This window comes from Canis aureus, chromosome 28 (genome assembly GCF_053574225.1).
Source record: "Canis aureus isolate CA01 chromosome 28, VMU_Caureus_v.1.0, whole genome shotgun sequence".
In the NCBI taxonomy this organism is placed as follows: domain Eukaryota; kingdom Metazoa; phylum Chordata; class Mammalia; order Carnivora; family Canidae; genus Canis; species Canis aureus.
In genome coordinates, this window is record NC_135638.1 from 40,970,192 (window position 1) to 41,114,370 (window position 144,179).

At 40.0% G+C, this 144,179-nt stretch overlaps 2 long non-coding RNA genes across 14 annotated transcripts; both read right to left on the reverse strand.

Annotated features, from left to right (window-relative positions):
- Positions 1-18,589: 18,589 nt before the first annotated feature.
- LOC144300674 (uncharacterized) lies at positions 18,590-82,300 on the reverse strand. Of its 9 annotated transcripts, none has more exons than XR_013367477.1 (8): positions 81,115-82,174; positions 78,565-78,830; positions 78,097-78,207; positions 73,083-73,237; positions 70,487-70,608; positions 63,258-63,348; positions 58,843-58,973; positions 18,590-24,147 (listed from the first exon to the last, which is right to left on the reverse strand). It is a non-coding gene; the product is annotated as an uncharacterized LOC144300674 (long non-coding RNA). The 9 variants fall into 9 exon arrangements; XR_013367472.1 differs by having other exon boundaries at positions 58,843-58,997; XR_013367470.1 differs by lacking the exon at positions 58,843-58,973.
- Positions 82,301-96,830: 14,530 nt separating this feature from the next.
- On the reverse strand, positions 96,831-141,184 carry LOC144300675 (uncharacterized). 5 transcript variants are annotated; one of them, XR_013367483.1, is made up of 4 exons: positions 140,756-141,184; positions 125,665-125,782; positions 101,332-101,402; positions 96,831-101,213 (listed from the first exon to the last, which is right to left on the reverse strand). It is a non-coding gene; the product is annotated as an uncharacterized LOC144300675 (long non-coding RNA). The 5 variants fall into 5 exon arrangements; XR_013367482.1 differs by having other exon boundaries at positions 140,571-141,184; XR_013367479.1 differs by lacking the exons at positions 96,831-101,213; positions 101,332-101,402 and adding an exon at positions 115,321-115,709.
- Between the last annotated feature and the right edge of the window lie 2,995 nt (positions 141,185-144,179).

Below are 144,179 nucleotides of genomic sequence, written 5' to 3' on the forward strand. Positions count from 1 at the left end.
GATTAAGCTTATGACCTTGGCCCTCAGAGGGGAGGCCCAGCCTGGCCCCCACATGTTGTGGTTGCCAGTAAAGGCCTCACACCCTACTGTTACTCTCTGCTCTTTTTTTTTTTCTATTTACTTGTTTCATTGGGCTTTTCCTTCTACCAGAATGTGAATCTGTGAATATATAGATCTTGCCAGTCTCACAGTTGTCTGTTGTCTTCCCTGAGCCCACACATAGATTGTAGGCACTCAATAAATATTTGCTGAATGTCCTAATCCCAAAATAGGTTCTATTGGAATACCTTTGTGTGTGTGTGTGTGTGTGTGTGTGTGTGTGTGTGTGTGTTGGATCTCAACAGAGTTTGTGTATTCAAAGTAACATTGTCTTTTGAGAAAGTTGATATGACACAATTATGTGCCCCACAATACAAAGTGAGGGGCTGAATTGGCATTTCTTGGTCCAAAGTAGCCCTGAGGGCCTATGATTTTTTGCATGAAATCATGAGTGGGAGGCAGTATTTTTATGCTACCCATCATTGCATGGGCTTCAGTAGCATCTTGTCCATTTGGTCAGCAAACAAAACTGAAAATGGACCATTACAGAACAAAATGAGTTAACCAGGAACACTCACATACCTGGAAAAATTACTAGGATAAGTATTTCTTTGCCTGGAGAAGAGTAAGAGCTGAGTCAAGGCCTTTACTGGAACTCTACACATGGAAATTCATTAAATGGAATATATTTTTCAAATAGCAAAACAAAAGTAAATAGACTTCAACTGAAGTATAGAGTAAATTTGGTTTGACTTCAATAAAGTTTATTCTATTGACATGGCTACAATGAGCTGTGACCACCTGCTAAGGAGCAAACATCATTGTGAAACTTAAAAGTTGTATTGTCAGATATTATGTGATTGCTAAGATGAGCTTCTGCAGGGATCTGATTACTCTCAGGGGATGATGACTCTACTGATGTTCCAAGCCCTGGGTAAAGTTATAATGTCCAGGGTTTCAAATCTTATAGTTTTTAGTGCATGGCTAGCTACAAAATCTTAACTTTTAAAAGAAGGGAATGTGTAGGCCGACAGGATTGTGGTTTTATGGTAAAGGTTACACTAAGAAAAATTTTCCTTCCTTAGAAGGTATCTGTTGCATTTCAGAAGTGCACAATGTCTGCACCAGCTAGGAGAAGGTGTGAGGGCAGTTTGGTACTTCTGAAATGTTGCCTGATTCTTAATGTATCCTGGAGTGCTGTAATAAGAGCAGACTTTGAGAGTTACTTCAGGCTGTGTTTGCTATAATGCTCATATAGGTGGTCCACCAGCGTCCTGTCACCTCCACCCCTTCTTCAGAAATGCCCTTCCTTCCACCTCCTCCTGCGTGACAAAATCCACTCACCCTTCACATTAAATTTTACCTCTACTGTGAACCACATTGGTCTCTGCCAAGAGGTCTGCAACCCCCTACCTCCACAGAGCTTGTGCAGAGGTGTAGACCTCTCTTATGGCATCATATAGCATTGCACTCATTTATCAGCTTTGATTTCACACAGTCCAGGGACTATAATTCACTTCAGTGCCTTCATCTGACATATGGTAATTCTCCATCAGAGTGACAGATATGTGAAGTGTGTTCTCAGACCAAATTCTTCAACTCTAGAGAGCTCTGAAATTTCCCCAAACATATTCAGATCTTCTATGTGAATGACAAAGGTCTGTGTGACTACGCATCCTATCCTACCCTCAGGGTACCTAACCCTCTCAGCAGGTAAGCCACACCACAGACTTGGCCATCACTGGACTACATTAGCCTCTAAAAACTCCATTTTGATTGTTCTGAACTTTGAACACAATCTGCTAAATTCCTGCCTCTCAAACTCTAGGCTCATTTCACTTCAACACCCATATCATAGATCTCTCCATCATTTCATCCCTACACTTTCTCCCAATGACCAACTTGCACTAACCTTACTTTATTTTCTCTTCTTGACATCCCTTGTCCTTTTTCTCCATCTTGGGAATTCCTGGGCTTGCACCAGACTTGCTTCTGACCTTGTCTCTATCAAGAAACTGCCCCTGGTGATCCTTGGTGAGATGTTACCACACCCTGCAGACACCCCATGCCACTTATTGTACAACTTCCTACTAGTGTACCTTCATATTTTACAAAAGATAATCTCCTCAGGAATAAAATGTGCCTGATTTATCAGCAATTGCATGTTAGCATATGACTCATTAATATCTCATCTGTGTGAGGACTCTATCACAGCCTGGGTAGTGTCCGTAAAGCTGAAGGATTGGCAGAGGGTAGTAAGGTGCCTGGATCCTCTTAGAGCACTCCAGGAGTACTGCTAAGACCTAAGGAAAACAAAACCTATTTTGATCCTTCTCTATGGGTTTAAAATTCCAAATGGGAGAACAAAACACTTCTTCATTCAAGAGCTGACATATGTAAAGAATTTTACCTCCCATTTCCTCTTTCACCTACAATGCAATGCAGCCACCATCTCCTTGAAGATTTCTCTCTGTCTCCTGTTAATCTTTGGTTTCCCTACAACCGATAAGCATAATGAGTGCTCATCACATGTACATATGTATACATATGAAAGCAATAGGTGTATTGCTATTAATAGGGGTATACATATGAAAGCAATAGGTGTCTGAGTATCTTGGGACAAATTCCAAAATATGATTAGCATCAGTACATCAATGAATTATCTTGTGAGCCTATCTGTTGACTAAAAGGCAATTCATCCTTGATGGTGTAGGTCAAATTCTACTTCCATGGCATATCTCCAGCCCTAGCTTCACCAACAAATAGTAAAAAATGAAAATGTGAGAGATGTGCAGGAATTCCCTTCTCTGTCCTTTGAATTCCTGACACTATCTTTGTCTTTACCACCAGTTGGCAGAGTTTGGGAGATATAAGGCTCTGAGAGACTTATATTCTCCACTGCCTCCCTACATATTCATGTTTAGGCATAATTGTCACATTACCTTCCAAGTTACGGGTGTTCCATAAACATTGTTCAGTTGAAAAAGAGGGGTCTAGTTTCATTCTTCTGCATGTGGATGTCCAATTTTCCCAGCACCATCTATTGAAGAGACTGTCTTTCTTCCAGTGGATGGTCTTTCCTCCTCTATCGAATATTAGTTGACCATAAAGTTCAGGGTCCACTTCTGGGTTCCCTATTCTGTTCCATTGATCTATGTGTCTGTTTTTGTGCCAGTACCACACTGTCTTGATGACCACAGCTTTGTGGTACAACCTGAAATCTGGCATTGTGATGCCCCCAGATATGGTTTTCTTTTTTAAAATTCCCCTGGCTATTCGGGGTCTTTTCTGATTCCACACAAATCTTAAGATGATTTGTTCTAACTCTCTGAAGAAAGTCCATGGTATTTTGATAGGGATTGCATTAAACGTGTATATTGCCCTGGGTAACATTGACATTTTCACAATATTAATTCTGCCAATCCATGAGCATGGAATATTTTTCCATCTCTTGGTGTCTTCCTCAATTTCTTTCAGAAGTGTTCTATAGTTTTTAGGGTATAGATCCCTTACCTCCTTGGTTAGGTTTATTCCTAGGTATGTTCAGTTGATTAATGAAAAGAACACACTGGTCACTGATCTGAAGGGAACATTTCCCAGGAAACTGAAGACCAGAGTTTCTCATAAACAGGACTGGCATTCTTTAGAGTTATCTTGGCCACCATGAAAAGAATGCCTATTTCCCAAATATATTCATTAAAGAGCTACATCCTGAGTCAAATGGTTGGCAGGGCTAACCCAGGTAACTGCAGGATTTTTATTATTTGTGTGGTATTTTTATACTTTGCAAATCACTTTTATAACCATGACTGCATTTGATCTTTACAATGTCCTGGAAGTGGCTGGGGCAGATGTGATGATTAATGGATGAATAAACTGAGGCACAAAGAGGTCAGCAGATTCAGCCCTAAAGTCTGCATAAGAACTGCATAAGAATCATGACTATGGACATGATCACAAGGGCTGGCACAGAAAACTCCAGCAGCTTACTAGGACAAACAAAATCCACATGCAGTTGAGCCCAAGAGGGAATGAAGGCAAAAGCAGAGGTCTGACTAAAGTGTAATGGAACACAGGGGAAGATCTAAAGACCAAACTCCCAGACATTTACTCTCTACCCCAAGAGAGTCTCTCACCCAGTGGGGGTCTGCATCCACAGGACCTGAGCAAGCAGTCTAGCACATAGACTTTTCCAAATGCTGCAGGTTCTGAAGGGATGAAAGGGTCTTTGAATATGTGCACCACAATAATTATGTTTGTTTTAATGAAGTAATGCATGCTTCTGTTGTGCTATGGTGCAAAGGCCTAATTATTCAAATGCAGTCATTAGTTCCCACACAACAGAGATGACAGCAGATGTTATAAAGATAGCATCTCTTGGCCATTTGCCCACCAAGCCCAGCCACGAGGACACTTCAAAAGCAATAGCAGCTCTGCCAAGAGCGTCCCACCATATGTCCTAAAACATCAGAGCCCAACGTTGACTTGATACACCGGAGGGGGGATAGGTCACCATGGCAGTAGTGGCCCGATAGGTCACCATGGCAGTAGTGGCCCTTCCTCCCCAGCTCTCAGGTAGATAAGGCAGTTAGCACAGAGTGATCTGGGCTGCCAAGAGCCCCCTATCCTAATGGCTGTTTCATGTAGACAAGCAGCTCCCATCAGGACACAGAGCCTATGTCAGAACTCATTCAAACCTACAAGGCTGAAAGGAAATCATTCATTTGACTGGAGGACAAGATGTTCCCAGAAACCAGTCCAACTTCTTGCTGCCACCACCAGGGAAAAAAAAAAAAAAAAAAAAAAAATATATATATATATATATATATATATATATATATATCTGAATTTGTGTGGTATACTATTGCTCAAACTTGACTACTCAGAAGCAGGCACCAGCCTGCCTGCATTTTTCCTATCCCGGCCCTATGAGTAACAGTTAGGAAAACACAAAGAGCTTTAAAAAGTTCAAAGAATTTTTTTTTTAAAGTGACTGCATCATTATCATCATCAAACTGCTGAATATTTAAACTTCTGTAAACTAAATTTAAAAAAAAGTTTTTAGGTTGAGAGACCATGAGGGATTTTTTTTTTTTTCTCTGCATCAAACATAGCAAAGAAATTTCCTGGAAGTGGAGTTTCCCCCCAGGCCTCAGTTTCTTTGTTTCCTATGCATGCATACGTGTGCACACATGCACACACACATTCACACACACACACCTGTCTCTCCAGTAAGCAATCTACCTGGAAACATGAGACTTCAAGAGAGGAGAGAAAGGGCTCTGAGGAAATTACTCTTCTTGACAAAGATTTCTGCCACCTTGTGTTTGAATCACATTTCTCTCTGACTTTGCTTCTCACCTCCACCAAACCATGGAAAGGATTCTGCCCATAAAAATTGCAGTGCAGAGCGTTCTCAGTTTAAAAGGAAAAAAAAAAGGAAAAAGTGGGGAAAAAATTTTGCCATAATAATGAGGGAAACCACACTGGGTTCCTACTAACAGGAACGACAAAGCCAAGATCTGCTGTCTCGTGGAGACTTCCCTCTCGGAAGTGGAAGGAGGAGTGAAAAGTGCTAAGGTCCTAAAGGATGTCCCCTCCACAGCAACATGTTGTGAAAAAATTCCTATTGGTGAGGGATTTCCCAGTCTCAATGCCTTGTGGGTTTTTTTTTTTCCTGACGGGATATGTAAAAGAAAATCTAAGTAGAATGAAATCAAAGACCTTGCTTCTTAGTGTAATAAGAGGAATGTGAACTTTAGAAAGAACTTACAAACTTATGAGGGCTCTGGAATATATCAATTTCAAAAAATGAGCACATACAGTTTAAAAAAGTTAAATAACAGCCAAAATATTAATGTTAAGTAGCGTGAGCCCACTGGTATGGCATGTTGTACCAGGTGCAACCAAAGAAGGTCAGTCATGGCCTTTTACTAGAACAGAATTATACACATCTGGAAAGAATCTTGAAATAACACTGAAATAGATCACTAGGAAATCACTAGGTACCACCTCGGGGGATGGGGATGTGTGGAGACAGTGAAAGCCATCCTGTAGGTGGGAGAGTGTGGCCCAGGTGGTGCCCAGCCTCACAGCTAGCTCATAGGTTTAGGTCTGAGAATGAAACGACAGAAGGCTCTGTTATTACCCCATTTTACAGGTAAGGAAACTGGACTAATTAATGGGTCTAGGGTAATTCAGCAAATAAACAGCATAGAACAGCTCTGATCCACTGATGGCTATTTTTGAACCCAGTACCCTCAACTTCTACACAACACAGCTCCAAGAAACAGTAGTCTCAAGTCTGGATGCACAAATGGAAGATACACCAATGGAACAAGATGAGTCTTGGGTTCACATTTGCAAATCCTTCCTAGCAAAGCAAACTCTATTCTCCCCCAGTCACAGATATGCCCTGGAGCACAGCCAGGAGCCCAGGTGCTGGGACATGGAGGGATGTCACCATTGTCTTTACTGGGGTTCACGCTACATCTACAAACAGAGCTCAAACCCCTACTGACACCCTACAATCAATACTTGATTTCCCTGGCATGTTTCTTCTGAGCAAATATTGGATTCCACATTTTGTCCCCTTATTTTCCACACAAAAACACTAAAGCAAAAACAGAGCAGCTGTATCTTCTGAAGGAAGCACTAGAGCAATAGGCAAGATTGGCAGACTTTTTAAGACCTCGATGAAGAGACCAAAAAAGAAGCTGCATCACCCACAGCTCACCTAGGCTTAGTGTGTGGGCCTGACAGGCACTACTCGTGAAGGCTGGAGTGTTCATCCTCCAAGAATCATGACCTAGTTAATCATACAACTGCTCTTTAGGGCCAAAGGCCAACTCATGTTCCAGTGTGGGAAATGGATTCCTTTGACACAGAGGATCATTTTCCAGGGTCACTCTTCATAGAAAGAGGCTGATCTTGGAGTGGGTTGAAGTAGGGAAGTATGTCCTCCTTTGTGGGGCCAGATGTCAGGCCTGAGGTTTCCTCGGGTGGAGAGGAGGTGGAGGCTGAGGAGTGACAGCAAACTAAAGTATGTGGGACTTCTTGTGAATTCTAGAATGCACTCTGGCAAGGGTTCTTAGCCTCTCTGAGCATGGACTACCTTGGTTCCTGTGAGGCCTATAAACTTCCTTCTCAATATAATAAATACACAACATAAATATAATTAAAGAAAGCAAGTATATTGAAATAAATTGTATCCATGTACCCTTTGGTACATGTGGAGCAAAAAAGGTATTATAAGATCTAATTTTGTAGTCTCAGATTGTCATAAGCCATTTGGCTTGCTACTTCTGATAAAGGACATCTGGTTCCTACAGGAATTAGGGATCAGAGCATCCAATTCAAAGTTGCAAAGGCTTCTGAGTGTTTGTCATGAACAAATTAGATTCTGTATTATACAGGAATGCCAAAGGACAAGCCCAAAGGTCGTTAAATGTGATTTCCAAGTACAAAGATATTCGTGTAGAATCATATTTCTAATAAATTGTGTTGAATAGATTTGGTTTTATAGGACATTAATACATTATTTTTTATATTGCTTTTCTTATAAGGTGCTTAAATCATAAATAAACCCAAGGATATTCTCTCTGGAACAGATAAATATAGGGAATCTAGGACTCAGTCTTAATTTTGTTTTATACATATTCAGAGTAGTGTTCTAATGGCAAACACTTGCTATTCCTTAGAAGTTTTTCAATGGAACCTGAAAGCAGCCACATGCATCCTGGGCCCCCAAGGTCATGAAGAAGCACACCTACCAGACCCACACACCTGCTCACCTGCTCCTGGGGAGCTCTGCATCATGAAAAGGGCATCTGCACATTTAGAGGAACTAAGTACACAAACGAGTCTGGGCCTGTAGTTGTTTGCCTCCAGTAATCACAGACCCAGACACATGGCTCTGTGGGGGAGCCAGGAGGCAACCACCACCCACACTCAGCTTCTACAACTACCATCAGGACCCTAGCATGCTGCGGCCCACCATACCACACCACCACCCTTGCCCTGAGTTACAGGGGCCAGCCCCAGTGCCAGCCACAAGATGCAATCTCCCCTCTCCACCCCAGCCCTGCTCTTCATTCCCCACACTCTGTAAGCTCAGGAAGATATTTTGCTGTATGTACTTCATTCTTCTGCAGAATACAGTCACATCATCCCCCTCTTCAGGGGAAGAGAGAGTTTATAAAGAATGTTGACATCTCAGTTTCCTATTCCTCAATTTTACAATGCAGGCACATTTGATGCAGGCAGTCCTAACCCAGAGTGGGAATAAACACTTGCCTCTGGCTCTTGACTCTGTCCTGTGGGGCTCCTGGCTCCTGGTGAGGCCCAGACACCAGGGGTACCTTTGAGTAGTGTGGTAGATAATCCTTGCCAAAAGATCCTGATATTACTTCTTTTGTACAAATAACCAAAGGAGGCATTTCTGGGTCATATAGTAATTCTATTTTTAATTGTGGAACAAACTAGTATCTATCAACAGAGCAGTTGTGGTACATGCATTCACCCTTAAAAAAAAGAGAAGACCCTGCCGTATGGGACATGGATGAAACTTGAGGACATTATGCTAAGTGACATAAGCCAGTCACAGAAGGATAAATATGCACGAGTCCCCTTATATGAGGTGTCTACAGTAGTCAAACTCACAGAAAGTAGAATGATGGTTGCCAGGAATTGGGGAGAGGGCAATGGGACATTGTTGTTCAGTGGGTATAAATTTTCAGTTAGCAAGATGAAAACATTCTACAGACCTGCTGTACCACATTGTATTTGCAGCTAACAATACTATACACTTAAAAATTTGTTAAAAGGGTAGATCTCATGTTATCTGTTTTACACACACACACACACACACACACACACACACACACACACCAAGCATATAGAGGGACAGGTCCTGCTAATGCCCTCTGCAGCCTTGCAGAACTTGAAGTCTTTGCTCACACTGCTCTCTCAGTCTCGAAGATCCTTTCCTCCTGCTCTTCTTCCTATACTTGGGAGGTGCATTAGCCCTGTCACTCTGTTATAAATAGGAGGAAACCAAGGCTGTCAGGTGCTACATCTCTAAGACACTGCCTTATGGTGCTGGAGCCCAGCAGTCATCCCATCTCCCTGTGGTTACCCACCTTAGGGTCTTTTTGACTTGGGGAAGATGGTATTGACAGCTAAGGGCTGTTTTTAGGAGTAAAGTAATTTATATTGTACTGTATGCACTTAGAACAGTATCAAGTGTAACTATTATTTATGTTGTAATATTATTAGCATATAATTTCTTAAAAGCATTTTCTCTGATATATTTTGGTTCCCTTATATATTTCTATATGTTTATGTTGTTTTGAATAGGAAGGCTTAGTTCATTCTTTAATTTGAGCTTAAATAATCAAACTTTCTTTTCATTAACCCCACATAAAAACCACAGTCATTGAATAAAGTTTATTGAAATGCAACAACTGCCCTTTGAAATGGACACTGCAAGGTTGTGGTGACTTTGCCTGTGTCCCCAGGGCAGATATTTGTATATGCTTATTTAGTTTATCTGGTGTCTTTTGTTTCAGACTGATGGGTAGGGGAATGTGAAGAGGTTAGCAATCTGGATTATTTTCTGGGGGTCCCTTGTGCTGTACTTGGACCTTTCCTATAAAAGGTTCCAAGTTTTACCTCTTTTATCAATAACTGGAATATGTATTCTATGTATGCAGACCAATTAAAGGCAACTGCAAGAGTCACTATGGTAGAGCAAATCTGGGAATGCTGCTTCTAGCATGGGAACTGAGCAATCAAGCTTTTCACAGTGATTGAAGCTACAGGTTTAACAATGCCAAGGAGGGATGAGCCCAGCCTCCCTGTAAATTCATTAATTGGGTTTATTGTACATATTGTCTACCTGTGTCTTTGAGGCATGGGATCATAAAGTATGAGTGGCAGCACCTCACCTACAGAGCTGTTGTTCCTGCTCGGGTCAGGTTCAAAGGAAATCCTGTTAGTGGCCCAACTACAGGGTGCCAGCACTTCCTAACAGGCCAATCAGCCCAGAGAAGACCCAAGAAGTTCATTCCACCCAATTGGTAAATGTTATATCCAATCATATGAGTATAAGTAAATTTCACGTAGGGAAAAAATGTGAGTTAATGGAGAAAATGATGTACCTTTACTAAGAAAAGTCAGATAGACATTTGAATTGGACAGTAGAGGACACTTACACAGGTGACCAGAGGTAGCCAGGACACAGAACATAATACCTCCTGGTCTTTCCTCTAGGCACAGGCCAGAGGGCTACTCCCAGTGTGCTGATGGCTCTCAGGACCCCACACCCGGCCTGGTCCCAGAATAGTTTGTGAAGGGCCTGGCCACAATTGTGAGAAAGTCTCTGCTCCCCAGCAACAGTCATCAGGGTACTTCTCTTCATATACTATTTATTCATTCTTTACTTCCTGTCTTCTGGAAAGTCACACATGTGGGCAAGCCAACAGTATCACACACTGGGGCTTCCGCACATAAGAAACACCATCATTCATAAGTAAGTCAGGAGCCAGAAGAAAAAGAAGTGGATATTGAAACAAGTATTTCATATTAATTTCATTTGAATAATTAGAGAATCCCCCTCAAAATTTTAAAAGTAATCTAGAGACCCAAAGTTTTCACACTAAGATAACATATTCAATATTGTCCTCCTATCTATATTTACTCAATAATCACTACTTAGGTCCAAGTTATACTTTATATATTAACCTCATGAATGGTTTTACCTATGTTAAGTGGTTTAAATATGGATGACGCATTATCATAATGATAGACTGTAATAATTAGATGCAAATTACCAAGAATAATCCATGTTATTTTATAAGAATTTAGAGGGGCCCAGTCCAAACACCCATGGAATTTACAATCTGCATTTTGTGAGGTTCCATGTTCACTGTCAATATGCAATCCACAATATTTGCTATTAGCAATTAGGTCAGTTAATTGGCTCACTATTACAATATCTATCTATCTATCTATATATCTATCTATCTATCTATCTATATATATATATATATATATATATATTCTGATATATTTCAATTAAAGTTTCCACATACATTATGAGTTTCAAAGGTAACTCCATGAGAGAAATGCAAGGAACTGATCTTGTTAGGAGCCAGTGTTAAATGTTCTGCAAATAAAGTACAACATCTTAAAAGGCTCTTCTAAAACTATACTTATATTTAATGTTAATGATTGAGCCATTCACCAAACTCAACTGGATAATTAACAGTTTCAGGGGAAATATGTTTTGCCCAGACCAGCAATATGGTAGAACAAGCTCATCGTGTCCGTAGGAAACACCTATTAAATTTTCAGGAAGATTTTTGGCTGTTTGTTAAATCTACCATTATTTAATATTAAATTGTATAAACTTATATATTACTATATGAATGCAAAAGTAGTAAGAACTCAAAATTCATCACTTCCCAAACATTTTACTCCATTTTACTATGTCCTATGTTCTTGAGGGGTTTTGCATCTATCACATCAGTGTGGTGGAAGTACTGCCCAATGGTCAGCTAAGGCACACCTAATCCTAGCTCCATGTTTAGTTCACACATCATTGGTAGCATGAGGTGGGCTGTGGGCTGATCTTTATGCCACAGAAATCAACAAATGCTACAAATCAGGGTTTGATTTATTATCTTGTCTGTCAAGGCTTCAGGAAATAATGAAGAAAATATTTATAATGCATATTAAACCTAAAAGTGTGTTGTGTATATAGTTGTTACCCTATGAATAGCACAAGAAATTGAGAGAATGCTCCTTCAGTGTTCAACACCTACTATCCAATTTAGCAAAGAGGTCACTCATGTCCTGAAGAGCCCGTGAAGCCCTGGCATTCATCTTCATGATTTCACTTTCTCTTTCCTTGCAGGCTCAATTATGAAAATGTCAACCCACAGACATGTCAGAACCACATTTGTATGCTGCAATGCTAGGTTGGCTATAGACCTAAAATTTCAGCAAAAGTCAACAAAAGTATTCTTTCAGAATCAAATGGAATCTATGATAAAGAATAATGTATATTTTATTATTTCTGAAATGTATGCAAATATCTTTATGTAAGGATTGTTCATAATAAAATTATGTGTGTATTATATATGCACACATTTTTTTCTCTCTGGAGAGCTGGTTGTTAAACATTTACTAGTACAGCATTGGCTATTAGTTTTTCTCATGTGTATGGAAATTCTAGCCAATTTAAAGGAGATCTACTTACCTAAATGTTTTTCCTAAGAAAATAGTATGGGATATTTTGTTTTTATAGAAAGAAAGAAAAAGAACAAAAGAAAGAAAGAAAGAAAGAAAGAAAGAAAGAAAGAAAGAAAGAAAGAAAGAAAGAAAGAAAAGATAGAAAGAAAGAAAGAAAGAGAAGAAAGAAAGAAAGAAAGAAAGAAAGAAGAAAGAAAGAAAGAAAGAAAGAAAGAAAGAAAGAAAGAAAGAAAGAAAGAAAGAAAGAAAGAAAGAAAGAAAGAAAGAAAGAAAGAAAGAAAGAAAGAAAGAAAGAAAGAAAGAAAGAAAGAAAGAAAGAAAGAAAGAGAAAGAAAAGACAAACATTATATGGTCTCATTCATTTGGGGAATATAAAAAATAGTGAAAGGGAATAAAGGGGAAAGGAGAAAAAATGAGTGGGAAATATCAGAAAGGGAGGCAGAACATGAAAGACTCCTAACTCTGGGAAACGAACTAGGGGTGGTGGAAGGGGAGGTGGGTGGGGGGTGGGGGTGACTGGGTGACGGGCACTGAGGGGGGCACTTGATGGGATGAGCACTGGGTGTTATGCTATATGCTGGCAAATTGAACTCCAATAAAAGAAAGAAAGAGAGAAAGAAAGAAAGAAAGAAAGAAAGAAAGAAGGAAGGAAGGAAGGAAGGAAGGAAGGAAGGAAGGAAGGAAGGAAGAAAGAAAGAAAGAAAGAAAGAAAGGAAAGAAAGAAAGAAAGAAAGAAAGAAAGAAAGAAAGAAAGAAAGAAAGAAAGAAAGAAAGAAAGAAAGAAATTCTGATTAAGAAATAAATTTCTTTGGTGATAATTACCAAAAGATAATTTACCAAAATCCGAGTACTCAAAACAGTTTAGATATCCTCATGACAGTATAATTGTGAATTAAAAAATATTATCCATGTTTGTCCATTTAAATTATATTCTTATCTAAACATATAATAATGGTATATACCTTGTGACTTCAATTGTTTTTTAAAGATTGTTCTCCTAAAATTTTAGTTACATTAAAAAAATTGCACATATACACACTTTTTGCTTTTTCAGAAGAGACATCAGGAATATAACAACACTTTTAGGGTCCAGCTTCTTCCCAGAAACCTAGGTTGGAAGGTCAGCCTGAATAGGCAGTAAAAGAGTACAAGGCCCCATTCCTGGCTCTAGCACTGATCCCATAGGAGCTTGCCCAACAAAGCCCATAGCACGTTCCAGAAACAAGGAGACAAGACTGCAGTGAGAGCAATAATTTAGGTCATGCCAAATTGAGATGAGATATAGATTATGCCAAGTAGTACAGCTTGAAGAGGCATTCAAGAATCTCCAGAAGCCAGAGGAAACAACTGAAGTGAAACAGTAAGCAAGTATATGGAGGCAAGTATCTCAGGACAGATATTTTAAATAAAGTTTTAATGTCTGGGATCATTCTTTTTTGGCATCTAGAAAAATGTCTCACCACAGTTGGGTCCAATATCATGGAGGGAATGAATGAATGAAAAGTATGCTGAGCGTGCCACAAAGATAGGCATAGTTGCTTAAATGCTTTATGTTTGGAAAACACGAAGTACAAAAATTTGCTTATGGCATTGAATTTAAAATGCGAGATCTGTGCCAACCCTTAAAGCAGGAGCAGGAAACTACAGTGTCTGCACCAAATCTGGCCCAGCACCCGCTTTGTAAATTAAGTTTTACTGGAACACAGCCATGCTCATGCGTTTATGTGTATCTGCAGCTGCTTTTGCACAGCAATGGCAAAGTTGAGTAATTGTGACAGAGACAGCATAGTCTGCAAAGCCTAAATATCTACTATGTGACCCGTTAGAGGAAAAGCTTCCCAATCCCTGCCTTAGAAAGAGTAATCCAATAGGTAGACTTCTTCCAATGTTTCTTTCTTTCATATGTTTCCATAGGACCAAAGAGTGATTACATGATAATTCATTTGTCCATCTAACATTTATCAAAAGCCTACTTTATCATTGGAAATAAATAAGACACCTCCCCAACCCAGCCTAGCTGGCTAGAAATCCTAGTTGGAAAGACAGAAATATAGATGTGCAATGTCATATCCAGAACTTGGCCATAAACTTGAAGGAGATGCTCCCCCTCAGGATATTGCAAGTAAGGTCTCAGGTTTCACAAGGCAATCATCTCTCTGCTCCTTTGATGCCACTGGGGTCCTGCTGCCTAGGAACAGGGGTGAGAGAATAAAGATGATCACAATGGGCCTCTGTAGTGGGAAAATTTAGGGCTCTAGCTCAAACTACAGAATGCCTTGTTTCTCATTTGACAAGTAGCCCTGGTCCATACAGTCTCCAAATACAGGGAAGGGGTGAGGGATGCTGGATGCTGCAGTGTGTACTAGGCAGTGTGCTAAGCCCTTCAGGAGCATCACTTCATGGGATCCTTGCAGCAAACCTACGCTGTTCATACTGATTTCTCACATTGCAGTGGGAGACTGAGGTTCAGGGTGGGAAAGTTTCCCAGCATGCCAGTGGTAACAGGTGGTAGAGTGAGGACTGAGTCACTCTGACTTCAAAGCCAAGCTGTTAGGCATTCTACAGGAGTCTGAAGCCTGAGGGTGGAGGGGGTTTCCAGACACAGGGATCAAGGAGTGGTAGATGCAGTGGAATGTAGCAGAAAAATGAAGACAACTACAATCCCCTCCTGATATCACCCCTTTAGTATCACTGGTGAACTTAAGTGTGGAAAAAGACCCTCAACTTCTGTCTGGTATCTGCCCTCAGCCAGGTGATTTTAGAGAATTGGCAGTCTGGACTCCGTCTTATTCTTTGTGCTAAAAATCAGCCTTAAGAGAAAGAGTCATAAACGAGCTTCAAAGATGAAGTTTTACATTGAGACAATAACTGAAAAAAGAAAAGTTACTCAAAAATACCATGAAACATATATGCAGGGCAGAAAGATGCATCTATTTGGAATTCCCATTCCCTAATTAAGGAATCAGGTATACCTGGGTGGAGACTCAACTACATCAATTAGTAATTGCTCAATCTTGAGCAAGTGTCGTATCCTCTTAGAACCTCTGTTTCTTAATCTACTCGCCAGGGATAACAAGGTCTAATTCCCAGGGTGGTTGTGACAATAAAATGAGGTCATCCTTGTAAAGCAACTTATATGGCACTTGGTGCATAAAAGGCTACCAATAATGCTGCTATTCCTGTGTTAATCTTATTAAGGTGGATAATATTATTATTGGCATTACAATGGGTCAGGTTCTATGCTTAAAAAATCAATATATAAAAGTGAATAGGGTGCAGCCTCTGCCCACAGGAAGTTCCTGGAGGTTTGCTGAGTAGCAGCAGGAAAGGAGAGAAACAGGCTGTAGAATCTCTCCTTCAGTTTACTGCCTATGGTGTAAAATAAAATAAAATTAAATGTGTTAACTATTAAAGGACTCAACACATTTTGCTGCTTCAGTTTGATTCCAATTTATTAAAAAGAAAAGATAATAGTGTTCATCACAATTCTTTCTTCATTCCTCATCCACAAAGACCAGGCCTTGTGTTTCTAGGGCTACAGACTGTATCCACTGGGCTGCCACTCACAGACCCACATCTAGGCAACCCCCACGACTCTCCCTCACCAAAATTTACCACCCTTAAGAATTTGCACAGACCTTCTAACACATGGCACTTGTTGGACAGGTTGCTGCCTCCAAAGCACATGTTTTAACAGACTATTGATGCTAAACTATGTAACTGACATGTGTGCATTTCCAGTAAGGTTAGTGGGGGCACAGAGGGTAGGTTCAGTGGTCACCTACTTTGTGTTAGCCATCCCAAATACTCAGAGGAAACCTCCACAGTAATAAAAAGACTCGCTCAGATGGTAAATCCAAAGGGCTTCCATTCTTTCCAACCAAACTAGCATCTTGCTCCATGTGGATGATCAGAGCACTTTTTCCTCTTGTTTGCTGGCCTCTAAAATGTTGATTATTAAAGAGCTCAATACATTGTGTTACTTCAGTTTATTTTTCATAAAAAGGAAAGGAGTAATACTTATCACATGAGTAAACTTCAAGGGTTGTTTGAAGCTGCTCAGAAAAAAAAACATGCTCTTTAAATAAAACATATGATTATATTACCTACTGATGAAGAATGTTTTTTGTACATCCTATGTGCCCATTTGTAGATGTTGCAAGCACAACTTTTAAGAGAGGTAAATTCAAAATATTGGGAATTTATTTTCTATACACATACAAAGTTCACCCTGCAAAACAATAAGTATGAGTGAAGAGGATACAGATTACTTAGATCCAACTAGTTACACCAGTAAATATATATAAACATAGTTTTAACCAGTGGTATACTAGTAAATTTTGACAATACATTTTTGAGGGGCAAACGAGGTGAATCTCCCTGGTCTGGAGCATTTGCCCATGTTGGTAGTTTAAATACTTCTACCAGAGCTGAAGGCCCTAATCAGGGACCCAGGGAACAGCCCCAGTCAAGCTCTGAAGAATTTGTGGCAAGCAGGTCCAGCAGCCACTGAACCATAAGCTCTGCCGACTAGGTTTGGCGATATGGTGGAACAGGAAAACTCTGCACGAGGTGCTGGAAGATGTGGCTAATACCTCAGTTCTAGAGCATTCCATGTAAGTCACTCATCCTTGGGACCTGAGTTTCCTCATCTGTAAAATGGGTGGTTACAGCAGTCTGAGAGCCTCCATGAGATTTTCACGGTGATGAAAGTTTATTGAGGTACTTGAAACTCTAAAGTTCCATGCCATTATAAGTTTTTGCTATGATTACCACGGCATTCAGCACATAGCATGGCAACTATACATCTCTGTTTCTCCACATATTAATTAATTAATTAGAATGCTAGAAATCCCTAACTTCCATCTGACTCCTCAGAGGTATTCACTGAGTATCCAGAGCAGTGATCTAGCCTAGTTTGTAGTAGATTTTTTTCACTAGTAAAATTTAAAAATCACTCATTAATCTAATTATTATAGCAATTTTGGATTACTCTAGATTACTCTAAGAGTCTCCTAGTCATAAGGAGAAGAAAGCTTAATGCCAAACTTCATGGAAGCTCCTAAGATAAAAGATACTGCTCCATAAGAAGATGGAGCTACAGCTCCCTCCACACTTAACTGATAGAGCAGATTATTGTAATCTTTACCCTGGAATTCAATTTGAGAATAGCATATTGTATTAAAAACGTGAACCCCAGATGCCATTAATTCAATTCAGTTAAGGCCCTCAAAATACCTGGAAATTGAATCTGGATTCCTACTAGTCATGTAATCTCAAGACTTTACTTAACTGGAGAGATGATAAATAAACCTGTTTCTTAGGACACTCATGAACTGTTGAATCAACAAACCCAAATCCTGTTTTATTTCTGGACTTCTTTTTTGTGATATCATAAATGTCTTTGTTGTTAGAGTTTTCTCTTACTTGCAGCTCACTGAATCTTTACTAATTCTCATCCTAATGTCAAAGATCTTAGAGTTATTGAAAGAGTAGTCAAGGGGCCCCTGGGTGGCTCATTTGGTTAAGCGTCTCTTGGTTTCAGCTCAGGTCATTATTTCAGGGTCCTGAGATTGAGCCTCACGTTAGGCTTCCCACTCTACAGGGAGTCTACTCCCCCTCTCTCTCCCCCTTGGTCCCTCCCTGCTTCTAAAATAAATTTTAAAATCTTTTTTAAATCTTTTAAAAAGGAAAGCCGTGGTCCAAGCTCACCTAGGGACCTATGTTATACCTCAAATACTTTACTGTGAGACAAACTGCTATTGTCATGTACAGCACAAAAGTTAAATAAGTAGGATCTCTTACACACTGGAAATGATGTCACCTATAGCTCCAGGGGCAACATAGCTGGTGATTGGAGTGCCTACAGATATTTGAACATGCTGAAGAGTTGTCTAATCTCTTATCTGTAATTGCTTGAGAAAAGTTCTAAGCAGAATGTGTTTCCATCTCCTTGCTTTATCTTTAACTCCATCTGAGTGTATTTTTCTAAATTAATAAAACTCTCAGTGAGGAATGAGAAAATGAGGTCAACAAAATTATATCATTTTCAATAGTTGCCTGGTACAGATGTGGATCAACTCACTAGGACGACCTCTCCAAAATAGAATCCACCAATAAAATGGCATTAAGGGTGTTCCATTATGTTTAATAATATTTGATAAGGATGATTTCATGTCTCTCATAAGCTCAATTAATCATGTTATTCTACTAAAATATAGCAGGGTTAGGAATTGTGTCAGGAAAGCATCAGTATCATATTAAAGGCCAATTTTCAAAAAAGTAAGGCAAAACAAAACAATGTAGTTTTCTTTAATAATGAAAACTACAATGTCAGGATGAATTCAAATAAGCACACCAAGAAACATCTATTAATATAATAACAATTTGAGTAACAAAAAGTATGTAGCAATAAAGCATTGAGGAAAAACATTTGCATGTTCCAAAGATGCAGAAGAAATTGAAGACAGTTCATCTATATAAAATATGACCCTTTGAGTATTGCCAAGGTCAATGAGACCCAGAACGATCAGTTTGGTTTAAAACTGAGTTTGTTCATTTTGTTTTCTTATTTGTGCTAGTTCCTCCCTTTCTTGTATATCTGCCACTTTCTTTTACTTTCCTACATCCCTCCAACTTTACCTCCCCCAGCACATTCTTTATAATTGTCCTAGGAGAGATACACCACATTTGTTGGAAATCAGAGGGACAATCGTATGATCAACCCCTGTTTTCAGGGACTGATTCTTCTTTTGAATGCCTGTTTCTCAATTAGACACCACTGTCTTTGTTTCTTTGTGGCCTGGCTTTCAGTGGAAGTGGGAAGGACAAATGTACACTCTCGAGTCATCTGAACCAATTTCTTACAAATTAGTTCAGTGTACTCTCACCACAACTTGTCTTTCCATATTCCTGTTACCCTTGGAATCTTTTACAAGCTGTCAACCTTCCACAGGTGAGATGTTCACAGAGAAGAAAATTCATTAGGAAGTTATAGAGTATATGGTTTTTGACTAAAGTTAAAAATTACATTTTCAGGACTGAGGAAGTAAAATCTGTCCTTCAATGAATAGATTTTAATTTTAATTAAAATAGAATTTAATAGATTTTAAAATCTACTGGCAAATATTAAGGTAGTTTAAGCTTGAAATCACCTCTTGAAACAATAGTCACAATTGCTCCCCGGATGTACAATTGAAAGCACTATCTGACTTTCAGAAACATTGATGCTTTTTATTTCTTTTTTTTTTTTTTAGTTCTTATTTAAATTCCAGTTAGTTAACATACAGTATAATATTAGTTTCAGGTGGACAATGTAGTGATCCAACACTTGCACACAACACCCACGCTAATCACAAATGCACTCCTTAATCTCCATTACCTATTTCACCCATCTGCCCACCTCCCTCTGGTAACCATCAGTTTGTTCTCTATAGTTGGCTGTTTCTCAGTCTTTTTCTCTCTCTCCTTTTCTTCCCTTTGCTTATTTGTTTTGTTTCTTAAACTCCACAGATGAGTGAAATCATATGGTATTTGTCTTTCTCTGGCCTATTTCACTTAGAAGTATACTCTCTAGCTCCATCCACATCATTGCAAATGGCGAGGTTTCATTCTTTTTTATGGCTGAGTAGTGTTCCAGTGTATATATAAATACCATATACATATATACCATACCTTCTTTATCCATTCATGTCAATGGACAGGGGCTATTTCAATAGTTTGGCTATTATGGATAATACTGCTATAAATATCAGGGTGCATGTAACACTTTGTATCAGTATTTTTGTATTCTTTGGGTAAATACCTAGTATTACAATTGCTGGATCATAGGGTAGTTTTACTTTTAACTTTTTGAGGAACTTTCATACTGTTTTCCAAAGTGACTACAGCACTTTGTATTCCTACCATCAGAAAAAGAGAGTTTCCCTTTCTCCATATCCTCATCAACACCTGTCGTTTCTTGTATTGTTGATCTTAACCACTCTGACAGTGATAAGATGGTATCTCATTGTACCTTCGATTTGTATTTCCCTGATGATCAGTGACACTGAAGCATCTTTTCATGGTCTGTTGGCGTCTGTATGTCTTCTTCAGAAAAATATCTATTCATGTCTTCCACCCATTTTTAATTAGATTATTTGTTTTGGGGGTGTTGAGTTTTATAAGTCTATATTTTGGATACTAACCCTTTAACAGATATGTTATTTGCAAATATCCTCTCCCATTCCATAGGTTGCCTTTCAGTTTTGTTGATTGTTTCTTTCACTGTGCAGAAGATTTATATTTTGATAAAGTCCCAAAAATTTATTTTTGGTTTTGATTCCCTTGCCTCAAGAGACATATCTAGAAAGAAGTTGTTTTAGCCCACTCAAAGAAAATTGATACTTTGTAAAAAAAATCTTATGTAGTAATGAAAACAGAAAAAGGGTGATAATAAAGAGCTCTTTAAAAATCTTTTGATACTAAGTAAAGCAGAGTTTCAAGTCAGAAATAAATGAGCACATACTGTACTTTCTGATGACAAAAATTACAAAAGCAAAATTTACAAAAGGACAAAATACATTATTACAGTCATACTAGGAAGTTGAAGTTTCATAAATATTTTCATCAGAATTCCCATTTATATATCATTTTCCTTCATGGATGATTTTCTGTAAAGCAAAATATTTTTTCCTAAAACTTTCCATGCTATGATTTTCTCTTTCTCCAGGGGTCACTTATTTACATTTTGGTAAAATCTGAAAAACATCTGTTCAAGGATTTTTGAATTTAGAGAGGAATGCTTTTAGGGAAGAATGAAGTGGAAGAAGCAGAAAATAGTATACTTGTCCCTAAAATCTATCCATTCCTTTTAAGTTTGGTTCACTAATTAATAAAGAAAAACAGCTAAACTTATTTACAGACCTCAACAAGAAAAGTAATTATGTAAAATAATTGAGCCTAAATTTTAAAAAAATTTGCGTTTGACAATGAGTTTTTCTCCAAATAGCCTGTATTTTTTATAAATCACTCCCCAGAAACATGTGTTGGGTGCTCTATCTTTCCCCCATTTCTTTAGTTTGAAATGGTGCATTGATTCCCTGAGAATAAATATCAACAGCTGTATAATCTCAATTTAGCATTAGACTATATAATTACAGCAATACTTGAATTTCTATTGCTTTTTGCCCTCTGAGGACTCAAAGTCCATTCACATTACACTACCACACTGACTCTTAGGTGATACCCATGAAGCATGTACCATAGTTGAAGTAGCTGTGCCATGGGCTGAAGGAGCTTGGTAAACAGCATCAATAGCCCCTGAGTCTCTTGCTAATTGCCCTGATCCTGTATCATGGGGCTCCATCTAACTCATGTCTCCTTCTAGAACCAGAAGACTCAGGAGAAGTAGTAGATACAATTTACTGACTTTATATAAAGGTTACCTGCATTTTTTAAAGTCTTAGAATTAGGGAATGACTCTGCCTAGTGGCTTGATACCAAAGGTTACTGCCAGGCCTATTAAGAGAATCCAATTCTATTCCTTCCTGGCCGTATCCACCTCCTTAAAGACAACACACCTTTTTTTTCTCCACAGTTAAAAACAAATTTAAATATTAATTCTAAGTTCTAAAACTATTTATACACTTATGATTGCAATCCACCATATGGTCCTATATAGACTGTCAATCCATTGCTATCAAATCGTTTGTACACAGCTGGCAGAAAAACATTCCTATGAACACTGGAAGTGTGTGTAAGATTAGCCATCAGGCATAACACAGTGGAACAACTAATCCAGGCTAGAAAGCAAGAGCTGCCACAATCATAGTGGGAGACTTTGTAGATGGTCTATGTCCTTGTAGCTGCCATCTGTGTTTTAGGGTAAACTCAAGGTGTCATGGAACTTGTGAAAGAGGAAACTGACCCAGGATTAAAGAGTCAGGAAAGGCCCAAAGGAAGTAGCTTCCAAGTTTAGAAGTGATGGATGGGCTGATCTGCTGGGGAAAGATGAGGGAAAGCCCAGGGAGAGAAAAGCAGAAGCATATAAGATAGACAGCACTAAGAATTGCCAGTAGCTTAGTACTCCATTAATTCTGAAGAGTGGTTCAAAAGAACAACAAAAGTTGAGATTGGAGAGTTAAATAGAGACCATCACTTGTTGAATAAAAAAATAAATGGTATCTCTGGAATGTCCAGTGTCTTCTTAGTGAAGACCTAAAAATCTCTTCACACTGTAACAGAAAATGCCTTCTATGAGACCAGTCATCTATTCCTAATTTAATAGGCAAAAATGTATTACCCACAGGCCCCTTCCTCTTGTACAAGAGGCCTCACTTCCCTTCCTTAATGGGACAGATTTTCCCTTTGCATCAAAACCTATCTCCTCCTTGCCCAAGGGTCAGTGTTTACACAACCAGGATAATTTCTTTTCATTGGTGATTTTTGGCCATGGGGTTGTATTTCTTACACTCACAGTGTTTTGAATGTGACATTTAAACCTAACTTAGCCCTTTTCTTCCAAAGCTACGTTAATATAGTAAAAGGCTTAACAGACAATCCAGGCAGAAATGCCTGCAAAAGTTCACTCCAAGTGCCACAAAACGTAAATTGTTTTCCTCTGCATGTGGGGATTTAGTGTTATTGCAGAGTTTCAGATTTTTATGAGCACTTAAAATTTTGGATCTGATTGGGATCTGAGCTCACATTAACTCATTTCAAATTATTGAAATATCCATCTTCTAGCTAAAATAAAGAGGTTACCAGATCAGAGCTATTAAGAGCATGAATGTAGAGGAAGATTAAGTTTTCAAATATCTTAGGAAATAACCATGAAATTGCCATGGAAAACTAAACAAAATATGCACATGTAATTGGGCCAAAATAATCTGATTGTATCAAATAATTCTAATAAGGTTTCATGATTCAGTTGAGGGAAGGGCATCCCTGTTTCAGCACATTCACACTACTACCTAAAGAACAAGTGGCTTTAGGAACCATGAAGCCCATCCCAGGTGCCCTAGACATTTCCTACTGACTGAGATAATAGTAATTCTGATTCTATGATATGTGAAGAGTAGCATGTTGAAATTTTGCAAAGAGCCTGTGTTCATTTTTCTCAGCAGGAAAGCTACACACGAGAGTAGTTATAAGTGGGGCTCCAGCTGTCCCACTGCATGGTCTCCACAGACACCCAAGTCCCACGTAAGTTAACCCCTCACTCTTACACGTTCAGATATTATTATTTCTACATGTTTAGAAGAATAGTTAGTTAACAGTATACTTAAATACCCTCTAGCATGGAAAATACATATTAAGGCATCAGAAAACTTGTTTAAAAAAACAACAAAATTTTCAACCTTCTTGGCATAAAGACTATCTGATGTTCCGTTGACTAATAGATTTGATGGTATAAAATTTCATACAAATCAAATGTAATTTTTAAGCCACTACCTTGTTTTAATTCTGGGTTGTAAAGAATTCTTTTTTTCTTTCTCTCATCTACGTCTTCCCATTCCATTCAGTGTCTTCCCTTTTAACCCACTCCCTAGTTCTCACATCAAGACTTCTCACTCCTCCAGTGGAATAACCAGCACCAAGCTCACACTCCCCAAATCATAAATCTGTTTCCATATTCAAATCCTCTGCCTGATTTAGAGTAACATTTGCAAGATAAATCAAGTCTAACTTGACCATACTTCCTAAACATTCTAGAAGAAAAGCAAGTTCTCTTTCTGAAATTGAGAACAGGTGAAAACCAGTGTCTTCTTCAGTTATAACCATGAAGGAGCTGAGATGCCATAACTCTGTTGGACAGGAAATTGGAACAAACTCGTGACAGGTCCAGACGCAAAAGCTCCGACTCCTTCCAGCCTGAGGGTGGAATTTGAAGAGGAAAAGTCGCTTGGTGGGTTATTTTTCCACTTGGGAGTTTAAGACACTTGAAAAATTTTCTAAAAACGTTAAAGATTTAAAAAAAAAACGTTAAAGAATAAAGGACATCTGACTTGAGCACCTTTGCCACTTTTAACAGATTTGATAAATAATTTTCATAGATTTTATACTAGCTTTCAGTTATGCAGATCACTGGAATGAAGTAGCTAAGAGCACAGGCAATCAGCTAGCAAGAATGAAAGCTAATTAACTTGTCTTTACTTTTACTATTCACAGATCCATAAAATGTGACGGTGGGAGGCTGAGAGTTGGAAAATGTGCTCTGTTGCTCTGAAAAAACTCAAGAAATGCTTACTTTACACAGTATACTAATAGCTAACATATTATTTTTCTCATTATATATATTATGGTAGTTGAAATTAGTACTGTGTAAAATTTTATTTTATGTTTTTAAAATATTTTCTTTATTTACTTGAGAGAGAGAGATCACAAGCAGGGGAGAAGGGCAGAGGGAGAAGCAAACTCCCCACTGAGCAGGGAGCCCAATGAGGGGCTGGATCCCAAGACCCTGGGATCATGACCTGAGCCAAAGGCAGATGCTTAACAGACTGAGCCATCCAGGTGCCCAGTACTGTGAAAACTTTAGAACATTAAGTAGATTTCAACATCTGTAAGTAGGAAACACAGTATCTGTGTACCCACTATAAAAAGTTATTAAACATATATTTAAATATATCACATATATTTACTATCTCTGATACACTTAAAGAGGCAAAGAGGTCTTCAATCCAGAAAAAATAAATTATACAGAAAAGAAGTACCTGGTCAATGAATATTACTCTAGGACATAATATGTCAGGTAGACAAAAGCATGTATATGTGACAGTATTTAACATATATCCAAAAATGTGAAGACTCTGAACTTTAGTAAGCACATTTAATAATTAAATCACTTAACAAGTAAATAATCATTAACGCCATAATGAAAGAAAGTCTGGGATTGACAGAAGCCTAATGATAGTATTGTACATTTGTATTAATCTTATATGATTTTAATACTGCCGCGCCTCACAGACTCCAAAGAGTACCACCCTAGAACTGCAACCATGTATTGATAGGTTGATATTGACACAAGATACCACTTTATCTTTTCCAAAACCTTCCATATCCATCGTATATTGGAGGACACTTGTTTATGCAATCTTTCTCCAATACTGAGCTATTTTATCATTTCTTGTCTTCAGAACTTAATATCTGAAATTAGACAAAGTTTTTCGAAATTTATAAGATTTTGAGATTGTAGATAATTTTGTATACTTTAAGGTAGTTATCGTGTTTTAAATTTTGTTATCAACTTTTTCTAGTTGATAAGTTTAAGGCATATAACATGATGCTTTGATTTACATATATGGTGAAATGATCACCACAATAGGTTCGTCTAACATCTATCTTCTCATATAGATAACAATATAAAGAAAGAAGAAAAGAATAAGGGAAAAAAATTTTCCTTGTGACGTGAACTATTAGGATTTACCCTCTTAACTTTTCTAAATACCATAGAGCAGCATTAGCTGTAGTTAGTATGTTGTAGGTTATATCCCTTGTACTTGTTTATCTTATAACTGGAAGTTTGTACCTTTTGACCTTCCTCCAATTTCCTATCTCCTTCCCCGTACTCCCATCCCCCAATTCTGGTAAACCACAATTCTGGTCTCTTTTTCTGTAAGTTTGGTCTTTTGTTTTGTTTTGTTTTGTTTTTAATTTTTTTCTATTTTACTATGATTTTTATTTTGGTTTAGTTCTAATATCTTTATTTATGACTTGGATGATTTTTTGGTATAGTTGAACCACAATGTTAGATCAGTTCCAGGTGATTTGACACTTTTATACATTATGCTATGTTCACCACAAGTGCAGCTACCATCTGTGTTATTATATCACTAGCACAATATCATTGACTATATTCTTTATGTTCTGCTCTTTATTCCCATGACTTACTAGTTCCATAACTTAAGGCCTGTATTTCCCCCTCTCCTTCACCCATTTTGCCCAACCCCCCTTCTCTCTTCCCCTCTGGCAACCATCAGTTTGTTCTCTGTATTTGTAGTTTTGATTCTGCTTTTTGTTTATTCAATTTTTTAGATTCCACTTATGAGTAATCATACGGTATTTGTCTTTCTCAGTATGATTTATTTCACTTAGCATAATGCCCTCTAGGTCTATCCATGTTGTCTCAAATGGCAAGATCTCACCCATTTTTATGGCTAATATTCCAATATGTATATACCACATTTTATCTGTTGATGGATACCTATCCATTAACCTATTGATAGATACTTACTTAGGTTGCTTCTGTGTCTTGTCTATTGTAAATAATGTTACAATAAACATGGGAGTATATATATCTTTTTGAGATTTTTTTCCTTTGAATATATTCCCAAAAGTGGAAATGCTGGATAATATCATAATTCTATTTTTAATTTGTTGAGGGTCCTCCATAGTGTTTTCCTGAGTGTTGCACTACTTCATGGTCTTACCAGCAGTGCACAAGGGTGCACTTTTTCCACATTCATGCCGGCATTTGTTATCTCTTGTGTTCTTGATGATGAAAATGAGGAGAAAACAATAATTGGGTTTTTTTATGGCATTCCCCAGATAAACTCAAAGCATTTTAGATCACACACATTAGTCATTTGAATACCTCCATCTTTTCCTGACAAGTGTTGTTGCCAGAAAGGGCATTGAAGGGAATATTTACCGCAGGCCATTTCCTATTTCATTGTTAGCTGCCAAGGGCTGCCTTCTGGCCAGTGGCCATATGATGATGGGGGAGAAATCAACAAACAGTGCATCATCTTTTTTTCTGTCCTGGACTATGAACATTTCCAGCTCTGACAGCAGAGGAGTGGCACTGTGGGAAGTGTTATTCTCTATTTCTGTAGAAAACAACACCAGTGAAAGGAAGTTAGCCCGCAGATTAGCTTCCCTTCTCAGCCAACAGGTAGTTGGCAATTGTCCAACTTTTATGATTTTTGTAAGAAAAGTCTACTTTTCCATCATTACTAATGTAACAATGGTTATGCCTTCAAACTACAAAAAAAATTACAATCTCCTGTATAACCCTAATGTAAGAAAACTGTATTTGTCTTCCTGGAGAAAATGTTTAATGGAAAACTATCTTGAAATTCTAGCACTAGAACAGACCACAGAAAGGCCTCACTGTAAGGACAGACTTACATATCCTTCTGTTTTTAGTTTCCAAGATTGAAGAAACCATCAGGTTTTTTTTAACGATCTGTCTTAATTTTATATTAGCTTTTCTACCTCTTGTAATCTGTTTTCTGTAAAAATACAAATTATCTTGTCACCCACATTTAGCCTTTTCTTTTTTAGGTTAAAACGACTCCAATCAACTCAACCTAGGCAGTGGGGTTATACCTGCCAGGCCAGGGGTTAGACTTTGATTCTACAGTCCTGGAGGTCTCTAGCAGGCAATGCAAGCCTTGGGGACTTGGTGAGGGTTGGGGATAAATCTTCCTGGAACAAGAGTTTTATTATACTATGGAATTATGGGTCAGTTTTCTATTAAAGTAAAACACGGATACATTACGGAGTACAGTATAAATTATTGAAATTAAAGAAAACATTGTGGGAATCTGACGCCTAAGAGCCCCCTCTGGTCAGGCACAGGATGCCCTGCTCTACCCTCTCCATTCTCATGGAATTTCATCCAATCCCAAAGTTGGGCAGTTTGACTTGGAAACAAGAAGGCTTCCTATAATCCTATCCAGAGAGAAATTACTATTCATGATGATTTACAGATGTGTAACTACTAAAATTTTACCCAGTGATAAAATTACCCAATCTATCCCCAGTTTAGCTATTTACCACAGGAAAAAAAATGTACTAAAAACCAGTCTAAGTGGATCTTCTCTACTATTGATGGCTGGAGGCCCTGAGGCACTTTAGAATTTAAACTGGTCAGAAGACTATACAAATAGTGACAGAGTTCAAGCAGTTTTAATCAGCAACTTCAATAAGAGGAAATATCGATCCAAGTGTTATGTGAAAGCTATGTTGATCTTTTGGCTCATAAAACGGGCTGTATATAGTCTATGACTTCTCTGCTGAGTAATGTGTGCATGTGTTGTGTTTAATCTAGGAGACAATTAGTATTGGCTGCAAGGAGCTAATACACATTTTCAAACCTTAAAAATGACATAATAGATTTTAAATGTCCCTCTTAAAGAAAATTCAACAAGACAAGCAAACAAATTTTACCAATTGCTAATTACAAAATAAGTACAGTAATGGGATATTTCCATGTGCATGCTCCAAATCAGTGCAACCTGTCCAGCAGGGCTCTTCAAGCATAAAGACCAGCCTGGAATGGTGCTGTCACTCACTTGGAAGTAATAGTGGAAATGGTTCTATGTGTCCTGCTGCCTAGAGGTCCTTAAAATGCTGAGAAGAGGTGATGAATGGAGAGAAGGAAAAAGGAGTATCCAAAACAGTAGAGGTAGCAATCAGGAGACAAGCCACACAGTACAGATTTCCCACTTGGTCTCCAGAATAAAACAAAACAAAGCATAGAGTCAACTGACAGACTCATAGTTTCAGAAAACTTTATGCCTGATTGAATAAGAAGTGTGTTTCAATATATTTAACTTTCTTTTAAAATATTCTAATTCATATAACTATTATGCCTGCCCTGTAAGCAAACTTGAATCTTACTACTGATATTTTGAATTTAGCCTGGTTTATATGCTCCCCCATATTCTTGCCACTGGGAGAAAGGGAAATCTGGAATTGAAATAGAATCTCCAATCCTCACTCCATATTTTCTAGAATCTAAACTAAAGCCAAGGCATTTGAGAGTAAGCCTAAAAATCTAAGCTGGGCTATGTAGAACTCAAGCAGTTTTACTTTTTGTTTCTTACTTTTTTATACTGTGGGCTCTGCTGAGATTGAAGGGTCAGTTATCACAGTGTATTTCTTTCTTAGGGAATGAAGTCAGTCTCCTATACATCAGTTAAGCCCCATTTCTGACAGAATTGAATAAATGGAAAATGAGATTGCTAGTAATTTTCTCTTTGGTAAAGATGATTCTACCAGTGTAGAGATGATACAGTAATTCTAAGAGAGCAGTTAAAGATCAAATATGAATCTATGGGATATGAACAAAGATTTTTTCTTTAATTTCTGACTTGCTCTTGACCACTTATTATGGCAAATGAATGCATGAAAGGAATCCTCACTTTCTGGATAAAGCATCTGTCCTGGTTTGGCATGGCCTTCAACTTACCATTTCTTTTCTTTTTTCTTTTTCCTTTTTTTTTTTTTTTTTTTTTGAATTGAAAATAAGCTCCACAAACTCTTTGGCACATTTTCTAGGCTCTGTTAAGCTACCTGATGAATTGTCTTCCTTAACCATCCAGGATGTCTCTGATGACACAGCTCATGTCAGTCTGATACTCAAGGAAAAGACATTCATTTGCAGCTGCTACAGGAATGTGACAAAGCGGGATAATTTAATGATAAGAGAGCAGAGGTTGTTAGGACTAAATGAGATGAAGAGGAAAGCTCACCAAGGGCAAGAGCCTGATGCCCTGCCCAAAGCTGCATCATTGCAGCAGTCCACGCTATCGAGCACCTGGAAAGAAGGGAAGCCTCTCACTGAGTGTGGCTAGTCACTGGAGACCCATAGATGTGTTCAGTGTCACATTTGTTTTCAGTTAAGGCTAATGAGCATTCATTGATTAGATTTCTCACTTGCCGATAGCATTAAATGATAGGAAAAAAGGTCTCTCAAATGTTTTATTAATCTAAAATTGTTTACAGATTAATTCTCCAAATGCTCTACTTGTATCCTAATGGTCTTTGTGTAACCTACAATGCCAATATACTAATCAGTTTTGTTTTGATCATTCACTTTATGGATCAAAGATAAAGCATAGTGATTTATTTGGTAAGTGTAGTCTCTTGGGTTAGCAGCCTTGAGATTTCTCTTACAAATCACTGATGATCCTAAAGATGGTCCTAAAGCTAGCTATGCAAAATGTTTAGCTCTTCAATGTTACAATTTTGATTTTAATTGCATTTTCCTAACCTTATTTGCATGTCCACTGACACATGGCCCTTACTAAGCATCTTATGCAAACCAACCTTCATGCCCAATAAGAGGTCAAAGAATGTGTGGGTGCTTCTTACCAGATGTCCCCTTTTCAATGACCAAAAGACCTTAGGTTGCCATGTGGGCTCTAGACCTGCCTCTTTGCTCCCCCAGTAGATCCAAACAGGATCAGAGGGCCAGAGACTTAAGCAGGGCTTCCTGGGAACACCAAGAGAAACCTGCTTGGGGTCAGGGATAAAAGCTTTGTTCCCAGGCATATCTTGCAATGCCAAGTTGCAGCCTGGAATTTTTACAGCAGAGTTTTTAAACCTCTGACAATGAGAGTTTATAATGGAAATGCTGCCAGACCTTTAACTATAGCGACGCCACTATAATATTTATAAGTACCTTATACTCTTTCCAAACACATGTGCTCATTACTTGTGTCTCTGCTTCTGCCTCACTTCAGGGGAACCTCTCTGTATAAACACAACAGATTGGCTTGCTTATACTTCCAGACTCTAATTGCTCTCCATCTCTATCTGCGAAAAGAAAGCCAGCCCTGGGGGCCAAGCAAAGAAGCCTCTCCCTCTTCACTTCACACAGCTACAGTGCTCTATAACAGACTTCTCTGTTCACTTTTGGCTATCAGAGTGAGTCAATCCGCACATCCTTTTGTATTTTCTTATAATTAGTTCTTTCAGTGATGCACCTGAATGAAGGAGAACTAACTGGTGGGTTGGAGACAACCGGTGAACCCACCGGGTCTGACAGAATCTGACCGTGAGGCAGGTTTTAAGTAAACAGGGGAAGAGGGAAGAGGTGGTACACTTCAGTGAAAGGCCACTCAGAGTGCTGACAGCTTATCTGGTCCAACGTAAGTAAGTTTCCAGGGAAATTGATTGCTTAATAGTGATCAGGAATGACAAGGATTTCCTAACTCTTTTATTCAAACCTCCCAGCAATTGTGTGTCTGGGCACAAAGTCATGCTGAGCTGTTGATCCGTGAGACAGCAAGTATGGCCTGCAGGTGAGAAGGATGCAAACAAAAGGAAATGCATCCTCCTCCTTCATGGGCAGAGGATGGAAGCCAGCTTCTCCTCATGACTCAGGTCACTGGGCATCCACGTCTGCAAGATGGAATGCAAAGCAGTGCCATGGAGAGAGAGTTTCTATCACTCATGCAACCAGCTTGAGTGCCCAGTCCTCAGAAAACAGGTGTGAGTTTATTGGCAGTGGCCTTATGGCCTGAGACTTTCAGTCAAAAATTAATCAGGAATGAGAAACAAAGATTTATATACAAAAATTTCATTGCTAGATTCCAAGATCATGAAACTAAGTGAAGGTTGCACCACTTAGCCAACTTATCAGGTCCCTCAGCACTTACGGGGAAGAGTGGTTGGTCAGTCAGTCCTCTTCTTAGGAGCACTACCATGTGGGATGTGCAGCATGGCCATATGCTATCTCTCAGAGTCAGATGAGAAACCCCAGTGTTGATGACTTATTGTGACAACATAGAGTCATGTACAACATATTGGAATACAGACTAATTAACTTCTTCAACAAATATTCTCCTAGATTAAGGTATCCAAACAGATGATATGTAGCTAATTAAGGGGAAATGGATCAGTAAACACACAATCACTGCAAAATGTGGAGGAATTGATGGGTACTGTGGATGGCTGAGCACCTGATGTTAGGGATGGGAAAGAAGATAGCATCTTGTGTGATGTTACTTAGTTTGTAAAAAACCTCAAAAATTTAACATTAAAAGTTTCATGTGTGTTTTTTTCCTGTAGTTTGTCAGCATTCATTGTGGAAGACATAAGGAGAAGAGTAAAGATTTAAAGTTGACTAAATAAATGAATAATTGAAAAATTCCATAGTCCCTCTTCTCAAGAGAAAGGTGAAATGATAGGAAATCACTATTTCCAATTGTAACACATTTTCATTGAAGGAAAACAAAGGATCATTTTCCAAAAGGCAAAACTGAAGTTAATATAATCATCATGTTGAACATGAAAGAAAAAAATTAAAATAATGAAGAGAACGTTATTCCCTTACCCACGAAAATGCTGCCATCATATGGCAGGGAAGTAATGAAGTGCAGAGGTGCTGTTTACAGGGACTCCACCTCCACCTGAAGGAGACTTCTGAATTAGACAGGAATGCCTGTTCCTGGTGGCACTAGCAGGCACTTAGCACCCTGCAGGGGCCAATCCTTATAACGAGGCCAACCAAGACAATCAGATGAGGCAAACATAGGAGTGAAGTGAAGGAAACTTGAAATTCTCTTTGTTCAAATCTGGGCATATTAAGTCTAGACACATATTATATAAAATTCATTTGTACTGGAGCTAAACATATAATTGAGGCAGTGACCTGACCCTGCTCAAGCTTCTGGAAATCTAGCTGAAACAACAGTGAACTTCTCTGCCTTCCAGTACCACTAAGGAAATGTATGTTTCTCATTCTAGTACAAAGGTCACTCATCCAGAAAGCAATGCTGATACACCTGTTTGGCCTTGCCTGCCATGCAGCCTCTCCCAGCTCCAGTGAGTGCCTTCGAAGTATGGCGGCATGCCCTAGGTCAGAAGGCAAATGGCATTAGCTGAATCACCGTCTGGAGAAAGAATGTTAGTCTCATTGTTCCCTTCTGTGAGGAAAGAACAACTAACCTGGTAACCTAAAATATCTCTCTGGAGAACGACAGTACATCTTCTGGGAGAAATTATATATTTCTGATCTGAGCAGTGAGGTGTCTCCTAAGACACAAAATTTCAATACAAACTCTAAATGCTCTAGGTCTTCATCCCTTTCCAAATACATCTTGCTATATGATAAGCATATACTGACAGCATTTTCACTTTGAGCTTCACTGAGAACCCCCAACTGATCCAATTACATGTTTCAACCAGCAGTCAGATTCTAACCTCTGGAAGGTTTCCTGAAATTGATATAAACCTCACCAAAGATGCATCTCTTTCCCTGCAAAGAATGAAAGAAGAATCATCCAAAAGATGGAATTACTTTAAAAAGTGGACTTTTCCCCTGCCTCTCTCTGTAACAAGCACTCTCTTGAGCAGTATTCTTCCAGCCAACAACAGAGTAGAGCTCTTCACGTGAACATGTGGCTGTGTAAAGAAAAGCCAGAAAACAACTCTCTTAAACAAATAAACAATTCAGCACTTGAACTTTATGTTCCTAATCTCTGCCATCATTAATCACATTCAAAGTTTGTCTTTAGAAGCCTAAATGAAGGAGTGGGAGGTGTAGGAAAAGGAAGGAAAATAAACTCCTGGGCCACTTAGATTCATGAGACACATCAGAGATGAAAAACCCACTTCCACTGCCAATAAAAGACCTCAGGAAGCTTGTTAGAGGTGGCCCACGTGGATACTATGGGATGGCTATGTGGAATGTGGAAGTCAAACAACTGTGAACCCAACATTCAATGAATATCATTTTAGCATTCTGAAAATGAACCTCATCTGACTTTCAGTAGAAAATCCAGGAAGGGATCTGAAAGCACTTCTCCCATGTATTCATGTCCTTTGTCTAAGAAAAAGAAAAAAACCTCAAAACACAAATATAGATGGCCAAAGCCATCTCATTAAAGAGTCGCGCGAATATAGACATCATGGATGCAGGAATGAGGAGAAGAGGAGAAGACATAGAGCACAGAAACCACCAAATGTCCTTCGTCTCAGCCTCACATGGCCCTTCTCATCACATCTGAACCAGATGTGCAAGGAACAATGCTGTATGGCCATCTCCCAAGCTGGGAATGGAGCAAGCAAGTCAATTCGTGTAGCTTCTTGCCTCATCTTTGTAATGGTTTCTTTTCTTTTTTTCAAATCTTCAGACTCCCTTCAGATCCTCTATCATCATTTTCACATTTACAAATGAAATGTTCTATTCCAGATAAATCTAAATGTGAGGTCACTGGGTTGCCTAGAGCCATGTTCCATAACGCAGTAATGAGAGCCCATCCCTTGAGGAGCCAGGCTGGGCCTTACTGTGTATTTTTTGTATATCCTGCTTATGACACAGGAATGTTCCTGATTTATAGCAATTAGTGAAATAATAGAAGGTTCTCCTTTTGCCTTCTGGTTTTGTTTTCTTTTGTTTTTTGCTTTTTGGTTTTTTGTTTTGTTTTGTTTTGTTTTATTTTTTATGAGAGAGAAAGAGAGAGAGAGAGGGAGAGAGAGAGAGAAGCAGTGAGCCCAGTGTAGGATTCCAGGATCATGTCCTGGGCCGAAGGCAGGCGCTAAACCACTGAGCCACCCAGGAATCCCCCTGTTGCTGTTGTTAGAAAAACTGCTGATTGCTTTCTGGCTGAAAACTGTCTTGCTGGTTGTCAAAGAATATTATCCAAGTGATGAAAGCCAGCTGGTTACTATACATTTGATGAGGCAATAGGATGTGCCTGCTGAGGGTTAATGCAGGCCAAGAGGTTCATCACAAACCCGTGGAATATCATGAGCTTGATCAGAGATCTAGTTGCCAGCTCGTCAAGGGAACAAGAAAATAGTCATTTAAATAAATGCTTTATTGCTGAGATATGCCGTATAGGCTTCATCCATATTCCCAACCACAAAAGCAACTTAGAAATTGGTTGTGTAAATCAATGCCCAGAAGTCAGTGGCATTTCTATACACTAACAATGAGACTGAAGGAAGAAATTCAGGAGTCAATCCCATTTACAATTGTACCCAAAAGCATAAGATACCTAGGAATAAACCTAACCAAAGAGGTAAAGGATCTATACCCTAAAAACTACAGAACACTTTTGAAAGAAATTGAGGAAGACACCAAGAGATGGAAAAATATTCCATGCTCATGGATTGGAAGAATTAAAATTGTGAAAATGTCAATGTTACCCAGGGCAATGTACACATTTAATGCAATCCCTATCAAAATACCATGGACTTTCTTCAGAGAGTTAGAACAAATTATTTTAAGATTTGTGTGGAATCAGAAAAGACCCCGAATAGCCAGGGGAATATTAAAAAAGAAAACCATATCTGGGTGCATTTGGCACAATGCCAGATTTCAGGTTGTACTACAAAGCTGTGGTCATCAAGACAGTGTGGTACTGACACAAAAACGGACACATAGATCAATGGAACAGAATAGGGAATCCAGAAGTGGACCCTCAACTTTAGGGTCAGCTAATATTCAACAAAGCAGGAAAGGCTATCCACTGGAAAAGTCTCTTCAATAAATGGTGCTGGGAAAATTGGACATCCACATGCAGAAGAATGAAACTAGACCACTCTCTTGCACCAGACACAAAGATAAACTCAAAATGGATGAAAGATCTAAATGTGAGACAAGAGTCCATCCAAATCCTAGAGGAGAACACAGGCAACACCCTTTTTGAACTCAGCCACAGTAACTTCTTGCAAGATACATCCACGAAGGCAAGAGAAACAAAAGCAAAAATGAACTATTGGGACTTCATCAAGATAAGAAGCTTCTGCACAGCAAAGGATACAGTCAACAAAACTAAAAGACAACCTACAGCATGGGAGAAGATATTTGCAAATGACGTATCAGACAAAGGACTAGTATCCAAGATCTATAAAGAACTTATTAGACTCAACAGCAAAGAAACAATCCAATCATGAAATGGGCAAAAGACATGAAGAGAAATCTCACAGAGGAAGACATAGACATGGCCAACATGCATATGAGAAAATGCTCTGCATCACTTGCCATCAGGGAAATACAAATCAAAACCACAATGAGATACCACCTCACACCAGTGAGAATGGGGCAAATTAACAAGGTGGAAACCACAAATATTGGAGAGGATGCGGAGAAAGGGGAACCCTCCTGCACTGTGGGTGGGAATGTGAACTGGTGCAGCCCCTCTGGAAAACTGTGTGGAGGTTCCTCAAAGAGTTAAAAATAGATCTGCCCTACGACCAAGCAATTGCACTGCTGGGGATTTACCCCAAATTTAACGGATGCAGTGAAACGCCGGGACACCTACACCCCAATGTTTCTAGCAACAATGTCCACAATAGCCAAACTGTGGAAGGAGCTGCGGTGTCCATCGAAAGATGAATGGATAAAGAAGATGTGGTCTATGTATACAATGGAATATTCCTCAGCCATTAGAAACGACAAATACCCACCATTTGCTTCAACGTGGATGGAACTGGAGGGTATTATGCTGAGAAGGACAAACATTATATGGTCTCATTCATTTGGGGAATATAAAAAAATAATGAAAGGGAATAAAGGGGAAAGGAAAAAAAATGAGTGGGAAATATCAGGGAGGGAGACAGAACATGAGACTCCTAACTCTGGGAAACGAACTAGGGGTGGTGGAAGGGGAGGTGGGCGGCGGGTGGGGGTGACTGGGTGACAGGCACTGAGGGGGGCACTTGATGGGATGAGCACTGGGTGTTATTCTATATGTTGGAAAATTGAACACCAATAAAAAATAAATTTATAAAAAAAAGAAATCGGTTGTGTGCTTTGCTAATTTTGCTAATAGCAAAAGAAAGGAGCAACTGAAAGTCATTATACTGATGCATCTCACTTCTAAGTTTTATCCTATTGGAAGCCTTGAGTGTATGTCTTCTTGGGAATATTTGTAAGTTAACACCAACAGATAAACAAAAGTGAACTGAACAATGAGTAGATCAAGGTCCACCATTACATAATAAATCAGAGTTATGAAAATAGTGCTCCCCTGTTTAGAGTAAGGGCCACTCCAAAGCATTTGCCAGTTTTAATGGGAAAAAAAGTTATTGTATTCTAATGTAACTTTAATTACTTTCCATAGTGTTCTAATATCACTTTCCTTACATAAAACCACACTGGAATCCTAAGTTATCTTTACAATGCCCAAGGATGTGAGACCAGGGGGCTTCAGAACACATCACATGCACTTATCAAAGGACAACTATCTACTCCAGAGGACATCATTGTGTGTTCTGATGTGCCTTTGATGTGAATGAAATGTAAACCCAAGTAGTCCCAGGTGCTGGGGTATTGTATAGACACCGAAAGGGTCATTTGGCTTTATATAATCGTCTTACTTTGAGTCTTTGGGATGTGAATAAAAGTGCATTTTCTCTGATGTCATTTCCATAACAGTTAACAGCAACTTGTTCCTAGATAAAGCTTTCTGACTACAAACCTGGCAATGAAAAAGACTCAACTCAGACACAGCTAAAATTTCAAGATCAAAATTAAGCAATAAACCATAAGATGCAAAAGGAAAGGAAAGAAAATACAGCTGAGTGAGATGTAGGGGAAAGACTAGAAAAGGGGTGTATTTTTAAGCATATTTCTCCTATTGGATCACACCACACCCTTTTTCTAAGCGTGCATTGAAAAGTCTCCTACAAATGTATATAAAATGTGATCATTTTGCAACTTAAAAAAACTATCTGAAACCACACTTGCTAAACCTCTCTGAAAAATCATTTGAATTTTAAATTAGGCTTTATTACACTAAATCTTATTGCAAAAAATAAAGACACTACATAATTGGGCTTTTTTGGTTACCTAGATAGACTCCAAGATTTAAATCATTCATCAAAATATGCTAAAAGTTATGGACTACATCAGGTAAAGTAAACTATTTTATGATATGCTTTCTAATCATACCATGAATCATTCAGGTCCACATATTCTTTCTCCTTCTGCATTTTTTTTTTCAGTGTGTTAGCCTGACTAGGTAGGAAAGTCTCTGTCATTGAGTCATTTTTTATGAAAATGGAGGTAGTTGACCTATAATATAGACAGATTACAGTGAATCTAGAATCCTTCTAGGATTGTAAAGAAAACCATCTGTTTGTGTTATAGATGTTCATACATGAATTTTTCTGCAGAGAAAGGACTGTTCCTCCTTTATACTATCCAATGGTTACTTGAGCTTAAAGAAGAGTAAGAGCCTCTCATTTTGGCATAACCATTTCAATATAAGTTTATTTTGTCTGTTCATTGATTGATTAGTCAACTAATAAGTATTGAGTAGTGATTATGTAGGATCCAATGATAGATAAGCCAGATATATTCCCTGCCTGCTTTCAGGGTTCTTTGGGCTAATTTGGGAATGCCGGTGGCAAGAGATTCCATGGAAGAAGTTTAATTTACTAAGCAAACAGATAAGACTTTCTATCTCAACCCAGGGCCTCAGGGAAGAATGCCCAAGTGATATGATATGCTTTAATACATTAGTTATTATCCTTAATGATGCACAAATCATTCCATCTGTAGCCTCTTCCTTCTTTTGCAACCCTAGTAGACTTTGAGATGTGTATTCTTGATTTCTTGAATGACAAGATATTCTGGTCTTGTATACTTCCTGCCCCATACCTGAAATTAGCCAATCCTCTAAGAAGACCTGGTCTCTTTTATTAGGAAATAATTTTTAGAGATCATAGTCTGTATGTTAGGAGTTCAAAATTCAACATTTTTAAAAATAATAAAAAGAAACTCAAACTTTACATGGGAGGTTTAGTTTCTGAAACTATAGAGTTAAATAAAAATGGTATTATAAGAGACAACATAAAGTAATAGAAATAAAATGGATGGAGTTAAACCCAAACCCATAGTCTATCAGCATCATGTCAATCTCTCTTAGGTTATCTCCTCCTGTCCAAAATGGAGACATCATTACCTTCTTTAGGATTGTGGTCAAGGTTAGAAGAGGAGATACAGTTAAAGCACCTGGTGACTGCATATATCATATCTCATTGAACTTAAAAGGCCATAGATTACTAGATGTCTCTCAACTTCCATGGCCATACATCAATAGTAGAATAAAGGCCAAACCCCACCTGTCTTGTCAAACCCTGCATGACTGGCACAGAGCCTTCTAGTCCCACATTCTAATGCCTCCTCTTGATCTCTGGTTCTAGCTTCATAAGCTATTTCCAGCAACTGGCTCTTGGTCCTTCCATAGGTTGTTCTCTCTGCTGGAAGCTCTCTCTAAGGGGTTCACTCTATTATTCAGACATCATTTTAAATAACTATCTGGAAAAGAAAAAGCCAACTTCCTTGTTCTATCTTCTCAGTATGTGATACAGGAAGCTGTTGTTTCTTAATATGAGTTATCAGATCATGTCTTTCCACATTCACTCAAATATAACACTCTGTCTAATGTCTCTTTTTGGAACGTGAAGATCAAAAAAGTCAAACTTCATGTAATTACACATCAGGGAGTGCAAATGGCATGAGTGTTCCAAAGCCGTCTCATTAAAACACTATCAATTGTACCAATGGGATATTGCTTTCGGCAAGGTCATGGAAATTTTGGAAACCAAGATTATTTTTCCCATGTTTTGTCCAAAATATTAAAATATTTTATAAACAATGATGAAAGTAGTTATACAATGTTTTTATGGAAGTTCATGTAGAAATCTATCTAAAATGGTCATAAATACTTTAAGTTTTTAAATTATATGCCACAGAGATCAAGTACTGATTCAACTACTTATTAGGTGTGTATCAAGGGGAAAACCACTTAATATAGCTGGGCATCCAGTTTCTCCACTAAAAACTGGTAATAATAACAGTTCAGTCATGAGTTGAAAAGGTGAAGTTGAGACTCTTCAGAGATCAAGAAGTTAGCAGAACGGAGAGGAGGGAAAGCTCTGTAAATCTGCAGACAGTCCTTCTGATCATTGCAGCTTGGTGAGAAAAAATAGTATCTGAAAGGAATAGAGGTAAGAGGGCCCAGATTTCGCACAATGCTGGGAATAGTGTCTTTTTCCATCAGCCAGAGTGGAAAACATCATGATTCATCAAGCATTGGAGAGAGTACTCAGAAGGGTTTTAACTACACAGTGAGAGTTAACTTGGGTTTCATTAGGGTTTTATTTTAACTCCATAGCCCAAGAGTAAGCACTGCCTGGTCCTACCTATCAAATCTTAAAAGCAGTACATGAGATCCAACGAGATAAAATTCACAATGTCTGCTACACCATTAAATTAAATTAGCAGGCACACAAAGGAGCAGGAAAATATAACCCATAATCAGGACCAAAATCAATAAGTCAAAACCAACAACTGACACAGATATTAAAATTAGCAAAGACATTAAAACAGTTAATGTAACAGTATTTTCCATGTTCAAAAAGTTTAGTAGAGATATGGAAGACATAAACTTAAAAATTAAACTGCTATAAATGAAAACTATAATGTCAGAAATGAAAAAATACACTGGATGGAATTAATGGCAGAATAGACGTTATTGAAGAAAATATTAGTGAACTTGAAAACAGAAATAGAGAATACCCAAAACGAACCACAGAAAACAAAAATAATAGGAAATAATGAATGGAGCATAATTGAACTATGGGACAACTTCTGCAAAGGCATTTTAAGAGGAAGGTACGGGCATAGAAAAACAATTGAAGAAATAGCTGAAATTGTCCCAAATTAGATGAAAACTATAAACTTAGAGACTTAAAAGCAAAACAAAACTCAAGCAATAAAAAGGAAGAAACTAGAGCCAGGCACATTATCAGCAAATTGCTCAAAATCAGTAATAAAGAGAAAAATCTTTAAAGCAGCCAGAAAGAAAATTAAAATGTCACATAAAGGACCAAAAATAATACGGCAACAGATTTCTAGCCAAAAGTAATACAAGCAAAGACAGCAGGGCAACATATTTAAAATACTTAAACAAGTAAACAAGTAACTGTCAACATAGAATTCTATTGAGAGAAAGAGAGGAGAATCTTTCAAAAATAAAGACTGAATAAAGACATTTTTAAGACCTACAAAAGCTGAAAGAATTCATCACCAGCCAATTTGCACTACAAGAAATGATAAAGGAAATTCTTCAGGCAGTTAATTCATGAACAGAACATTACAATATTTATGGACCCGTAAAAGAGTTTCAATGTACACGAAGGAAAAAAAAAACAATAGAGTCACAAAATGACTCATGAAAGAAAAAATTTAATAAATTGGACTTTATGAATATTAAAACCTTTTTCTCTGCAAAATATACTGTTAAGAAAATAACACGTGAAGCCATAGGCTAGGAGAAAATATTTGCAAAACACATATCTCATAAAAACTAGTATCCAAAAACTACAAAGAACTCTTAAAACCCAGCAATAAACAAACACATAACCCAGATTAAAAATGTGCAAAACAACTGAGCATTTCACCAAAGAGGATATCAGATGGCAAACAAGCATTGAAGGGATGTTCAATATCATTTTTCATTAAGAAACTGAAAACTAAAAGAAGAATGAGATACCATTACACACATATTAAAATGGTTAAAACTCAAAAAAACTAACATTATCAATCCTTGGTGAGGATGTGAGCAACAAGAATTCCAATTCATAAATGGTAAAAATGCAAATGATGCAGCCATTTGGTAGATAGTTTGGTAGTTTTTCATAGAACTAACTATATTTTACCATATAATCCAGCAATTGTGCTCGTACTGCCTTGAAATTGTTTTCCACAAAAAAAACCCTGCATACATATTTTTATAGAGACTTTATCCATAATTGCCCAAAGTAAAAGCAACCAACATGTTCCTCAACAGGTGAATCAATAAACTGTGATACACACATACAATGGGATAATATTTGGTGATAAAAAGAAATGCATTATCAATCCACACAATAATATGGATGAAACTTATGTGTATACTGCTAAGTGAAAAATGTTAACTTGAAAATGCTATACAATTGATGACTTCATTTATATGGCATTCTGGAAAAGGCAGCACTATAGAATTGGAAAACAGATCCATGGTTGCCAGCAGTTTGGGGACAGGGAAGCATGAAAAGGTAAAGTACAGGGATATTGTGAGGTGAAAGAAAGTATTCTATATAATACTATATTGGTAGATATATGACCCTATCCATTTATCAAAATCTATAGAATTTTATAGCACAAAGAGTGAACATTCATGTATGTGAATTTTTGCAAATCTGTTTATGATTTGGAGAATCCTAGGATGAAACATGCATTGTGTATAAAACTACTTCAGGGAAGAAGAATAGGGAAAAGTGGTGCTGACCTAGTTGACTTTAGAAGTGAGTGGAGACTGTAAGACAAAAGGCAAAAGAAACCGTCTAAGAAGTGTACTCTGATAAAGTATTTCCCAAAGGGTATGGGTTACCATTTCTGAAACCACCAAATATGTATATACACCTGTCCCTGGAATGGAACAATTAGGTAAATGGGTAGTGGATACTGAGACCCAGTTTTCCCACTGTTGGAGGAGAGGTCATAGACAAACAAGAGAAGGCTAGAATGTTCCCTATGGTAATGGATGAAAGTTTGAGACATAAGCATGGGCTCATGTTTAGTTTACTAAGATGCAGGTAATTTCACATTTATAGTATTTATAGGTATGACTGTAAATGTGGAATAGTCCTTACTCTGCCAAACGGGAAGGTTAGAAGTAATGACAACCCAGTAACACCATGCACACCCAGTATTCGGATCTTGGTCTTTAATACCATTCTCCAAAGGAATTAGAGCTCATTAGAAATGCCTAATTCTAGGCCTGAATCAGGAAATATGCAGTATGGGCCAGAAGTATTTTGTAATGCCAGAAAATAATGATGTACTAAATGATGACAACAACAATAAAACAAAAACCACAATGATGAGGTATGAAGAAAGGGTTATAGGAGCCAATAAGAGTTCCCAATGGCCAATGCCAGGACAATGTAAACAACAGAATCAGCCAAAGTGTAAACAAATATCCATAATTCCATAATAATAAAAAGTGATTGAATATGTAAATAAATGGAGAGTAAATAAATCTCTAATATGAACAATTCTAAGTGATTTATATAGATACTTCTCCCCCTCAATGAGGTTGGGCCTAACTCCCCACCCTTTAAGTGTGGAATTCACATAGGGATTTGATTCCAAAGAATACAGTATAGAAAGTGAGGGTAAGGGTGAGAGGAATAATATTATAGTAAAGAAACTGGACAAATGCCATGTCAGCCAGGTAATTGGGTCAACATCAGAAGTGATAGATCATTTTAAGAGTGTGTACCTTGATATGATGTGATAAGAATGGCCCTTTGGCTTGTGGACTTCCTCCCCAAAATTCATAACACCAATCTCATCATGAAAAAAACATATCAGATGAATTCCATCAATCTATACAAATACCTGGCCCATATACTCCTCAAAACTATCAATGTCATCAAAATCAAAGGAAATCTGAGAATCTGTCATAGACAACAGGGGCATAAAGATTTTTGTTTAAATATGATGTGGTGCTCTGGATGGGAGGGCACTAGATAAAACTAAGGAAATCTGAACAAAGTATGGACTTCACTGAATAATGTGTCATTGATTGATTGGCTATGGCAACGTTAATACTAGGGAAAACTGGGTGCAGAGCATAAAGGAGTTATCTATACTATATTTGTATCCAAACCTAAAATGAAAAGCTTATGAAAAGAATAATTATTTTTTAAAAGCAGTGCTTGGTATATTATTTATTATCAGCGTTAATTAATTTTTATTAATTATTACTTATATTTGTTCTCAATGAGCAATGGCTAATTAATTTTTTAAGATATTATTTATTTATTCATGAGAGACACATAGAGGCAGAGACACAAGCAGAGGGAGAAGCAGGCTCCCTGCAGGAAGCCCGCTGTGGAACTCCATCCCAGGACCCCAGGATCACGCCCTGAGCTGAAGGCAGGCACTCACCGCTGAGCCACCTGGGCGTCCCATAATTGACTAGTATTACTAAGCACCTATTTGTTTAAGCATTTATTTGCTTTACTATCAGTGAGAGTCTCATACTAAAGACTTGAATGTCTCAAAAGAAAGCAGTACACTAAGGTGCCAAAGTGGCTTAGTTGGTTCAGTGTCAGACTCTTGATCTCAGCTCAGGTATTGATCTAAGGGTTGTGGGTTCAAACCACATGTTGAGCTTCATGTTGGGTGTGGAGCCTACTTAATAAAAATAAAATAATGTAGTAGTCAAGCCAGAAACAGATATAGATTTGAAGGGACCCATGAATTATATCATTCTAGAGATACTCATTTTGAAAGGAAAAGTACAATGTCACCCATACAAAATTAGGTTCAGGACCTTTAAAGGTCTGTCCTGCAACTGCACAGCCATGCAGCTGCACTTCATGGGCTTCATTGTTCACACCTGGATCAAGCCGTACAAGTATCTCTTAGCCAGTTGAAGAGCAAGTTCACAAGGTTAGGAAATTTACCAGCCCTTTCTGAAAATTGAGTGTGTGAATTACAGAAATTTAATCCTGGCAATTTAATAGGCCCTATGAAAAGGAATAAATTGGCAGAAAATTAAATAGATTAAAAAGTAGGTTAAGTAATATAACAAGAGGCAACACGTTAATACAAGCCAGCCATCATAAAAAATCATCCGTACAAGCAACCTGCAGACCATGCCTAAAATTATATCCTGTGATTGGTTTGTATCAGAGTCTTAAGACCTAACAATGGTTAAAAGTAAAAAATAGGTCCCATAGTTCTCTTGGCTAAGTGTGATACTTCCATATCCTGATTAAACATCTCTAGGTATCAAGCATAGTCCTGGTAGTTGAAGAGGAAGAAAAGAAATGCACAGCTCCATCCAAGGCCTGCCCTGAAAGACTTGCAGGTCTAAACATGAGGGCAAGTGCAATCTGTTTTCCTGTACTAACTCCACTCGCCTGTGATACCAGCTGCGGTCCCCTCGCCAATCAGAAGGCACAGGTAATTAGCTGCTGTGCAAGCTAAAGGATCCCAACATGTTTGAGCAGGTTGGCATCAAGGGTTTAAGATGCACCTGTTTACGATTAGCTACAATGGATTCCACACACCACACCTCATTTCTTGGAGGGAAGGAAGAACTTGTTTGAGCAATGATCTCCACCTTTTCTCTCCTCCAGTTTTGTTAGTTGTTGACAAAGCCATTTCAAACTCATTCACCTGTCTGCTTTTAACATTCTTCCTCTCCAAGCCTACTGCAAATTAACGTATTTGAACGACTTAATTAAACTCACCAAATAACTCTTCTTCCCTTCACTTTGCTGTCATAGGGAAACCTGGCTTACCTCCCAGAATATGTTTTGGCCAAAACACCACACCTGCCCTGGACTATAGACCCCAGGTACTGTACTGTGTCACTTCTTCTCATCATAGCTAGAGCCAAACGTGAGAGGAAGAGATGAGATGCAGGCTCCCTCAGCGAGCTTTTCAAGGGAGTCCTTTGTGTGTTGTTCCTTTCCAAGGGGGGCACCCACAGGATGGTGCACACAAGAGCACGGAACAATCTGCATAGACCACTGAGCATAAAGTGGACAAATTCCCATCTCCATTGTGACTGACAGAATGGAGAGCTAAAGAGGGATAGGATAATTGAGTATTTCATCATCATCTTAGGTGGTTAGATAAACCTAATGATAATTCCAAATTGCCACCCAACTCTAATAGGAAATCAGATTTTTTTCAAACGTACCTAATTTCTCTCTCTTTAATTTTACTTCAAAAAATAAATAGTTGTTGGTCTTTTTTACTGTGCAATGGGTAATACAGAGTCCATCCCCACTCCTACGACACATCGACACATACTCATTTGAGATCCATGGCTGTAGGCATGGAAGGGGCAGCGTTGCCGCACTGAGTTTCACAGACCACCCACTTAACCAACCCACCTTCAGGTGTGAGAACTAAGACTGAGGAGGCAGAGCAAGAAAAAGGACATGTCCACCCTCAAGAATTTTCGCAGAACTTCTCCAATTAAAGACCCATCCCTCTCTCCAAAGGCCAGTTAACCTTGCAGACTTCCAATAAGAAGGCAAAATCGTGGTTCAGCAGCTCAACCTAAATACAGGTGATTTTCCTCCAGACCACAGAGTCCTTAGTCATACTGGGATTCCTCTGAGACTGTGACATAGGTGCTGGCCAGTGCTGGTGAAGATTTCTCTATGATCTCTGCAGATCCATAGAAGCCTACCTTGATCCCAGGGGCAGTACTAGTCCTGGAAAAAGTCATCTGGACTCTGCCTGTCTTCATCCTCTCCCTCAACCATCTCTCACTGCTCTCAGATCCTCTGCCACATACCCATTATACCTCAGCATGGTCGGGTAAGAAGTTGAGGTGTTGGGCTTTGGGGGAGAATTTAGGCAGGTGGAGGAAAAGATGATGGAGCATAGGTCTTTTTAAATCTCTGAAATTAGTCACCTGGCCAAAGACAGCAGTGATTCCTAAAACTAAATAGTGCATCAGAATCACCTAGAAAACTATAACAAAAAGATAGGTCCTGTGCTCGGAGGCTCTGACTGATTACAACTGAAGTTGGGCTGCATGCAATCCTATGTATACCAAAATTTGAGAATCACTTGAAAGGATGACTCTGTCAGGTTCTACTGTATACTAAGACCCTTTGGCATTAGGATCTATGTTTAATTTCTGAGTCTCCATCCTAGTTAAATTCCACTAGGATGGAAACAGTTCACTTACTTAAATATTTACTAAATGCTTGCTGAACAAGGGGCACCTTGCTGGCTCAGGGGGTTAAGCATCTGCCTTTGGCTCAGGTCATGGACCCAGGGTACTGGAATTGAGACCCATGCCAGGTTCCCTGCTCGGTGGGGAGCATGCTTCTCCCTCTTCTGCTGCTCCCCTGCTTGTGCTTGTTCCTTTTTCTTTCTCTTTTCTCAAATAAATAAAATCTTTTTAAAAAATAAATAAATGCTTGCTGAACAGAAGTATCAGGAAAATATATACAGAAAGAATTGTGGGGCACCTGGGTGGCTCAGTGGTTGAGCATTGTGATCCCAGGGTCAGGGATCAAGTCCCATATCGGGCTCCCTGCACGGAGCCTGCTTCTCCCTCTGCCTACGTCTCTGCCTCTCTCTTTGTGTCTCTCATGAATAAATAAATAAAACCTTTATTCAAAAAACAAAAAAAAGAGAATTGTAAATCTATATATGTATGTCGGCCCTAAGACTGTGTCTCAAAAGTCAAGTTGCCTGCAGTTTCAGAAAAAAAAAATCTAAACATTGGACTTCCTTATCACGTTATATAAATCAATACCAGGATTCAGCACTTTCCAGAAATTAAAATACCTCTGTGTGCAACTAGTTGTGTCTGTTTGGAGGAAATTATAAGCCACTCTTTTGTTGAAGGTTTTTTTACCCAACCCCCAAAAATCTACATTTCAAAATCATGTTTATCAAGAACTAGAGATGTAGGGATGTAGAACACAAAATGATACACAAGTAAATAAAATTCATTAAATCCTACATTTAAGGTATCTTCATTTTCTTTCACCAAGAATTTTTCCTTTCCCCCTTTTTTCCATTCCTTAGTTTTGCCACAAGATTTCTGTTTTTCTTTGGCATGGATTAGGAAAGAGACTGTATTATATAATATTGAGTTTCTTGAATATGGGTGCTGTCCTTTAAGTAACTCTCTTAAGAAAATAAAGCTGGAGAGAATTCCCAGAGCATGGATGTCTGTCTTGAGGTGTCTCTCTATTGATGACAGCATCTTCCTCCATTTTCACTGAAGGCATAACATACTCCTAGAGTCATATATTTGTCATGTTCACCTAGGACTTCCTTTTCTAATGCTGACCTCAAACAGGATAAATAGAAGGTTCTTGCCCTTAGTGAGAGTTTAAATCCAGTGGAGATGACCTTCAAAGTCCAGAGTGTTTTGGCTGCCTCCTACAGTCCACCTTGCTGAGAGCCTCAGCTCAGGCCTTCAAATATATTCCTTTATCTTCCTTTTCCCCCAAATTTCAAAACATCTGTTCCACTTGGGTTATTCACATATGCTTAGTGAAGAAAACAAAAATGGGAATTCAGAAAAAAAAATGATCTAAATGAAATAGTTTCCCTTTAAACAAAGAAAGGTGGGCAGCCCGGGTGGCTCAGCGGTTTAGCACTTCCTTCAGTCCAGGGCCTGATCCTGGAGGCCCGGACTGAGTCTTGCATTGGGCTCCCTGCATGGAGCCCGCTTCTCCCTCTGCCTGTGTGTCTCTTATGAATAAACAAATAAAAAAATCTTTTTAAAAATAAAGAAAGAAAGGTGATTTGACCAGGTCATGCTGTGTGGCATGAACAGAAGTTGAAGTCCATGGTGTGGGGCCTCCTTTATTATTCTGACTTTAAGCACAAACTGATCTGATGAACTGCTAAGTATCCAGAAACTGGTGCTATCCAACAACAATTCTTTGATGATGGAATGGTGCTGTGTACCTGTGTCTTCCAATAGGGTGCTGCTAGTCACAGTGACTACTGACCACCTGAAATGTGGCTGGTGTAATTGAAAAATTAAAGTGTCAGTTTCATTTAATATTAATAAATCTAACTTAAATAGCCAGTTATGGCTGGTGGCTACTGTATTGCACAATGCAGCTCTAGAATCTATTCTAGAGGGAATCAGAGGCCCTTTGAAAGGTTTTTAAGATGTAAAAATGAAATGCTGTGTCCATCCATGCCTCAAGAGTCAGGACGAGGAGCTCAGCTCCATTCTGGCTACTATATGAGGCAACCCAATGTCACCAGAATGACATCCTTGCTCCCTCTTTTCCCAGAGGACACAAGGACACAAGCCATGGCTGGCTCAGGAGAAACAGAAGGCTTTCCTCCATCTTCTGTACTGAGGGCTTGCACCCCACCCCAAGCAGGCAAGAACGTCCTGCTCTGGAGAGATTTGGAATTAAGTCTATCTGAAATTTATACTTATCTATCTAAGAGGTTCAGAAACTAAGTGGCTGCCTTAACAATGCTGCCTTCCAGCACATGGCAAGGGACATTGCCTAATTTAGGAGAAAATACTGAGAAGAAAAAAACACTTGAGAATCACACCTACAGAGCCATGTAATTAGGCTAAAGCAAAGACTCCCAACTTCCCTGCTGATCCCCCAACAAATCTATGCCTTGGATGCTCTAGTCATATCGTCTCATTGAAAGCTGGCTATAATCCAGAGAGGTACAATTATTAAGCAATGCATATTGCAAAGCACTTTCAGTGGATAAATTTTTCCTTTAATTTTCACAACAAACCTAGAATAGTGACTTCTTTTTTCTGTTTACAGATGAGGAAACTGAGGCTAACAAAGATTAGGAACGTTACCTAAGATTACATAACTTAAAAAAAAAAGATTACATAACTTGGATTCAAGCCACATATGTCTAGTTGCAAAGCCCATAGGAACTATGTCATTAAAAACCTTCTAGCCTTCAATACAAGCATCTTTTGTCTCACTAAGTACATAGTAGCAAATAGCCACACACACACACACACACACACACACAGAGTGCTCATGCTTATGAAAATCTGATTTTAAAAACATTAACTGACATAGTGGGGTCATGGGTTTGGAATGGCAATTATTCACTTAAAAATGATTTATCACAGTGTCTTACACTGGGGATGTCCAACATCCTATATTCTCTCTCCATAGATCTTTTTGTCCTTCCAGAAAGGCTTATGCCAGACCCAGTGACAAACAAAGCTCATGCTTTTACAATCATTTCTTTATTTCAAAGGTTCCACCTAAGCCTTTTTAGATTGCTCATATGTGTGCATATATATATATTCACACACATTTTAAAATTCCTCTTTTTACTATCTATTACTAAAAGCTCCTATGAGAATTAGCCTGTCTTATTAGGATGTGAGGAATTTGGTATTTCTTTATATTGCCATAATTTATTATAATATCTGAGATAGATCAGGCATTTAACAAATGGTATATGAATAAATACATTTATAGGAAATACATTACCAGATATAAAATACATTTTAAATTGTGACAGACCATAACACAAAGCCTGGAGGTAGAGAATTTTGTGTAGCAGAATTCTTTTCTGCATTTCTTTCCCAAAGTCTTTCATGTTTTACAGGAGAGCTGGAGTCAGTTTGGAGTGTGCATTTCCTGGAGTGTTCAGTTTGGTTCACAGCACCAGTGTTATTTCAACATTAGCCTTGCTCTCTGAATAATGACCAGGCTAATGCAGGGTCAGGGGTAGCTGTTCTTTTCCAGTTTCTAAATTAAGGCTAGGTTAATATTAGTTCAGATAAAATAGGCTCTAAATATAACCCAAAGGAAAAAATATAGATTTTTTTAAAGGAAAATAAAGAGTTTTGCCAGGGAAATAATTCCCTTTTAGGCTTCAGGTTGGGAGGCAGGAGGGCTCAGAAATGAGGATACATGAACTAAGGGAGCCAAGCATTGCTCTTATCTTGGCAGCAGGACACAGCCCAGGGCCTCCTGATAGGCCATTCCCACTTTACAGAGGCTTCAGAAGTCATTTGGTAGTGGATTCTCAAAAACATCTGTTAAGGGAAAGAAAAAACCCAGGGGTAGAGGATGGAGAGACATGTGGCTTTAAACTACTTGAAAGAAGCAACAATTCCACCTGAAGTCGCTGCCCTGCAATGGGAAGAGGGTAATGGGATGGGAGGAAGTGGGAATGAGTGCCTGTGTCTGCAGGAAACTGGGTGCTATATTTAATACATATGTAATGGGCTTGATTACAAAACCGGACTGTCGGTGAAGCTGGCTGAGCAGCAAAAATGTTTTGGTTAGCAACAATTCCAGGAGATGTGAGAAACTCCAGGTGGTCTCAGTGACCCAGGAGAGGTGGAGTGAGTGGAAGAGGCTCCAATACGCCCCAGGAGACTAGCAATGTCCCATCTCCCTGGTGCTCTCTTGCACCCCAAATCCATTGATCCCAGTGGCTGGCCACCCCTCTGCCCCTTCCAGGCCCTCACAGCCAGCCCTCAGCGTTGTTACACACCCATTAATACAGAAGCTACTGTATTTCTCCAGGGAAAGTCACATTTGTTTTCATTTTCCTTCCTGTGTGACAGTCTGAAGCCGGAATTGGCTAATGCAGTGTAACAATTTCAAACAGGTCTAGATCTCACAATCTGTTGTTCTCTCAACCATACTATCAGTAGTTTAAGGTACTGCATGTGTTCAGAAAACACTAACCTGTGTTTAGAAAATGACATCTGTCTGAGTTTAGGAGTTTTAGAACCAAGAAAAAATATAGCAGTAAGTACACATGCTTCTGCATGGCATCCTACAAAGATGGAAGTGTTTAAGCAGCATTACTCAGAGAACATAGATTCCAATCTAACCTAATCTCTCCAGTTTCTTCCTTCAGTTTGGATTTTAGCTCCTTGAGAAGCTGGAAAGGAAGCAAGCTAGAAATTTGTTCCTTCCTCCCTGATCACCGGACAGTCACCCTCTGCCCCATCAGCAGCCACAACTACGGACCATGAGGAAATGCACATTCCCTGAGCAAACTGCAGCCAGTGCCTATCTCCACTTGTCCTCCACTCCATTTCTTTCTCCTTTCTTCCCTCCCCTTTCCCCTTTTCTCCCTCCCTTTTATCTCCCACCTCTCTCCCTTCCTTCCTCTCTCCCTTCCTCCTCCCCCCTCCCATTCTCCCCATCCCTCTACCTTCCTTCCTCCCACTTCTTCCTCTTCTCTCCTCCTTCCCTCCCTCCCTCTCTCCATTTCTTCCCTAAACTTTGCGAATTTACTGTGTACTTGCTATTAGATGAGATTCAGAGACACAACCACAAATAAAAGGAATACAATCCCATGCTTGTGGAGCTTAAATTCTAGAGAAGAACTAAAAAACAAAAGTGTTGATGAAAAATTGATTTAAATTTTTGTAAACATCATGAGGGAAGCTGAGGGTGCTGGGAAAGGCCTGAATCTGGGGAGGCAGTATTTGAAGCCTCCTGGGATGGCCTGCACCCCAGTGCCACCCAGTGGACCCCCCACAGCAGCTGTGTGCCTGCATTGTGAGGGGCAGCCATTGGCCACACGTGGTCATGGAGCACAGGGCATGGAGCCAGCAGGACAGAGACCAAAATGGAGAATACCTCACTCTGGCTATTGCATGGGACAAAGCAGGTGTCTACTCCAGCAGAAGGGAAGAGAACAAGGTGAGAGTGAGCCAAGAGGAAGGAAGCAAAGAGCTAAGGGAACAGCAAAGAAAGAGAATTGCACAGATGGAACAGGAGTGGAGTGTCTGAGGGGCAAAGAGGCCATTAATAACCAAGGCTATTTCTGAATAAACTCATTTCTATCAGTTCTGGAAATAAACTTTTTCCAGAACATTCAAATCATTCCATTCAGAAAAACTTGGGGATTCAAATGATTGGGATCAAAAGTACCATACTGAGTGCTTGGTATGATCCTAGCTCTAGCAATACTATGCCACTTCAGACATCAGCTCTATTTGCTGAAGGTTTACATGTACAAAATCACGCTATCATGTAATTTCCATCATAGCATAGTGACACAATTATTATGAAAGGGGAAAGTCTCTGCAAGATTATTTATAAAAATGCGGAGTTTTAAAAATATTCCTATATTTTAATGTATCAATTGCATTTCCAATCCATTCTGGGTCAATAAGGAAAACAGAGGCATCCATAGGGTTTTAAGTGTGAGTATGCTGAAAAATGTTAAATGAAACAGAAACAGAAAGAAAATTTGAAGAATGAAAAAATGAATTATGGCACAATCTGATGGAGTACTATGCAGCTATTTAAAATCTACAATAAAAAATAAATAAAATAAATAAAATCTACAATAGTAGCTGGCACATGTGAAGCACATAGTACATGTGGCATATCTTTTATACCTATTATCACAGTGAATCTTTATAACCACTATATGAGAAAGGTCTTATTAGTCAATATACCATTTCATGGGACACTATAATGGAAGAGAATGTAGCTAGCAGCTGAAAGGTTAGAGCTTGGACTTTATTTGATTATGAAATCAGTGTCCTGAGCTCCTCCCCAACCTCCCACTCATGATTTGTAAATAATTTCTATTGACCTGGGTAAATGCTTATTCCATGATGTAAATGGAAATAAACACAATATGGAACAGCATGATTCCTATTCTTTAATTACACACATGCACACATGCATACACATACTTGATCATGCTTTAGTACTGGCACTCTTGAGAGATACAGGACAAATAAAATGTCTGTACATGTGTGTAAGTATGTAACCAGAAGTAAATATCTCGAAATGTTAATAATGGTATATTTTTTCAAACTCATGATGATTTTGAATTTATTTTTTATGTTTCTTCTCCAGAGCTTTCAATGGTATATGTTATTTTTATGATTAAAAAATAAGCACCATCAAAAATTGCTGCAGGAAGGAAGACAAGTTTGTCATTTAATTTTGATTATTGTACATAAGTCTATTTGCATGTAAAATAATTTTTAAACTTCAAAGCAGAATAAGTAATAATTTTATTATTCACTTTATGCTTTGATTGTAGTGAATCTGTTTATCCATGCATGTTTTTAAAACCTTTCAGATCCATTCATCTTGCTAGAGAAACTTTTTTCCTGTCTTAGGAGACTTTTTAAAAATAGGTATGGAAATCATAAATTATTTTGAAACAATGCATGTATTGTTGGGATTGCTGTATACTTATTTCTTCCTGGTCAAAAGCACTTTATAAAATTAGTTGCTACAAGATCACTTTCTAACTGGTCTTCTAAAATCCCTATACATGTTTGTCTTTTAATAATTTGGCAGCAAACCTCAGTTCTTTGGAAGTTTGGTTCCCTCAAATATATTTTGGAATGTACAAAGAGTCCAGATAATAAAACTTTTTGATAACCTGAATGGCTAAAAAGAAAAGCCTCTTATAATGTTCACATATATCAACTCTTCACCAAATATCTTCACTGTTCATCTTGAGTCTAACTACATCATTGACCCTTAAGAATGCCAGTTATGACTATATAATAATGAAGGGGACAATCCAACAAGAAGATATTACAATTGTAAATATTTATGAACCCAACTTGGTAGCACCCAACTACACAAGACAATTAATAACAAATACGAAGGAAGTAAATGATAATAATACAATAATAGTAGGGGACTCCTACTCCACTTACATCAATGGATATATCATCCAAACAGAAAATCAGCAAAGGAAGCAGTGGCTTTGAATGACACATTGGACCAGATGGATTTAATAGTTATATTCAGAATATTCTGTCCTAAAAAAACAGAATACACATTCTTTTCAAGTGCACACAGAACATTCTCCAGAATAGATCTCATATTAGGTCATGGAACAACCCTCAAAAAATACTAAAAAATCGAAGTCATAGCAAGCATCTTTTCTGACCACAACAGTATGAAACTAGAAATTGACCACAAGAAAAAAATTGGAAACACTACAAATTCATGGAAATTAAGTGACATGCTACTAAACAATGAATTGATCAACCAGGAAATCAAAGAACAAATTTAAAAAGTACAGGGAAACAAACAAAAATGAAAACACAACAGTCCAAAATACTTGGAATGCAACAAGAGCAGTTCTAAGAGGGAAGTTTGTAGCAATACAGACCTACCTTAAGAAGCAAGAAAAAACTCAAATAAACAACCTAAACTTATAGCTAAAGGAGCTAGAAAAAGAAACAAAAAAACCCAAACCAGCAGAGAGAAGGAAATAATAAAGATCTAATAAAGATTAGAGCAGAAATAAATGATATAGAAACTTAATAAAAAAAACAATAGAACAATCAGTGAAACAAGGAGCTGGTTATTTGAAAAGATCAACAAGATTTTAAAACTCTAAAAAAAATAAATAAATAAATAAATAAATCTATCTATCTTAAAAAAACAGAACAGAGAGAGAGAACTCAAATGAACAAAATCACAAATGAAAGAGGAGATATAACAACCAGCATCACAGAAATATGGTAAGAGAATATTATGAAAAACTGTATGTCAACGATTTAGACAACATAGAGAAAATGGATAAATTCCCAGAAATATATAATCTATATCTCAAATAATGAACCATCAGAAAGAGAAACCAAGAAAACAATTTCATTTACAATTGCACCAAAAATAATAAGACATCTAGAGATAAACCAAAAAGGAGAAACACTGTACTCTGAAAACTATGAAACTTATGAAAGAAACTGAAGATGACACAAAGAAATGGAAAGACATTCCATGCTCATGGACTGGAAGAACAAATTTGTTAAAATGTCTATGCTACCAAAAAGCACTATACACATTTAATACAATTCTTATCAAAATACCAATAGCATCTTTCACAGAACTAGAATAAGGAAGTTCATATGGAGCCACAAAAGACTCTGAAGAGCCAAATCAGTCTTAAAAAAGAAAAGCAAAGCTGGAGATATCACAATTCCAGATGTCAAGTTATATTACAAAGCTATAGTAATCAAAATAGTATGGTACTGGCACATAAATATACACATAGATCAGTGGAACAGAATAGAAAACTTAGAAATAAAACCAAAATTATATGGCCAATTAATCTTTGACAAAGCAAGAAAGAATATGCAATGAGAAAAAGTCTTCAACAAATGGTGTTGGGAAAACTGGTCAGCTACATGCAAAAGAATGAACTGGACCATTTTCTTACCACTAAAATAAACTCAAAATTTAAAGACCTAAATGTGAGACCTGAAACTATAAAAATACTTGAAGAGGACATAGGCAGTAATGTCTGACAATAGCCATAGTAACACTTTTTAGATATGTCTCCTGAGGCAAAGGAATAAAAGCAAAAATAAACTATTGGTAATCCATCAAAATAAAAAGTTTCTATATAGAAAAGGAACCAGTCAACAAAACTAAAAGGCAACCTATGGGATGGGAGAAGATATTTGCACATGACATATATAATAAAGAATTAGTATCCAAAATATATAAAGAACTGAATCAATTCAACACCCAAAAAAAGAAATAACCCAATTAAAAAATAGGCAGAAGACATAAACAGGCATTTCTCCAAAGAAGACTTTCAGAAGACATGTGTCTTCTTTTTCTCAAAGAAGACACATGAAAAGATGCTCAACATCACTCACATCAGGGAAATGCAAATTAAAACCATAATGAAATATTACCTTACGCCTGTCAGAATGGCTAAAATAAAAAATACAAGAAACAAGTATTGGTGAGAATACAGAGAAAAGGGAATCCTCTTGCACTGTTAGTGGGAATGCAAACTGGTACAGACCCTGTGGAAAACAAAATGGAGTTTCCTTAAAAAACTAGAAATAGAGGGATCCCTGGGTGGCGCAGCGGTTTGGCGCCTGCCTTTGGCCCAGGGCACGATCCTGGAGACCCGGGATCGAATCCCACGTCGGGCTCCCTGCATGGAGCCTGCTTCTCCCTCTGCCTGTGTCTCTGCCTCTCTGTCTCTCTCTCTCTGTGTGACTATCATGAATAAATAAATAAAATCTTTTAAAAAGTTAGAAATAGAAGTACCATATAATCCAGTAACTCCAGTTCCAGATATTTACCTAAGGAATTTGAAAACACTAATTTGAAAGATATATGCACCTCCATGTAGAGACCAAACTGATGGTTACTAGAGGGGAGGTGGGGGGATGGGTGAGATAGGTGATGGGGATTGAAGAGTGCACTTATCATGATGAGCACTGAGTGATATATAGAATTGCTAAATCACTGTATTGTACACCTGAAGCTAATATAACACTGTACATTAATTATACTGGAATTTTCAAAAAAAAAAAAAAAAAAAAGGAATGCCAGGTCTGGATGACTGTCTCTCATATTCCATCTTAAGGAGTGAGCATGTCCTCAGAATCTGTCCGGAGTTGCCTGTCATCTTCTGGAATCCAGTGGCCCTTATCAGGTGCTCTCAAGAAACCACTCTAGGATGGGTGGTAATTATGCTTCTATCAGTGTCAAACATGCCAGAGCTCAGCAGGTGACTGGTAAGAATTTCAAAGAGCTGATGACAGGAGTGAAGGAGAACATCATAGTTGTTGATCTTGGTCTCTCCTTGGACCCTTTGGTCCTACCTCTCTGGACTGGCTGAGAACTTACAAGCTGAGTGGGTCCCTCCTGTACTACAAGGGTCACTTTAGCTGTGGCCTCAGCATCAGTAGAGATACCTGGTCCTTCATCATCTTGTCCCTTCCAATTTTACCCCCCAACATATACAAGGTAAACACTTTTCCACCCCAATTTCCAAAGCTGTTTGAAAACCATTTGTGGGCAGCCACACACATACACACCTCATATCCTTGTGTTGCAAACTCCAAGTCATATGGACTTGGACTCTGGCTCCCCTTTCTTTGCCAAGATTCAGATTACTGAGCAAGCAGGAAGAACTGAGCCAAAGCAAATTAAGTGATTCCACAGGCACATTGTGAGGTGCAGAGCTAGCATTTTTGATATTGTGTAATTAAAGCTGTAACAAACATCACACAGGGAATCAGCCTCCAGATTGTGACAGAAATAAATCTGCTTGGCTTCAAAAGTTTTTCTTAAAAAGAAATATTTTGGTTCCAGTATCTGTGCAAGAGGGAGAAAGCCTGCTGTCCTTGACACAGGAAGTAGGTAACACCTGTCGGTAGAATTCACACCACCTGCTTGGGGTGCCTTGGAGGTTAAGCCTGCAGCTGGCCACACGCTCTCCTACTTCTGGGCCACACCTATGGGGCTACAGATGAGTTTCAGAGTGGGTAGCATTTTTTATATTCAACATTTAAGACCCCAGATATATAAATCATCACAAACTGTGGGATTTCCCCCAAGGGATAAAGAAAAGTTAAACTCTCCACCTTCAGGATATCACAGTTTAGTATTTTACGGGCTTAACAGTCAACATAGCATCCTCGTTTCCCATATAAAAAAGCACAATAGTAAAACACAGGTCTCAGTACACTGTGTCTGTTCTTCAGGCCACAAAGCAACCCAGAACCTTCACCCTCAGACTCATGTATAAAAGATTAACTGAAATGCCAAAAGTAACAGCTTCCACTGGATTTCTCTACTCTGCTATAAGGCTGCTCTATGTTATTCTTGGGAAAGCCCTTCCCGGCTTGAACAAACTTCAACACTTGACGGACATTTACCATAAACATTCTTTTTTATGTTATTTTTAAATTTTTAATGAATTCTGAAGACTGAAAGAGTCAAACAGGTTGGCACTGGGACTATACCTCTCACATACATTTTTGCCATTGAAAGACCTAAGGCGAAATGGGTAGTTCACTCCCAAATCTTTTTTTAAAAACACTTCTGAGATGAATTTTGGACCTGCAATTGACAACCTGAAACTATCAAGAAAATAGAGAAAGTAGACAATGGAGGGAAATGAACCTAAAGTCAAGCTCAGATGGGCCATCTCAGCGGGGAGGGGAGGAGGACGGAGGCAGGGCAAGCTGTGGTGCTCCTTCACAACTACAGTCCGTTTGTCCCTCTCTCCTTGAATATATACCTCTTCCTATACAAACATAGAACTGTTTTATTACAATTTCAGTCATTGCAAAAGGATATTGCAAACAGGAAATCACATTCTAAATGTAAAAATGGATGCGCGAGGTCACATGCCTACAACTTAAGAAAAGCAATTTAAATGCAGAACCAAAAGTCTTCTCTTCCCACGCCTTTGTATGAATTCTTTGTGTAAATGTGTGCCACATGTCAGGCTGTTTACAGAGAAAAGGATTTTGCTTTCTGAATCACACATATGGTAGACATGCCAACCCTGATGGAAAGAAAAATGGAGAAACTGCTCACCCAGTGATGTCTACGTTCCTGAATAGAGCCCACAGGCCACCGAGTGTCAGTCACAGCCAGGCACGGCTCAGGAAAGGTCAAGAAAACACCTGATTCTCAGCTCCAGTGAGTCACAATCCCTCTGAGGCAACCTGTGCCAAGCATGAAATATCATCCTATAGTCGGGGAGGAGAATGAAGAGGAATGCAAAATACATGTGGAAAATTCAATGGCTTTGCTCATTCTCTCCTTGTCCTCATATCCTTCGGCTCATATATAAATCCCTGCAAGCACACACATATGTGCACACCCCACTCATGCCCAGATACAGTGCTAAGAATACCAGCGGGTTTGTTGGTGCCCGGATGTCCATCAAAATTCTCCCTTTCCACTTCATCGCAAAAAGTTTATGGAGGAAGGAAAATAAAGGTAAGCTGTGAGGGACAGAAGAAAGGAAACTTTGGGTGAATTGGCAGGTCTCCCACTTCCTCTTCTTCTCATGTCTCTGAAGATGAGATGTCCACACTTGTGAAGAGTAACTGCTATACCTGTCCCAAGCATGTCATTCCCACCCCACGAGGGGGCCCTGCCCCTTCAGCGGCCTCCTTTCCCAACTGGCCTTCAACCTCTCATTCACCACCAAAGCTTCCCCTTCATATAAAAATGTTCACTTAACAATTATAACCTTGATTACAATGAACACTGATTGAAAATTTACTAAATGCCAATTTTCAATGCAGCGCTTTGTGTACATTTCCCTCATTAAATCTTAAAGTCAAAAAAATAAAATAAAATAAATAAAATAAAATAAAATAAAATAAAATAAAATAAAAAAATAATAAAATAAAAAAAATAAATCTTAAAGTCCTTCTATTTTAATGCCCACTTTAGAAATAAAGAAAATGAGGCATAGGGTTGTTTAAATTTAACCTGCATGAAATAAGACACAATTCTGTCGTCCAGAACCTAAGCAGCTCCTACTTCATGCTCAGAATTAGGAAAAGCATCTCCCATCTCAAAACCAAAACCAAACTTCCCTGACTGGGCACACTTCTCTATCATTCCACCGTCTTAACTTCACTTACAGGAACGTGGCTACTGTCCGCATGCCTTCTGGTGTACCTACCACCAAGGCCTTAGCCTGTCCTCCCATCCTGTGACTTCCCTGCTTCCCTCATCCCAGAGATCATTCCACATGTCCTTGCCTCCTTCCTCAGATGCCTCTTAGTGTTCCCTCAGTCCGGGCTTACCTCCATGCATCACCTAATCTCTCCCCCTCCTCCACATGTCTTTCTCCTGAGCTTGACACTCATATATCCAGGAGCCACTGGGTTCCCACAGGCACCTCAAGTAGATCCAAGAACACAGTGTTCCCTGACCTCTTGCCTTACATATGCTACTCTTAACCTCACCACCCCCATGAGTCTCTTTCACATGCCCCTGAACAATGCCTTTGCCTTGTATACCTGTGACATCAGCCTCTTCCCTGATCTCCTTGCCCCACACTGACCTGGGAGTCATTGTCCCGAAACGTGAACCTGAGAGCTTTGAAATATTCCTACAGCTCCACCACAGAAGGAGGTCCACATTCCTCAGACCGCTATACAGGAACCTTCATTTTCTGGGCCACTACATATGTGTGCAGCTCATCAGCCACCATTTTGCCCTTGGACCCCATGCTCCAGTCTTGCAGATCTCGCCCACATTTCCACTCCTTCACATGGTATTTACCTACCTTTGCCTAGAATGCCTTTCAATTTGCTCTCTAGCACCCAGTCACCATCTCTTCTGGGATTCCTTGGACATTTTCCAAGCCTGTCCATACCTTCTGTCATGTCCACCAAGTGTCCCTCCTTTCTACCTCCCATGACCATTTACTCAACACCAACTATGGACCAGGCACCATGTTGAGAACTGGGCATTCAAAACTGCCCTCACAGAGCTTGGGATCCAGTGGGAGGGAAAGAAATAGAGAGGTAGATGTCAAGTGACAGACACCACTGTCCCCATACCATCAGAGCCTCCCAGGCTCAGAAGGGCCTGCCATGGCTCTGCAATCCTTCAGGAGTGGGTGTGAGAATAGGCTGGGGAGGAAAAGAGAAATCTGTAACCTGTAATTTTGTTTTCTTTTGGCCTCCACTGCATCCCATCCTACATACATATTTGAAGGCATGAAATAATATCTGAGAATATCCAAACTACAATTCCCAGGGTTGTAATAGCCACAAATGCAGTAACTCAAATTTTATAATTCCTTAGAAATTTAATTTTCAGGGATGCCTGGGTGGTTCAGTGGTTGAGCATCTGCCTTCAGCTCAGGGTGTGATCCTGGGGTCCTGGGATCAAGTCCCACATCAGGCTCGCTGCAGAACTCTGCTTCTCCCTCTGCCTGTGTCTCTGCCTCTCTCTGTGTGTCTCTTATGAATAAATAAAATATTTTTAAAAAGAAATTTAATTTTCAAAATCTATAATTCCTTTTTTTAAAGATTTATTTATTTATTTGAGAGACAGAGCATGAATGGGAGGGACAGAGGCAGAAGGAGAGAAAATCTTAAGCTGACTGAGTGCAGAGCCCGACAAGGGGCTCAATCTCACCACCCTGAGATCACAACCTGAGCTAAAATCAACCCTCACCCAACTGCGCCACCCAGGCACACCCAAAAATCCATAACTTCTTTTTTTTTAAGATTTTATCTTATTTATTCATGAGAAACACACAGAGAGAGAGAGAGAGAGAGGCACAGGCACAGGCAGAGAGAGAAGCAGGCTCCACGCAGGGAGCCTGATTTGGGACTCAATCCTGAGACTCCAGGACCATGCCCTGAGCCAAAGACAGGCACTAAACCGCTGAGCCATCCAGGGATCCCCAAATCTGTAACTTCTTTAAAAGGCTTTGTTTCACTTTGAATGACTTACTTAGTGTCTTTCACAATGGCCCTATAAATAAGGCTTGCATTTTTTTAAAAATTAATTCTGTCTGGAATAAACCATATTAAGAGCACACCTGACCATAGCTGTCCACACAATTGTTCAGAGTGGCTTGAATGGGCCAAGCTGTATCTGGAGAAACAAGGCTCAACTCCCTCCACTTCCTGTGATTCTTGCTTGGTACTGTCACCCTCTACACTTCAGGGATTTCACTGTTTTAAACCCCCACACCTCACATGAACTGGGTTTATTTCTCTAAGTGTTGAGGAAGGAAGGCAACTTGTGCAAATTGCAACCAGCCACAGAGCTAATTGTCTTGGGAACAACAGACTCCTCACCCTCTTCCCAGTAGAAAGGAAAGGTCCTGAAACATACCCCAAAAAGCTGAAATGCTACCCTGACAGAAATCTCAAGTGACTGGGGCACCTGGGTGGCTCAGTAGTTGAGCGTCTGCCTTTGGCTTAGGTGGTGATCCCAGGGTCCTGGGATCGAGTCCCACATTGGGCTGCCTGCAGGGAGCCTGCTTCTCCCTCTGTCTATCTCTGCCTCTCTCTGTGTATCTGTCATGAATAAACAAAAATCTTAAAAAAAAAATCTCAAGAGATCAATACAAGGAGGAAGTGTTTTGGATTTTTGTTGGGTTTTATTTCCAGGATTGGAGGCTTAAAAATGTGGAGGGGGCCTCCTGAGACAGACAGGTGGGGAATATGCATGCTCTTTGTTTCCTCTATCTTCCTCTTCCGATATTGCTTGGAACTGATCCCTTTTGAAACCAAAAGTCTCTGAAGGAAATATGATCATTAAGCCCCTAATGTGTCCCTGTCAGATGTTCTCTTCTATAAAGAAATAGGCAATTGATGCTCCATCCTGACACAAGTTTGAAAATTGTTTCTGTGTAGACATGTCAAGGTAGTGCTCACTGCCCCTGCCACTCCTGCTCAGCCTCAGAGGCCAGGACAGGGGATGCCATCCCCCAGGAGTGCTCAAGGGCAAGACAGCCAGCACATGGGGACACCCAGGAAGGTCTTATCAGGGTGAAAGGTAGGGACCAAACCCTCCAGAGAGGTGTGGAGACCAACAAGCTGTGTGCTCCTCATCAAGCCCAGCAGGAAAACCTCCAAAGAAGGAAAAGAGCTTCTCAGCCCACTATCCTTTACAAAAGGACCTTGAGTCCTAAAACCTACCTCCCATACTTTAAAAAAAAGCCTCTACTTTGGTTACATGTGAAAATCCATTTCATCTGTTATTTGTGCAATAGATTCCAAAGGGATGTGACAAGTCACAGTCCCTTTCCCAGAGATGTTGCAAGTGTCAGGGAAGAAGGAGGATGGAAGCCCCCAATCATCTAGGACAGTGGCACTGCCAGAGGGCTCACCATGTTACAGGAGCTGCACTTGCTGCTCTGCACACATTGTCTCATTTATTTCTCCTAGGTCACCTATGGTGAGTGTATTACTGTAATACCCTATTTCCAGGTGAGCAAACTGAGGTGTCAAAAGACCAAATACCTGACCAGCCCAGAAAGTAAAAGCTAGGCCAGTTTCCAATCCAAGTCTGGAATTCCATAACCAGCAGATTTCTTTGAATCTGGCTTTTAATCTGTAAAATAAGATGAAAATTGACTACATTATAGAATTATTATAAGAATTAAGTGAATGATATATGTGACAGTACTCTGTGAAAATGAAAGTTGTATTTTTGAAAACACTGTTATTATGACCTTGAATCAATAAGAATGCAAAATGTTCTGGTTTGGAACAAACAAAATACAGGGAGGAAATCGAATTTAAAACAGCAACCATCCTTTATGCTTGCTTAAAAGCCTCCTCTCTATGGGGCTTCACTCAGTGGGCCCTTGGCTGCTCTGTCTTGAGAATTTAAAAATTCTATAATTTTATTCTCGTTTTAGTTCTAGACTTTCTTCATGGAGTTTAATTCAGAACTTGAATAAATTTAAGTTCACTTCCAATAGGTGTATTTTAGAAATGCAGCAAACAGAATCTAATACAATAAATTACTTTTACCATGAGGTACACAGAAGATAGCCAATCATATTCTGCATACAAAAATATCCCTAACTGTACCAACCCAGTGAATCATGCCTTGCCATCCGCCATTAGAACACACGTGCATACCATTTCCACCGAAAGAAAATGCACTTTCCAATCCTAGAGTATGGAATGATACACCAAAAATTGCATCCCTACAGATTCAAGAGAAAATGATAGCTTTTATCCTTTGCTCATACTGAGAAGTGCATTTTATTCTTTACCAAAATCTTAACTCCGTTATATGTATTTTCTTTACTTCTTCCTTTGTTTCTGCCCACCAAGAAATGTTCCTAAAACCTGGCAGGGAGAAGCACACTGGCCCTACAATGAGGGACTTGCATTCCACATAACTCTGCTATGCACCCATTGTGTGGCCTTTGTAACTGGGAGTGCTCTCTGGGCCTTGGTTTTCTTATCTAGGAATGAGGAGGTTACAGGAAAAGACTCTTTCAGCTTGATTCTAGTTCGAAATATCAGTGACTACCCAGAGCCACATAAAATGCTATCGCAGCTCCTCATAGCTAACTTTTCTGTCTCCACAGCACTCTGGCCTTACAGGATTAAGAACAGAACTGCTTGACGTGGCAGTGCTGGACATTCCACTCAGTGCCCAGTTGGACATTGAAGGATCCCAGAGCCATAAGAAATCCAGCTGACATTTCCCAGGGAGATAAGTGAGAGGGAAAGCTTCTTGGAGCCTTCCAAGTGCAGCAGACACATTTTCACCACACTCTAGAATGTTCCCTATCATTCAAAAGATAAAAACATGAAAATCTTGAAAAGTCTGACTTCCTGCTTAACTTTATCAAGATGAATAACTAAAATACAAAGAGGTAGTTTAGCAACTTTGGAAAAGATGTTGCTGTTTCTTAAACCTAAGTGGTTTCTAACATGTTCTTTTATATTGCCGACTGCTGGGATGATGTAGCAATTCTCCATCTTCAAAAGCCACATTTGATAGTAATTAGCCCACGGTTAAACAGTCCCCTGATCACAGTCACTGGGCTTCCATTAGAATGAAAAGCACTGTGTTAAGCAATCGTCGTCTAATTATCAGTTTTGAAATGAAAACCGTTCTTTGTATCTGTATAATCCACCAAGGCTAACTACTACTGAAAGCTTGGAATCAAAGAGGATGTTAACCATTTCTCAAGTATCTATAGGCAGGAAAGAACCAGCTTTCTTTAGAATGGTTTGCTGTGAAAGAATGCCTGGATTTTTTGTCTCAATAATCTATCTTGCAGCATATAAATAAACTTTTCATTACAGAGGCTAAAACCATTTGTCATTTGTGAGATATTAACACAATCATTAAGAGATGGTCCATATGACAAAAATATTTCTCTGGACTCAGATTTTGCAGAGATAATCATTGTAGGAACTTTTAAAATTGTATTCTTAACAATATGGCTCTTGACCCATGAAATGAGTTCCAGATCTATGTGCCAAAGGACCATCTACAGGTCAGATACAGAACAGAGAGAGACCTGGGAACACAGAAGAGTGCCTGATTCTTGAAACTTTCCATCTTGAATCACAAAATTCAGGGGTCTTTAAAAGCCCTAGAAACTGCCAGGAAGAATTGTTGCAATATCATCATCATCATTATCATAATCAACTCTACAGCTAGCATATTTATTAAATACTAATGGGCCAAATCCTTTGCTAAGTGTTTTATATGTATTTGCTCATTTAATTCCTATGAAAAACCTGTGAGGCAGGTTCTTTGATTACTATTTGTTTAAACATGGGGAAACTGAGTCTCAGACATGAGGAAATGGCCCAAATTTGCAAACCTGAGATTTTAATTGCTGTACTCTCTACATGCTACCCAGTACCTTTTCAATGAGGCCATGTTCAGGGAGCACAGTTCCCAAGGGCTGAGAGAGTATGTTTTATGCTTTTTTGACTACAGATGACAGAATCTCAACTCAAACCAGCATAAATAACAGAGATGACTAATGAGCAACCACTGACAAATCAAAGATAGCTCCAAGCTGCCATGGTCCTTACAGTTACCAATGCCATTGAAAACATAGGGCCTCTTCTCCAATGGCTTGAGTCTGAGTCAGACATGTATGGGTCACTCTTAGCCTTTATGCCCATCCCTGAACTAAATATTGTGTTGAGACAGATGGCTGTGGTGATAAGAAATGTCTGAGGTTGTGATCTCCCCAAAGTGAAGATGTTTCCAAAAAGACTGAGGTGGGGGAAGCTTGGCTTCCCATGGGGACTTGGAAGGCTTTTATCCAAAGGTAGGGCAAAAAGAATGCACAGAAAAATAGCAAATATTCATCATTATAGATTCAACATTGTAAAAATTTCTGAGAATCCGTAGGAGTTTAGAACTTTTAACAAAAGTTAACTTTTATAACTTTTTATTTATACTCTACTTCTCAATTTCTGACATGGATATAATAATGAAATTAAGATTATCTTAAAGAATAATCAGCCTACACAATTGACTCCTACTCTAAATGGAAGTATTTAGAATCAGGAAAATGCACCAATAAATGTTTTATATGCAATCTAGATTCCCAGTAAATGCTAGTGTCTGGTATATATTGAATAAATAAGATATATATCCTAGTCCATTCCCTGGATCATAAATTCTTACTAATTTTTCATGTCAGTGAGTATATATTTATAAGCTAGAGATAATATTATTGCCAAGTTCAATAATGTCCTTCAAAATGATAGCATGTTGTCCCATTCCTACACAAGACTTAGAACTTTATTCTACAATTTAGTTCTGCAACATTTATTGCATGCCTATTATGTGTAAGTGGCAGGTGTTAGGGATTAAAACTAAGTAAATATGCACCATCCCTATTCCCGTTAGAAGGAATGAGAACCATATTAACACATATTTTGTTATAAGTGCTATGATAAAGGTAAACAAGTATGCTCTGGAACTCAAATGGGGGTCACTTAACTCAGTCTTGAAAGACAACAAAATTGTAGGCAAAAAATAGAGGATAGGGATATATTTCAAGCAGAGGAAACATCAAGAACAAAAGCATGAGAGCATGGAACAGCACAGTGTGTTCAGTCCAGGGCAGCACTGTCCAACAGAAGTCTCATGTGAGCCACAGACACAAGCCACAGATGTAATTTTAAGTTTTGCAGTAGCCACACTAGAAGAATAAGAAGAAACAGGTGAAATCAACTTGAAATTTTATTTAACTTCATATATTCACACTATTACCTTTTCAACACACAACCAGTATAAAAATTACCAATGGAAAAAAAAATTACCAATGAGGCATTTCATTTTCTTTTTTAAAAAAAATAACAATCCTTCAAAACCCAGTGTGCATTTTACATATATAACACATCTCAGTTTGGACTGACCACATTTCAGAGACTTGGCAGCCAGCTGGGACTGGTGCCTACCTCAGGGGACAGCATAGCTCCAGGGTAACAAGCTAGAGGTGGAGAGTGTCAAAACATGGCTCGAGAAGCAAACAGAGGCAGTCACACACAGTCTTGTAAGTACTTCATTATGTGAGTCATGGAAAGCCGATGAACGATGAGTCACTTTGGAAACTGTGTGAAGGATGGTTTCAAAAGGAACAAAAGTGGGAGTTGGATGGTTATAGGATCCAGTTAGAATTGAAGAAGTTTGAAATTAAAGTCAACGAGATGGATATAAAGCTGTGAGAAGACACAGAACTACTGAGGATAACATGTCTGCAGGAGTTTGGTGATTTCAATGTGGAAAAGGAGGTGTAACAGAGGAACAAGTTGAGAATATCTTCCCAGTTTCTGATGGACATGATGAGAGAACCATGGGAATTGAAAGAAGTGGATGGGAGGAAGACTGGCACAGGTCCGTTATTCTCTATTACATCCCATACAGCACTGTGGGTGTGCATTTACTCTAGTGTGAGTCTCCATCCAAACTAGAGGTTATCAAGAAAAGAGGGGCAGGCATGAATGAACATGCCAGGGTTATTTGCATAGGCATCCTCATGAAGGCATCTGGGAAAGAAGGATCCTTCACAAATATAAAATTCAATATTGAGCACAAAAGGGTAAAAACAAGATATTGAGCCTGGTTGGAGGTATTGGCACATATCCTACTCCTTAAGAAATAGGATGAGTTGTAATCATGGTAATGCAACAAGGCACCTAACATGGAAACACAGACAAATGCCCCTATCAAGAGAATGGTATACACTATGACACTGAGAATCTTCTAGTTGGTGAGCTGTTTATGAAGGACAGGCATTAGCAATCCAGTTTCAAGTCTGCAAAACAAGAAAATAACCACCTAAGCAGGAGTATCAAAAGAAGTCATCCTCCCATGACTCAGGACTGTGGGACTTTCCAGCATCATCACAAGGTATGTTTAATGGAAAAAAAAAAAAAAAACAAGGTATGTTTAATGGAATAAATAAAAGCTTCAGGGGGTCTAGAAGCCAGGATCCAGCAGGTCACAGCAGTGCCTATAGGGAGCTACATCTAACTATGCAAGGGAATGGCAATGGTAACTTTCAAGGGAGAATTCCCTAACTGGAAGAGAAAGTGGCCTAAGATGCACTAAAGAGTGAGTTCCTAATTGGTTCCCTGTAGAAACAAATATTTTAGATGGGGGGGAGCTTGGAAAATTCTCAGTAGGGATAGGATGGCATTCTTCTTCATTTTTTTGCCTGAAAACCTAACTTTTCAGATGGACAATAAATACTTGTTATGGGAACTCAATGAACATCAGTGTAGGTTTGAAGTTAATGCCAGACAATTAACTTAGTTTAGAGGTGAGGCGGTTTAAGGACTTGTGATAAATGCCAAGACTAGGAAGGTAAAAAGTGAGTCCCTCTCCTCATCCTAGATGCTCATGAAATATATTAAAAAGTGAGTATGAGACCCAAAGGGAAGAATATGGTCGTGCCTAATCTGGGGATGGCCACCACCTCATGGACACATGACCATTGCAGATACATTTTTCCACATGAGCACATACATTTGTGTATAAAAGAATGCAGGGTCCTTAACTTTTCCAGGGGAGTTACAAATAACTCACTAACCTAGATTTTATTTTAGGAAGCTGACTTAATTCATTGAAATGGGGAAAAGAGAAATATTAAAAGAGTTCCCTGGAACAATTTTTTCAACTTAAAAAGCATAAATAATATTCTAGTATGGGAAGAATCTCGATATGATGTCAACTTCATCATGCAGGGCTCCGTGGCAGTAAAATTTATTTATTGCTTTCAGAATCAAAAATCATTGCCATTTGCTCCTTTATACAAATATCCAATGTTATTAAGGATACCATGACTCCATACACCTTTGTGCATATATGGATACAAATCACAGAACACAATGAACCTGCCAACCTAGGTTTTTTTCCCTTTCTACTTCTTCCCAGAGACATTTACCTATGCTGACCTTATAAAAGACAAAAATAGCTATGTCACTTCATTTTTCCCAAACTCTGTTTGAAAAAATCCATGAGCAAGGATCCAGAGCCATTAATGTCAACTTTTCAGACTAAAGCATATCAGGATTATTTTAAATAAATTTTTTACTTAACTTATTATTTACTTAAGTTATTCTCAAATCTCAAATTTTATCCCAAGTTTCAGTTACTTACCTATCCATATCCAAATATTTTGAGCTGACACTCACATTAAATCAGATTGCCTACTAAAAAATAGGTCCTGACCTGAGTAACTTTAAAAAGGAAGTCTGTAGGACTAAAGGCAAAAGAAATACACATGCACTCTACTGTAGTTGGCAAACTCTTCCCATGGGGGTTTAGGTCAATAATTGTGCTGTAGATGTATACCGGAATTGAACACCTAAGTAACTGGATGATGGATGGTAGAAATCTGGTCTCTATGTTAGAGCAGGAGATTACAGATAAGCAACGAGAAGAAGCTAGAATGGTCCATGGGATAGTGAATATGAGTTGGAAACATCAGTTTGAACTCTGTTTCACCTAATTGCAGATGTAGCTGGTTACATGTAGAAATTGTTATAGATAAGATTAGATACATGGGTTACTACACATGCATATTATCTGCTGCCTCTGGAGACTGAGAGAACCCAGAAGCAAAGGTATCTCAGTAACAACAAGCACATGCAGCACCCAGATCTTGGTTGTCAATACTATTCTTCAACAAAAGGAATCCAGGCTCAATGGAGAGATGGCTGATTCTAAGACTGGGGCAAGGGATGTAGAAGATGGAGTTGGATGTATCCATACATGGGGCAAAGTTGGAGTAAAGCTCAGCAACAAAATAATGTGATAATTGGATCAGAACTCCTCAAAGGAAAAAATAAACATCCATGAGTCTCTATAATGTAAACAAATGAATGATTGAATAAGTGGGGAAGAGGAGACAAATCTCCTGTGCAAAAGAATTCCAAATGATTCATGTATATACTTCAGTCTGTAGGAGGTGAGTATAACTCTCTACTCCTCGGGTATGTGCACACACTGTGACTTCCAAAGAGGAAAGTATGGGGAGATGAGTAATTTTAGAGTGAAAAAAGCTGACAGACACTCCCAGCCAGGTGATTGAGGTCAATATCAACAAGATAAGTCACATTCATAGTATGTAACTTGGGTATGATGTGATGAAAATGGCAATTTTCATCATGAAACCCCATAACACCAACTGAATCCTGAACAAATCATCCAACAAACTCCAATTAAGAAGCGATCTACAACATACCTGACCAATACTCCTCAGAACTGTCAAGGTCATCAAAACAACCAGTCTGAGAAACTGCCACAGCTGAGAGGAGCCTCAGGAGACATGATGACTAAATATAATTCAGCATTCTGGATGGGATCCTGGATCAGAGATATATGTATAAATTTATGCTTAACCTAACATATACATATGAAAGGATGCAGAAATAATTATAAATATATGTGATATGTGGGTTAATATATATATATTCCTAGCTTTGTGTGTTGGGAGATCCTAGCAGGAGGAACACCCCAGAAACAACAAGCGCAACTGTGGCCAGAGCTTCTGGGAGAAATGATTGACCATTAGCTTGTGACAGGGAAAGTACAAGATGATATAGAGCATCTTACAATGCCATAAATCAAGGAAATGCTCAAAAAAATAAATAGATAAGAGCATGCCAGAGGGACCAAGGTGCCAACCTGAATGTGCTCCGATGGCCAAAGCTGAGCAAAATAATTAACATAATGTTGCATTAGAACCTGAAGAATAAAATACATATCCATGACAGAAGAGAAAATTTTCCTTCCAGATGAATTCAAAATAATATACATAAATCCCTCTTCCTTCAGGAGGTATAGCTCAATGACCCTCCTTCAGCATTAACTAGACTTAGTTACTCACTTCTAAATAGGGTTCAGAAAAGGAGAGACGGTAGCTTGACAGTAGGAACACCTTGACAGACAACCCCTTAACCAAGTGATCAACATTCACTTCATCAGCAACAAATCATATTTAGGTCATGTTTTCCTGATATAATGTGAGACAGGCATTTTACCTCTGCAATGTTCTTTCCAAAAATTTATAACCCCAGTCTAATCACAAGGAAGCACCAGACAGACCCAAACCGAGGGGCATTCTGGAAAATACCTGATCAATTATCTTCAAAACTGTCAAGATCACAAAAAAAACAAAGTCTGGGAAGTTGTCACAGACGAGAACTCAAAGGCATGATGACTCAATGTAATATGACATCTTACTGCAGTTCTGGGGCAGGAAAAGGGAGTTGTTGGGAAACAAATGAAATCCAAATCAAGTCTAGAGTTTAATTAATAGTAATTTCCTAATGTTACTTTCTTAGATTTGGCAAATGTAGCATGGTTATGGGAGATATTAACATGAAAGAATAGGGTGAACATGAACTTTCTGTATTATCTTTGCAACTTCTCTGTGAAACTGAAGTTATTCCAAAATGAAAACTTTATCAAAACTAAAATATCTCCAAGTTCTTTCAATACATATTCTCTTACTCGGTCACAGTTTAATTGGTCCTAATAATGAAGCTTGAGCATTTTATGATTTTTGTGGGACACCCATTCTTAATAATTGTAATGCATATCTTAAGTATACGTATCTAATAAGAAACTTATGCCCATTGGGAAATGTTTAAAGGCAAAGTAACTTCTAACTTTGAAACATCCTGGGCCTAAAGGAGCCAGACCTCCAGGGATGGTGGGGCCTGTGGCCACTGCAAACTGCATGCACAGAGCCTACTTCCAGCCAAGTTTGAACACTGAATTGTATTAGGGTGTCAGTTTGTAGTGGCCAAACTGTCTAGGAAATCCTAGTAGATGGGAAGTTACATTTTAAAGATGCCAGGAGGATGAAATGTAACCTTGACCTTGCTTAGAATGATCTGGGAGCCCCTGGAAACTTTACTTAGCAGATATTCTAAGGAGTTGACTAGGGAAATTAAAAAAAAAAAAAAATTCACCAGCATGACTGAGTCCTTCCACCCCTTCTCTGTCTATGGACCTCATGACCCTGGAGACCAGCCTGAGGTACCTCCAGCACCATGGTCCCATGACTGGTGAGGCTGTGTCAGTATGTACCTCTGTGCTTCAAGAGGCAGGTTAAAACAAACAGGTGCAGCCAAGGGGAAGCACAAAGAGTCCCCAGTCTGAAACTCGCCCCATTTCATTGGTTCTAAATGACACATTCTGTATAATACCACCTTTTAACATCTCTGAAATTAGAATATGTCATATTTCATAACATCTTAGAGTCAATGAATCACTATAAATTATATTCCAGAGACACGATTAATAAAAATGACTAAAGTATACAAAAAAGGAAGGGGGCCACAACACCTATTACAGTGCCTATCTGGGACCAGTAGAAATGAAGAATTAAGGATTTACTTTGGAGTCATGAAGATGGGAGTAAGGGGATATAAACTGAAAGCAGGAGTACAAGGGCAGGACCCTGGGCAGCTTCTCTGACCTGGGTCTGTGTCATCCTCTTTTTCTTCCCCACACCCTTTGTAGTGTCCTCCTAGGTACTTACCCACAGATGCCTAGAGGCCCCTGGCTACCAGAGCCTCACAGTGGGGCCCCCCTCAAGGCCTGTTCTTCTTCAAATGCCCCAGGTCTTTGCTTCCCCATGCTATCCATTCTCATTCCCTTGTCTTTCAATTCCTAACCTATCACACACACACACACACACACACACACACATACACACACACACACACGATTGGAGCCCAGTTTCAAACTCCTGGACTCCAACCTCCAGATCAATGCTTGTACCACTGTTGACTAATAAAGCTCTAGAGCACAAAATCATGAAAGCTTACTGGAGACATGAGGGATTTTCCTGTGGCTCTCTGAATCTGTTCAGAGATGCAATTCAGGTAGATGCTGTCTGGCTTTTCCTCCCCGTCTGGACCCACTGGTGTCTAGTTTAGAACCTAAGGTCCACTCCAGCCATCCCACACTATGAGGGAGGAACCTAGAAAAGAAAGAAGTACCACCATCCTCAGCCATAGAAATGGGATCTGGCTCCTGGGTCTGTCTGAGCTACTTCTTTAGAGGCCTCAAGCTCTGAGGTATGCCATCCCTTTAGGAGACATCTCTCTATTATGGTGGCAATCAACATCTGCTTGTGTCATAGATACCATTTAGGGAAGAAACAGTAAAAAGGCACAGAACCACCAAGAACATATCTGACACTGTTAAAATCAGGGCAGAGCACAAAAGCAATGGGTACCATAGAGTGGGTGGTTCCCTTAGGTTACTTGCACAGAAAGACCTCTCCCACCATGAGGCTCCTGGATGACAGAAAGACCCAGTCATGGAAAAGTGAGGGCAAGAGCATTCTGGAGAAACAGTCATCATAGAAGGCCCATGGTGGGAATCAACTTGTATTCCAGGAAAAGGAAAACATCTATGGTCAGGCAGGGACATGGGGGCAGACCAGCTTGGAAAACCAGGATAAAGCAGACCAACTACACCCATTGTTAGCAGAAAACGTCCAAGGCAGTGCTGTGGTCTAATTGAGATTGTGAAAGACCTTCTCACAGCTGTGTGGAGACAGTACTATAGAAGGCCAGATGGAGACAGGGAAACCACGTGGGGACCTGTTGCCAGTTCAGGCCAGACAGGATGAGCAGGGCTGACAGCAGTGGGGATGGGTGGAGAGGATGCTCCAGTGTACTTGAAGCCAGAGGAAACGGGGCTTGTCAACAGATTGGACGTGTGGGAGTGGGGACGGAAGGAATCACGGAAGCTTCTATTGTTTTTACTTAAGTGAACTGAGGAGGTGGTGGTCTCATTTCCTGAAATGGGAATTCTAGAGAGGAGGAAGGGTGGTGGCAATCAAGACTTAGGCTATATTCATATTGACTTTGAAATTCCTATTAAATATTCTAATGGACATGGCAAGAAGGCAGGTAGATGTGTAAACAGGGGGCTTTGAGGACAGACCAAAGATGAACAGAAGGATTTGGAAATGACTGGCTTATAAGTGAATTTTAAAACCAGAAAGTGGATGAGACCATCAGGTGGACATTCTATGTGGAAGGTACACAGGACCCAGGCCAAGGGAGGTTTGCAGAGGGAGGAAGGCTATAAAAAGGACTAGGAAATAGCACAGTGAAGGAGGCTGCCACCCAGGAGAGATCAAGATTGTGCAATGTGAGCAAAGGCACTTCCAGGAAAGCTGTTCACCTTGCATTTCCTAGAAGCCATCCTGGGCCTGGCAAGAGCATGTGCATAGGCCTAATCAGGTCTAGTCAAGAGGACCCCCAAAGAACCAAGTCCAGCCAATCAAACTGTTCTCTCCACAAGCATTTGAATCAAACAAAGAAATCTCTCTGTGTGAAAGGTGAAACTTGGTGGCTTTTTGAAACTGTTTTCCCTACTGTATGTACTGGACAGATGTTCTTTCCAAAATGTAGCCTTGCATATCCAATGGGCTATGGGTTTTTCCATGGACTTCTGGCAAATTGTCTGCGACCTGATGCTCTGTCTGCAGATGATGGATTATCACCTTGCAGCTTTACCACTATGAAGACTGTTGAAGTCCTCAGTGATGGCTCTCTCTGCTCACTGTTCCTGTGTGATACGCTGTGTCTTCTCATTAAAGTCAGTCCTATTGACTGAACATCAGCTCATTTAACTTTCCAGTTTAATGAGCTTCACACTCAAAATGGGGTTCAACATTTTTGGAAAGTGAATTAAAGCAGATTGTCACCTCTGGCCTGCATTATATCACCAATTCCTATCCAAGAAGTCATGGCACTAAGATGTCCCTGGATGCTTTTCAGGATGTCTCTGAGGCCCTGAAACCATTGATGACATTGTGTATTGATATTCATAGATGCATTTTCTGGGAGGACAGTGCAGAGTTCTATTGGAATTAAGAGAAATATGTGACAACTTTTTTCTTAAGCTGCATTTCAGTTATTGGATACTGATCTTATTTCCTCCATAGTCAGCCATAAGTAACTCCCAGTAAAGGGCTATCACTTTCTAAACTTTGTGTTGTCTGTGTTGCTTGATGCAACACCACCTGTGTGGCAGACAAGATGCTGACCTGAGCAGACATGTGTAGCATGCCACTTTCTCCAGAGATCTTGCTCTACTGCATCTTTGGTTGAGTTGTAAACTCCTGTGTGACTTTGGTCCAGATTCCCCAATTCTCCTAACTAACACTCAAGGAGATGCAAGTATTTTGCTCAGGACTAATTCTGAAAATTTACCTCAAGCCCTAGCCCTAGCCCTGTCCTTTGAAGGCTGGAGAACCCAGGATGATGACATTTCTGGTACTGAAGTCATCTAGAAAACAGGAAGCTCCAAAATTGCATCTCTCTGGCCTCCACCTGAACCCCATTCATGATTGCTTGGTCTTTTCACTGACCTCTATATAGCATAGTGGTATCTTTCATGCTCTGAACTATGCGTGGACACCTGCCATATGTTTGTACTGTTCCAGGTACCACTGACCCAACTGTAAACAAAACAGACAAAGGTCTCTACCCTAATGGAACTTATCTTCTAGTGGGTCAGAAGAGAAACAAAATAAGAATATAGAGAGAGTACATTAATTGGTGATAAGTACTAAGCGAAAATAAAACACAAGACAACAAAGTTAAAGAGTATCATTGCAAACACTTTTACAGCCCATACCATGTGCCAGATGTGGGTCTAAATATTCTATGGGAATTTGCTCAGGACATCTCAGAGGCTGGTATTACTAGGATTCCTATTTCAATCTGATACAGCTGATGCACAGGGGTGAGCACCTTGACCAATGCCTGTCAGGTTGTGAAGAGAGAGCAGGGCTGCATGAAGGGAACAGCGGGGATCTGGCAATCTGGGAAGTCCACCCGTATGCTGCATGCTCAAGAAATGAGATGGCCAAACTTGGTTAGTGCTTGAAACCTTAAGGTTACCTGGAAGTCTAGGGTTGGAGGACCTATCCACTCATGGGTGCCGAGGCTAACCTCCCCACCAACCTTCTCCCTATCTACCCACCCATGGTTGCTTTCCAGGAAAGGAAAGGAGACATTTGTTTTTTAAAGTGGCTGGGTAACAAGAGCTAATGACAACAGAATGATGATCTTAAAACATCCTGTTAGGTTTAGGTTATGATTATTTTTCTCAACTCTAAAAAGGAAAAAAAGAAACAATACATAGCCCCTCACAGGATAACTAATTAGAAAGAGAGGTATTATGCAGAATTTGAGTGTTATAAAAACCTAATACTTGTGGAGCAATTTAATTTAAGGAAAATAAACAGTGGGTAAAGTAAGAAGTAACAAAAGGCTAGCACATGTTTATCTAGAAGATGGGAAGCATTGTTTCCAGAACGAACTGTTTGGAATGAGAACTTCTACAGCTTGAACATAAACTAAGATTTACAAACTATGAAAAAAATTCAAAATGCCTCTTTCCTTAAAGAATGAGAAGCTTTAAAAAGAATTTTAGGGAAAAAAAGGAACTAGGAGGACAATGGCTGTATAAGGCAGTCTTACACAGATTCCACAGAACAATGGGAAAAGATTGATCCATTTAAAAGGATTCACCAAGGTTTCTCATCTCAGAAACCAAGCAGTCTCACTAAAATTATGTCTGATTCAGAGATAATTATGGGGGAAATGCCAGTTCCATATTTCATATCTGTATACTTTACTGCATATTGTCAGAGCCCCATGGAGACAGAATATGAAAAGAATAGCATGACAGGGGAGGGATGGGATGGAAAGTAGTCTTGGAGCAGAGCCAGATAATGTGGAAGTAATTGAGATTTACCAGCATAATTTCCATAATCGCTTTTGGATGCACAATAGCTCAAGAGTGTGCCATAGATTCGCATTTATTAGCGTTCTGGGGTTACAATGCTTTCATAGAAGATGGCTGATCTACTGCCCTTGCGGTGATTCCTGGAGTTTCCCTCAAGAAGCAACGTGATAGAGATGAACTCTTCTGCCCCCATGAATACTGTGTGCTGTGCAAGCTCCAGGCCTTACGCCGGCACCACTGTGTGCTCTTAGTCAGCCACTCACCTCACCTGTGACCATGGTGAGAAATGACCAAATAAAGGTCCATTGTTTTCTAGCTCAGAAGGAAGATCTCAAGCAGTGCAAAAATCAAGGAAGCACTAAAAAATGTTAAATCTCCATATGAGTGTGAAACCCACTCTGTAGGAACTGATCAACCCTGGCCTGTTTCCCCTTCCTCTAAAACACTGAACAACCATGTTAAATAGACAACAGGTGTGTATAACCAAGCAGCTTTCCGCCTGAACTCACAGTGAATGAAAACTCATGCAGGTGCTACATCCTGCTGATGGCCTGGCCACACTGACAGCCCCCAGAGATGCTCAGATGTCACCTCATGAGGGCTCTGCCATTCATCAAGGTTTCAAGTCAGCATGGAAGTAACTTGAACAGGCCATGGGGGCAGCACATCTCTGACTGATGGTGCCTTCTCTGGACAGAGAAGAGAAATGTCTAAAAGGTTACTTGCAATGTTGTTTTGTGATTTCCACAGAGAGCATCAAATGAAAACTCAGAGAAAGTCTCCTTACATGAGATGGCAACTACACCTCACTGGGCCCAGGGCAGATGTCAGTAACCTACCAAGGATATCTTCCCACTGACACTGGACTCAGCCTCAAAGTCTTCCCCTACAAATGTTCCAGGCAGCCCAGGCAATCATTTAGGGTTGAATTTAAGACAAAATCTATTCACCATCTCTGTTCACTTAGGGAAAGAAGAAAGAAGGAAAAAAAAAAAAGAGCTGCTGCTTCTAAGGTTGGTTCCAGTGCTTTCCAGTTGTGAAGCCTCAGAGAGGCAAATAACCTACCTAGAGCCAGTCTGGTCTGTAAAGTGGTGGTGTCAGTAGATGCTGAGCATTCCTACACAGGGCAGTGAGCAGTGGGACCAGGTGAGGAAGGATGTGACAGGAACCTGCCAACTGTAAAACCACACACAATGTAAAGTGATTTTATCATTCTGATGATCCTCATTCTAATTTGCTGTCAGTCTCTCTGAGGCCAATGTGCTATGTGTTTTTGGACAAAGAAGCTACATAAATTTGTTTCAGGTTCTCATAAAGGATTTAGGATGGCTATCACATGGAAGGACTAATTTGGTTCAATACAGTTCATAATTATGAGCATGGAATCTAAAACCAAGCCACCTGAGCCTTAAACCCTAACAGCTAAGTTTCTTAACCTCTCAGTTTATTCATCTGTAAAATGGAAATGATACTATATGGTGTGCTATTGGGAGAAATAAATTAGTTAACATTAAAAAGTACTTAGAATGGTACCTGTCATGCAGGAAGCAAGCACTCAGTGTCAGCTATCACTGTTTTGCGTAGTGGCACTAACAGGCGCAACCACCAGCTGCAGGAGGAGTTGCTGAGAATAGAAGTAGCAAGACCAGGGAAAAGCCTGGAAGGGAGGGAGCCCAGTGCTAACAAGGGTTGGAGCTACGGCAGGAGCAATGGGCTTGGACGAAGAGGTTTCAAGTCCAAAGCTGATTGTGAAGGAGAATCCACTGGGCCTGCAGAGGAGCAGGCTGTGAGGCTCGAGGCTACAAACAAAGGAAGATGTGTGGGGATCTGTGTTTTCAAAGCCCACCAAGGGACTCAAATAGAAAGACCTAGGAATGCCTGGGAAGCATGTTCACAAGAATCTGGACTTTTGATTCTTCTTAGATTCAATTCTTCCTACCAAAACAGGTTCCATCTGAATCCTTGCTTCTTCCTGCCTCAGCCTTTATCATTGCTCCTTCTATCTAAGAACCCCTAGTTTCATCTTTAAGTAATTTATGAAGGCTGGACTATTACCCAGAATTTCCATTGTAAATCAATCTCCCTATAAGACAAAAACACTAATGCATAAGCCAATATTCTTTGACTCAAAGAAGTTAATGTGATAGGATGCCTTTCCAACATATCATCCCAGGAACTCCTTACCATATCTCCTTGTGTTCCCTGCCACAGTTCCCCCATACCCTACTGGAAGGGTTTGCTGAATAGGAGCCTTACCCACGTATCCTCACAGAGAAACTAGTTTTACTTATTGACTTTCTCTGCATCCCAAGAGACAATCAAAATGGAGTGAAAATAGACTTCTTATGACAAAACACAAAGTACGACTGAATACACTTATCTCATGGAGGCACACCTCTAATTAGCTGAATCATTCCTTAAGCAATGGTAACGAGAAACTGTAACAGATCTGAAACTCTGATAGGCTTTGTCCAATCTGGCAGTGGACTCTTAAATCTGAAATCATCTGCGGCAACCACTTTTAGAACAGGACCAATTTGCAGACCTAAATTACTTCTGGCTCCATAGTAGCATCTGCCCATGAAATAAGCTTCTACCAAAAGCTTCAACTCTCCAGCAGCAATTATCTAGAATGGCCTCAAAACTACATTTCTGCCATTCAAAACTCTTTTCCACAATTGCCAGCCATCTTGCCTGGTAGCAGGCATGTGCGAAGGATAGGCTGGCAGTTACGGTGTTGATTTCCTAATTGAAGTCATTGTCCTTGAATACTTTGTGACCAGTGGACATAACACCCAGTGAAATGGACACCAAATGTAGGTAGAGTTATTCAAAAACTGCCACTTCACAGGAGATAATTCAGCATGACCCTCAGAGATCCAGGTCTTGACACTCACTGTCTCAGCTGACTTCTAATTCTACTTTGCAAACTCCCAGAAAAGGAATTGATGGTCTTTTCACGTAGCACTGAATGGGAAGCAAAAATGTCTCAGGGAGTGCTTTTGTGATGTGGAAATCAAATCCATTTGTTAATCACAGGCAAATATTCAGGAAGACACTAAGCATATAAATTATAACAGCATCAGGCTCCCTTAGCAAATGTACGCAAGTAATTTACCCCTGGAAAGTCTCTGCTCTGAAAACATTCCCCAAATGGTAAACCCAGGGCCTGTTAGCCACACTTGCTGCTGATCCACTGTGAATGCTTACCATCATGTTTTAATATAGTACCAATAGTTATTATAAAATGAGTTTTATCTATGGAAAATGTAAATGACCTATTAGCAATGAAGTATGAATTTATAGTTCACAACCTTACATGAGAAGTAAAACTACAAAATGCTGCAGTGGTCCCAAGCTCAACACTGACATCCTTCACCCCAAGAATTCTTCATGGTGCTTACTCCTCAATTACATGTGACACAGGCTCCGTTGAGGCTGAGACACTGTGTACTCTCTTGATTAAAGCAAGCCCACGGGCAACAGGATAGATTCCTAACCCCAGCTCACTTAAACTAAAATATATGAACAGGAAAATACAGGAAATATATCTGCCAAATCCTTAAACAACGTTTCAGTTTTCTCATGACTCAAACTTATTTTCTCATGCCAGGGCTGTTATTTTCTCCGAAGTAATTCTTAAACGAGGGCAAAATCAATATAACTTTTTTAAAAATTATTGTTTATTGTTGTTCAATTTACCAACATACAGAATAACACCCAGTGCTCATCCCGTCAAGTGCCCCCCTCAGTGCCTATCACCCAGTCACCCCCACCCCCCGCCCTCCTCCCCTTCCACCACCCCTAGTTCGTTTCCCAGACTTAGGAGTCTTTATGTTCTGTCTCCCTTTCTGATATTTCCCACACATTTCTTCTCCCTTCCCTTATATTCCCTTTCACTAATGTTTATATTCCCCAAATGAATGAGAACATATAATGTTTTCACTTACATCTTCATCAGATGGTTTAAAAGAATTTTCTATCAGGGACAGTCGTCAAACTCCTGAGCCAGCCCTGACCCAGAGGTCAGTAGATTTGCTCATCCCAAACTATTCATACAGAGTCAAGCTAATTTCCATTTACCTGGGAAGCTGAGTTTTGTCCACAGTGGTTCCTAACTGTGCTCCTATCCTACTGAAGTTGGTGAGAAATAAGTTGGATATTTCCACGAAAAACTTAGAAGGCCATGGATATCTAAGACAAGTGCTGAGGGTGTGCCAGGGAAGTCCAGGCGCACTATGAAAGCAGAGCTTCTTGGTGCAGACTAGATGACCCAGAGATTTCGGGCTTCTCTGGTGGCTGCACATAGAAAACACCAAGGAATTTATGTCCTCCCTTATCTGAAAAGGCAGAGTGATCCAGAAGCTCCACTCACTACAGAGAGAGATTAAGAATGAAGCAACACCAACACCAACAGATCCTCCGGGCAGGAGAATAGCAGCCTGGTTTGGTTTTCAGTCACCCACAGCAATGGTATCAACAATGTAGGAATACATCAAGTTCAAAAACTGTCCAGGCAGATAAGCAAAAACTGTATCGTGCTTGCTATTACTTTGGGAAAATTGCATCTTTTGTTTTCTTTTAAGGAGTATTACTCAGAACTCTAAGTTTGTTAAGATATCTCCTGGAAGGTTTAATTACTTGAAATTTTGGTGGCTATAGCTTTCTTCTTCTGTGGGCTTCCCAGGAAGGTTAATCATAAATATAGAAACTTCCCCTCCCTGTCTTCTCCAGTTCTCTTTTCTTTCCAGCTCCTCCAAGTACATGGTTAGGCTTCATTCCTATTCTCAGTGAAGTATACAGTCATCCCTGCCAGATTTCCTGCAGCTGCCTTCCCTGAGTGCATCTGCTGTAGAGCTTCCCTACTTGAAAGGTATCCCAGAAAGCCTGGCCTCATCTAATTCCCAGAGAAGATCCCAGAATCCATGAGACAACAGATAACAGCTGGTCCAGCAATAGTTGTCCAAACCTTTAGGGCCACAACTGACAAACCATAAGAACAAGCTTGAGTAAGGCAGAATGACTTGCCTCAGGGGTCCTGGACAAAAGCAGAGTGGGGAAAAGAGTGAGTGGTTGTGGCCAAGGATGCAGTGGCTTCCTGGTTCCACCCTGCATGCTTGCCCATGCCTAATGCTGGGCATCCGTGATATCATAATCATTTCCATCTTGGTAACTACTGCCATATCATAAACACAAAATTATGACTTCATGGGAGGATAAGCCAAATGAGAAGCAGAACTGTGAGGTTAAGTATGCTTGTTAAAGCAAAACTATTTTCAATAATTGGAAGAGGGATTTGAGAAACTAATTCTGGCCAAGAATCTTTTTTTTTTTTTCTTAAAATGTTCTCAGCATTAGAGCTGTGTCCAAACCAACACTGCTGACACATAAATGACAGTCCGGAATAAATGAGCCTCCAAGAAACTGTCTGAGAGCAAGATGGGAGGCCAGATGCCACCCAAGGTCCTCCAATAGAGTCACTTAAACTCCCAGATCCCACTACCTTCCTACCACATAGGTGGGACCCATTCTTTTTTGATTTTGAAGTAAAGAGGTATTTATTTTCCTGAGGCTATGTCTCATGGTGGAAAGTAGCTAATTTCCCCTGACCAACACTGGCACACCATTTGATTCACCTCTGAGTAAAAATTAGAGACAAGAATATCCAAACAGAAGTGGCAAGAGGAAGGAGCACATATAAGCAGTCTGGAAGGCCACATGGCACTTGCTCAGCAATCACCAAACTCCCTCCAGATCATCAGGTGAAATGACAAAAGTCTACTGGCACTGCCTACCAGGATGTGGTGCAGGTAGAGCCCATAGCAAACACTGGTCCCATTGCCCATGCTCCTGTAGCTTCCACAAGCCATCTTACTGCTAAGGGGTTAGCATGTAAATATACTTACCCCAAACAGATGGACAAAAAATATAAAGTGCATATAGAATTGAGGCCATACAGCAAGCAAAGAATACAATGCAAGTCTGCCAGTGCTCCACCTCATGATCTTCTCATCAAAAACAGAATGATGGGAAAAGCAAAGACTTATACACACACATCAAACACTGGAACTAATAGATTTGGTAGTACATGTCACCTGCGCTTTTGACATATAGGGCCATCCAGAAAATTAAAATGATCTCCATGAGTTTCCAAGTAGGGCAAAAGGTTCAAGGAATACTTCTTTTCTCTGTGTAATGGAGTTTCCCCATTTGCACAGAAACATCCACAAAAATCATGATTGAAATCATTCAGGTGAAAAGAATGCCAGTCTAGGAGACCTGAGATTCACACTCAGGAAGGAGAATATGCTAGGCAGTAGTGCAGGTGGTCTCGGTGGAGATACTGCAAAAGTTAGGTATAGTCGCACAGGAAACACTTTCTATAGGTGAGAAGAAAAAGTGTGCATTCAGCAAGCAGGGTAAATGTGAAGGAGAGAGGAAATAACTGACTAATCTGAATCATGTCTTAAAATACAACATATTCCATGCTGACCAACCAAATAGCTGGCAGGAAAAGTATTTTGACTTTTATATCCTTTTCTTCAGACAAAGAACTCTGTGTATCAGTATGTATTTAAATAGGTGTGCTTTTAGGACAGCTGCTGAGAAATGACCCTGTTCTTAAAGCAGGAAGAGGCTGATGCTAATACTGTATAAACACAAAGCCACCTGTAGGAGTCCGCAAACCAAGTCCCACAACTGAATCCATCCAAAAGACAAAATCTTAACTGAAATTGGATCACATTATATATAGGCTACTAAAAGGAGAGGAAGACTCTTTTAGAATCTCCCAAACGCTCCCCATGTTCAATTCACCTCAACCACTTACGAACAGACTTACTTTCCACAAATGACAATCCCTCTCTGCCTCAGTTTCCTTCTGTAGAACGAAAATAGTAATGACACCTCCCTCATGGTGTTGTTGTAAAGATTAAAGTGAATAATAAGTGTAAAGTCCTTAGCCAGAGCATGGAATATAATAAACTTTAAAAACACGTTGGTTATCTTTGCTGTTCTGTAAAGGTCAGCCTGCAGCAGTGTTTGGTACACAGTAGGACTTCCTTCAGAAAGGGATAGTTGGTGTCTCTATTGTTATTGTTATGAGAAAACTCTCATTTCTCCAACAGTGTCCTAGATAGGACATGCGCAGCATACTCCTCTGCACTGAGGATGCCCATTCAGAATGATAGTGTATTATTTGGTACCACTCTACCTCTCACTTTGCTTACGTGTTAAGATGCCGTCCCAACACCGAGCTCCTACTGCCATTTTAAAAAATTTACTTTGATTAACACTTCCTCCATTAACCTGCATGCTCCTTTCTACACCTTTCTTGACTTATGGAAAGCATGGGCAATAAGTAAGGGGGAATGAAAAAGTTCCCATAACATCTTCATATTCCTCTCCTGCCATGGTGGAATCTTTACATAAAGAAAGGGAAGGAGTTATCCTGTGATTGTCAGGAAAAAAGTGGAATTAGTTTGCAATTGGTCAATAACACCTTGTGAAACTAATACTTGGTTTCTTTGATTTTTCCGTTTTTCAGTACAATCTAGTTTCAGCTTCTCAAGACAAATTGACCAAATCACTTTATCCAAACTTCTGCCCTCTCAATGCTCAGGGTCATTTCCCTAATAAATTAAAAAGACATGTTACTTTTTGATAAAATTTTTGTTTGGAAATATTTGTAGATTCACATGCAGTTGTAAGAAGTAACATGAAGAGATCCCTGTAGCCTTTATCCAGATTCCCACAAAGCATGGTCTTGCAAACTATAATACATTATCACAGCCAGGATGTTGACGTTGTTATAATCAAGATACTGCTGCAAGTATACCTCATATTGACATTTTATAGCCACATACCCACTTACATCCCATACGTACCACCTCCTTAATCTGCATCAACCACTAATCGGTTTACTGTATTGCTTGCAATTTGGTCACTTCAAGATGTCAAACATTATGTAACCTTTTTAGATAGGCTCTTTCCACTTGGCCTAATTCCCTGGAGATCCATGCAGATTGATGCAAGAATCAACAATTTGTTCCTTTTTCTTATTGAGTAGTACTCTACAGTGTTGGTGTGACACAGTTTAACCATGCACTCAGTGAAAGGCATCTGGGTTGTTTCAGGTTTGTCACTATGACAAACAAGTGTGCCCTGAACATTCTTGTGCAAGTTTTTGTGTGAATATGTCTTCATTTCTCTAGTATAAATTTCCAGGAGTTCAAGTGATAGACTGTGTGGTAGTTGCATGCTTAGTTTTTTTATAAATCAACTGGTCTGTACAATTGTACATTCTGGCCAGTAATAGGAATGATCCAATTTCTCTGCATCCTTGCCAGGATTTGGTGTTGTGACTTCTTTTTATTTTAGATATTGTGATGGGCATGTAATAGTATTTTGTTGTGGCTTTTAACTCTCATTTCCCTAATAGCTAATGATATTAAGCATCTTCTTGTGTGCTTATTTGACACATGTATGTCCTCTCCAATGGAATATTGTTTCCCATATTTTGCCCATCTTTTAATTGGATTGTTTGCTGTTTTACTTCTCAGTTTTGACAGATCTTTATGGATTCTAGATATTTTGTGAGATATGTGGTTTGCAAATATTTTGTTTTATCTCTAACTTTTTTCTTACTCTTAACAGGGTATTTCAAAAATCAAAGGGTTTTTAGTTTGATAAATTCAGTCCAATTTATCCATTTCTTCTTTAACAGATCATGCCTTTTTTGTCATCAAATCTGGTAACTTTTTAGCTAGCTTTGGTTCACAAAGATTTTTCTCTTTTTTTTTTCTTTAAGAATTTTTCAGTTTACATTTAAGCATGTGATACATTTGAGTTCATTTTTGTGCAAATGTAAGACATAAGGTGAAGTATGTTTTGCCTACAGATGTCCAATTTTTCATCAGTATTTGTTTAAAATGCTGTGTTTCCTTCGTTGAATTCTTTTGTTATTTTGTCTAAGCTCAGCTGGGCATATCTACGTGGATCCTTTCCTGGGTTCCAGTATTCATCCTTCCACCAACACCACACTATAACTCTATAAGAAGTTTTGAAACTGAGTAGAATGATTTCTTCCACCTTATTCTTCTTTCTCAAAATGGTTTTAGCTAGACTAATTCCTTTGACTTTCCATATAAAGCCTAGAATAATCTTGTCTATATCTAGAGAATACTTGCCTGGGGTTTCGTGAGGAACTACATTAAACCTGCATATTAGTCTGGGGAGATTGACTTCCATATTACATTGAGTCTTTCATGAACTCACTATGTCTCTCCACATTCTAAAGATCTTTGATTTCTCATACAAGTCCTGTACATGTTTTCTGAGATTTATACTAATAAAACTTGTAAAATTTGTAAAATTTCATTTTTGAGTAATTAGAAATGGTATTATATTTTTAATTTTAGTGTCCATATATACATTGCTAGTATATAGAAATATAATTGACTTTTCATATATATGTCATACCCTGTGACACTGATAAACCAAAATTTTTTTAGTTCTGGAAGCTTTATTGTAGAGTCCTTCACATTTCTACACAGATAAACATGTCAATTGCAAACAGAGACAGTAATTTACTTCTCCATTTTAACCTATATATTTTTATTTCCTCTTTTTTTTTTTTTAACCTACTGCACAGGACAGAATTTCCAGCACCTTGTTGAATAAAAGTGGTAAGAACAAGTATCTTTGATTTGTTTCCTGAAGATGTAAAACAGTATTTCACCATCAAGTATAATATTGGCTGTAAGCTTTCTGAAATCCCCTCTATTTCTATTTTTCTGAAAGTCTTTATCATGAATGGGTGTTGAATTCTTTCTTTTCTAAGGTTTTATTTATTTATTTATTCACAAGAGACAGAGAGAGAGAGGCAGAGACACAGGAAGAGGGAGGAGAAGCAGGCTCCATGCAGAGAGCCCGATGTGGGACTCGATCCCGGGACTCAGGATCACGCTCTGAGCCAAAGGCAGACGCTCAACAACTGAGCCACCTGTAAAAAACATTTTACACCCCTGTAAAGTGTTTTTTTATGATCATGTGATATGATACTGTGATTTTTCTATTAAAAATGTAGATTATGGGCACCTGGGTGGCTCAGTCAGTTAAGTGTCTGCCTTCAGCTCAGGTCATGATCCTGGGGTCCTGGGATTGAGTCCCACATCAGGCTCCCTGCTCAGGAGTCCGCTTCACCCTCTGTCTCTGCCTGCTGCTCACCTTGCTTGTGCTTTCTCTCTGTGTGTGTCTGTCAAGTGAATAAATAAAATCTTTTTTAAAAAATATAGCTTACATGGATTGCTTTTTGAATATTGAACCATCTCTCCATCCCTGAAATAAAACCCATTTGATGACAGTGTACAATTCTTTTAGTACATTGCTAAATTCTACTTGCTAACATTTTGTTAAAGCATTTTATGTCTGTATTCATGAGAGATAATGGTCTACCATTTTCTCTTTTGTACTTTTTCTGTTCTTAGTATCGTGGTAACACCAGTTTTCTTTTCTTCCATTTTCTGTAAGGATTCTACAGAATTAATGCTAGTTCTTTAAACATTTAGTTGAATTATCCAGTGAAACCACGGAGTCTGAGTTTTTTATTTCCCCTCAGGAGTTTAATTATGAATTCAATTTGTTTCATAGTTGTGGTTTATTTAAATTACCTTTTTCATATTGAGTGAGTTGGGATAGTTTGTTGTTGTTTTTTGTTTGGGGCGGGGGGGACTGGTTCATTTTACCTAAGGTGCAAAATCTATGTGTGTATCGCTATTTGTAATATGGTCTCTAGTGATATCTCATTTCATTTCCAATGTTGGTAATTTGTGTCTTTTCCTCCTTCCTTCTTTCTTTTCTTCCCTCTTTCCTTCCTTCCTTCCTTCCTTCCTTCCTTCCTTCCTTCCTTCCTTCCTTCCTTCCTTCCTTTCTCCTTCCCTCCTTCCTTTCTCCCTTCCTCCTTTCTTTCTTTGTTGGTCTTGCTTGGTTGGTCAATTGCATTGACAAATAATTTACAACTTTATCTTGTTCCACACTTTGCATCTTGTGCTGGTGTGCAAATCCTACAGATGTCTCAGATTCAGTATGTTCACAGTATTCTTTATCTTCTCTAAAACCACCACTCTTCACCACAAAAAAGTTTCATCTTTTTCAGTTTTATGTTTCCATAATGACCACACATTCTTCCCACCATTCAGAAAAATACTTCAACAGGGAAAATAGAATTTGAATAGACATGAATAGATGCAGCGAAGTCTGTTGAGGGAGACAGATAACTATCAACCTACTAATAGAGGTGCAACAGTGATTGTATTATGTAACTGCCCTAAGTGAAAATAGTAGATGGTGATGAAAGAGAGTAGAGTGGGTGAAGGAGTGTGAGGTTGGATATTGGCGCATCTCAGAGGGAATCACACTGAGAATTAGTGGCTCCAGAAGACCAAGAGCAGGGCACAATCTGAGGGAAGAGCCCATCCACAGGCACAGCCAGAAGATGGCTGCTCAGTGTAAACAAGAGATTCGCTCAAGGTGAGGTCAGGTGACAGCCTACTTAGAGTTGAAAAAATTCAACTCCATTGTCATGGGAAATCACTGAAGGTTTTATTTAGGGAGATGACATGATCTGATTTCATTACATAAGGAGACAGTCAACAATAAAATTGAAAACACAGTTTGGGAACACATTAGAGAAAGTCTGCAGTGACAGTCTTGGGAATTATCACTTAATTCACAGACAGCATAGAATTATCAGGATGTTATTTTATTTTTTAATAAATATTTTTTCTAGATTTATTACACAATAAGTACATATTATGAAACAACTGGAGGATGCAAATAAGCAAAAAAAAGACCAATATAAGCATAACCCATAACCACATCATTCAGATAATTACATTTTCTTTTAGATAATTACATTTTAATGTATTTTAGAGTTGATTTTTCCAGATAATTTTCTGTGTATACTTACCAGTATGTGCTAATATATTCTTATATACTTAATAGTCTACATATATAAATGTATTACAAAAACTGAATTTTATGATTCTACTAGAGTATTTTCAAAATATTTTATGTATTTTTTTTGAGAGAGAGAGAGCACAAGAGAGGAGGGAGGGGCAGACAGAGAGGGAGAAGCAGACTCCCCCACTGAGCAGGGAGCCCATATGGGTTCTGATCCCAGAACCCTGACTGACATCATGACCTGAGCCCCCAAGGTAGATGCTTAACCACCTGAGCCACCCAGGTGCCCCTGAATATTTTGTAAACTGCTTTTTTGTTTCATGATGCACTAGAGGCATCTATTTCAGCAAAAGCACTAAAATCATTTTTAGTGAATGGATGATATTCCACCATATGTACATTTCATATCTGATCTCACTAAACTCCAACTGTTCAACTTTTAAGACTCTTCACATTTTCTATAATTACCCTACAACACAGTTAACATCATCATTACTAAATCTGTGTGTATATATATATATATCACTAATTATTTCCTTAAAGTATATCCTATAAGTGTAAGTGCCAGGTAAAATGGCATGAATATGCTAATGCCTTTGATGCGTCTAGTCACATTAGCCTTCAGAAAAGCTGTGCCAATTTATAATAGTTCTAATGGTAGAGAAATGAGCTACCTTCCTACAAGTACAGGGCATTATAATTATAATATAATTATAATCATATATATATATGATATATATTATTTCTTTGATTACTAATGAGATTGAGCATTTTTTAATCATTTACTGGTCTTCATTTTTCCTCTTTCCTGATTTCTTAGTCATTTCTTTTACTCATTTTTCTAATGATAGGTCTATCTTTTCCTTCATATGTATATTCAATATTGAATACATATCTATACCTGAGACTTTTTTCTCTATGCATAAAACCTTTTTGACATATGATACAAATATATTTTTGCAAGTTGCCATTTACCTTTTACCTTTATGATGTTATTTTATTATATAAAAGTGATCCATCTTTAAAATTTCAAACTCACTGATGATTTCCTTTGTTATTTCTGTTAAGAATCATGCTTAAAAGGGGACGCCTGGGTGGCTCAATGGTTGAGCATCTGCCTTTGGCTTGGGGCATGATCCTGGAGTCCCATATCAGGCTCCCTGCATGGAGCCTGCTTCTCTCTCTGCCTATGTTTCTGCCTCTTTCTCTCTCTGTATCTCTCATGAATAAATAAATAAAATCTTAAAAAAAAAAGAATTATGCCTCAAAGTTCTTTGCCTCCCCAGTGTCATATAACTTTACATTGTATTTACTTCTAGTAGTTTACTCTTTCTGCTTGAGTCTTGAATCCATCTGCCCTGTGGTATGAAATACAAACCTTTCTTTTTCCTATATATTTCCCAAGAGGTTTGAAAAGCAAACCTTTATCACACAAAAGCTGTACATGCACTCAATTCTTTTCTGCTGTCTCTCTGCTGCTTCACAAATATTCAGTCAGCGATAAACTATCTTCAACTCCAAAGCACATGGTTTATTTCAATATCTAGTATGAAAAGTCATCCTTTTTTCTCTTCTTTTTCAAAAGTTTATTAAAAGTTGTGTGTAGGTGAGTGCCATGACAGGAACCATGTCTGTGAATATTAATCTCACACTATATAGGATGGACTAAAGAAGGTGAAGAGATTACAAAGAGGAACTGAGGTCTGAGCAACCATCTTGAAGTAAATGGTCTCAACGAGAAATTTCATTTTGAGTTTTAATCACCAACTAAAGACAGGAAAAAAATCTTACTGACATAAAATTGTGATCTTTATATGTAAAGTCTGAGGGATATGATTAAAAACCCAAGAAAAATTGTCAAATTGATGTGCTCTCAGCTGTGGGCAGAGGAATGGAGGTGATCCATCTGTCAATCTACTGCAAAATACGTACTTTGCTAGGACTCCAGGACAAAACTTATTTGAGTTTTTTTTTAAAAAAACTTATATGTAGAGAAAATGGCAATATGAGGAATGCTAGGGGTCCATCCCTTCCCTAGAAACACCCAAAAACTGACAAAAAATATGAAATCAACCTCACTACACTCTGAAAGTCAAATGTTTACAACCAGGTGAGAGGTTTGCCAAAAAAAAAAAAAAAAAAAAGGTGAGTGAATCTGGGTGGACCAGGGCTGCCATCTGACTTGCACAGAAGAATTAAGAACAAGTGTTCAAAAAAATCTGTATGTAAATATTCAGTGGGGCAATGTTCATATAACCTAAAGGTAGAAATGACCAAATGTCTGTCAACTCATGAATGGAAAACCAAAATGTAGTCCATCCATACAATGGATATATTGCAAGAGAATGGAATATTACAACAGAATTTTATTTGGTCATAAAAAAGAATGATGTACTGGCACACGCTACAAAACGAATGAACCTCAATAACATTATGCTAAGTGAAGAGGCCAGTCACAAAGAACCACATATTATGTAGTTACATATATATGGAATTCCAGAATAAGCAAATTCCTAGACAGAGAGCAGACCAGTGATTGCCTGGAGCTGAAGGGTGGTGCCGATGGGGAGTGATTGCTTATTGTATATGGAGTTTTTGAGGAGAATGATGAAAAAAAGTTCTAGGACCAGATAGTAGTGAAGCCTGCACACATAGTTAATGTATGCAATTCCATTGAATTGTACACTTGAAAATGGTAAAAATGGTAAGTTTTATGTTACATACATTATACCATAATTTTTAAAAACCAAATAATGTATATTCCTTGAAAATATGTCTGTATATCTCATACAGACATATGAGATACATATCTCATACAGTAGACATATCTCATACAGTAATACGTATACCCTCATGTGGATTTTATCACATATATACATTTATATATTCCATGTGAATACATGCATATCCATAAATTTCTAGAAAAAATGTAATAATTTATTTTTAATAATCTTACAAGGGAGACGTGTTTTTAAAGTATGTTACATAACCCAGGAATATTAAAAATAGTACCTTTGTAGACATTTTAATTACAAAAATTCTGCATGAAAAAAAAACACTATAAGCAAGTTTTCTTTAAAAGAGAGAAAGTGAGGAAATAAACTATTGAGACTACATCAAAATAAAAAGTTTCTGAACACCAAAGAAAACAATCAACAAAACTAAAAGACAATCTACTGAATGGGAGAAGATACTTGCAAATACATATCTGACAAAGGGTTAGTATCCAAAGAAATAAAGGAAGAAAGAATGTATACAACTCAACACCCAAAACTCAAAAAATCCGCATAAAAAAATGAGCAGAAGAAATGAACAGGCATGTCTCCAAAAGAGACATCAGGTGGCAAACAAACACACGAAAAGATGCTCAACAACTCTAATCATCAAGAAAATGCAAATCAAAACCACAATGAGATATCACCTTACAGCTGTTAGAATAGCTAAAGTCAAATATACAAGAAACAAGTGCTGGTGAGGATACAGACAAAAAGGAACACTCATGTACTGTTGGTGGGAATGCAAGCTCGTGTGGCCACTCTATACAGAGGTTCCTTAAAATGTTTAAAATAGAACTACCATATGATCTAATACACTCATTTCTAGATTTACTCAAAGAATAAAAAACACTAATTTGGAAAGATCAGTGCATCCCAATATTTATAACAGCATTATTTACAATAACCAAGATATGGAAGCAGCCCAAGTATCCAATGATACATAGATAAAGAAGCTGTAAGTTGTGATATTATTCAGCCATTAAAAAAAGAATGAAATCTGCCATTTGCAACAAGATGGATGGAGCTTGACAGTGTAATGCAAAGTGAAATAAGCTGGAGAAACAAATACCATATGATTTCACTCATATGTGGAATTTAAAAAACAAATGAGCAAAGAAGAAAGAGACAAATTAAGAAATGCACTCTTAATTATAAAGAACAAACTGGTAGTTACCAGAGAGGAGAGAGGTGGGGGGATGGGTGAAACAGGCGATGCGGATTAAAAGACACTTATTTTCCCCAAATGAATGAGACCATATAATGTTTGTCCTTCTTCGATTGACTGACTTCACTCAGCATAATACCCTCCAGTTCCATCCACGTGGAAGCAAATGGTGGGTATTTGTCGTTTCTAATGGCTGAGGAATATTCCATTGTATACATAGTGAAAGGGAATAAAGGGGAAAGGAGAAAAAATGAGCGGGAAATATCAGAAAGGGAGACAGAACATGAAGACTCCTAACTCTGGGAAACGAACTAGGGGTGGTGGAAGGGGAGGAGGGCGGGGGTGGGGGTGACTGGGTGATGGGTACTGAGGGGGGCACTTGACGGGATGAGCACTGGGTTTTCTATATGTTGGCAAATTGAATACCAATAAAAAATAAATTCATAAAAATAAAAAAATAAAAGACACTTATTAGGGCAGCCCCCGTGGCTCAGCAGTTTAGCGCTGCCTTTAGCCCAGGGTATGATCCTGAAGACCCGGGATCGAGTCCCGTGTCGGGTTCCCTGCATGGAGCCTGCTTCTCCCTCTGCCTGTGTCTCTGCCTCTCTCACTCTCTCTGTCTCTCATGAATAAATAAATGATAATAAGTAAATAAAAGACGCTTATTAAAATGAGCGCTGAGTATAGAATTGTTGAATATAGTGATATTGTACATCTGAAACCAATATATCACTGTATGGTAACTATACTAGAATTTAAATAAATACATACACAAAAAAGAAGCTGAGGAAAATAATTATCTTTTATATATAAAAAAATACTATTTTTTAAAAGATTTTATTTATTTATTTATTTATTTATTTATTTATTTATTTGACAGTGAGAGAACGAGAAAGCACAAGCAGGGGGAGCAGCAGAGGAAGGAGAAGCAGACTCCCCACTGAGCAGGGAGCCCCAGGGAGGGCTCGACCCCATGACCCTGAGCTGAAGGCAGATGTCCAACCAACTGAGTCACTCAGGCGCCCCCAGAAAAGTGCTATTATTTCTAATATATACAATGCTCTTATAAATCAAAAAGGAACAGGTAAAAATCAAATTGGGAAATTTAAAGGAAAAGAAAGAATATGCAAAAGGCTTTCAAACATTTGGAAAGAAGGCTTGACCTCTTTTATAATAATAAGATAAATGTCAAATAGTTACAGTATTTTTCACCTCTCTAACTGATAGAGATACACAAAATAGAACGATACATGCATGAGAGTTATGGGGATTTTTACAATCATAACAATTTTCCTATATTGCTGGCAAGGGTGGAAGTTGATAAAAGCCCTATAAAGTAATTTGGGAACATACATATAAATTGCCAATACAGGTATCTTGTAATATAATGACTTTATTTATAGGAATTTATTATAAAGAAATACTCTTATACATGTGAGATAGCATATACAGACTTTTACTTATTGTTTTTAAGATCAAAAAGTTGGAAATAACCAGAAATATCCATCAAGGAACTGTTAATAAGTAATACAACACACCACTCAGTAGAATGGGATTGAAAAAGGTTCTTTGTACAAATGGAGGATGTGTTCCAAAAAAAAATACTACATGAAAGAAACAAAGAGTGGAACAGTGTGCATAATATACTTACCATTTATGTAAAATAAGAATATAAATATATATGGATTTGCTTTATAGACACATGACCTATTTCTGAAGAGATTTTAAATTTTAGAGAACTGACTGCATCAGAGCAAACAAATGGGTGTCAAGAGAAGAGTGGGAGAATGGTATTGTTTAAACTTTTGTACATTTTGAATTTGAAACTCTATGAATATATTATCTATTAAAAATGTTAAATACATACTGTATGGAATATGCTTGAGTATAATGCCAGTATTTAGCCAATCGTATCAAAGATTCCACAATGACAGACTCAACTGACAAAATAACAAATATTAAGACATTTTTAAAATATAATAGCAATAAGTAGACCTAATTAAAAATGATCACTGGATGTAAAACTTCATGAGATATTTAACATATTCACGATATCATTAAATGTAGGACTTTTGACTTTTACTCACATACAGTACAGACAGTAAGGTTTCCAGGTCAACTACAAGAGAATCCCGGTCGGTCCCTGCTGAGGCCAGATCTGTAAGTGAACGCAGTAATGCTGGTCCCAGCACACACTGTAAACAGTGGCACCAGGGCTGGTGTTCAGGGGTCCCAGTGCCACGGACCACCTGCCATGTGTGGGCTTGTGGGTTTACCTTCCCACTGCAAGATTTCCTCTCCTCTCCTCTAACTACTGTGAGTGCTCCATCAACAGGAAGTGAGCAGACCTGGACCACCACCTGAGCTTCTAAGAGATTCTGAGAACCCATTTTCTTCCAGTCCACTGCTAAAAATTGTATATGGTTTGTACCATTTAATGTAGCTAGTGACACCAATACATATCAATTCCCCTACTTTACACACTCATGTACTATAGATCAACATCAGGGAACCTGTCCATGTCTTATACAGAAGTAGTGCAGCCGAACACAGCCCTCAGACATGGAGAGAAGAAAAGGGTAGTTAAAAACCAACAAACCAACAGCTTTTTTTGGAATCCTTGACAGGAGACTGAGTCCCTGGATTTCAGAGTTTAGTGAGGGCATGAAGTCCATGAACAGTGAACTCTAGAATTCACAGTATGCAATTCTCAATTTTCTACAATATAGGGAAGACCAGTAATACTTGAAAATTTTATCAGCCAATATTCTGCTTCAGTTGACGCATTTGTTGTTTTATACTAATGCATCAACTGACATTAAAATAAGCTACTTGATTTGCTGGAGACCATGGCAAAGGAATGACAGAGCAGTCCAGTTCCAGGGAGCTCAGAGCAACTCCCATCCCTGCAAACAAACCGTCAATACCATCATTTCCCTCCTTTCTTCTAGCTGATTCCTCCTTCTAATTTTATTTCTAATGGTCCTGTGTGGTTTTGCTGAAAGCCACCTCAAATGTTTTTCTGAAATAGTTAGAATATGAACTAAAAGCTGAAAAGAAATCAAACCAATGCCAGTTAAAAGAACTGAAACAGAGGTGTACACAGAATGCCTGTGAAGTGCCAGATTGTGCTGGCAGGCTGGGGGGTATGTGGTGTTCAGGGGAGAAAGCAACACAGTGTGTTGTGCTGTGTTACCTTGGGTTGCATTTTGAAGGGACACTTGAACCCAGCTAAGAAATGCTCAGGCAAGTGCCAGAGGAAATGATCTGTCCCTGCCACCCCCCAGGTACTTTGACATCCCTCTGCAGCACTCCCAGAATACCTGCATAAACTCTACTGCACAACAGCATCATTGTGTGCATATTTCAGTTCTGTGTCTGTCCTGAAGACACTTGAGGGTGATTAGGATGATGTCCTGTGTGTCCTAAACACCTAACAAAATGTGTGGCACATTCTAAGTTATTCAGTAAATTCTAAATGATTTAGTGAATAATGAATGAATAAATCAACATCTAAGTTTAAAGCTGAACCTTCAATAAGAAGTAGAATATGGCTAAACAATAAAGGAGAATATCCAGGCAGAAAGATCAGCAAGGGCTGGAAAAGCACTGAGAATAGAGGCCATGGATTTTTCAGGGAAGGCCTGGGAGTTGAAACGGTGAAAGGGAACATACTGGAACGTATCAGGAAGAGGCTGAACAGATAAACAGGAGACCCAGTCACCAAGTGCCTCTTACACCATGCTTTATTGAAAATGAACACCTTACTTTATTTGGGTAACTAATATCTCATTTATACTCAAATACTAACTGAAGATATTCCTGTTCAATTCTTTTAAATCAAGAACAATTTCATTAATAATAGATAAAAGTCAAATATAGTATATCATATTTGATTATTTAGAGATGATTATTTAAATGATGGTATCTTCATGGATAGTGGTGGTATCATTGTTTCAATAATCATTGTATCCATCACACAATTGACCAACCTCAACTTTCAAGTTTCCTGAAGGCATGAAGGTACAATTGAGACAGGATACTCAGAAACTCAAAATGAATATACTCCGGTAAGACTCTCAGAACAACTCCCTCCTTTATTGAGCACCACTTGAGAAACACATCGTGTCCACTGAGGATAGCACCTACTGTGTATTACTGTCAGTCACTTGGTCCAGTGGTGACAGGTCCCACAATCATTGAAGGCCATAGTCAGAGAAGAAAAGAATGCCTTCTATCAGGTATAATTATTAAATAACATGACTCTTTCTGTTATAAATACAACAGAATCCAAACATCCTCATCCCCAACCTTTTACACTTTTAAAGTGACGAGTTAAAATTTTGAAATCAATACATTTCACCCTGTGGGCCACAAGAAAGACAGAAACTATTTTCTTAGGTGATAACACAACTCTGTTACATGCTGAGGACATTCTGAAGCACAGTGTCAGCTCAGTGCAGTCAGAAAGAAAACTGACCACAGCAAAGCTAAAATAATCTTTGGCAGGCATTCACCACATTCAAACGGGCTATATTCAATAGCTTCCTTCATCAAGTCAGTTCTGGGAGTGGCTGGCTGAGAAGTGTCTGCATCTGACCCCACTGAGAAGGGAACAGAGAGGAGGGAGGGCTATTCAGTTGCACGCTCCATAGGAGCCCTGAGGAGGTTGTTTGATTGGTTGGGTTTCCAACTGGTCATCCCTATCCCCACAGTTTTCTAGGTGAATCATCACTTCCACCTTCCCTCCTTTGGTGCTCTGGGGTCCTGGCTGATGACTTATTCAGAATTTGGAAAGATTTGTTTTTTTTTAATTTTTGAAAACTTATGTGCACACAAAAATTCATACACGAATGTTGATAGAAATATTTCTTTTTTAAGATTTTATTTATTTATTAGAGAGAGAGCAAGAGCATGAGTGGGGGGGCGGAGCAGAGGGACAGAGAAAGAGAGGGAGAAGCAGACTCCGTGCTGAGCAGGGAGCCCATTGAGGGGCCCAATCCCAGGACCTGATAATCATGACCCGAGCCCAAGTCAGACACTTACCCAACGGCAGGACCTGGTGCTCCAGAAGGATTATTTCTAATAGAATGAAACAGGAGCCAACTCAGACATTGTTTAATGGGTGAATAGCAATACAAACAGCAGTCCATCCATTTGATGGAAACTTCACAGTAATAAAGAGGAAGGAACTCTTGACATGCACCACAACTTGCATGGATCTCAAGGGAATTATGCTGAGTGAAAAAAACCACCTCACACATACTACAGGACTTCATTTGTGCAACAGTCTCAAATGATGAAAATATAGAGACAAAAAAGAGAGTAGTGGTTGCCAGTGATTAAGGATAGCAGGGGTCCGGAAGACTTTATAGGGAAGGACAGGAATGCTTATAATGGAATTATTTGTATCTTGACTCAAGTAATACAATTATTAAAAGTAAATTCACACACACACATACCCACCAATAAATGTAAAATTGGTAAAATCTGAGTAAGGACAGCAGGGTGTGTCAATTTAGCACTTTGGATATAATATAATAATATTGTACTACAATTTTTCAAGATGTTACCAACTGGAGGAAACTGGGTAATGGGACGCCTGGGTAGCTCAGGGCTGAGCTCCTGCCTTCGGCCCAGGGTGTGATCCTGGTATCCTGAGATCGAGTCCCACATCAGGATCCCTGCATGGAGCCTGCTTCTCCCTCTGCCTGCATCTCTACCTCTCTTTCTCTCCCTCTCCCTCTCTCTCTCTCTCTCTCTCTCATAAATAAATAAAATCTTTAAAAAAAAAAAGGAAGCTGGGTAAAAGGCACATGGGATCACTGTATTATATCTTACAGCTGCATGTGAATCTATGATCATCTCAAAAAAAAAAAAACATATAAAAACACATTCTTTGAGGAAACTTTGTTGTCCCAGTATTCATGCCATCTTGTGGCCCACCATCTTATGCAGTGGGCTGGCCTCTCTTTTTGGTGAGAACAGTCTCTTACTTTTTCATCAGTAAAGGGCATCCAAGTGCAGGTCAGAAGACCCAGGTCAGTCCAAATCCACTGAGTGCTGTTTTAGGGTCCAGAGCCAGCTCTTCCCTACTCCAAGTCCCAGCATTGTCATCTGTGGAATGTGACCCATCACCCCTTTCATGCCTAGCTTACCGGGCTGTAATGGTCAGCTCTCACATGAGTACATAGGTATTTGAGTATGTATGTCTCTGTTTATGTGATACAAATCTTCTCACCTGATTGAAATCATTAAGATACTTTCTGTTTTCAAATAAATTTATTCTTATTAATAGAAGAGTGATATTAAAATCACATAAATATATTAAATATGTATATATATTTTTTTCCTGATAGTTTTTGGGCTATGGTGGTAGTCTGTAGTATATTGTTATATAATAGATGTTCAACGATTGGTCAGATTAAGGCAGCTAAATTGATAATTCAGTGGATGCATCTCAGGAAAGGCAGGACAAATACTACTGACCAGAGTCAAATTGCACACTTTTGTGGTTCTTTCTAATCCTGTCAGTCTACACAACTTTAAAAATATTCCATGGTGAAATTTATATCTCCAGCCCAAACCTCCCCCTTCCAGAACTTCAGATCTGTACATCCAATTATCTATTCAGTGTTTCACGTCTCTAACAGATATCTCAAACTCAGCCTGTTGGCAATGGATCCCCTGTTCTTCCCCAGCTTGACCCACTTCCAGCTTCTTCATCTTAACCAGTGGTACCTCCACCCTACTTGCTCAAGCTCAGAACCTCAGTCACCTTGATTTCTCTTTTTCTCATATTCCATGTCTATTCCATCAGCAAATCCTATTGACTATATCTTCAAAAAACATTCATAATTCAACTACTTTTCACTATCTTTAACAATATCCCCTGGTGCACAACACCCAGCATGTTCCCCTGTGTCAATAGCTCCATTTGTCCAGGCTCTCTTGCAGCTGCATGCTTTGCTAGTGCTCTCTTGCATGGATTCCCAGCTGTGAAGTATTATTGGTGCCCAGATTCACAAGGAATCCCAGGCTGGAGCAGCAGGACTGGCCTGAGCAGGACAGTACACATTGCCAGTGCAAGAATCATGAAACAAAAAGTGCTGCTGTGAGTCACTGTGGCATGGAGGAATTTGTTACACAGCCTTTTAATGGCTTTCCCCTTCCACATTTGCTCTCCACAGTCTGCTTTCAACACAGTTGACAAGGTAATCACCACTGGGAGCAGTGGGCCAGAGAAGCCAGAGGCCAGATTGCTGAAAGGGCCACAGTAAACCTCTATTTCTACTCTCAGTATCATCAAGGGCCACTGCAGCTATGCGTCAGAGAAGCAATATGGTTCACCAAGGTCTTAAGGTGTCTACTGTATTGAATAGACTGGGTGCACTGACCTCCCTCGGCACCTGCTCACCACAGGCCCTTTGTATAGGTTCTTGCCTCTTCCAAAACATCCTGCCCTCAGAGATACACACCATATACCTCTTCCACTCACTTCTCCAATGTCATTTTCATGGAGAGGCCCATGTTGGCTATCCTATTTTAAGTTGCAGCTCTCTCCACAGCTCCCCTTTCCCCTTACCCTGATTTATGCTTTATTTCTTAAGATTTGGTCATTCTTAACATAACATGAAAATTACTTATGGATTATGCTTCTTGCCTATCTCTCTCTCTCTCCCCACCCCACAATGAGAATATGAGCTGTGTGCTGGCAGAGATCAGCCTGCTTGATATGTAAATCTCAAACTTTAACTTAAATGATAATAACAAGTGTGGTCTCCAGACAGCACTAAAACTCTTTGTATGTGAAAACATATTAGAGCACAAAGGCTGTTTTAGGTCTTTAACCACAACTGATTCATTCTGGGCTCTCAGGCTGTGCTGGTGATGGTTACACAATCTTGGTGACTACCACTCATTTAGGCAGGTAGAGGGAACCAGGTGCCTTAATTCTGTGAGGCTCTCCAGTGAGTCAGGGCTGTTTCTCAGGGCCTCTACCCTTGATTCTTCACTTGTACACTTAGCAGGGCAATAGAACACAGTGCAGACAACTGAGATAGGACAGCCTCAGGGAGCCCAAGCCAGACACAGGCTGCAGGGGAGGCTCAGTGGAGCTGGAGCAGGCTGCAGGTCACTGACAAGCAGCCCAGAGCCTGCAGGGAGCTCTGAAGGGCCAGGCAGCACTTCCTTTCAGCTCTACAAAGCAGCAGCTCAGGGGCTCTTCCAAACAGTGCAGACAGATCAGCAGCTCTTGGCCTTTGCCTCATATTCTGTTGCTGAAAAATAGAAGGAAAATTCTGCAGGATCTAAGCTGACTCTAAACAGGATGCGCGGGGGTGAGTATTGCACAGTGGTGTATGGAAGGATGGAGTCATGAGGGGGTCATGCACTCACCAAATGAGATGGATGTCGTTCAGAGGGGGGTCTCTTCCTGCTTACAGCCCACTTCAGCTGTCTTCTTCTGTCTATGACCAACACATTCAAATTAACACAAAAATAAATGGTGAAGAATTTAGGTCTATAAGCCAATCCACTAAATACAAACACAAATGTTTTGTGGTTATGAAGATGTTTGTTTACTCCAAATGTGATTATTTTGCCATCCTTCCTTACATATTCAAATTTATATGTCTTCATTTCAGGCTGTAAGATATAGTCTTTCTAAAGTAAGCTTCCACGGTGAGGCAGTGGGAGAGAGGGTCCAGGAACCAAAGGATGAAAGAGGATTTGTTCTAGAGAGGAGCCTGGAGTTCTATGGGACAGTGCGACACACCATCCATGGGGACCAATACTCGGTCCAGTGGGCAGAGCCCACTATAAGATAGGTGCTCTGAAAGGAACAGAAGGGCAGTCCCAGAGCCCTCTATACCTCAGTGTCCTTGCCTGAGAGCTGAGAGGAACCATAGCACCTCCCTGGTGGTGCCAGTGGAGAACTGGATGAGGCCATTCAGGAGAGGAGTTGGGAACATATGAAGCACTTGGTTAATCTTAACTGCTATCATTATCATCTGCCATGGCGAGATGGTAGCACGGCCCCCTGGGCTTTTATCCTGTTCCACTGCACTCTCCTTGTGGAGTCAGAAATCAAGACTTGCAGAGCACACACAGGACAGGTTCACACAACAGCTTGGCAACAAAAGCAAATTCCAGAATAACCCACCCCTCCGTGGAGTTCAACTGTGAACACATACTAAAGGAGTCCCTCCAAATCCTCCTCCACATGCAACCTCACACTTATGTGTCATCAGCTTTACCAGGTTGATCATTATGAGTTGACAGAGGCTCTTTTTGTTTATTTCCAGATCTAGGAATCACTGTGGGTTCCTAGGAAAAAAGCACCTGCACCTGTTTTCAGATGCAGTATGAAACCCAAGTTGCTGTTGGACCCTGGGCAGCACGCATAACCTTCCAATGCCTGAGTTTTCCTTGGTTAAAGGCAGCATCATAAAAAAGAACATAAGTAAACACGCATCTACACCATCCTAAAGAAGGAATTCAGACACCCATGGTATGCCCCTTGTTTCCTCTCTTCAATAGCAATGTTTTCAGAATCTCTCAGGGGCCACAAGTTTATATAACCCCTCGTCAGCCAATTCTAATGAAGAAATACCCTTGAGGTTTTACAGAGCACTTATGTTCACATAAAAAACATCAAATTTTACATTGTAAAATTTTATTTATTATTTATTTATTTATTTATTTATTTATTTAAAATGTATTTATTTATTACAATATTACATTGTAATATGTGAAATAAATCCAATTTTCATCACTAATGATAATTAAAGGAAACGTTATTTGAAAAAAAGGCTGTTCTATACCTATAATTGTAAATAATCTAGTAATCATCAGAGGGACTAAGTACAGATAATCTCCAAAATAGATTAAGCAGCATTATTTTTCTAGTTGACTTTCTTATAATTACCAGTTATTGAACTTTGAGCCTAATTTCTAGACTTCATGCACTCTTGCTTCCCTAGTCTTGTCAAACTCATTAATTTATGCACTTACTAAATGGTTATTACCACGACTAAATGGCACACATGGATTTATACATTGGGATGCAATAGTGAGCACAATGGGCTGAAACAGTTCAGTACATAGAGTCCACTGGTGAAGAGAGATGAAGTGCTGGTACAACATTAAGTCCTACAACTGGGGCAAGCACGGAATTCCCTCATAGTCCACAGTGGGTTCTTGGAATGGGTTGTAGACCAGGTCCAAAATGATAGGAAACGTTAGTTGCGCAAAAAGTGGGAAGACTACTTCAAGCAGAGGGAACAACAAATATAAGACCTCAGAGTACAGGAAAGCATGATGTGTTCATATAAATGTACAGTTAGAAGGCTATGGTGGTGAGACAGAAGGGTGGAGAGGTAAGCAAAGGCTTTAACAAAGGCATGCTAATAATTCTGGACCTTTTCTTTTTGAAAATAATGGAGAACCATTGATATATGTGTGGGGAAACTATACTGCATGGGACGGAGGAAACCAGAGAAGAGGATGCCGTAAGAGTCAGCATTGCCCAGTGCCACAGAGAGGTCAAGTAAGAGGAGGAGAAAAGTGGTGAAGGCAAACAATCCCAGCTGCTATAAATGAAACCCAAACTTCAAGAACTTGACACAACAGAGGTTAGCTTCTCACTCACATAAAACCTACTGTAGATTCCTGGTGAGTAGCAGTCTTCCATATGGTCTTCCACACTGTGGTTCTATCCCTCCTCAGTTTCTCTCCATTCAGCCAAATGACAAGAAATGGATTGCAGGAAAGAGGTGTCTATGAGCCAGGCTTGGAAGTGACACATATTGCTTCTGCACATATTCTATTAGCCAGAACTCAGTCACATGGCCACATGGAGGTGAGAAAATATAGTCCAATTGTATGCTTATAATGAAGAAAGGACACAGATTTGGGGTAAACTTTATAAGTCTCTGCTACAAAGACTATAAAATGATCCTTTAGATTTAGCAATAAAAGATGATTATTGACTGTATCAATTAGCTATTGCTGCCTAACAAACCACTCCAAGACTCTATGGTTTAAAAAAGGCAATTATTTATTGTTTCTCATGTGTCTATGGAGTGACTAGGAAGCTCTGCCAAGATGGGGATGGCTCCTGGATTTAATTTGGGCTCATTCATGATCCTGTTATCAGCACAGGTTAGCTAAGGTTCAAGTGGCAAGAATGGCTCAGTTGGATCCACACAGCCTCTCATTCTCTGGTGGTTACCCTGGACTTTTGGCATAAAAGTGTCAGGATTCTAAGATATAGAGAGGATGCACACAAGACCCTTTGAGGGCTTGGAACTAGCACATTCCATCACGTTCTACTGCCAAAAACAAATCACAAGACAGTCCATTACTTAATGACTGGGAATATAGACTAACTCTCAACAGGAAAACTACAAAATCACATTGTAAATGGTATAAACACCTTTATAGGAAGGGATGGAGAGTTGGAGCCAGTTTTCATGACCCATCTCTCACTATGACTATGGCAAGAGCATCGCATGTGACATGAGCTGTGAACTCTATGTAGAAGCCCCAGACTAAAGAGTGAACCTGATCATTGCATAGAGTGGCTTCGTGTGGAGCTGGTATGAGGGAGTTAAAGCATAGAACAGAACTGGAAAGAGGAGGAAAGAGCAAAATCAGAGTAGTAGGAGATGGCACAGTGGAAAAATTTGCAGTTTGGAAGCAAAATGTTGAAAATAAAAAGCAAAAATAGAAGTGTCCTGGTGACCACCCTACCTACTTCCAGAAGTTCAAACACAAATAATTTAAATTATTATTAGCCTGATAAAGAAGAAATAGGAAGAACAGAATTTAAAAATATGTATTAATGTGTATATCCAGCAAGTAAGAATACTTTGAGCCAGTATTTCTGTGTTAATGCTGAGTAGATAACCAGATTAAGAGAACTTCTGGACTAGACAGGGCCATTCTCATTTCAATAAAGATGTATACCAAGAATTTCTATATGATGGGGATCCCTGAGTGGTTCAGCGGTTTAGCGCCTGCCTTCGGCCCAGGGCATGATCCTGGAGTCCTGGGATCAAGTCCAACATCGGGCTCCCTGCATGGAGCCTGCTTCTCCCTCTGCCTGTGTCTCTGCCTCTGTGTGTGTGTGTCTCGTGAATGAATAAATAAAATCTTTTTAAAAAAAGAATTTCTATATGAATAATAGAAGTGGCTACTCCTACTTAGTCAGTTGAGCAGTTCCTATGTGCCAGAAGCTGTGCCAGAAGCTGTGTTTGGGGCTGGAGCACATGTTCCTGTCCTGAAGAGCCCACTGTGGGCCTCAATCATGCCTCTGCAGTAAGACAGGTGCTATGGACAGAACAGGTGATAAGGAGATGAATGAACAGAGTAATCCTGATGATCAGATTAGATGGTATTTTAAATCTCCATCAGGGTTGTTTAAAATATTCCCATTTGGATGACTCAGACTCATTGGTCACGGGCTCAGTCTTTCTGATTTCACTCACTCCTTCTCTCTTTCTCAAGTTGTCAGCAAGGCACAATGGAGTCCATAGCACTCTGCTTTGCTGTAGAAGCTCAAGTGGCCATGGGTTTGGGCTTCTCCTACAAGCTGCCACCCTCTCATCATGAGAGGGAAGGGGTGCTTCTAACCCTCAGTTCTCAGGGTTCTCTCATGCTAATCTGTTTGTCTCTGAAGCAACCAATTAACTATCACATGTGACCCTCCGTCTAACCTCTCTTCCTTCTTCCCAGAAGCCTTTCATGCTAATAATGGATGGGGTTTCAGGCTCTCTCACCACTTGATGAAATCTCTCTTTTTCCCTTGGGCTATAACTTCTGTGATCAATACTCTAGCTCCAAGTGGTTCGTACTTGATGTGCTGAGGAATTTAGAAATTGGGTGATTCCTCTCCCTTTCTCTATCATCTTCCCCTCCCCTTCCCCTTCCCCTTTCTCTCTACCTCTCTCCTCATCTCTCTCAGGCTCTCTGAAGAACTTTACTTTCAAGCATGTTAAGTTGCCAAACAAAAATTGGATTTGACTGTCAAAAGTGAAAAATGTCTTTGTTGTTCACGAGGTGTCTGCTTTTTTCCTGAAGGATCAAAAGCCAGTGTCTTCTAGGACACAGAGGTGAGTATGATACAATAATGCACCTGGAGAATTTGTTTCCATTACAGAATTCCTACTTCTGTCACCACTACCAGTACTTATACTAACAGTGCTTCTAATTCTACAATTGTAATAATAAATACAATCACATAGTCAATGAATGCCTCATACTCATTAGACCATGTAGTAGGAACAGGATATATAGTGGCAAATAAGGCAGACATGAAATATATTGTCTGGAAGAGCAGACAAAGAGATACAAACCATTCTGTCTGCATTTTGTGTCTAGCTCTACAATAGCACTCTACCTTTACTGAGCATTTCGTAGAATAACCAACAGCACCATGTCATGCTCTGGTAGTGTGCCCTAAAACTCAGTGTCAGTTAAGCCCTAACCATCCTCACACAAACACTTCTGGATGTTTTCATTAGTATCACATATAAGTTTTAAGTGCAAGGCCAGATGATCCAGGAAACACCCATTCCATCAGGTCAAAGACATGGTCACTGACCTCACATGACAACTAAGGAAGGAACAGATGACTTATGGCACATTCATCTTAAAAGTCATCCTCCATTAAATGATCTTATAATTAAACAGCTAGCAGAGTTGACACAGGGAACACACCGTGAGTTTGGAAATGTCATTGGCCCCTCTTGCCTCCAACACCTCCAGATAAAGAATATTGGAGCAAGAATGTTGTCCAGTTTTTAGATGAAGACTTAACCACAAATTTTTGAGTTTTAATCTACAGTACTCTCCTGAGAATTCTTGGAAAAAGAAAATACTTCAGAGCTACTCTCTCTACTGCTCCACTTCTTAGAAGCAGAAAAGGAAAACTGAAGATTGTTGCTCTTCCATGCACCAAACAATTGAATTCTAACTAACTTCCAGATGTGAAAAAATGGAAGGAGCCTCTCAACTTAAAGCCTTCCTTGCACCAAACATTTAAGTAATGTATTATTGTAAGAAATCAAGAAACTAATTGGAAAAAAATAGTAATTTTCTACAATACATAAAGGTTTCATTTTGTTTTGGTTTTTATTAATTTTTTCTTTTGGACATGAAGAGAAATCTCACAGAGGAAGACATAGACATGGCCAACATGCACATGAGAAAATGCTCTGCATCACTTGCCATCAGGGAAATACAAATCAAAACCACCATGAGATACCACCTCACACCAGTGAGAATGGGGAAAATTAGCAAGACAGGAAACCACAAATGTTGGAGAGGATGCGGAGAAAGGGGAACCCTCTTGCACTGTTGGTGGGAATGTGAACTGGTGCAGCCACTCTTGAAAACTGTGTGGAGGTTCCTCAAAGAGTCAAAAATAGACCTGCCCTACGACCCAGCAATTGGACTGCTGGGGATTTACCCCAAAGATGCAGATGCAATGAAACGCCGGGACACCTGCGCCCTGACGTTTATAGCATCAATGTCCACAATAGCCAAACCATGGAAGGAGCCTCGGTGTCCATCGAAAGATGAATGGATAAAGAAGGTGTGGTCTATGTATACAATGGAATATTCCTCAGCTATTAGAAACGACAAATACCCACCATTTGCTTCAACGTGGATGGAACTGGAGGGTATTATGCTGAGTGAAGTAAGTCAGTCGGAGAAGGACCAACATTATATGTTCTCATTCATTTGGGGAATATAAATAATAGTGAAAGGGAATAGAAGGGAAGGGAGAAGAAATGGGTAGGAAATATCAGAAAGGGAGACAGAACATAAAGACTCCTAAGTCTGGGAAACAAACTAGGGGTGGTGGAAGGGGAGGAGGGCGGGGGGTGGGGGTGAATGGGTGATGGACACTGAGGGAGGCACTTGATGGGATGAGCACTGGGTGTTATTCTGTATGTTGGCAAATTGAACACCAATAAAAAATAAGTTTATTATTTAAAAAAAATTCTTTTGGTGGAAACAAAGTTTCTCTCTTACAAATCAAATGAAGACAAAGCCCAAAGGTGGCAGAAAGATATGAACAAAGGAGGGAATGGTTGGCAAATGAGTCTGTCCAGAGAGGAAATTCTAAGAGTTCTCAGGTAGGGAAGAGTGAGAACATCAAGCTTTGGAAATGAAGGTAAACATTTTAATTAAGAGAGGGTCTCAGTGTTCTTAATTACAAGTGGGAAGGTGATTTGGAAGCATCATTTGAACAGATGTTGTTTAGTTAGAGATGATTCAAAAGGAGGATGTCACACTGGGAAGGGTTTCCACCATGAGCTAGATGATCAAACTCTCATCTCTACTGTGGACGTGTGGGGAAACAGTAGCTGGATGCCGATAAATTGCATTTATTTCTCTCAAAAAGCCCAAAACACTTTACAGAAATGTCATAAATTTTGAAAAACCAGCCCGGGAGCACTATTGATCACCGTGTCCCAAGATCCGCCTGGGTTAGGACACCACCAAGGCCACTCACTCTCTTTACTTTCAGAGAATATGTATCAATCCCAAATACATGCTGAATGCTTTCTTCTTTTTTTTTTTTTTTTAATGCTTTCAAGAATGTACAGAGTTGTGTGTGAAATAAGTTGGATACAACTTTTTTTTCTTTTGGTGGTTTGTGTTTCCTTTTAATAAGGTTAAACAAATATGAACATTAGAAGTATGAATCTTTCACCTTGTGAAGAATTATAGCCAAATCAATTTCTATCTCTACTATCTGCAGGTCAAAAAATCGAAAAGATACAAGATGATAGGGAAAATGAATTTTCAAGTTGTGTCTTTTAAAGATTACTATTTTGTTGCACGTTGAAGAGGGAGAAGCCCATGTTTTCTTACTCTGGGTAAAGTTTGAAAAACTGACAGATTAAAAGAGTTTGAGTATAATTAAATTTATGCATACAGAGGAAAATATTAAGTTTTATTAACTATGGAAGGAATGTGGGTTCTTAGCTGCCCAGCCAGTTCACAAAGACAAAGGAGATCAGCTTTCAGGGGTTAAGTAAACACAATATTTTATATTATAGTTCAAATGAATCCACTTGCAACAAGACTCAGGTCCTAAAGTCGGCTTACCAGATTGAGCATCTCCAGGGATCCTCAGAAACACGGCTCTGAACACCACTGGAGAGTGAAGGCCACACAAAGAGCCCAGCCCAGCACACTCTCAGGACTGTGCCGCCGGCCTTGTGAATCTTGATTTTTTTTTTTTTCATATCACTGTATGGTGCATATTCCACAGTCCTAAACGTTCTTGGAGTAGGCTTTTAACCAGCGTAGCAGAAGCAAGGAGTATGAAAGAGTATGTTTAGGCAAAAAAATAAAATGCTTGGGAATTCAATGGTGAGAACAAGGCATGGTGGGGGGGTTTAGAGGGGAGAGTCCGTGAATTCACAACTGAAAAGGGCTCTGGGATTGGGTTGGCTGATGATGCCATGTTCATGGATTAGTTTTCAGAGATCTAACCAAATGCACTTGGGGCCAATGTTCCAGGCTGAGACCAGCGGACTCTGCACTACAGAAGCAAGACAAAAGACCAAGGGAGAGGCCACCTTTCTGGGTACAGGTCTGCTGTCCCAGAGTCCCTAGAGCCAGGAAGACAGGCACGGGTAAAGTTCCCTCATCAAGGGTCCTCTGGCCAACCAGGAGCTTGGTAATGGGCACCCACTATGGGTTTGCCAGCAACTCCCACAGATTAATATTTCAGGAGTTTAGGAACCCAACTGAGCATGAAAAGAGCATCCACTCAGAGTTAAGGAATCACATTTCAAAACTGCAGGGGAAAGAGAAAAAAAAAAAAGTGTTTCTTGAGTGAAGAGGAAGAGGCTCATTCATCTCGCTAATACCAGACTCTGGAAACCTGAATCAATTCCTGCAACACAAAAGCATGATGTTGGTTGACACGGATTCCAATGTGTGCATCAACAAGAGTTGTCCTTTTAAAGAAATTTCCCTCTTTAGCATTTCTAGAGCACAATGGAACATTGCTTAAACTTCCTTTGGTTAAAAAGTGCTGTTCAAGAATGTGTTTCCAAAACCAAAACAAAAACTTGAGACTGTACAATGTTTTTTTTTTTTTTTTTTTTACAGGGACCAGGAAGGACTTTATTCACTGTGTCCATGATATACTTGCTCTCTGCTCATAGAAAAGGGCAAATGGTGGTATTTTCTTTGCCTCACAAGCCTGGTATGTTTCTTGAAAGGTCCCAGGAAACTGGAAGGAGGCCACCCTGGGAAGGCACCTACAACTGCATCATCTTGAGCAAAAAGCGAGGGCCCCTCTCTTGGTCCTGATGCCCTAGACCCAGATGCGCTGGCTCCCACCAGCTCCCCACAGCAGATCCCCAGACCTTCCCCCGCCCCACGCTCCCCCCACCTGGACCCCACTCAGATCCAGGCCTCTCCAGGCTCCTCCCAGACCCCCAGCTCCCATTCAGATTCAGACCTCCCTGCTCTAACCTCCCTGCACTTTTCTCCATACCCAGCTCCCCACACGGGTATCCGGCTCCCTCCCCCCATCCTACACCCTGGGTCCCCACCACTCCCGGACGGCCCCCCTCCACTCCCGGCTTCCCCCGCACCTGGCTCCCCATACCTCTAGTCTCCCTTCCTCCACTCTGGCCTCCTCAGCCCCCAGGACCCCCGTTCACCCCAGACCCAGGCCTGCCTCCCTGAGCTCCTACCCGCCACCCCTTGTCTGCCCCCCCCCCCGCCCCCCTGCAGGCTCCTCTCCTCCTTCTCCGCCCTTCCTCCCTCCCTGGAGCGGTCCCTGCCTGCCTATCATCTTGCTCTAATTGTTTCCAGATTCGTGTGGGAGGTCAGGGCCCGGGAGTGCTGCTTCATGCCAAGTTTATAAACAGAGCAGCGTTTCCAGATGGCCGCTGGCTCCAGCCTGGCGAGCAGGTTGATTGGGACCAGAATAACAGCAGGTGGAGCGCAGACAATGGATTCCTTGACACTTATGTACTCGCTTAACTTTTCTTCCTCTTGCAGCCCTCCGCTCCGTCGCCCCAGTCCCCTCCGACGGCTTCGCGCGACGTTCAAATGGACAAGGGGGCGGCGGTGGAATGCGAAGGAAAACAACTGATTTCCCTAATGAGGGTGGTGAGTTGGCTGTGGAGAGCGGCAGGGGCGGAGGCCCGGAGGGGGACGCGCACCGCCGAGGGCGCCCCGGCCCGCAACCAGGGCAGCGCCGTCCCCCCGCGGCCAGGGCCGGCGGCGCCCACCGGGCCCTGGGCTCGCAGCCGCAGACCCGCCCCCGCCCCCGCCCTGTCTCGGGCTGCGCCGCCCCCGCCCGCCGCGGCCCTGCTGTGCGGGAAGCAGCGGGTCGGGCCGGGCCGGGCCGGGCCGGGCCGGGCGGGGCCGAGGGATGCGACCGTGGGGAGGCCGTCGGGGCAGTAGCGCAGGGCCCAGTCCCAAGTCCAGGGGAGCAGCTGGAGCCCAGCGGGAATCCGCGAGCCCCTCCCTGCAGACGCGCAGAGGGTCCCCGCCGAGGGTCTCCGGACCACAGGACAGGAGGGCGGGGCGGGGGGGGCGAGGAAGAAGAGCTGCGCGGGGCCAACTGCTTTACGAAGCGCAATGCAGAGACGCCGGACGCCTCCCGCTAAGCGTGGGACGGGCCCGGCCAGCGGGGCAGCGGCCCAGGAGCCCGCGGCAGACTCCCCCACGCGGGGCCCTCGCAGGGACTCGCCCGCGTGACCAGGCAGCTGCACACGGGCTGGCGCCCAGGGCCGGGCGGCTCCGGAGGCCGAGGACGCAGCCAGTGGGCTTCCCGCCGGGAACCAGCACGGCCTGGCAGAACCGGGCCCTCGCGGGTCTGAGACCCTGACCACAAAGCACTGGCAGAGGAAACGCCTGTGAACATGAAGCATGTAAATATAAAAGTATGTTTCTAAGCGTCTCTGAGTTAAGACTAGATTATCTTTCTAAATCCTTTGAATCTGAGTTTCTACTTAGAAAATGTAACCCGACACGCTGTCTTTGAAGATTGCAGATCTGGGACCCGGAGTGTGCGATTCATCTGAGCTGACAGCGATGTTAGTGCCCAGAGCCAGCCCTGTCCTGCTGTCTGTCCACCCCATCCCAGACCCTGACTTACCTACAGGAGAGCCAGAACAGCACTGTAATTTGGAATATATCATCACCCTAGCAGTTTTGTTTCTCAGCCAGACAGAGATACAGAGAATCTGAAGTGCCTACCTGAAATGCAAGACTTGGATGATTTAGTCTTTATGTAGAAAGAATACAGGTTTCTGTAACCTTAATCACCTTCACTGGTTTATCTACACAGCGAGCACTCTGAGTTTCTTATCCTGAAAAGCTCCGAGTATTATATAAGGAATTCTTAAGAAAAAAGACACACTTTAAAGAACAAAATGAGTCGGAGGGAATAAATTCAGGACTGGGGGGAATGAATGGGGGGGGGGGGAGCAGGAAGCCAAGGAGCCAAGAGCTCAAGAATCAGCTTGCATTCCAGCCCAGTAAAGTCACCGGTGAAGTCAGCCCCCCTTTAGAGGATGTTTACCCCTAGAGGAGCATCTGTGGAAGATGCTGGATGTTTCCTGATGAGACGGCATTACTGTGACAGGTGCCCTATGCATAAATATTGTGGATCCCACTGTACTGAGAAATATCAGAAGGAACTGTATTTGCCATAACGAATGAATCCTGGCACATAATCAGCCATGCACCAGGGAACAAGTACTGCCCAACAAAAATGAAGTGCCAGCAGCTGAAGCAAATCCTGCCCAACGTCACCCTGGCTCATTTGAGGACCTGTGAGGATCCCTGTGGCTTGAAGCACCGAGGCAGAATTCTGTCCGTGACCACTCTTGTCATACAGAAGAACGTTTTCCACTTGTACCCTAAGCCTGGGCATGAGATGTTGTTCCAAACCACAAAGCACTGAGACACACCATTGTGGCATCCACTGAGTTTACCAGAACAGGGACACACAATTTGTTCCTGCAAATTGCAAATACCAGGTTAAACTGAAAGCTACTTTTATAGCTTAAATACTCAATACTCTAAACGGTTAGTGGAGAGTGGAATTTGTTTTGGCTCTCTCTGTCTACACAATTACAAATAAATAGCAGAGAGAGAGAGATAATGATGACATTTAGAACGTTGAAACGTTATCAATGGCAGGCATTTCTTAATTTCACTGATAAATGAAAACAGTTTGTATTTTAGGATTTCGAGTATTAAATCACATGGGAGTACTGGCTTTACCGTGTGCCCCTTTGATTTTGAATTTCATTTGAAGGCCAAAATGCAAAACCTAAAACATAGGGAGAGAGACATTTTCTTCATAGAATTTTATTTTTCAAATTGGAATTTATTGCACCTTTTCAAACATACCAAAATATTTCAGCAAATGTAATGTGTTTGTTATTTTTATATACTGGTGGTGTTCTTAGGCAGAATAATGAGGCCATAAAGTAGGTATGCTGAGGTCTAAGTGTACAGAGTGGCTTTAAATCATGGGTGTTTACTAGCACTGCTATCCTACAGAGCATGCTTAAATACTTCCTGAAACGAAACTTATTTAGAAGCTAGCCACACTGCTCTTGCAGTTCACCAGCCAAGCTACTCTTTATGTAATGCTTGAAACACTTCTAAAAAGAATTAAGGTTTTTTTCCCCTTATACTTGGCAAGCAACTGAAAAGGCTAGTGTGGAGGAGGTGAGAAATGCCATTTCCAAATCCTGAAAGCCAAGTAAGCTGTCCATGGTGACTTAACCCAAATCCTCTCACAATGAAGTATTTGTTAGTGCCAAGTTTAGACTTTAAGGATGCAAAGTCAGAGATTTCAAAGTGTGGATGATAAGCACATCCTTTCCACTTCTTTTTTTCCAAGATTTAACCCCTCCGAGCTGTTCCTTCCCTCAGCTTTGCCAAAGCCCATAGCCATTTATGCAATGTTCTCTGAGAAGTCATCGTCTGCCGCACCCAACGCTGGCCACATCTCATTGTGGGGCTGCACCAAGCCCTTACTAAACCCTGCCCAAAACGCTTACAGTTGCAGCCAGCAAGAGAAAACAGTAGCCATTAGTAGAAGCAGTTTGTCTTACGTGCTTTTTCCCTTTAACTCAGGGAGACAGTCAGCAACAGATTAGACAACTTCTCTCCAAACCAGTCCTAATCCCATTAGGACCTCTAGCAAACACCAGTCTGCATTCCCTGGGTAAGGACCTAAAACAATTACAGGCCTCATGCTGTGCCTAAAAAACTGGCAAAGCTCATCAAACTGATACTTTCCAATGCAGCTGGGCTGCAGGTACTCCCAAACAAACCCTACCAGGAAGTCCTGCGGGGTGGCCTGTCCACCCCATCAGCATTGCCTCTGTGTAAATTACTCTTATTCAAATCAGAATTGTAGGTGCTTTGTTCCCACGTAGAGGTGGGTTTTGGCTTTAACCTCCAAGTATGCTTCCATGGCAGCATGGCTAAATTTGAACCATGTTTCCAAGCCTTCACTGGGGCAATGAAAACAAAATTGTCATCTGAGGCCAGATTTGTGGACCATGCATCATTTTCAGCTTGCACCCAAGAGGGTGAAAACAAGCCCTTAGTAAAATCCTTTTTGACAATGACTACAAATAATCACAGAGCAATCTAAATGTATCTGAATAAGCACAATGCATTGGTAAACAACATTTTCATACTTCTAATTCAGCAATTTGGAGCTACACCTTTTCATGTTCCTCACTTATGCTGCCTTTGAACCCCCTGTTATATGTTAAAAGCAGCCAAGGAAATGGTTCTGACATCATGCATTTGCTGATAAACCAAACTTTGCTCTCAATGATATATCTAGTGTATGATATCCACATAACTTAAAGTTTCTAGGATGACTGTACACTAAAAGGTTAGTGCAAGGCCTCTATTGTTGGAATTTTAGCCAAGGACTTGGCCAGACACCAAATCTAATCTACTGGTGAGGGCAGAAAGGTGGAGGAGGTGGTGGGGGGCTACATCTTTACTGTGCAGGCAGAGCAAACAGATGCCTGGTTCCCAACGCCCCTGACCCTATACTGAAGGAGTAACACCCAGACACAGCTGACCTGGCCCTTTTGCTCTAGCTCAAATTCTTTGTCCATCACTATTAGAGCCATTTAATGAAATTAGGAAAAATGTTCTCAGAAAGCCCATGAGCCCTGAACAAAAGAATCTGTTGAATGCCATTTTGCTTTACTGTGAAGTCACTCTATAAGAATAAAACCAGAACCCCTGAAATCTGAAATGAAGATTCTTATTCTATAGAAATGTGAAAGAATGGCCTGAGTCAGCAGGAGGTAATAACAACCTGAACTGGGGATCTGGAGATAAGCCATGAATTTAAAAAACAAGAATTAATTCCAACACAAAGGGGAATAATCCAACTCAAAATGTTTAGATGATATCATGTAAGATATGTGAAAGAAAAAGATTTCTTGTTGCATTTTTTTTAAGAATTTTTATTTTTGTTCAACATCATGGGGCTTCTAGAACTTGTGAATGTTTCCCCCAAAAAGAGATTTGTTTTAGTTGGGTGTCTGCATTGCTCTCATGTCACAGTCACAATGATTTATTCAAAAGCTCCATATTTGCTTCCTCTGGAGGCCAGTGCCAACCTTCCTGGTGTTATGGTCATCTCCAAATTCCCCTCTTGCTTCCAGTGTCCATCAGATAAAGGGCACCAGCCTCAGGCAAGCCCTTCACAGGATGAGAAACTGACATTTGTCCTGAAATGCCAAAAAGTTTTCCACATCTGATTTAGTTAAACTTCCTTCCAGGGCATAATTCCCTCTAAGAGATAAGTAAGTGAATTGTAAATAATAAAATTGAAATTTGTTGTAACACTGAAATAAATTCTTGCTGCAGTTAAAGGAAGCTATTTTATTTGGAAAGGACCAAAAGTTACTGGTGTACCACTTGTTCTGATAAAGATTCTTAAATATCCAAAAGGATTAGGAATGTAGTACTTAGCAGTAATAACTTATTCGCAATAAAAGCGATCTTTGGCCAAGGACCAACTAAAAGTTATGTAACCCAATTTTCCCAGCACCATTTATTGAAGAGACTGTCTTTCTTCCCGTGGAAAGTCTTTCCTCCTTTATCGAATATTACTTGACCATAAAGTTGAGGGTCCACTTCTGGGTTCTCTATTCTGTTCCACTGATCTATGTGTCTGTTTTTGTGCCAGTACCACACTGTCTTGATGACCACAGCTTTGTAGTACAACCTGAAATCTGGCATTGTGATGCCCCAGATATGGTTTTCTTTTTTAAAATTCCCCTGGCTATTCGGGGTCTTTTCTGATTCCACACAAATCTTAAAATAATTTGTTCTGACTCTCTGAAGAAAGTCCATGGTATCTTGATAGGGATTGCATTAAACGTGTACATTGCCCTGGGTAACATTGACATTTTCACAATATTAATTCTGCCAATCCATGAGCATGGAATATTTTTCCATCTCTTTGTGTCTTCCTCAATTTCTTTCAGAAGTGTTCTATAGTTTTGAGGGTATAGATCGTTTACATCTTTGGTTAGGTTTATTCCTAGGTATCTTATGCTTTTGGGTGCAATTGTAAATGGGATTGACTCCTTGATTTCTCTTTCTTCAGTCTCATTGTTAGTGTATAGAAATGCCACTGATTTCTGGGCATTGATTTTGTATCCTGCCACGCTACCGAATTGCTGTATGAGTTCTAGCAATCTTGGAGTGGAGGCTTTTGGGTTATCTAGGTAGAGTATCATGTCATCAGAGAAGAGGGAGAGTTTGACTTCTTCTTTGCCAATTTGAATGCCTTTAATGTCTTTTTGTTGTCTGATGGCTGAGGCTAGGACTTCCAGTACTATGTGGAATAGCAGTGGTGAGAGTGGACATCCCTGTCTTGTTCCTGATCTTAGGGGAAAGGCTCCCAGTGCTTCCCCCTTGAGAATGATATTTGCTGTGGGCTTTTCGTAGATGGCTTTTTAAGATGTTGAGGAATGTTCCCTATATCCCTACACTCTGAAGAGTTCTGATCAGGAATGGATGCTGTATTTTGTCAAATGCTTTCTCTGCATCTAATGAGAGGATCCTATGGTTCTTGGTTTTTCTCTTGCTGATATGATGAATCACATTGATTGTTTTACGAGTGTTGAACCAGCCTTGTGTCCCGGGGATAAATCCTACTTGGTCATGGTGAATAATTTTCTTAATGTGCTGTTGGATCCTATTGGCTAGTATCTTGTTGAGAATTTTTGCATCCATGTTCATCAGGGATATGGGTCTGTAATTCTCCTTTTTGGTGGGGTCTTTGTCTGGTTTTGGAATTAAGGTGATGCTGGCCTCATAGAACGAATTTGGAAGTACTCCATCTCTTTCTATCTTTCCAAACAGCTTTAGGGGAATAGGTATGGTTTCTTCTTTAAACGTTTGATAGAATTCCCCAGGGAAGCCATCTGGCCTTGGACTTTTGTGTCTTGGGAGGTTTTTGATGACTGCTTCAATTTCCTCCCTGGTTATTGGCCTGTTCAGGTTTTCTATTTCTTCCTGTTCCAGTTTTGGTAGTTTTTGGCTTTCCAGGAATGCTTGCATTTCTTCTAGGTTGCCTAATTTATTGGTGTATAGCTCGGAAAATTGGACATCCGCATGCAGAAGAATTAAACTAGACCACTCTCCTTCATCATACACAAAGATAAACTCAAAATGAATGAAAGATCTAAATGTGAGACAAGAGTCCATCAAAATCCTAGAGGAGAACACGGGCAACACCCTTTTTGAACTCAGCCACAGTAACTTCTTCCAAGATACATCCACGAAGGCAAAAGAACAAAAGCAAGAATGAACTATTGGGACTTCATCCAGATAAGAAGCTTTTGCACAGCAAAGGATACAGTCAACAAAACTAAAAGACAACCTACAGAATGGGAGAAGATATTTGCAAATGACGTATCAGATAAAGGGCTAGTTTCCAAGATCTATAAAGAACTTATTAAACTCAACAGCAAAGAAACAAACAATCCAATCATGAAATGGGCAAAAGACATGAAGAGAAATCTCACAGAGGAAGACATAGACATGGCCAACACGCACATGAGAAAATGCTCTGCATCACTTGCCATCAGGGAAATACAAATCAAAACCACCATGAGATCCCACCTCACACCAGTGAGAATGGGGAGAATTAACAAGGCAGGAAACCACAAATGTTGGAGAGGATGCGGAGAAAAGGGAACCCTCTTGCACTTTTGGTGGGAATGTGAACTGGTGCAGCCACTCTGGAAAACTGTGTAGAGGTTCCTCAAAGAGTTAAAAATAGATCTGCCCTACGACCCAGCAATTGCACTGTTGGGGATTTACCCCAAAGATGCAGATGCAATGAAACGCCGGGACACCTGCACCCCGATGTTTCTAGCAGCAATGTCCACAATAGCCAAACTGTGGAAGGAGCCTCGGTGTCCATCGAAAGATGATGGATAAAGAAGATGTGGTCTATGTATACAATGGAATATTCCTCAGCCATTAGAAACGACAAACACCCACCATTTGCTTCAACGTCGATAGAACTGGAGGGTGTTATGCTGAATGAAATAAGTCAATCGGAGAAGGACAAACATTATATGTTCTCATTCGTTTGGGGAATATAAATAATAGTGAAAGGGAATATAAGGGAAGGGAGAAGAAGTGTATGGGAAATATCAGAAAGGGAGACAGAACATAAAGACTCCTAACTCTGGGAAACAAACTAGGGGTGGTAGAAGGGGAGGAGGGCAGGGGGTGGGGGTGATTTGGTGACGGGCACTGAGGGGGGCACTTGACAGGATGAGCACTGGGTGTTATTCTGTATGTTGGCAAATTGAACACCAATAAAAAATAAATGTATTATAAAAAAATAAAAGTTATGTAACCCAGATTAAATTCATGACAACTAGGGATCCCTGGGTGGCGCAGCGGTTTGGCGCCTGCCTTTGGCCCAGGGCGCAATCCTGGAGACCCGGGATCGAATCCCACGTCGGGCTTCCGGTGCATGGAGCCTGCTTCTCCCTCTGCCTGTGCCTCTGCCTCTCTCTCTCTCTGTGACTATCATAAATAAATAAAAATTAAAAAAAAAATCTTATAAGGTTCATCTTGAACACTTTGAATCTGGGATCCTTCTTAAAAAAAAAAAAAATTCATGACAACTAAAACTCAAACATCCTCCAGCAGATTTCCTAATGGCTACCTGATGGTACACTATTCTGGAAAATACAGAGAAAGAAAAGGACATGAAAACAGAGAGAGGCAAGGAAGGAGAAGAGAGGGAGGAAGAACAGGTGAAGGCTTTCTTAGTTTTAAGAAGGACAGTCCTGATTAGGAGTCGAATCTGTTTCAAGGAATCAAGTCATTTAAGGCACGTGTGCTAAATATCCCAGATCAGCCTAATCCACATTATCTCTCCAGGAATTCAGACACACCATGATGAGGCAGCAATAGGTCTCCAACATGAGGATTTAGTGTTTCTCTGAGAGAAGCAATGAGGAGAAAGACTGGGCTCTCTCAAAGGTACAGCAAGTTCCTTCTTATGCTAGAGAAAGCCAAAGATCCAGGTGACTTCTCGACAGCTTGGCCATGGCAGACAGCAAAATATAGGCACGCACCTGGGCAGCATGAAGCCGTGGAGGGATGGGGGCCAGGTAGCTCTCCCTTGTCAGGCATCAGATCCAGAACCTAATAGATGATACCTAGTAGCACAATTGCACAGGAAACAAACTGAGGGTCACTGGAGGGGAGGGGAGCAGAGAGACAGGGCAACTGGGTGATGGGCATTAAGGAGGGCATGTGATGTAATGAGCACCAGGTGTTATACACCACTGATGAATCACTCTACTCCTGAAACTAATAATACACTATATGTTAATTAATTGAATTTAAATAAATCTAAATTTAAAAAATAAATGAGTACAACATGAAAAATATTATAAGAAACTCTTGGGGAGTATGCTAAGAAGCTGGCAGAGAGGATCCTCTTCCTCTCTTCACAAGGGATGTGAAGCCCCACACTTCTAAGTGGCATCAGGGCAATAGCAATGGGAAGCCACAAGATAGCACAAACTGGCATTCATAGCAACCAAGAAGATGGAGAAAGACACCTCATGGGGAAACTCCTGAAGATTCTCTGGGCAAAGAGAACTTGGGGACCCAGAGATGCTATTTCAGTTGTGACTCAGAGCAGAGACTCAGGTGGGGTGGCCCCCACTTACCCTTTAGGAGGTAAGTGCTCCCGAACTAACTTGCAAAACTATCGTTTTGCACAGAATTTCATAATTGTCCATGAAGGTCTGCAATCTTTAGGGTCCACCTATGGGTGGGTGCTCAGCACCTGTTAACAATAGCCAGCCTGCAGGAGGTAGTCAATAAAAGCTAGGGAGAGGGTGAAAGGAAGACTCTCTCTCTTCTGCAGTCAGACAAATATGGGCTGGAATTCTTGTTCAGCTGAGTCCTTTGACCTGAGGGATAGTTTCCTCATCTGTAAAATAAAGATGACACCCCCATAGCAGGGAAGTTGTAAGGAGTGAAGATAGTGTGATATCCAGGGAACTGCTTGCACAAGGCTTGGCTCTGAGTAAATGCCAGATTCTAATAGCTCCCGGCTCCATCCCAGCTCCTGCTGGCAGCCATAGCCCCAGATCAGCTCTCTTGGGATTTATCAGGACGTGGACAGAAATTATTTCTCAGAAAATCAAATAGGAGTACATTGAAGTTTGAATTTATTACATTATTTCAGATGAATTTCAAGAAAGTGAAATATTTTTAAATATAAAAACCTTAATTCAGAATCATGGCAATAATTTGAGATGTAAAACACAAAGAGCAGAGAGTTTCAAATTCTGGACTTATAATTTCTCTGAGATTTCTAGCATATGTAAAGTATGTCAAAACCTGTCTCCCAAAGATTGCCAACACAACTTGTTAATGAGATGAAGCCAAGTTTGTTGCTTCTGTGGAAAGGGAGGAGACCACCCTGCAAAGCTGCTGGTGCTTCCAAGAGGAGAGGGCAAGATCATGATTGACTAAGACTTTGGAGTTTTACCTAAAGTGGGTCTCAGTTAGGAGTGGGGAAAGATTGTGACACCACAGTCCTGACATGAGAAACAGCAAGGGGAGGACTCAGAGGTGAGGGAATCCTTTGACTCTTAGGACATTAAACTGTCAATATTTACCAGGGAAGAGTGGATACATCTTTCAGGAAGTCCCTGTAATGAACAATCAAGCCATTTGCTTGGACAAGGCATTCCAGGAAACATTAAATTATGCTAATGAAGGCAGAGGAATAGCAAAGTACATTAGTGTTCACAGTAGGTGTGGTTGTGGTTCTCGGCGCCCAAGCTGAATATGGGGCAGACAGTTTATGTCCTCAGCCTCTTTTCTGGTACTGGTCAGCCAGAGAGGAAGGGTAGACCGTTAATAAATGTCTGAGCATGGATGCTTACTCAGATTTTCACTGCTCTTTGAGGCATGATCATCTCATACCAGGTGTCTGTTGATACTTACTCCAACATCTATGGTTCCACAACCTCCAGAACTGTCAAGTTGTTCATTTTTCACTGGATCATTTGATGGAACAGTGGCTATACACAAGCATTTAGGACATCTGGAGATGACACATCTGGACACTGCCACAAAATGCATACTCAGAGAAGGATTGTGACCAAAGTGTGTAGTCCACTTCTCAGCCAGGGGTCACAAGGGCCCAGATTAAACCAAGAGAACATATCCCATCCCCAGTCTAAAGAAAACCAGATATGAGATCATTAGCCAAATAATCTAATTCTCTGATTTCTCACTTTTCCTTCTTTTAATATGAAAGACCCTAGGGAAGTCTGCAGGATTATAGGTACAACATCACTCTCCACTCCATGCAGCACACACTCCCCCTGTTGTGGGCACAGTGTGATGGGTGTTTTAAATTTCTTGCTGCCTGGCCGACTGTGGTGTTTGCAATCTAAAACTTCACCAAATGGCTGAGCCCAGTTTCCCAGGAAACTGATTCATTACAAGGAAATAGAACCAGATGACATTAGTGCTCCTGCAGAGAAATGTAAACAAAACCAACGGCTGGTTTGGTTGTACTCTTTATCTAGTTAGTAGTAAGTTATATCAAGTAATGGAATCTTACCAAGAAGGGACTAAAAATGTAGTCCCAGACTAAAAAAGACCCAGACATTTGACAACTCTTTCCATAATACTCAATAGTGACATATCAATTTTATGTCATAAAATTGATATATCAATTTTATAAATATAAGACTTGAAGGCAAATAAAGTCACCATAAGCCAGGAGAGGGGAGAGAAGTCGCTAGAGAAGAAATGCAGATCAAAAGTGATAATCAGGGTCTAGTTCTGTGATCTGGGACAGAAGCTGTCTCTGTCCAAAAAACAGCTGTTTCCAGGGGTTTAGGTGGCTCCTGAGGACTCCCAATTTGAAATCACAATGGAGGGCAGTCTTCCTGGGATTTGAAGATGTTGTGTCTCCTTAGCTGAGCCACATGAATCCAATAGTCAACCCCATAAGAGTTCACAGAAGTGCTAACTGTTCACAGTACCTGATAAGTTCTTCCAACAGGATCGTGAACCCTCAATGAAGACAATATCTCTGGCATATAGCTGAGGCTTCAGGAAAACATCAAAGTCAAATAAATAGTATTTCTAGATGACACAGACTTAAAATGGCTATAGCTAACTTGTTACCGATGATTCCAAAGTGAAAGACCTGATAAGAGCTCATTACAATAACACAAGTGACAAAGAAATCTGATTGCTTTCATGACATGCAAAAGAAACCTACAAAAGTCAATCTGAAATTTTAGACATAATATCTATAAGGATAATGATTAAGAGTGTTTTCAAAGACAATGTACATTAATCATATTTATAAAAATGGATTTGTGACGTTTATAAAGGTAAAAATAGTGAGATGTGCCAATTATCCAAAGATAACTGAAATAAGTTCTAAACATTTGTATATTAATAAAACTCCCTAGATAGACTTGATATACATTCCAAATTGAAAACATAGGCAAGAAGATGTCAGATTCAAATTAAAGTGAGATTGTGACCAAGTAGACAGTTAAAATAATAACCAAAATTATGGCTGATAACTATATTGTTGTTACCTAACATCAGGATGCTGAGAGAAAAAAATGTTTATATGGATATACATGTATATATGTATGCACCCACACACATGGATATTATGGACAGCAAGGCACTGACCAGTATCTAGTTCCTTTTATACAGTGTATGATTTCTGAAAAATTTTTTTTTAATTTTCCCTATACATATTTAGCATATAAAAGACCCAGACATTTGAGAACTCTTTCCATGATACTCATCAATAGTGACATATCAAATAATGCTATTATTTTAGGCACCTCCCTTTTCAAAGTGAAAGAACAAGTCTTTGCGATTTTCTAGGGCCTTTAGGTACAAAAGATATCCTGAAGCTATTTAACTTCATTTTACATTTGGAAATCAATATGAGGAAGTGAAAAAATATTGTCATGAGATCTGAACACTTAAAGATAGGATTGTGGGTGCCTGAGAAATAGTATTTGGCCACTCACTTGAAAATGACAATGAAATACTTAAAAATAAGTACAAGTAGGTAACATGACTAATAAGAGTCTTCATTCTTTTGAAAGTAAGGAAGCTCTGTTTTCTAAAATAATCAAGGACAATAATCATCAACTAATGATGGGGTAAAGAAGATATGGTATAGATATACAATGAAATATTACTCAGCCATCAAAAACAATGAAATATTGCCATTTGCAACAATGTGCATGGAGCTAGTGTGTATTATGCTAAGTAAAATAAGTCAAAGAAGGACATACCACATGATTTCACTCATACGTGGAATTCAAGAAACAAAAGGGGAGAAAAAGGGGAAAAAAGGGAGAGAGACAAACCAAGAAACAGACTCTTAATAAAGAGAACAAACTGGTGGTCACCAGAGGGAAGGTGGGTGGGGGATGGGTGAGATAGGTGGGTGATGGGGGTTAAGAAGGGCCCTGTGATGAGCACCAGGTAATGTATGGAATTGTTGAATCACGACATTGTACACCTGAAACTAATATAACACTGTATGTTAACTAACTAGAATTGAAATAAAAATGTTTTAAATAATCAAAGACATGGTAAAGACAACATAAAACACAAATATATTCTAGTAGAACAGTATCTTGGCAGATTACACAGAAAAAATATCTTTTCATGTTTTAGGTGAAGACAAACACTAAAACAAACAAATTTATAAAAACTAAGCAAACTTTGCTTAGATTGTTGACTAATTTCATAGCCTTTTGGATCCATTCTTCATACTGTTTTACCTCTATAAATCAGAAGAGCTTCTTTAATCTTTAGATCAACTCCTTGCAAATTCCCCCTTATTGACTAATCACATCATCTTTTGTGTACATTCTGTTTACTTAGCCAAGATAAGGCAATTATTTCAATGCCCTTCTGTTACAGTGCCTATGGCGTCATTATCAAGAGACTCCTTTTAGGCTGAATGTCAGAGGTAGAAGCATCTAGCTGTCTTATCTGTGAAGCTATAAATTTTTTCAGGATTCTACTTGCTTTCATTCTAAGGTACTTTCAAAATGCTTGGCAGGGTGTGAGAGTTCTAACAATGGAGTTATTTCCCAGTTCTACTTTGTGCTTATCTATTAATCTCCGATTTCTGGCTTAACATCACTTATAAAAGTGAGAAGAGAGCTGGAATCCTGTCTGCCTCAAGAACTGCTCCTGGATGCTGTCTACCAGTTCCCATAGTTCTCCAACCTCTGTCCTTTCTTTGTTTACAGGACTAGATTAGAAACCAATCTGTCTTCAGATGGAAGATCTTAGGGATATTTTCCAAAAGACATCTTCCAACTTTGATGGCATTTCTAAGCCCCTCTGGTTTCCTATAAACTTAAGGTCTTTTAAATCATGCTCAAAGCTTCCCATTCTGCTTCTTAGGCTTCTCCTAATGATGAATCAATTGGTATATATTAGGCAGTTCTGGATTATACGTTCCTAAAATTATTCTAAATCCTTCTGCAAATGTCTCCGTTCTGTTGATTATTTGGAAAATCTAACAATGGCTCTTGGCTCAGAGAAAATTCAGTATTTCACAACAACAGAGAAGGGCTCCCTGTTCTGAAGGAGGTTTTGCTTAGAGGCAACTGAGTCTTAGGGGAGTCTGGCTGGTCAGGAAGAAGGAAATGAATCAGAGGGAAAGATGGAGCAGTAGGGGAGAGGAACATAGAATAAAGGCTCCTAGGTTCAAGGTGGGATTTAGGGGAATCTAGAAGAGATAGTGTAAGCTTTTCTTTTGCCTTAGCCAAAGACTCTTTAAGAAAGAGGCTTTTAAAACTAAAAAACCTTTAGATGCTTCTTTATGCTAATTAGAAAAAATGAAAACTATTGGAAATTTGAAATTTTGCTCTATTTTTCTTCTAAGATGCCTCTCAAATAAACAATCTTGGTCATATCAAAAACTCCACAAATATCCTTGGTTAACACATGCCATTTAGTAAAATAAGCACACAAGTTTGGATTATAATGTAAACATGTTATCATGTAGCAGGAGTTCACCCTAGAGGAGGAAACATGGACTTAACTTTAGACAGAGTCAAATCCATTAAGAGTCTGGGAATATTTCATCCAAAAATGTTAACATACCTCATGTCTCAGCCTCCCAAAGTAGCAGATGGGTCCTTCAGCTACAACCCTAGACAAGGCTTTGGCTCCAGAAATATGGAATGGTTTGCAAAAAGGTGTCTCCTGAAACCAGACTCTCCTGGAAAAAAGGCAAGAGTGAGAAAAGTTCTCAAGTGCTTCTGATGAGTGACCAAAGGATGCCACGCCAGTCTTAGAACAGACCAGCCTTCAGAACTTGCTATTTCCCAGGGCTGGCTTGAGAAATGGGCTCATTTCAAGGTCCCTCTCAATGAGAGACAATAAAATGGGAAAGGGAAAGGCCGAGACAGACATTCACTTTAGTAATGAGGTTGACTCCCACCATGGATAATCATTTCACAAACCTGATCAGACAGCCAAAAGTTAGAGCATTCCTTACCCCTAGAAGACAGAATAAACAGCATCTGGGAGCTCACTGACAGAGACAGTTGTCCTAAGCAATATAAGATTCCCCTACCCCTACACCCCAGCATCGTGGTCAGGAAAGTCCCTACACCTAGCAGGGGGCTCCACAGGGCTCCAAGGAGAGAGCTGTTGCCACTGAAAGTTCTCTGTGCTGACGGGATCTCGGTGGGACTTCCCAAACGCCAAAATGTCTGGATCCTCAACCACCACCAACATGGCCTGTTGATAAGGTGCAGCTGAGTTTGTTGTTTACCAAGGTAAAGTAATTTCACTACACAGCAGAGTTATAACAGTGCCTCAGAGGAGGGAACTGACTGAGGTTTGGGAGTCGGACCTGAAGCAGGGCTCAGTTATGATTGAGTTAACAGTCATGAGAGCAGTCCAGGACTGAAAGACACAACAAAGGGAAGACTTCAAGATAAAAGATTCCTTTGACTCTTAGGGCATAAATAGTTGATGTTTCCTGAGGAAGAGTGAATGGGTCCTTCAGGATGTCCCAGTAAGGAGACAATTGCCCCTAATCAAACCATTGCCTGGGCAAGGGATTCATGAGAAAAATAAATTATGTTAATGAAAGCAGAGGAATAACATAAAATTATCCTAATGCAGACAGTAGAATGTGATTTCAGCTCTCAGTGTAAAGGCAGCATGTGGGGTAAAGGCTCTTAAGTAAGAAACTATGGTAAATAGTATATATAAATAAATAATGACAATATACATCCTACTATTTAATATTCAAAAATAAACCTTTGAAAAATTCATGTCAACACTGGGGTTGGCAAAGTAAAATAAATAAATAAATAATGAACTTTTATTGAACACTTGCTCAGTTCCCAGCAATTTTACAAGTCTTCTCATATATTCCTCACCACAACCAAGTGTTGTAAGTATTACTGCTCATTTTGGCAGCTGAGGCGATTGAGCACCCAAAAAGTAAAACAAGTTGTCTAAGACCACAAACACCACACAGAAAGTGACAGAGCCTTAACTTACACTCAGGACTTGTGACTCCAAGCCCAGCCTGGTTTCACTATATCACAACTGCCTCCAAGCACAAGAAAACCTGAAGCAAAATATCAGCCACACATGTGGAGTAATACTCAACCCAAAAAGATGATCCAAGCCAGGAAGCCTCCCAGAATCATCATTTATCACCATATTTTAAGTCCAGGTCTCCCTCTTTTTTCTCTGACCATAGTTTCCTTCCCCTTGCATGGAATACAGTTTTATTCAAGTGCCATACTTTAAGAACCAGTGCTCAGGTAACAGTTTCTGCTCCTGGCCAGTTCACTCAAAGAGAGCCATGCAAATGCAGGCATGGTCATGAGACAAAAGTCCCCTCTTGTCCCCAGAGACCCATAGCATGCACATTTCTCACACTGTGACTTGCATTTCCAGGCAGCATATCAGGTTACAGCATGAGTGGGAAAAGAACTTCCTCCTTGGATTTGACCTCACTGGAGCCACTACAGGATCAAGGGAAAAGAGGATGGTTGCCAGTTCTGGGTGGCTCCAGGACAGCTAAGGAAAAGCCTTCAAAGAAAGCTGAGGGTTTTTCGTTTGTTTGTTTGTTTGTTTGTTTGTTTGTTTGTTTGTTGTCTTCTCCTGGGTTTTCAATATGTATCTGAGTCAGGCTCTAATGAGGAGAGGATGAGGATGTTCATGCTCTCCGCGGAGGAAGGCCTTCTCCATGCTCATGAGACCCACCTGAGCTCTCTCCTGAGCAGTGTGGGAGACACATGTGGAGGCAATGACTCCAATTTAGAGTGGCCTCAATCATAGTGACCACCCACCGAATCACTGATGAGTGAACCATTCTGCTTCTGCATTTTGCTTCTCGGGATTTTATTTTAATTTCACAGCCTTATAAGGTAACTACTATCATCCCATTTCATAGGTAAGCAAACCAAGATTCAGTAGTTTTAGGACAAAGCTCCAATTGGCTTTTAGCCACTAATCAAGACACTCCTAGACAAAACAGAACCATGAGTGAGTCTTGCTCCCAACTAACTCATTTCATTCACTAGGATTTGTCCTTGTACGCTATTCAAAACTTCCTTAAGTTCTGTTGTTTGATTTCAAGTGTACACATTACTTACCAAAAAGGAAAACTAGTTAGTCAATACTTTCTTCTATCTCTCCCCTTCTCAGAAGCAGCCCTAATGCCTAATTCTTGAGAGAATTTTAAATTGTTTTTACCTCTAAGTTTGTCCCCAAAACCCCCAGTGTATGCTGGAGCAGTTGGTGAGGAGAGTTAGAACAAGTGAGATAATCCTCTGCTCCCATTCTTGATGTTACACTGGTGTTTGACCACCCTCCCATGCCATTGACAAAGACAGAGCAGGACCAAGACTGGAGTCTGTGTGGGGTCATCAGAGGATGCAGGATTATAGTCCACACTTTTTTTTTTTTTAAGATTTTATTTATTTATTCTTGAGAGACACACAGAAAGAGGCAGAAACACAGGCAGAGGGAGAAGCAGGCTCCATGCAGGGAGCCCGATGTGGGACTCGATCCCAGGATCCCAGGATCATACCCTGAGCCAAACACAGACGCTCAACCACTGAGCCACCCAGGCGTCCCAGTCAACACCTTTTAATGCAAGATGTGAATTGTTACTATCTCATATAATCCCCCACTACTTCTATTAAACTTCGTTACTTTCCAATTTGTTGTTTCTGATCTTTTTGGAGTAAGCAGGATTAGTTCAGTAATTCACTGGATTTAAAACTACTATGGTGGTGGCATCTGGGCGGCTCAGTCAATTAAGTGGCTGACTTGATTTTGGTTCAGGTCATGATCTTAGGGTCCTGGGATCCAGCCCTGCATCAGGCTTCCTGATGAGCAGGGAGTTTGCTTCTCTCCTTCTGCCCTTCCCCCTGGTGTCTCTCTGTCTGTCTGCCTGTCTCTCTCATTCTCTGTTTCTTCTCTCTCTTCTCTCGCTCTCTCTGTCTCAAAAATAAATAAATAAATCTTTAAAGAAAGTACTGTAGTAATAGCCTTCATGTATCTTAGAAGAGTGATCACATAGTATTACTAATAATGAAGAGCCCATTTCCATTATAGCACAAGCTCATCTTCATCAAGTGAATTGGAAACAATGTATACTCTCATTTGGATTGTTCCATGAGCTGAAGGATTGCACAAGCATGATTTTCCTCTCTGGCTCCCTTCCCTGTCCATTTCCTTCTTTTTTATCAGAGTGAGGTGAAATGAATCCAAGGACAGAATACAAAAAAAAAAAGTTCAACTTCAATGAAAAATAATTCATTGCCTATAGCACACCCTTCCAGAGTCTGATTCCTAGCTTGTTCACTGTCGTCACACTTCTTTGTAAACTGCAGAAAAGGATAGATGGGAAAATTTACCTTACTGTATAGAATATTGGTAGATTTCACCATTTCTGCAGAAAAATTAGTTTTCCCTCCATTTGCAATTCAACTCGTTTACTCCACATAATTTGTGTTGTTTTCACTTTCCACTGGATTAGTTTTAATATCTGTCTAGTACCATCATTGATTAAAGGCTAAAATAAAATCTTCAACATGTGTTCATTTTTATATCTCTAAGAAGAATCTGGCTTTCACCTTTTCCTGAAAATTATCTTTTGAGAGAGATTTCTTCATCCTTGGCCAGTGCTGTAATGTGGCATTATTCATCTCTAATCTGGACTTCACAAATTCTTCTTAGCAACTCTTTGTTTACACAATTGAGCCTCTCATAACATTTTGATCCCATATCACTTGATGTCTATTTGTAAGTGATTTTTCTTGATTGTACTGTGTACTTCTGAAATTAATCGCAATGTGTTGGCGCCATTGGGGTGGAATGTGCCCAAGAATACTAGCCAGGAGAGTGTTTCATTTCAATGATAAAACTATAGAATCAATTATCTATTTTCTAGTGAAAAAAAATAAGACCGGTAAAGGAATATTATGAAATATTTTAAGAGTTATGTGGATAGTTGTCTAAATTAGTAATATAGTTCTAACATTAGATTTTCAAGAAATGAAAAAAAAAGATTTTCAAGAAATGTCTTACTTTGAATGTACTCTCAATAATAACATTGAAATAACTCAATAGGTGGAAAAAGTCTCCAGTGCTTTGTAAAAGGAAACATATTTGTAGAGTTAATGTCTGTAGTCCTTAGTGAATATTTAGGACATCATATTACTAAAGGGTTTTGAGGCACATTCAGTTCACTTGGGTACAAAGCAACATTCATTTAAAGCTATTTTAAGTTTGATAATTCAGAGGAGAGCTAACTGGTTTAAACGATCTTCTGTAGGATAGATGGAACATGTTTTTGAAGTAACTGTAGATTCAGAAATAAATTAGTTAACAGGTCATTGATTCCTGCATTGTTTAACAAAGAATATCATTTACTTCAAGATTTCTGTATAACTGAAAACCAATACTAAAATAAAAAATTGGGGATCCCTGGGTAGCGCAGCGGTTTAGCGCCTGCCTTTGGCCCAGGGCGCGATCCTGGAGACCCGGGATCGAATCCCACGTCGGGCTCCCAGTGCATGGAGCCTGCTTCTCCCTCTGCCTGTGTCTCTGCCTCTCTCTCTCTCTCTCACTGTGTGCCTATCATAAATAAATCAAAATTTAAAAAAAAATAAAAAATAAAAAAATAAAATAAAATAAAATAAATTGGAGAATAAAAATTAATTATATCCTAAAAATGTTACAGTGGATAGCAAAAAGGATAATTCTTAATACAATCTACTGATTTTTCTTCAGTTCACTCCCTGAATAGTAAAAATCACTTGCATCATTAACTTTTTTTTTTTTTAATTTTCATTTATTTATGATAGTCACAGAGAGAGAGAGAGAGGCAAAGACACAGGCAGAGGGAGAAGCAGGCTCCATGCACCGGGAGCCGGATGTGGGATTCGATCCTGGGTCTCCAGGATCACGCCCTGGGCCAAAGACAGGCGCTAAACCGCTGCGCCACCCAAGGATCCCTTTTTTTTGCATCATTAACTTTTTAAAAGCATTTTGCTGTAAATATAAATCTTTTTTGAAACAATAAATGGGAATTAATTTCTAGTAAATTCTTTCCAAATATCTGAAATGTTGAGAAATAGAGGTAAGACAAACACCTTTGTATAACCAGCGCTGCTGCTCTGTAGCACACATTAAATTAAAATGAAAAATGTAATCGAGAAGCAAAGGGAGCTATTAAAAGACATGTTTCTGCCACTTTTGAAAATGCCTGGATGCTAAACAAGCAAGCGATGGAACAAAGTTCAAACACATATTGCAAAAGGAGAAACACTCATGAATCAATTAATAGCATGAAATCTTACCCCCTACTGCCCCAAAACTGCCTACTCCCAAGGACAGAGCTCTAAATAATATTAGAGAATATCACACATAAAACAAGAGATACAACCTCCTGTATTCTCTTCTATCTCATCCTCAAAGCTCAAATTCTTGCTTCTCCACAATTATTGTGCCAGGTTTTACCCAACTTTCTCCAACAGCCAGATACCTAAGCTGAGTCCTAGTCTGAAGGAAAGAACCACTCTCCCTCCTTATCTCAGGAAAAGAACAGCTCCAGGAACAACAAAGACGGTATAAAGCTAATGGAGAAAAATATCAAAATCAACACTTCATGTTATCATGGTACATTATCCTCAGTTCAAAGTCATCCAGCCCTCCTGCAACTGTATATCTATTCACTCACTGCCTAATCATGTTTACCAGTTGATATCAGACTCCTGAGGCTCACCTTAGGGCTGTCTGGCACAGGGATTTCTTCACACAGGGGACTGAGCACCCAGAGGCACACTAGATAGCCCCCTAGGATGTGAAAGGAAAGATTGGAACTTTTATTTATATTTCTGTTTACTAAAATAAAATAAGGAAATAGCACTTTCTTAGTATTTAATAAGTGGTTGCCTATGGGACATATATAATGTATATATGACATTTATGAAGAAAAATGCATATAATAATGATATGTATGAGATATTATTCAGCCATAGAAAGGAATGAAATCTTTCCATTCACAATTATGTGGATGGAGCTAGAGAGTATTATGCTAAGCAGAATAAGTGAGTCGGAAAAAGACAAATGCCATATGACCTCACTCATACATGGAATTTAAGAAACAAAACAAATAGGCAAAGGGCGGGGGGGGAGAGAAACCATGAAATAGACTCTTAACTATAAAGAACAAACTGAAAAAAATAAAATAAAAAAAAATAAAGAACAAACTGATGGTTACCAGAAGGGATATGGATAGCGGGATGGGTGAAATAAATGATAAGGGATTAAAGAGCACACCTACCATGATGAAAAAAATAAAATATAATAATAATAACAATAGGGTAGCCCAGGTGGCTCAGCGGTTTAGCGCCACCTTCAGCCCAGGGCCTGATCCTGGAGACCCTGGATCGAGTCCCATGTCAGGCTCCCTGCATGGAGCCTGCTTCTCCCTCTGCCTGTGTCTCTGCCTCTCTCTCTCTCTCTCTCTGTGTGTCTCTCATGAATAAATAAATAAAATCTTTAAAAATATGAGAGGCACCATTGGGTGCCTATAATATATAGTAATAACAATAGGTGGCATTTATAAGGCTTTCCAATGTGCCAATCATTTCAGCAGGTTGGCTCCTTGATTTTTCACAATAGCCCATGGATAAGATCACCACAAAACTCACCTTATCCACAACAAAGCCCTTCAGGGAATGACAGGGCACTGTTAATAACTACTATGGCAACATTTATTAATCTGGACCAGCCCAGGGAATAGGTTTATAGAGCACTGTATCTCTGGAAGCAATGTCCAGACCCAAGAACCGCCTAGTCAAGGCCACATGCACAGACCAATGGAAGTTAGGCTCTAGGCTGGGCTCTCAACCATACTGCTGCATGGCATGATGGAAACCCAAATAAATCAGTAAATGACTTGACTGACAAGAGGCTGAGATAAAAAGAAAAAAATATATATACAGAGGGACAAGATGAAATAGGCCCCTCCTCCCTATACCCTCCATCCCTGCAACTAAGCACAAATACAAACCCTTGGATGATGCACCAGGCAATCCCAGGAAGACTCTGGAAAAAGGTGAAAGGAAGGCAGGTAAGCCCAAGATTCAAGGTTGGAGAAGAAGCCCAGCACTTGGCCTCAGTCCCCACCCAATGGAGGAAGACTACCATGCACAATGCTTCTCCACTTCCACCCAGCAACCATGGGTGTCCAGATGTGCTCAACCTCCAAATGAAACAGGATTCCCCTGAAAACACCGGATGAACCACTGGTAGGTATCCATTGGAGCCTTACCAGAAACCAATGGCCAAGAAGCTTTCCTTCCTACCGGGCCTGCGATGCCCCTTTCCAGATGAGACACACCTGTGAAGGAGTGGAGACAGAGAGGACCCACCACAGTAATGGCCAGTAGGGAAGAGTCTATCACAAACAGCATGTAGGCTCTCCTGCTCTACCCAGACACACCTGGACCTAGGACACAAGTGCAGGGATCTTACCACAGCCCTCTCTCACTGAGAAACACATATCAGCTAACCTTGGAAAGTGCCTCCCACTTCGCAGGACACATCATCAGGGACCAGTAAGAGCCCCCAAGGAACCAGAAAAACCAAACAGACCAAAACAGCATTGAAAAGACTCTGAAAATGAAACTGCTGTTAGTACCACAGTCCACAAAAATAGCTTAAGACCCTGTACTAAACCTAAACAGGGTGACTGTCTGCTAAAATGTAAGATTTAAATAAGACCCAGAGACTCCTGACATGATAGATAAAATGTCCAGAGTACAACTTAAATTCTCCTATCATACAGAGAACCAGGAAAATAACAACTCAGATGAAAAAAAGATGATAAACTGATGCTACCAATGATATTAATAAGATATTGGGATTATCTGACAAGGATTTTAAAGCAGCCATCACAAAAATGCTGCCATAATCAGTTACAAATTCTCTTGAAACAAATGAAAAAGTAAATCTCAGAAAAGAAAGAACAGATAAAAAAGAATTGAAAATCATAAAACTGAAAAACAGAATAATAGAAATGAAAATTAAGTTGATAGGCTCGGTAGTAGAACAGAGATTAAGAGGATCAAATCAGTGAACTTTTAAGTTAGGACAACAGAATTCATCCATTATAGCAAAGAAGAGAAAATATATTTAAAAAGAAAAATTGAACACAGTCTCCGAAACCTATGAGGCAAAAGATCCAACATTCATACCATCAGAGTCCCATAAGGAAAACAGATGAGAGGATGAGACATGGCTAAAGAAATAGCTGAAGGAAAAAAGCTGAAAAGTTCACAAATCTGTCAAAAAACAGAAGTCTAAAGATCCAAAAAAACTAAACAAACTTTAAATAATATGTTTAAAGAAGTAAAAGAACTCTCAACCATTAAAAAACAAAAACTGCAGCCATTAATTCTATACCCAGCAGGGATCCTTCTGCAGCTATCCTGCAGAAATGGAGGAGAAATAAAAATATTCTCAAATAAAGGAAAACTAAACAATCTGTCATTAACAAGCCAATCTTTAAAGATTGGCTATAGAAAGTACTTCAAAATGAAAGGAAATGACAGAAAAAAAAATATAAAAGAAGAAGAATCAGAAAGGAAGAAGAAAAAACAGGAAGAGTAGACATGGATACACACACTAGACAATCCTTTTCCTCATGAATTGTATAAATTATATTTGATCATTGAAATAAAAGTCATAACACCGGGCAGCCCTGGTGGCCCAGCGGTTTAGCACTGCCTTTGGCCCAGGGTGTGATCCTGGAGACTTGGGATCGAGTCCCATGTAGGGCTCCCTGCATAGAGCCTGCTTCTCCCTCTGCCTGTGTCTCTGCCTCTCTCTCTCTCTCTCTCTCTCTCTCTCTCTCTCTGTCTGTGTCTGTCATGAATAAATAAATAAAATCTTTTTAAAAAAGTCATAACACCTTCTGATTCATAAGAAAGTGATATTTAAAAGCACAAAAGGAAAAAGGGACTAAATAAAAGTGAGATTTCCACACTTTATTGAAAATGGTACAATATTGATATGAATCAACTATTAAAAGTCACATATGTATATTTTAATACCCAGAGTAATCACTACAAAAACTATACAAAGAAGGGCACCAGGTGGCTCAGTTGGTTAAGCATCTGCCTTCACCTCAGGTCATGATCCCAGGGTCCTGGGATTGAGTCCTGCACTGGGCTTCCTGTTAAGCAGGGAATCTGCTTATCCCTCTCCCTCTCTGTCCTCTCCCCCTTGCTCATGCTTTCTCTCTCTCTCTCAAATAAATAAATAAAATAATAAAATATTTTTTAAGGACTATGAAGAGAGATACACTAAAATACTAAGGATAAATCAAGTCGGAATCCTAGTAATGTTCAAGTAGCCCATAAAGAAAGGAGGAAAAAAAACAGGATCAAGACCTTGAGAAAACAAAAAATAAAGCGATACTTTAAGTAAAAACTACAACCAATAATCACCTAAATATAAATTGTCCAAATATACTAATCAAAAGAAAAAGATTAGCAGAGTGAAAAAAATAAACATGATACAACTGTATGATGCTTATAAAAAAAAGGTTGAAAACAAAAAGATGGAAATATATATATTATATAAATATTAGTTTTTAAAAAGAAGTAGTAGCTTTATTAATGTCTGATACAGTAGACTTCAGAGCAAAGGAAATTGCTAGAGACAAAGAAAGACATATATATTGATTAAAAAAATTAATCTACCAGGAAGAAATAATGATCCTAAAGAAGAAACACACTAATCTACACATACAGTTGACAGTATCAACTGCCTCTCTAAACAACTGATAGCACTAACTAGAGAGAGTTCTGCAAGGATATAAAGGACCTGAAAAAACAAATCAACCAAGAGGATCTAACTGACTTATATACAAATACTACATAGCAACAGTAGAATATAAATTGTTTTCAAATGTACATGGAACATTCACTAAGATAGTCCATATGTTGGGTGATAAAACAAACATTAACAAATTTAGAACAATTAAAATCATACAGAGTATCTTTTCTCATTATGACAGAAATCAATAATAAAAGGCAACAGAAAAATCTTCAAACTTTTAAATAATCCATGGGTCAAAAAGGAATTCTCAACAGACATTGTGTTTAAAAACACAGAGCAGAAAAACAAAAATGCAGTATTTCAAAGCAGCATGCAGTCAAAGCAGTAAAGAGGGATGTTTATAGCACTAAATTCTTACATTAGAAACAAGAAAAGGCCTAAGTTCCTACCTCAAGAATCTTGATAAAGAAAAGAAAAATAAATCTAAAGAAATCCCAAGGCAAGAAATATAAAAGCAGAAGTCAACGGAATTAAAAATAGGAAAATAATAGAGAAGACCAATGAAACAAAAAGCTAGTACTATGAAAACAACTAATAAAATTGGTAAACCTATAGCAAGATTGACAAAAATAAAGACACAACTCACAAACAGGAGATATGACTACAGATCCTGTAGTCATTAAAAGATAATAAGAAAATACTATAAACAAATTTATATTAATAAATTCTACAACTTAGAAGAAATAGACTAACACAAACCACCAAAAGTCATCCAACAAATACAACAATCTGAATAGTCTTATAACCCTTAAAGACATTGAATTCACAATTAAAAGGAGGGGGAAAAGCAATCTCCAAGACAAAAGTTTTCACTTAGAAGAATTCTATCAAACATTTAAAGAAAAATTGAAACTAATCCTACACAATCTCTTCCAGGTGATAATAAAGAAAGGAACACTTCCCAACACATTTTCTGACACCTGAAAACAAAAGCCGAAAACAAAACCAAAGTGCAAATAATAATAATAATAATAATAATAATAATAATAATAATGCAGATCAATATAGCTAATGAAGTTAGATGCAAAAATCCTCAATAAAATATTGACATTTTAAGTTCAATAATGTACAAAAATAATAATACGAAGTTGGATTGTTCCAAGTATGCAAGGCTAGCTCAGTATTTGAAAATCAATCAACATATTCCACCAACAACAAAAGAAGAAAAATTATATTAATTCATGCAGAAAGAGCATCTGATAAAATATCATAATCATTCAATATAAAAATGGAGAGAAATTAGAAATAAAGGGGAATTACCCAATAAACAGCATCTAGCACTACCAAAAAACCTGACAGCTAACATTATTCTTAATGACAAAAAACTGAACAGTTTCTCCCTAAGATCAGGAACAAGGCAAGGCTCTACTACTTTTATTCAACATAGTACTAGAAGTTCTGCCACTGTAAGAACAAGAAAAAGAAACAAAAGGCATAAAAATTAAAAAGAAGGAGATAAAACTCTCTGTGTTTGTAGATGACATGATCATCTACATAGAAATCCAAACCAATATATCAAAAAAACTCCTAGAAATAAAACATAAGTTCAACGAAGTTTCAGGATACAAGATCAGCCCACAAAAATCAATCACATTTCTACATACTAGTAATGAACATTTTGTAACTAAAATTAAAACAAATTATCATTTACAATCACTCCAAAGAAAATTAAATACTTAGATATACACTTAACCAAACATGTACAGGAACTGTATACTGCAAATTGCAAAATGCTAGTGGAAAAAATAAAAGAAGACATAAATAAATGGAGAGACATACTGTGTTTATGAATTGGAAAATTCAACATAGTAAAGATGTCAAGCCTCCCAAATGGGTCCACAGGTTTAACTGAATTCTTATCCTATATCTAGCAGGTTTTATTATAGATAGAAAAACTTATCTAAAGATTTTTATACACAGTCACAAAGGTAAAACAATCTTGAAAAAAGAAGAAAGTGGGAGGAAGCACTCTATCTGTTATCAAGTCTTATAACCATAGTAATCAAGATAGTGCAGTGTTGCAAAGCAACAAACACATAGATCAATAGTATAAAACAGAGAACCCAGAAATAGAGTCAGAAAAATATTCTCAAATGATTTTTGAAAAAAGTGCCAAAGCAATCCAATGAAGGAAAGCTAACAGTCTCAAGAAATGGTACTGATAAAACTGATATCTGAGGGTAAGGGGAAATTAATTAAACCTCTTATACAAAAAATAATTCAAACTGGATCATAAACCTAAGTGTATAATGCACACCTATAAAATTTTTATAAAAGACAGAGGATAACATTTTTAGGATCTAAAGTTAAAAAAGAGTTCAAAACTTGACACCAAAACCATATCCATTAAAGGAAAAGTTGATAAATTGGATTTCATCAAAACTAAATACTTTTGCTCTGTGAAAATCCGTATGAAGAGGATGAAAAGACAAGCTACAGACTGGGAGAAAATATTGGCAAACCATGTATCTGACAAAGGATTAGCATCTAGAATATATAAATATCTCTCAAAATTCAATAGTAAATAATAATTCTATTAAAAATGAACAAAAAACCTAAAGAGGATATCCTGAAGAGGAAACACACACATGGCAAATCAATACAATGAAAAGACGGTCAATATGATTAGGCATTAGAGCAATGAAACTTTAAACCATTATGAGATTACTGTAGAATCACCAAAATGGGTAAGATGAACAAAGTGACACCACCAAATGTTGACAAGAATGTGGAGCAACTGGCTCATTTATACACTGCCGGTGAGAATGTTAAATAGTATAGTCATTCTTAAAACAACTTGGCAGTTTCTTATGAAATTAAACATTAAACTACCATACAACTCAGCAATTGTACTTTTGGACATATATCCCAGAGAAATGAAAACCTATGGTTTCAAAAACCTTTACACAATATTATAACGTCTTTATTTGTTAACAGCCCAAAACTAGAATCAGTCCAAATGCCCTTCAGCAAGTAAATGAATAAAAAAAAAAAATGTGGTACAGACGTACTATAGAATAGTATCCAGCAATAAACAACAACAAACCATTAGGGTGCCTCAGTGGCTCATTCAGTTGAGTGTTCAACTCTTGATTTCAGCTCAGATCATAATCTCAGGGTCATGAGATCGAGCCCTACATCAGCCTCCACACTCGCACTGAGTCTCCTTTAGATTCGCTCTCTCTCTCTAAAATAAAAAAAATCTCTGTAAAAATAACAAACTATTGATGCATGCAACGACTTGGATGACCCTCCAGGTTGTGCTGAATTAAAGAAAGCAATTCCAAAAGCTTCATACTGTGATTCTATGCATATAATATTTTGGTATGGCAAAATTTCAGAAACAGAGGAAGATTACTGGTTGCCCAGGACTAGGAGAGAAGGGGGAAAGAGGCAGAGGGCAGTGGGTACAGTTATAGAAGGGCAACGGGAGGGATCCTTGTAGGGAAGGGACTATTTTAGTGTCTCGACCGACCGTGGTGGTGTACCTAGGAGCCACACAGGTGTTAAAACTATATAGAACAAATAAACATGTATACAAATTGATGCAAGTAAAACTGAATAAGGTATGTGAACTGTGTCAATATTAATATCCTGGCTGAGAAAATATACTATAGTCTAATGAAATGTCATCACTGTGGGAAACTGGATAAAGAGTATATGGAATCTCTCACGTTTTTTTACAACTACATGTGAATCCACAACTATCTCAATAAAAAGTTTAGTTAAATAAAAAAAAAAAAATGTGGTCCTGACTGGGTCAGAGTTCTGAGCCAAGTTGCTGTTTGGTCCAGAGATACCCCCCTCACAAATGTACACATACACACACACACACACACACACACACACACACAGCTTCTTGGTGGCTCAGGTGCAAAACAGAATGGTGTGCTTGGCATGGCATCGTGGCCTCCGTGAGGATCTACTACCACAGCTGCTGTTGTTGATGCATGAATATGAGGTGACAGAGGGAACTTACTGTCCAGACTTCAAAAATCAGTGTACACTCTGACATAGGGTTTGAAGATGGAACATAGTCTTAGGAAACACAAAGTATATGTTGGGATGGATTTCAAAGAAATCTCTTTAAGGTCTTCATATTCCTTGGGTCTCTTAGGTAGAAGTAAAAAGATAATAGCACAAAATCAAACTGTACGATAAGGTCTTGCTCTACATTTATCTAGTAATACCTGTGTAACAAGTATGCTCTAGGCCCTTATACGAATTATCTAATTTAATTTTGAATTACCCAAAGAAGTAGAGTGTTACCCTCATATTAAAGGTGAGAAAACTGAGGTTTTGAATAGTTAAGTAACCAAGTAACCATCCTTGTCTCACACAGAGCAAGTTAAGAATTCTCTACTTGGAACTTGTTGCCTGTTCCCACGGTACTTACATAAAACTCGATAATGGGAGAAAGTAGAAGCGATTGTTTTGAACTGAAAGTTTCTGGATTCCCTGTGAGTTGTCTGCTAAGACGTTAGAATGACCACAGGACAGAACGTACCCGAACATTTCTATTCCTTAGCATTTCACCAGGTGAAGAGAGCACCGTGGTGGGGCTAATCCTGTACTTTCTTTGGAGGTACCAGAGGATTGCTCAGAACCATCCTCACCTTAACCGTGGGTCTTAGTCCCTCTCCTTTATCAAACCACCAGGCAGAGCTGTTAACAACCCATTTGCCAAGATGGATCTTGGTTCTCGCCCTAAGTGTGGCCTAACTTCTGGCAAATTGATCAAAATGCAGTCTGGGAGAGTCACAGAGCGGCCTATTAACCTGTTCAAAGTACAGGGACGTACCCAGAACCCTTTCGACACACAGGGGCTCCGCACAGGGTCCAGCCGGAGTCAGCGCGCGCCCAACGCCCGACGACGCCCCGGGGAGCCGCGCTTGCGGCCTCGCAGACCGTCCGAGCTGCTCCCCGCGGGCTCTGTCTCCCGTGCATCGGCCAAACTCGGCCTCGGGACGCACACGTGGCTCCTCCTGATTTCCCTTTAAAGACTTTTGCAAAACTAGTCCCTACTTGAGGGTTAAGGACGCTCTGCCAGTGTCTGAGGATGACGCTCGCCAGTTGAAATGTTCTAGACGCGACGGTTTCAATGGCTTGTGACTGAACTGGAAACGTGTCTACATTTCATTTTAATTATTGGCGATGACAACACGAGCTTTGCCATCATTTCATCATTCTGTATTTTCCGTCTCTGCCACCTATTTCAAAATGACTTTGCGTCGGCCTAGTTCTGCGTAGTGAGCGTTCGGGGCGCAAACCCTCGGGATCCCGCGCGCTCCGCAGGGGCAGGGGCAGGGGCAGGGGCGGGGGCGGGGGGGTGGGGGGGCCGCGGGCCGGGGCGGGGGAGTCCGGCTCCTCCGGGGGGAAGCAGCGCCTGCGACGCGTGCGCCGTGGCTTGTGCCCTGAGCCCTCCGCCGAGCCTCCTGGGAGCCCCGGAGCGCCCCCGGCCACGCCGCCCGCAGCGGGGCAGCCTGCGGTCCCCCGGGAAGGGGCTGTGCCCGGCGGGGCGGGCGGCGGGAGGGTGTGGCCGCGACCCGGAGGGAGGGAGGGAGCCCCCAGTCGGCGGACGGCGGCTCGAGCGGCCCCGGAGCCGGGCGGGTTTCCGGGCGCCCCTCCCCCGCACAGACCCGGACGCGCCGCGGCTTCTCCCGGTTTCAGTTCAAAGCAGGCTTCGGTGTCTGCGAGCCGGAGAGCTGCGCCAGCGGACACGGGGCTCTCCGGGGCACCCCGCGCCGGGGCGCGCTCCGCAGGGCCCTCCTGCTTACCCCGGGAGCCCGGGAGCCCGGGCCCAGGGGGGAGGGCGGAGCAGTCCGCGGAGGCGGGGGCGGGGCGGGCAGGGCGCCCGGCGGGGGGGCCGTACGGGGAGGCGGGGGCGGGGCGGGCAGGGCGCCCGGCGGGGGGGCCGTACGGGGAGGCGGGGGCGGGGGGCAGGGCAGGGCGCCCGGCGGGGGCGGTGGGGGCCGTCCAGCGAGGCCGGGGGCGGGGGGGCGGGCAGGCGAGGGGGGCGGTCCGGGGCCGGCGGGGCTGTGGGGGCGTCCAGGGAGGCGGGGGGCCGGGGGCGGGGAGGGCAGGGGCGCCCGGGGCGCCGGCCCCCCCGCGCTCCCCGCCTCGCCGCCGCGCTCGGCTGGCTGGCTGGCCGCGCTGGCCCCCGGCGCTCGGCAGCTGACTCCATCCAGATGTGCGGCGGCTCCAGAGTGGCTGCCGCGCGCAGTAAATGGGCATCGGAGGCTCGTCAAGCCGGGCCAGAGCACTTGCGGTCCCGCGGGCCGGCCCCGGCGCTGGAGACGTGCGCCCGGGAGGGGACGGCGCGGGGGGCGCTCCCGGGGCGGGGGGCGCCAACGACCGACCCGGGAAATGTTCCTGCCACACTTGGACATTTCCTTGTAAATGTTTTACGCTTTTAAAAGAAAGCGGAACGCTGTATATCATTTGGAAATGTTGGCTGCCTATAGGTCCCTGTGGATATCCCTGGGTTAGTACGACTTGTAACCAGAGCAAGAGCAACATAAAAAAGCTGGGAAACGCTGCCAATTAGTCATTACGGGGAGATTGTAAAAACAAGAGAAAGAGAAAGAGGAGGGAACAGAAGGAATAAAAGAAGAATAAAATGCCCCAGGGAAAAAAAAAAATTAAAGAAACTCCATGTGTTTCTGTGGCGTTCCCGGAATAGCACAGGGCAGCAGGACAGCTGGAGCCTTCTCATCAGCAGCGACCTGCAGACCAGCGAACCCCCAGAGCAGCCCTGGAAGTCCCTGAGAGTCCCACACTATCCCTCCTTGCTGTCCCCGTGAAATCAGGCTGGGTCAGTGGGCAGGCACTGCGCTTTGGAGCGGGGCCCAATTGTGCAAAATCCGACTTAGACATTTATTTCTGATCGCCTGCCGCCTACACGGTTGTTGCTAGCTAAGTTTTAATAAAACGAAGACAGTAACTATTTTTTCAAACAGTCACAAGTCTCTAGCAGCACCGGCTTCAAGCAGGCCCCTGGCCATGCTTTTTCTGAACACTGTTTTTAATTTTATGGTAATTCTGATTGAAAAATGTTTCCCTCCCTACTTTTTGCCAGACTCAAGGACCCAGGAACAGTAACATGGCAAGTCCAAATGGATCTGGGTGAGCCTCTCAGTCCTTCTGCTGTGATTACATTGAGCTCACTCATTCAGGACTCAACATAAGCAGAGACATAGAGTGCACCCCAAAGTTAAGATGGCAAGCAAAAACCCATGATGGGCAATGCTTCTTGGGGGTTAGGTCTGAATAGCTCAGGAGCCCCCAGGGGGTGGGGTAGAGGGAGGAGGCTGGGGAATGGGAGAGGAAGCTGGGGCCTATTCCTCGGGGATAAGGGACAAATGTTGCTGGCCAGAGAAGAACTGCTTATCTCAGCAGCATGAGGAACCTGGCATCCAGCCAGGCTCCTCCATCCCACAAGATTTTAGTCCCCACCTCCTCTGAGTCATGAGGAAGGCCACATGTGCCTTAGATCTACTCTCTGGCAAGGGTACAATTTGCTAATCAGCTGGGGTCCTTCTTGGTATCTGGCCACAAGTCAGCAGATGCACTGTGCAGCTTTACCAGTACAAAATATCTTGCATAAGATCTGCTTCAAAAACAATTATATGAGCAAATTATCTTGGCGTCTAGCTACAGATTTTTAAAATCTAGTAGCAAGATCTCAGAAAATGATTAAACCGCGAGCACTATTTTCAAATAACATTAAACTGGATAAGAGATGAATTCTTATAGAAACATCAAGAACATGCTCTACTCCCTGAACTCAAAACATCTTCACATGTGATTTCATTATAGTTGGGCCTTCTTCAGAGGTAAAAACTAAAACAGTTAAAATAATTTATCTGGAAGGACTTTTACCTTCATAATAACATGGCTTAAAATCTGTCAGTGGAAAGGTTGTAATCAGAAACTAATCGGAAAATCCTAGTGAGTTGGGTCCCAGATCTACCGTTCATATGGGCCACAGGGCCTGGGCTCACTGAACTAATGGCAGAATTCAACTGGTTGATTGGGTCTCTTCTGAATGGAATCATGTTTTTGCTGGCAAGCTGATTCCAGCTACTGCTATTTCTCTGTTGCTTCTCTCCATATGAAGTTCCCTCCAGCATCTCTTTCTGGCAGACACCCACTCCTGACAGAAGTCTCACCTCTTCAAAGCTTCCATCCCTCACCTCCTCTGTGATGGGGTTGACCCCATGCCT